Consider the following 144179-nt stretch of genomic DNA (forward strand, 5'->3'; position numbering starts at 1 on the left):
GACAAACTATTTCAGAAGAGCACTACCATGACTATGAGAAGACTCAAAACTATGCCAAGGAAGAACTGGTTAAATGAACTGGGGATATTTATTCCAAAGAATAGAAAACTGAGGGGTGTGAATTTCAAAACTACTCAACCCTGTTCAAACCATTCTTTAGAGGACGGGATTTGGCTATTTCCTGATCAATAACAATAGAGATACTTGGAATGACAGAATCAGGTCTTGGAAACTACAATCTCCACCCTACTCAAGGTAACAGGATTTAGAAAGGGCTGCAGCAAAGCTCAAGATTTAATTATTTGAGAATGTGGCCTTCAACAGATATGTGCAAAGGGGACAGACCTCTGGGCGGTCCTGGGTGAAGCTAGAGCCACCATTGGCACAAGTGAGACACAGGAAGTGAGGTAGAGGACAGCTGAGGAGTCTGGGGACTTCCTGTGTGATGGGAGAGTGTGGTGGTTGGAGCCTGGTGCTTGGAGTGGAGGCCCTCAGACTGTTTCTCCATTTTGGTCACGTGAGTGATAGGGACTGATCTCTTTTTCTTTGCCTCGGCTATCCAAGGCCTTGGGCCTTTGGCCCAGCCTAAGCAGAGGGTTATTTAAGCCCTATTCCCTTCTCTTCCCTTTCTCTCTCTCTCTCTCTCTCTCTCTAATACCTTTCTTCCTCCTGTTAGTAATTATAAAAGGTTGACTGCTGACTTGAGTTTTCATTTAGGAATTACATAGTTGAATTCCTTGGCAACCTTAAATTAATATATATCAGTCTTTTAATGTGATTTCCATATCACATTGTGGCGACCACGAAGGGACTAAGTGGTGAGAAGGTAGAGTAAAAAGGCAAGAAAATTCAGAAGTTTATTGAGAGAATTCTTTAGACTCCCGTGTGGTCAGCCACATGGCTGTGTGATTTCCATATCACAGGGGACATAATAATAGTATCCCGCAATCATTTAAAGGGCCAGCACAGGGAAAAAAGAATTAGATCTTTTCTGCTTGACTTCAAAGGGCAAAATAGGATCATTGGGTGGAAATTAATAAGAGACATTAAATTTACACATCAGGAAAACGTCCCCCTTTTCAAAGCTGTTCAAAAGTAGAATAGACTAACAATTTGATGAATTACCCATTTTTTAATGTCTTCAATTAGAGGCTAGATGGCCATTTGTCAAGATATCATAGAAGGAATTCATACATCAGATGTGAGTTGTACTAGAGGACCTTTGAGGTCTCTGAGATTCTACTGTTTCGTGTAGAATTTGGCAAAGAAAGATTCAAGTGTTTTGTTGGACCAGTAGAAGACTGAGAGTCATTTGGATCCCTGATCTTCACTGTCATGGAAGTACTGGTGTCAAGAAATGCCTTGACTTCTTTTGATTTTTGGTTCAATGAAATACATTATAGTGATGCACCTGTAGTTTAGTAGCATGTTGGCTAGCACTATAAAAACATGAGAGCCCATTTTGGAATCTATTTCTGGTGAACACTGGCAGCAAGACATGGTTTATTTGTAGTGCTCAATGTAGTGCTCAAAAAAAATTAGTTTTTTTTAAAACTAGAACATAAGAGTTTTGGGGAGTAGGCAGGAGGGAAAGTGTAGGGGAGGAGCCAACAAATAACAGATTTGAGAGCTGTTTGAGCAACTATTTTGGAAATGTGTGCTCTGTTGCCATAATGGCCAATTCTTTAAAAGAGGACTGAAACCACCAATACCATTGACAGTGTTTATTATAATGATTCAGGAAAACAAACCACATGGATTATAATTAGTGACGCTTCTTTTTAAAAATTCTATTGTTGATTTAAAAATCCCACCAAATACCTTTTGGAAGGGTAAGCTGGCATCATGTTTTGTCCCCTGAAGGAGATACTAGGCCATTAACTCTTGTAGCCTAGAAAAACTTCAAATGCATGATGGCATTAAACCACAGGTGTGTGGCATAAAAGTTTGAAGACTATTTAAGTTAATTATCTTTCACCTGACCCCCTCCTCTTATTTCTACCCTTTTATGCTTGTAAAGAAATCAACCAGTAGAAGTCAAAATGCAAACTTCACAGAGGTCAGCCAGAAAAGTAGCCCTTAGTCAATCTCTTCCACATTAGTGTCTGGCTTGGGCATCAGTGCCACACTGGAAACCTGTACTACACACTGCAAAGTTTGCATCTGACCTTCTGCTGCAGATGGTGGGGACTGGCTGTTGGGCTCATATTCATGGAGCACAAGTGGACATTGGTCACTTGCTGTAGGCTGTAAGGGCTGACCGTTAGCCTCTTGGGTTGGTTGTGGAGGGTGGCCATCAACATTTGCTGCAATTTGTGAGGGCTGACTTGGAGCCTTTCCAATTGGTGGGAGGGGTTGACTGTCTGCCTCTACTATTGTTTGGAAGGGGTGACTATCAGTCCTTGCCATGGGCTTTAAGGACTGACTTTGGGACTCTGCCTTTGGTAAGAGAGACTGGTGGTCAGTTTTCAGTGGAGGTGTGGCCTCCCCACATTCCTCAGATTTAGAAAGAGGATCTTGTTGAGCTAGGGAACTCTCTGGGCTGCAAGCTTGGGGACTACATAACTCTAGCTCAGTATTTTCACAGGATTGGTCCTGAGGAGCTTCCACGTGATGGGTTACCACAAAAGCTGTTGCCAGATTCCTCAGTGCATTGTCTTCAGGACTGGCTACTTGTGCGTCAGCTGTTCCATCCACAGGAGCATCTGTGTCAGGCTCTTCTTCTGAGTTGGGCTCATTTTCTTCCTTTTCGGGGATTTTGGCTTCTTTAATTTTTTTGTAAAGCTCATTCCTCTCCTCATGCAGAGCTCTACAGAGGTTCTCTAGCCTTCCAATTTTCATCACAAAGCATTCATATTCTTTAGTCCTCACTGCTTTCTATTATTTTAGAAAAAGAGAAAAAAATATGATAAAAAATGGAAAGGATTATCTCGTGAGGAAAACAAAATCTTTCTTTCCTAAAGAATATTTGTCAGCTAGTTTCTTGGGTGTAAAGAATGTAAGTGGAGGTAGCTGGACCAGAAATCTGGGCATGATCACTTTTCTTTCTGTAATATACACATAGCTCTTTTGGAACCCCAATCACATGACTGCTTTCTTTGAAAAGAAAGGGGCAAGGAAACTTCCTGGCTCATGTTTTAGACTTTTTGAAATCTTGAAGCAGTAAGGGGACACCTGTTTCTGAGAACTGGATTGGAAGGGGAAAGCAAGGACTCTGATCAAAACTATAGGAGGAGGAGTTTCCTTGCCCTCAACAACTCTTTGTTGTTTGGTAGCAAATAAATTAATATAAGACCTCCTAATTGGCGTAGCTTTTAATGTAATAATAGCAACCAGTAATTAGCTAATGATTGCTATTTTTATATAGCTCTTGAAAGCTTGCAAAGTTCTTTAAATTATAGTATCTTATTATCTCTCATAACAATTTCTATGATGTAACTTAATAATATCTTCATTTTTCAGTTGAGGAAACTGAGACTAAAAGAAGGTAAGTGATTTGCCACAGGTCACATGTGTACTAAATGTTTGAGGCAAGATCTGAAATCATATCTTCATGTCTTCGAGTGCAATGCTTTTTCCACTTGCCATCTACTAAATAATTTGGATAAATGCCGTTTTTTTCCTTAGAAAAAACTGTCCCACACCCATGCTGACTGATCATCTTTGCTTCTTCTTCTCAGTAACATATTATATACTTGGAAGATGAAAGGGAAGAAGTAGAAAAGGATGTAGAGAGGCACATGCAGTGCTTCCCTGGAAGGGCCAGTCATGCACATCTTGTATTCAGGCAGGTGCTTCCTATCAAGGACAGGGTAGTAACCTAAAATGATGGCATTCTCCAGGAATCAGATCAAGTTTTGAAGGAAGAAAAAGCATGTGAACTAGGGTCACAAACCTATTTAAAATGCCTGGTTTACAATTTGGAACTATGTCCAAAGGGCGATAAAAGACTGTCTGCCCTTTGATCCAGCCATAGCACTGCTGGGCTTGTACCCCAAAGAGATAATGGACAAAAAGACTTGTACAAGAATATTCATAGCTGCGCTCTTTGTGGTGGCCAAAAATTGGAAAATGAGGGGATGCCCATCAATTGGGGAATGGCTGAACAAATTGTGGTATATGTTGGTGATGGAATACTATTGTGCTAAAAGGAATAATAAAGTGGAGGAATTCCATGGAGACTGGAATGAGGTCCAGGAAGTGATGCAGAGTGAAAGGAGCAGAACCAGGAAAACATTATACACAGAGACTGATACATTGTGGTACAATCGAAGGTGATGGACTTCTCCATTAGTATCAATGCAATTTCCCTGAACAATCTGCAGGGATCTAAAAAAAAATACTACCCACAAGCAGAGGATAAAGTGTGGGAGTAAAAACACCCATGAAAAGCAACTGCTTGACTACAGGGTTGGAGGAGATAAGACTGAGGAGAGACTCTAAATGAACACTATAATGCAAATTCCAACAACAGGGAAATGGGTTCGAGTCAAGAACACATGTGATAACCAGTGGAATCATGCGTCGGCTATGGGAGAGGGAAAGGCGGGGGGAGGGGGGGGGAGGAAAAGAAAACTATCTTTGTTTCCAGTGAATAATGTATGAAAACGACCAAATAAAATAATGTTTAAATAAAAATAAAACAAAAAAAACAAAACAATAAAATGCCTGGTTTAATTCTAGATCATTTTTGTACTTATTATTGTTGGCTATATTTTAATATGGCAAGTTCCTGAAGAGCCTGGTTATTTTTCAAAGACAATACTTTTTGCCATCATGCTATAGGCATTGCCTTAGCATGACTATTTTGCCTGGAACTTAGAAAAGCTGTGACAGAATTTTCTCACCTCTTCAATCATGTCCAGAAGTGCTTTGTTACAGTTTTCAAATCTTGATTTCCAAGTGGCTGTATCCTTTTCCAGCTTTTTCATTTTCTTGGTTGTCTATAATAAAGATGATGATGATAGATAACATTTATATAGTGCCTTGCAATTTGCAAACAACTGTTCAAATATTATCTCACTTTATTCTTACAACCCTGGAAAGTAGGAGCAATTATCATCCACATTTTAGAGATGAGGAACCTGAGGCAGAGGTTAAGTAATTTGCCTAAGGTCACACAGCTAAAAACATTTGAGGTCAAATTTGAATCTAAATCTTTTCAACTTCACATCTCCCACTTTATTTACTGTGTCTCCAAGTTGCCTCTATTAAAATCATGGGAAGAGTATAAGAAATTGATGCATAGAAGACTAATAGCCATCTTTTCCTCCCCACCCTTACAGAAAAGAGACACTTTTGTTATAAGACAAATGAATTTTCTATGACAAAGAATAAAGATTTAGAAATGTCAAGATGCTAGAGTTGGAAGAGACCTTAGACATCAACAAATACTCACTTTATATATGGGGAAACAAGCTTATAAAGGTTAACTTAGTTTCCTATCCACAGAGATAGAAAATGGAAGAGTTGAATTCCAACTTGTTCAGTTGTTTCAGTCATGTCGGACTCTTTGTGACCTCACTGGTTGTCACTGGAATGGTTTGACATTTTCTTTTCCAGCTCATTTTATAGATGAAGAAACTGGGGTGAATGGGGTTAAGTGACTTGCCTAGAATCACATAGCTAGTAAGTGTCTGAGGCTAGATTTGAACTCAGGAAGATGAGTCTTCCTAACTTCAGGTCCAGCACTCTATTCACTGTGTCACTTAGTGGCTCTTTGGATTCCAACACAGGTCCTCAAATCTGGAACTCTTTTGCTTATACTCCTCTGCCTCCTTTATACTTTAGTTCCCAATATGTAACTCTAGGTCTACTTGTTCTTCATTTTATGTGGGATAGTGTAACCTAAACTTACATTTTTTTTTGGTTGCCATATCACATTGTTGACTTATTATGAACTTTCCATCCACTGAATCCTTTATATCTGTTCCCAGATTAACTGCTATCAGCTAGCAATGGATCCCTTTTCTTGTGAGAGAGAACCTCTGTGGGAGATTGACTTTTTGCATTCAAGTATAAATTCATCTCTGTTAAATTTCATCTTACTAGGTGTTATTCTCCTTCATAGGTTAAAGGATTCATACAGAGGCTTATACTACTCTTTACCAAAATTTCTACCACTGTATTGAGAGTCTTTTAGATACAGGCAAAGGATTCTGAGCTCTAAGGTCTTAGAACATCAAGTCCAACACCTTCATTTAAGAGTCAAGGAAACTGAAATCCAGCAAGGGGAAGTGAGTAAAAATTCATTTAAAAGTCAAATATAATTGAAACATACTTGACACATCAACATATTTTTTTCCTCTGGCTTCCATGGGTGAATTCTGACTGCTTTGTGCTTTGATTAAACTTTTGCTTTTGTTTCTAAAGCTTGCAACTAGAAAAAATAATTATTTCCAATAATCATAATGAAAATCCAACCTGAAAAAAGTGGTCCTCTCTATAGTTTGAGCTTATTTTTCCCAATTTGAGACCAGGACTTCTTGCTCAAACTTAAAGAAGAAAATCATTCCTGGAATCTAGCAATGAGGATGGATCAATTATAATCATGAGTGTTATTTTAATTTTAAATCACTTCCGCTACCTTCTCATGTGTGAGTTAAAGGTCTTTTGTTTGTATTTTTTTAAAATTAATTTGTTTGTAACATTAAAATTCCCAAGTAATTCCTTTACTTCCTCTCCTCTTTGTACTAGAGAAGGCACTGTGTGATAAAATATGTATATGTATATATAAAATAACTATTGCTTATTTGTATTAGTTCTTTCTCTGGAGTTGTACATACACAAGTCATTCTTTAAACAATATTTCTGCTGTATATCATGTTCTCTCAGTTCTGTTCTTTTCACTCTTCATAATTTCATATAGCCTTTCTATTAAAAAAATTAACTTGTTATTTTTCATAGTGCAATAGCATTCTATCAAAATCATATGCCACAACTTAGCCTTTTCCCAATTGATGGGCATCCCTGTGATTTCTAATTCTTTGCCACTACAAAGAAAATATTTTAGAACATATATGGATTCTTTTCCTTTTTCCCCTGATCACTTTAGTTTCTTATCAGTGAAAAATGAAGCCATCTGGTCTTTGCCTTTTTAAAATATAATTCTGGTTTTTACGTTTTTTGTTATTTTAGTTTTGAATAGATCAATCACTCTGGAAAGGGGGAGCAAATTCCTCATTGGAATTGGTTTTGGGTGAAACTTCTTAATATTTGCTGTCTAATATATATATACATACATATAGGCAGTTCTGCCACAAATATTTTGAAAATGCTCATTTGTTCCAACTTGATTGATATTTTAAAGAACATTCTAGTGATAATTTAAAATATGAGTTTGCTTTTGTGTGTTTTCTTTGGTGAAAAACAGGGAGAGAACTCTGGAAACTGCCCCACTTCACTATAATTCACAAGCTGCAGCCCTTACAATGCCCACTTCCAGAAGCAAACTTCGGGTCTTTGTCAAGGTAAGGTGGCATATTTATTGCATATATTTTAATGCAGGAGGATCTGTGAGCAGAGAAGGCCTGGTCTGAACCCCCTTACACTGCCCCCCCTCTTCCCTTCCACACGCCATAGCCTCAGGACTATAGATGGGACTTGGGAAGGTCTTCCTCTCGTTGTATAGCCCAGGGTGCAAGCCTAGACCAGGCCCTGTAGCCTGAGACTATGAATATGGCCACTAGTGTTTATATCTTTCTTTCTTAAAACAAAATAAAACAAAACAAACCCTTACTTTCTATCTTAGAATCAAAACTGTGTATTGGTTCCAAGGCAGAAGAATGGTAAGGACTAGGCAATGGGGGTCAAGTGACTTGCCCAGAGTCACACAGCTAGGAAGTGTCTGAGGCCACATTTGAACCCAGGACTTTCTATTTCCAGGCTTGATTTACTAAATTACACGTTAAAAAGAGTTGCCAATCTGTATCATCAGAGATAATTTTTATATCAAGAATTCCCTCCACTGATAAAATCATAGGTCTAGATTACCTACAAATTATATACATATCTGTTCATATTTATATATATATATATATATATACACACACACACACATTTCTCGTGCTGACTTAAGAAATCTATTTTAGATGATTCTTATAGTTATGAATTGCAAATGCCATTTTCCAAGCGTGATGGTGATATTGACTTTATTATAAAGGGAATGAATGGGAAGGGGATTTGATTTCCTGCAAAGGTAAAGCAATATAATTATTTTTCTTTATTACAAGAGAGGGTCCAGTGTCAGGGGTATATATCAGGAAATAGATATTTAAATTTTTTTTAAATTAATAAAGTTAATTTAAAAAAGAAAGATGTAACATATGCATAGGCATTTCTCAGAGATATGTACCTACAGTTGGGTCTTTATAGTTTCATATTGGGAAAGGAAGGGAAATGACATAATGATCCAGGGCAGAAGGATTCTAGACTAGATGGGGAGGTAGGAGATCTGAGTTATATAGTCTGAACTCTATGACAAATTCATTTGGGCATATCACTCCAACCATCTGGACCTTGGTTTCCCTGTCTGTGAAGTGGCAGAGTTGGGCTAAATAATTTCCAAGGTTTGTTCCCACTCTAAAATTCCATGGTCTGAAATGGAGAATTAAAGCAATAATTTAATTTTTTTTGAAAAAAATTAAATTGATAGTGAAATTCTAAGGGATAGTTTGCAATTTAGAAGAGCATCTCTTTTTAACTTCAGTGCTTATCAATCTATTGCAGATCATAGGGTTGTCCTTTCTTTAACTCTCAGCAAACAGTAAAGAGAAAGTTTATCTTTCCTCTCTAACTCCCTATCCCCACCCAATACCAAGAAACAACAAGTGAAAATGAATCATTTTCTTTTTTCTTTGGACAGTTGCTGAAACTATTTTACCACAAGCTTACCAATAAAAAATACAGCACAATCTCTTCCAAATCTATAAACATTTCATGATTCTATGAGAGGCACTGTAGTGTCATAGCCAGAGATGAATGAGCCCAAAGGAGAATTGGTTGTCAAAATGGAAAATATCAGTACAGTCTGGATGATAAGTGGTACTCACTTTATCCATTTCCTGCTTGAAAGTGGCAAATACCTCATTGCTTTTCGTCAGTGTATTCTGGAACTCTTCAAACCTCTCAGAGTAGAGAGTAAGCTGCAAGCATAGAAAAGAGAGGATCTATTATAGGAGTTGTATTCAGAGTGATTTAAGATCAAAACATTATGCTAGGGTTTATTATTTTGGAAGAAAAATGATTATGAGTACACACACAGTATGATTCTAGAAATATTTGTAGCCCAGATAACCCTTATTGGGCTCAGCTAGAGTCAGTGTTCAATGAAACCATTTATGGAGTGCTTACTGCATGCATGGCACCAGGCTGGGGCTGTGCAGGATTCTCAACAGATATCAATCAATCAACAAATATTTATTGAGTCCCTATTGTGTGATAGGCACAAATGATATAGATAAAAAAAAAAGCTATTGTCCCCACCCTCAGGTAGTTTATATTCTCTTGGAAGGAGGGGATAAACATGTTACTAGAGAAATAAATACCAGATTTATACATAATTTGAAATACAAACTCAAATCCTTTGTAACTATGTCAACTTAAACCACAGCAGTTCAGAGTTGGAAGGGACTCTAGAAAGCATCAGGTCCCACCTTTCCCTGAATAAGATTCCCCTTACAATATACCTGGTAGATTTTGCTCTGAGCCAGACTCTAAAATTAGCTTTGTTCCAAGGCATTATTTCTTTTAGAAATAACAATGACTGAATCTATTTAATTTAAAAAGAATTTTGTTGATGCTTATGTTCTTTTTTAACAAGTAAAAGTTTAAAAGCATTTAAGAATGTTAAAAACTATTCTGTATTTAGGAACCATGTCCAAAGATCTCTATGAGATTACCTCTAGAAACAAGTCCAATAACCCATAACAGAAGTAATCATTTGCTCTAAATCATTACTGATTAGATAAATTAAAATCAAGACAATTTGAGAGATATCATGCCCATTAGACTGGCTAAAATAATAAAAGGACAAAACAATAAATGTTGGAGGGGATGTAGAAAAATTTAGACACTAAACTAAACTACTGTTGGTGGAACAGTGAACTGATCCAACCATTTTGAAAGCAATTTGGAATTATGGCCAAAGACTTCTAAAACGATGTATACCCTTAGATCCAGTAATACCACTGCTGGGTTTGTTTCCCAAGGAAGTCAGGGGAAAAGGAAAAGAACCTATATGTTCCAAAATATTTATAGCAGCTCTCCTTGGGGTGGTAAAGACCTGAAAATTGAAGGGCTATTCCTCAACTGGGGAATAACTGAACAAGTTATGGCATAAAATTGTGATGGAATATTACCATAAGAAATGATGAGTAAGTTAATTTTTTAAAAAACTTAAAAGACCAACTATGTGACCCTGGGAAAGTCACTTAACCCCCATTGCCTAACCCTTACCACTCTTCTGCCTTGGAACCAATACAAAGTATTATTCCAAGACAGAAGGTAAGAGTTTTAAAAAACAAACAAACTTAAAAGACCTATATGAAATTATGAAGAGTTAAATGAATAGGACCAAGAGAACATTATATATAGAATTAATATTTGAAGAACAATGTGTGAAGGTTCACCTCCAGATAAAGAACTGATAAATAGAACCATGAAAGACAATCTATAATACGTATGTTTTTTGATGCCTTCTATGGTGCAGGGAGAGGGGAGGAGAAAAAAGTGTTAAAAAAAAGTAATTGTTATGTGATGTATAGTCTTTTCCTCCTTTGTAACTAACTCCATAGGTAAGTTCCTTTAATGTTGGTAGGAATCATAGTTGATAGGAGTCCTGTTTTTATAGGCTATGCAAGTTACACTGCTTCAATCATTGATTTTTCTGAATCTTCCTTTCCCTTTGAAAGTGTCAAGTAGGTATGTTATTTGGTTGGTAATGTTGCCATTCCAAATCTGTGAATGTTCATCCCTGTTGAATTGCTGATTGTGACCTTACAGAAATTGTATCTTTAAGTAGCAATTGTGTTCCAATGATCCTTTTTTAGACCATTGATTCTGTCCTTTCATTCTGAGTGATTGAAAAATGAAGGACTAGGAAAATAATACAGCCATGCTTTGGGGTCTCACTCAGACCTGAGAAATGAACACCAGCTCAGGAAATCTCTAAGCTCCATTCCAGTACTACAATTCTGTGATTCTGACAATACCTCAGTCTGTTGGAAGCCCTGAAAAAATCGATTTTAAATTGAATCAGGGATTTCCAGTGCTATACAAAAAAAAAGCTTTAAAAAACCACCTCTCCTATTTAACTTTTTGTTGTGTGAATTATTTAAAAAAAAATCCAAACATCCTGTTTGCATATTTGCCATTTAAAAATGGAATCTTTTCCAACTTCCTGTTGAATTTAGGAATTTGAGAAGTTCTCTTCTCTCTTTTTGGTGGACTAGATAATAGCTAATTTTTTGATATTCAGATTTGGGAATATGGAAAGCTAGCAGAGGAAAGCTAAGATTAAAAAGAAGTGGCTGCTTAAGAGATTTCCAGAAACACCCTTGCCTTATGGGAAGTGGATTATGGGGAACAATAAAGAAAGCATGGAGTGAAACAAGATAGGCCATGACAAGATTTTAGAACAAATATACTTGTGTATGTCTATTTAAATCCTTTCTTTCTGTCCTAGTTACTCTAGGACTAGGCAAATGGAGTTAAGTGACATTACAGCAAGGATGTGTCTGAGGCCAAATTTGAATCCAAGTCCTCCTGATTCTAAGCCTGACTCTCTATTCACTGAGTCACCTGGCTGTCCCCGGGGTTTTTTTTTTTTTTAATGAAGTATAGAATAAATAAAACTAGGAGAGAAAATTTATGATTGCTTCCCCCCATTATCCATTAAAAAATATATTTGGCTTCTCATAAATAGATCATTCTTGACTATATGTAAATCGATTTACCCACTTTTTGCATTTTCCCTACTAAATCTGGAAGCCTTCTAACTTTTTCACCTCCTGATGATTTATTCTCAAAGCATCCTATAATATTTTTGCATTTCTTCTTGAAAAACTAGAGAGACCACAGCCTCCCCCTTGAAGGAATCCAGGGGAATGTCTCTCCAATTTGAATGTCATTGCCTCTTCTCTTATGGAAGGGCTGCTAATACTTTGGTTTTATCATTCACTTTTTCTGCCTCTGTTCTTTCTGGGAAATATCTACCATTCTAGGAAATCGTTGGTGGCCAGCCTCTCCCTTTTGAAAACCCCTTTCTTCAAGGCCCAACAGAAGGAGTAAGTGGTCCTTTACTCATTAAACCTTTTCTGGTCCAGATAAAAGCAATCTTTGTTTCCTCAAATTTTTCTAAAATATTTTGCATTAATCTTTATTGTCTTAATTCATTCTACCATGCAAATAATTTTTCTATGGCATTGTATTCACAGGTATCAAAGTGGATGGAATCTCCTGGGCTTGGAATATGGAAGTTCTGAATTCAAATATGATCTCTAACACTCCTTCTGTAACCTGGACAAATCACTTAACTTCTGATTGCATCAATTTCCTCAGCTGTAAACTGAAGATAACAATAGCACCTACCTTACTGGGTTGTGAGGATCCAATGAGATAGTATTTGTGAAAAGCACTTAGCATAGTGCCTGGTACATAGTAGGTGTTATATAAATGCCTTTTCTTTCCCCCTCCCTCCTGTATTCTTTCACACCCCTACCCCATTCCATTCCAAACACCTCATGGGCAGGGAATTTGTTTTTGCCTTTCATCTTTTTATCTCAAATGCCAGTTTTGCACAAATTAAGATCACAGAATTATGAATTTAGAGCTGAAAGAGACTTTAGGAGCCATTGAGTAAAATTTCCCCTCCCCTCATTTTATAGATGAAATTAGGCCTAGATGTATTAAGATATTTATAGGAGTATAAGACCATAAATTTAGAGCTGGAAGGAACCTTAGAAGCCATTGAGCCCAATGCCCTTAGTTTTTCTCAAATGAGGCATAAAGTGGCTTGTCCAAGGACATAAGATCAGTGAGGGCAAAATTGAGGTACAAACTCTGGCAATATGTTTCCAAATCCAATGGACCCATTGCATTTTTTGTCTAATTGAACCAAAATGAAGATGCAAACCAGAGTGACAATGAGATGGGAGAAGCATCAGCTGGGAAGTCTACTATCATGTCTTATTGGTATGAAACTTCACATCTTCAGTAGGAACAAGGAACAAAACAGTTGAGCAAGGAGGGATATGAGGATGTTATCTAGCTTTTCTAGAGTTTAGTCATGTCTTTACATTGGGGAACACTGTTTGCTAGGCTTTTATGGTTATGAATTTATTCTTCTTTTCTCCTTATTCCTGTCCGGTATATTTAGCATTCTATACATCGAGTCTGAAGACCATGACTTGGAAACAAATAATGCACATCATGCATTTAATTCTTTCTACTTCACCTGGGCTTGCAGGACTGTCTCTTGCTCCTTCAGCATCTTAGTTTGAAGTTTCCACTCAGCTGCTTGGTTCAGTAACTGTGAAAAGATTATCCAAAAAAAGAGAATATATTACATTCAAAAGATCTTTATATTTCAGTTAATATATAAATCTTGGTACTTTTCCTGCTTCTTAGGTCTCCTTAAAAGGTTCTTTTAAAAAACAAAATATATGAAATAATTTATTAAAGCCAAAATGTATCTTGTGATTTTTGATGATGACTTGATTTCATGGGAGAAAAAATAGAAAAACAACTATTTTGCTTATGAAATATCAAATCTAGTAGAATGTAAGTTTCTGGAGGGTAGACTATTTAAAACTTTTCATCTTTGTATTCTATATGTCTGGCACAGTACCTGGCACATAGCAAGTGTTAAATAAATGCTTGAATTGAATTAAATTCCCATATAGTTCAGCCTCTCACACAATGAGTCTCCTTTCCAATATTACAGATTGTTGAGTCTCCATCCTCAGCCGAAGATTCCTAACATCCCTGAGGAGATTTAATACTTGCATCCCATTCTCTAACCAAATTTAGCAGACGATAGTGCTCTAATAGTGACAACATACATGGTGGCTTTGCTGTTATGATTTCTGGGTTTTATTTGAAAGCAAAACCCAAGGCAAGAAGTAGAAATGGTGTAGAGGCAAGGGGAAAGTGTGCTGTGTCTGATGTTTCCCTCCACCACCCTCAAATGAATATAGAAAGTATACCAGTTGGGTTAGTAGCTATCTTTGGAAAGGGCTGCAGAGAAAGAATGAGGTATTTTACTGTGATTGGCCAGCAGGAGAGAAGTAAATTATTACTTTCCTTCTGATGCTATTTTAATTTACCTAGATCTTCTCATTAGTACTCCTTAGTGTTGTTGAGATGGCTTACGACACTTGTTACTTTTGCTTCATGTAGTGGTTTTAGTTGTTAATAGAGAGGTAGTTATGCCAATGACAGTGGATCTATTTTCTTGATCCTTTGACAGTTATCAACATGAGAGATGTTGGCATCTATAAGAATGTCATCAGCAGGTGTGATTGTATTGCTTTATCGATTATGCAAACCGCAGGCAGGGGCTGAGACACCCTTGTGACTCAGAAAGAACTAGAGGGGAAGTTATTGCATATGTGTATCTGGCCCCCCTGGATTATTGGCTTATAGCCTGTGGGACTACCATTTCCTTCCTAATACACAGCACATCCAAATTCTCTCTTTTATTTCTAATGGCTTTCCCAAACATTGAGATAGCCCTTACCTTTTGTCTCTACCAATTCTAATTCTCAACATCTCCTTAGCCTCTTCTATCAATGTTCCTCTCTTAAAATCCCTACAACATTTTGGGGGGTATCCAACCATCTAGGATTTGAGGGTATAAATGTCTTACATTGCTCACAGGTTATTTCATATAGGTTTTTGGAATTAGATCATAAATTCCTAAAAGTCAGAGACTATGCCCCTTCTCTTTTTTGACTCCTCCATAGTAATCCACCTAATGATGGACATAGTAGGTTCTTAATAATTTAATTATAATTAATTAATTATAAAATAAATTAATAAATTGACTTCTTAATTTTACAGTTAGTTAATAGGGTCTGACTATGTGTAAGTAGCTGGGGATACAAACATTAGATACACCATAGTCCCTGCCCCTTGGGAGCCTATAATCTGGTATCATGAAATAATAATGAGATTATATATATATATATATAATACATATCTTTTCATACATACACACATACATATGTCCACATATACTATATATACTTTCCTTAGAACCCACAGAATAAATAAATTTGTTTCTAAAACTCAAATGAAAGCTAAAAAGATCACTATTGCTTCCAGAGGATAAATCATGAAAGGTGCTTCTTTCTCCTTTGTGGAAACTAGAGATACAGAATGTTGCCTATCAGACATGTACTAGCTAAAGGCTGTTACCATCCAAGCTAATTTTATTGAACTGTTTCTCTTTGTTAGAAGGGAGAGCTCTGTAGTATTTACCAGCTATTACCACTAGGATATGACTGGTATAAAAAACAAAGGGCATCAGTTAAAATCAAGAAGGGAAAAAAGCCATCCAGATGACAGATACTCCCTAGACACTTGATCATCGACCAAAGTGTCTCTAAGATAAAATTTGGACTTTCCTGCTCTTGGGGGCTGGGTGGGGTGAGGAAACCATTGTTCCATCCATTTGCATTAAATAATGGCACCCTATCCCTCTGTGATTCTTCATGAACATAAGGCGATTAGGAGTTTCTCAGGGACATGGGATAAAAATAGAGCAGGCAGATGTTTAAATTGATAAGTACATATTCCTTTTCTCGCTGGTGTCTCTCCTCTGCTTCCTTCATCATTTCTTGTGCTTGTTCAAGTTTTGCATCCACCAGTTTCTGTTGGAGTTCCCGGTGCTTAAATATTTTATCCAGATGCTGGAGAAGAACAAAGTACACAGATGAAAAAAAGAAGAAAAAAAAGGATTTATTGACGACTGCCTGAGAGTTGTCAGACAACATTCCTATCAACACAAAATCCATTTGCCTTCCCTTGGAGGTTCCATGCCCAAAATGGACCACATGTCAAAAGAACAGAACTTAAAAGAGATCAAGAAAAGTGTATATAGCTCCCTCTTCTGGAGAAGGAAAGGAAATGTCATTGATGGCAGCAAAAACTCTCCCATGAGGTGGTCATGTGAGGAGGATCATAAATCTAGAGCTGGAAGGAACCACAGAGGCTATCTAGTCCAACCTTCTCATTTTACAGATGAATAAACTGAGGCCCAATAAAGTGAACTGATTTGTTCTAGGTCAGACAAGTCCTGGAGGTAGGAATTGAATACAGGTCCCTAACTCCACAGTCAGTACTTTTTCTACTCTACTTAGCTGCCTCCCACTCTACCATGCTGGCCTGAAACGTTTAAGTTCCATTATAGGTAAAATTAGGGCAGGTATGGATTACCGTGAATAGAGTGCTGTGCTTGGAATCAGGAAGACTCATTTTCTTGAGTTCAAGTCCAACCTTAGATACTTATTAGCTATATGATCCTGGAAAAGCCACCTAACCCCTTTTGCCTCAGTTTCCTCATCTGTAAAATGAATTGGAGAAGGAAATTTCAAAGCACTCCAGTTGCCAAGAAAACCCCAAATAAGATAATGAAGGGTCAGGCTTGACTAAAACAACTGAACAAGAGGTAAAAGCTCTTTGGTTGCTTCCCAGGATTGCCCAACATTGTATGTACGGTGACCCCTTTATAATGTTCCCTGCACTTAAAATACTGCTTTTAAATGATCTCTGCATTTTAAAATAGCAGGTCTTTTAGGTAGAGGCGCTCAAAGCAAGAATCCATCTTTTCTTTTTCCATTAGCTTCCCTAATATTGTTGCCATTTACTTAAATACATTTACTGTGTTAAAGAGATTAGGTGTCAGAGAAGCAGAGAATTGTTACAACTGGAAAAAATCTTTGAGATCATTTATTGCAGTCCCCTCTTTTCATAGCTGAGAAAATTGAGACCTATTTAAGTGATTTCCCCCAGGTCATATAGGTATTTAGGGACAGACTTATACCTCTTGACTCTTAATCTGTCTGCCTCAGAAGAAGCCAGAATTCTACAAGGAGACTGAGGAAGATCCACAATGATGCTTTTTTCAAAATTGTAGTACTGAATTCATTTAGTGTTCTGACTATAACCAACACTATTTATTATGGAGGGGGTGGGTAGGTGGCTCAGGGGACTGAGAGCCAAGCCTAGAGTGCCACAGACAGAAGTGGTCCTAGGTCAGTGCTAGTTTGGAATATTTCTTGGTAACTGGCCCTGTATCCTACCTCTGTCACACAGTACTTGCTTGACCTTGAATAAGACATCTAACCTCTTGGACCTCACCTGTAAAATGAGGTTAAAGTTTCCTTTCAACTCTAACTTTTTGGTGCTAGATGATAGTCTTTCCTTTCACTCATCATTTCTCCATGTGTCACTCTATACAGGCATTACGTATTGAAATTTATGGACTGGAATGTGGCATGATAAAATTGTCACACTTATCTTACCACATGGCTGCTTTCTCTTAAAAGAATTATTACAAAACTCGGTTCTTCACACGTTTCTACTGAGATGACAATATTCTAATTACTATCCTTGTGTCTCAGAATGCTACAAAGCTCCTTGAGTGAAATCCACAACAATTTTGAAAAGAGTGGCTTAACCATTCATACTTAAAAAGCAAAATGGGGGTAGCTGGGTAGCTCAGTGGATTGAGAGCCAAGCCTAGAGATGGGAGATCCTGGGTTCAAATCTGGCCTCAGACACTTCCCAGCTGTGTGACCCTGGGCAAGTCACTTGACCCCTATTGCCTAGCCCTTACCGCTCCTCTGCCTTGGAGCCAATACACAGTATTGATTCCAAGACAGAAGGTAAGGGTTTAAAAATAAATAAATAAATAATAAAAAGCAAAGTGGATGAAAACTGTACAATGCTTAAATTATGATAGTTATATGCTGAATTTATTGATCATATATTTCTTGGATAGGTAGTGCAGATAGATATTCTGGGCTCAAAAGAAATCATAGGGCTAGATTCTATTTGGGAAAGTATCCACTGTTTTCAATGATTCCAAACTAGTTGCCATTGAATTTCTTAATACCGTTATTTTTCTGATAGAGAGGCAGAATGGTGTAGTGGACAGAGGTCTTTCCTTGGAGTAGGGAGGACCTGGGGTTAAGTCCTGTCTTGGGCAAACATTGACTGTGTGATCCATCAACATGTCACTTCAATTCTCAGTGCTCCAAGCAGCTCTCCAAGACAAGCTGCCTCTCTGCATTAGGAGAGGGAATTTCTGCTCCAAGCATTTCCCTCCGACGTAGACCAAAACACAAATCAACAAAGCCTCCCCTCTCCCCCAACCCCACTTATCTCCCGGGGATAGACTATCTTTCTGTAAGTCATAGAATATCATAATTTCCTAAGAATGAAAATTATAAAAAAGTAAAGGCAACGAAAAGATACATTCAGGGACAAGCTTGAGGTAATATGTCGCCATCAACAGTCTGCATTCAGAAAGTGATGCAAAAGACATTATTGAGGAACCATATGGCCAGAAAAGGAATTGGGACAACTAGGCAATGAGAATGAAACATTATGGAAGGATAGTCTGAGTGGTATGCGTTGGTACCTTGATGATACTAAAAAAAAATACCTCAGAAGGTGGATTTCATTCCATTAGGGAATCTTCTATGCAAGGACTGATGGGAAAACAGGGATATGAATTGCACAGGATGTATATCAGCAAAGGAATTACACTGATGGAGTTATGCATCTACTCAAGATGAAAAAGAAGGATGATAAAATTACCCTTTTGGGGGGCAGCCAGGTGATTTGGTGGCTTGAGAGCCAAGTTCAGATATGGGAGGTCCTGAGTTCAAATTTGACCTCAGATACTTCCTAGCTGGATAACCCTGGGCAAGTCACTTAATCCCCATTGCCTAGCTCTTACCACTCTTGTGCCTTGGAACCAATGCACAGTATTGATACTAAGATGGAAGGTAAGGGTTTTTATTTTAAAATAAATAAATAAATAAAATCACCCTTTTAGAGCTATATTGAGCTACATTTCAAAGGGATAGCTGTAACTTAGATCATATAACTTCACATAATTCACTTTTAATTTGTTTCTGACTATTGTAAGGATGTAAATTCAGATGAATTTCTTAGACCATTTCAGAGGAGTGATTTAGTAATGTCTGTGATCCTTTCGGCTTATAAAGAAAACTTTCTCATTATTAATCCATTAAAGAGTGGTCAAAACCTTATTTCTTCAGTTTCTTCAACTCTCAGATAATCATAGTAAATAATAGCTAGCATTCATAGAACACTTTAAAATTTGCAAAGACCTTTTACATATATCATCTCATTTGGTCATCACAACAACTTTGTGCAGGTGGGGGGAACTATTATTATTCCCAGTTTACAGATGGGGAAACGGAGGCCAAAGAGGTGAAGTGACTTGCCCAGGGTCACGTATCCAGTAAGTGTCTGAGGCAGGATTTGAACTCAAGTTTCTTGACTTGAGTTCAACATTATATTCATTCTGCCATCAATTTACCCAAATGCCTCAGTGCCCCTATTTCTGCATGATTTGATACAGTTCTCACCTCTTCTCTGAGTTCATACTGATCAATGATGCTTTTCAGTTTCTCTGCTAGCTCTGTGTTCTCTTGGCATAGCTTCATGTTCCTTTCACTCTGTTGTTCAATCTGAGCCTGGATATCACTCAGTGTACCCTGAAAATGACTTGTGATCTCTTTCCTTTTCTCGTCTTCCTCACGTGCCCTCTGAAGAGTTTCCTCCTGTTGAAAAAAAAAAAAAGAACAATATTTGAGTGTAAGAATTTTGTTAACTTTCTTGCCCTGAGATTTACAAAATCTTTTCAGACCAAAGATCAGTAGTAACAAGACGAAGAGAAAGAAAAATTAAATATCTCTACAAGAGGTTTTGAGTTCTTTTCTAAGTTATAATGCTTAATCTATGAAATAAATATATAAAAGTCTTATGTACAGATCAGTCGAGTACAGGTGAATAGTTCCTGGAAAGAGGTGCTGTGAATACCTTGTATATAATAGTTACTTATAAATAGACCTGCCTGAAAGATGACTAGGAGCCAGCTGAGTGTTTGAATGAGCTGCAGCAATTTCTACCAAGGCTGCATTAGCCAGTTCTGATCTTACTGTGTTTGGCTGAAAACAAAGGTGGCTTCCTTGCCAGGAGTTAAAAGAGATGGTTCAAATCCTCCACTCCTGTGGTTTGCTGTAACAAGGAGGCAAATCAACGTCATATCCCTTTACAGTCCTCAAGACTCATCGACTGAATGATAATATTGAAATGTCATAAATCTACCCAGGCAAACAATATGTTCTCCTGGATAAAAAAAAAAAAGTTCCCCAGAAGATTAGTAATAAGGTGAATTCAAATAGTTACTGAGCAGTAGCACTACTCTAAAAGTTATAAAAGAAGACCATGGCAAACCCGCAGGATAGCAAGCTTTTGTTGGAAAAGCAGTCATGTGTCATACACAGTAATTGATGTGTTCGCTGAAAAATTCTGATTCCGGGTGCAATGATAAGTTTCAAATCCTAAAACTCTAAAAGAAACATCTAATTATCCCTTATTTCACTTTGTTAGCATGGTAGAATTGGAAATTAACTTTCATAATGTCATTTCTTTTCCCTTTTTCCTTCTAAATCAAAACTCTCCATTCACTCAGACCCACTGACAATATACCAAGATTTCCCACACATCTATATTGAGTACTGTTTGCTTTGTGAGTCTTACTCTCATTCTTTTAGAGTAAAAGGGTTTAATATTTCCATGTAAAAATAAAGACAGAGGCACACAGCTGCCAAATCACATATAGACACTGGGGGGTTCCTTTATAGTCTGATTAATTTGTAATACACAAGGACGGTTTATGCATTCATCAGTGCAAAGTAAAAACTGTGTAGTACAGAACTTTCCAACAAACGTGCCTAACAAGTTTAAATTAGGTCCTGAAGAACTTTTTTTTGGGGGGGGAAGGGGAGGTGTTTGGAGATGGAGTTGGGGGGGGGGGCGACCAGGAGAATTCTGCAAGCAGCAGTAGTTATACCCTATCTTTACTATGGCTAAGAGTCATGTAGGATAGCAGGCATGGATAGGCTGCAATTAGCCCTGTTGGAGGGAACTCTCAAATTGATGAAGCCACAGTTTGAGGATTTAAGTATTTTATAGTTCAATTTTTTACAGTTTTAAAAGCACTTTCCTCACAACAACCCTATTATTATTCTGTAATTTCTCAGCTGAGCTCACCACTCACATCTTTAACTTCCCCCAGGGCACTGTGTTCCATTTCACAAGCATTGGCTAGGTTTTTACCATGTATAATCCACTGTGGAAGTGTTGGATAGGATAGAGAAAAAACTCTCAACCCATCCTTGCCCTCAAGGAACTTACATTCTACTGTTAGATGTAGCATGCACATAAGTAAGTATACTACAAAGAAAATCGAGGAGCAAGAGGGGATGTTTCATCCAGAAGGTTGGGGTGACTGAATTGAGCCTGGAAGTAGGAAAAGGATTCCAACAGCAGGAGATCTGGGGGGAGTAGATTCCAGACATGATGAATGGCTTGTGAGGAGGCAAGAGATAGAATGTCAAGTCCAGGAAATGACTAGGAGTCTCATTTGATTGGGAAGGGAAATCATATGCAATGAGTCTAGAATTATAAATGGAAGGCAGACTGTGAAGGGGTTTAAATGCCAGGCCAAGCATTTGCATGTTATCCTATAGGCAACAGGAAACCACTAGAAGCTTTTGAGCAAAGGAATGGCATAGTTAGTCCTGTGCTTTAGGAAATTATTTTGGCAGCTATATGGAGAGGGATTAGAGGAAGACACTGGCAGCAGGGAGACCAATGAATTGGCTTTTGTGCTCATTGTATGAGAGAAATGAAAACTTGAACTAATGTGGTAGCCATGTGAGTTGAGAAGGGAAGAGTAGATTAAGGAGATAGTGTGGGAATACAATTAATAAGTCTTGGCAATTGATTGGATAGGAATGAGGTGAAAGAAAGAAAAGTCAAGGATTACTTCAAGGCTTTGAACTTGGATCACTGGAAAGATTGCCTTTAATGGAAATGGAGGGGTTTCGTGAAGGCATATAGGTTGTTTTGTTTTGTTTTTGAAAAAAGATAATAAATTCCATTTTGGATATATTAAGTTTGAGGTGCCAGTGAGACATCAAGGTGGTAGGTATCCAGCAGACAGTTGGTAGTATTGGAGATTAGGGATGGATATATGAATTTTAAAATTATCTGAATAAAGATAGCACTTGGATCCTTGGAAGCTGATCGTGTGTGTGTGTGTGTGTGTGTGTGTGTGTGTGTGTGTGTGTGAGAGCTCTGGGGACTACACGGGCTAAGTAGAGGCAGAAGCCTGTTGTTGAATCAGTTAAAGGAATGATCAGACAAGTAGGAAGAGAACTAAGAGAGAGCAGTATCATTTAAAAATGGACTTCCAGTACCTAAAATCAAACCTGTCCAAAACCATACTTTTCCATCTTTCTTTCAAAACCTGCCCCTGTTTCTGACTTTATTATTTTTCTCAGGGGCACTACATTCTCCTAGTCTCCTGTACTCAAAGTTTTTATGTTGTCTTTTTGATATTTCATGTTCTTTTACCTCTCCTATCCAATTAATTATTAGATCCTATTGATTCTACCTCCATAACAACATGAAAGTTGCTAAGGCTATTCCAGGGAAGCTATGTCCAAAGATTGGAACAGCTGGTTTGCAAAGACTTTTCACCAATTTGGACACAGATTAATAATTTTCTAGTCACAGTAATTCTCTAAGCTGTCTGTCTGCTCAGGTGTAGAGGGGTTGCCCTCTTCACTGGTAGAAAGAGGGTGGGATTTGACCCTGAAAAAAATAAAGATTTTTAAAGGGAAAAGGACCTATTTGTATAAAAATATTTATATCAGCCCTTTTAGTGGTGGAAAAGAATTGGAAATTGAGGTGATATCCATTTAATGGGGAATGGCTGAGTAAACTGGTATATGATGGTGATGGAAGACTATTGTGCTGTAAGAAATGATGAAAAGGATGATTTCAGAAAGGGCTGGAAAGACCTACATGAACTGATGAATAGTGAAATAAGCAGAACCAGGAGAACATTGTATGTAGTAACAGCAATATTGTATGATGATTAATTGTAAAAGACTTAGCTACTCTTAACAATAATGATGCAGGACAATTCTGAAAGACTTATGATAAAGAATGCTATCCACCTCCAGAGAAAGAACTGTGGGAGCTGGAATGCAGATCAAAGTATATGATTTTTCACTTTAGTTTATTTGGGGGTTTTGGTTTTATATGAGTATTCTCTTCCAACAATGAAAAATATGGAAATATATTTTACATGATAATACATGTAAAACCCAGATCAAATTGTTTACCATCTCTGGGAAGAAGGAGAGAAGGAAAGGAGGGAGAAAATTTAGGGTTTTTTTTAACTTCAGAAAATCAGAAAACTTATCTGGAAAATTGTTTTTACATGTAATTGGTAAAATAAAATATCTTTAAAAATACTGTAGGTTTCTCAAGTGTACAAAAGGGATACAAATTATATTTTAAGAATTAAAATGTTTATTTACATAGGTATTTATGTCTATAAAAATAAAAATGACCAGAATGGGGTCACCTACATTTACTTTGGGGACTAGAGAGAGAGGTATGAAACAGTCAAAAAGATGGAGAGAGGGGAGAGAGGTCCTCCCCTCTTTTCCCCTACAGAAAGACAGCACAGGTTGTCTTTTAGAAGGACAGAATATGTTCCTTTAGAGCCTGGGTTGAATATAGAGGTTAAAGACTAGAGCTGGCTCTCCCCCCTTTGAGAAGAAGGTATAGTTCTCTCCCCAAGCTTCACTTCCCCTCCTTGATGTTATGAGGCAGTCAGACTTGATCTAAGAGGAATAACTCTTTTATTCTAAGAGGCACACAAGACAGGGAGAGTGGAGTTGTTGGCTAAGGAAAGTGGAAAATGGGAAATCCCTATGAGCTAACAACTGACTCCCTCCCCAAATCCTGAGGGTTCAGGCTATCTGCCTGACCCTCCTTGGTCAGTTGTGAGATCTGTCCTTACTTCTGTCTAACCTAATTGTGGCTTGAAGTTCAAAGGTCAAATTTTAGGGAATGGAGAGAATTCTTCTTTGGGTGATTGGCTTTCTAACGAAGTCCCATCCACTCCTTTATCTCCAGTTGGATCCAAGGGGGTTTGGGTTCACTGAGAGGTGGTCAATGCTTAGAAAGGTCTTCTGTCTCAGAGATTTCTCTAAGACCAACCACTTCAGGAGAACTTCCAAAGAGAAATGAGGTCATCTGGCAGTTTCTCCTCATCTCTTCTATGTTCCTTCCTGGAATCCTCCATCTTCCTTGCCCTTCCCCCAATTGGGTTACTCTTTTTCCATGCTGGATCTGACTTTCTCTCTTACAGTATATATGTATGTCTATGTATATATGTATGTATATATTTGTAGAGTGACATTTGTGTGCTGGTTCCCATTTTTGAGGTATTATGGAAGGGCAGAGCAGAATATACTGACTGTCCTTGAGGGTCTGGCTGTACAAAAGAAATAGGATTATACTAATCTTTGTGATATATATGTGATTTTTAAGAGTCCCATTATTTTAAAATGATTAATAATGTCAAATGTATAGATATTGATGGGAATGGGAATGGGGACAAGGGAAATTCTAATCAATTTAGAATCAGAACAATGTTGGCAAGTTACAATGGAAAGGGAACTAACGCGTGGGAATCAAAGGACCTGGGTTCAAATCTCCGAGTTCTGACACATTGCTTAACCTCCCTGGACCTCAGAATCCTCAAATATAGAATGAAGGGTTTGAAGTAGGTGGCCTTTGAGGTCCCTTCTAACTCTACCTCTATGATTCTATGATAATAAGATTGAATAATCATAGGATGGGGGCAGCTGGGTTGCTCAGTGGATTGAGAATCAGATCTAGAGATGGGAGGTCCTAAGTTCAAATCTGGCCTCTGACACTTCCCAGCTGTGTGGCCCTGGACAAGTCATGTAACCCCCATTGCTGACCCCTTACCACTCTTCTGCCTTGGAACCAATACACAGTATTGATTCCAAGATGGAAGGTAAGGGTTTAAAAAAAAATCATAGGATGTTACTTGGCCAACAAGCATTTGTGCTAAGCAGTAGGGATACAAGGAAAGGTGAAAGAACTTTAGAAATCATTTAGTCCAATATTATAGATGAAGAAATGGAGACAAAAGGGGGTTTAAGTGATTTCCTCATAGTTACACAACTACATACTATCCAAGCTGGGGATAAAACTCTTGTGTATCTCCTGACTTCTGATCCAATGTGGTTTTCATTACTCTATAATCCCACTCTGGGAGGGATGTAAAAGCCACAAATACGAGTCTTTTATTGCTTTGCTAGTCAACAGTAGGAGGGGAAAAGGGAAATTTTAACAGCATGAAGCAAACTTAGATTCACAGAATGTCAGAGATGGAAGAGAACTTAACTATTTAATTTGCAGACCAGAAAACAGAGACCCAGAAAGCTAATCTGACTGGCTCATGGACATACACAAACCATGAAGAAACCAGTACTAGAACCTATGGCTGTTGATTCCTGTTTTGTTCATCATAGGACACAATGTTTAGTCTTGAGCCACGATATGACTGTGCTATGACTTTGCCAATAGGCAAAGAGAGCAAGTAAAATGAATCTTGAACTCAACTCCACCAACTTAGAAATTATGATTATTTCCCTCTTAGTTGAGCTGAAGTATTTTGTTGTTATTAAGCAAAGACTGGCCTTTTCCTTAATAAATCAAAGTTTGTTTTATAATGTATATGTGTTTAAGGAAGGGCTCTTTGATTCATTGAAGAAAGAAGTCTATATTTTCATGAAGTGGTAGAAGTAACTTGGGATGATTATAGCAATACATGTTGGCATTCCCAATCTCTGTTCTCACCAGCCTCCTAGAATTATATAATTGGAACTAGAATGTGGTCATGGCAGATAGTGTTCCCTCCCTTTTTCAATCCATCTGGCTTATCTACCATGTTAGCCATATCTTCAAATCCCTTTATTCTTTTTTCCTGATTTAAATTAAAAAAATTTTTTTTAATCCTAGCTGCAGCTTTGTAGAAACAAATGAGAAAATCAGGAATTTTGAAAAGGTATGTAAGTATATCACTGCCTCAGGAAGTGCCAGGGGAGAGAGTAGGAAGGGAGAAAACCTGAATTCTAAAATATCAGAAAATAATTGTCAAAAAAATGTTTCTATATGTAAATGGAATTTTTTTTAAAATTGGGGAGGGAAAAAGAAAAAAAAAAGTCTAGTTTTAATGTCAGAAGACTTGGGTTGGCCTCTGCTACTAACTATTTTCAGAAACAGACAAAGCATTCTCTTCCCTGTGCCTCAGTTTCCTCATCTGTAAAAAGAGGTTGAAATAGATGATCTCTTAGGTCCCTCTTTGCTCTAAAAACGTAGGTCCTTAAATGTTCAATTAAAAATTAAGTAAGAGAATATAGATAAACACACCAGCCTACTGCTAGTGAATACATTTCTCAAGTTACAAAGACTTCCCGCACCGACTCCCTCCCTCCTAGCTTATGTTTATTCTTTTCCTCCCCAAAGCCTTTGCAGTGATGCCAGGTTTGAACGTTACTGAAACCATCACTCCTGGCAACGAGGTAACCTGAGAATTAGAGATGCTCATCACCCTGGATTCCCCATTTCCCAGAGAACAACTGTGATCTCTTGATTAAAGGAGAGGTCAGGCTATTTGGGTCCTCAGTTTACTTCTGGTTTTGTGTCTAAGATTCGCACATTTGGGAAAGTCTTTTAATCTCCCCCTGTCCCAGTTTATCCCCTTGTGAGCACGGGGAATAATGTGTACCTCGTAGGAACATTGGTGTTTAATTAATTAATGTTTGTCAAATGCTTCAGGATCCTTAGCTGAAAAGGAGTATTGTAGGAGCTGGAAGTATTATCTCATAGAGAGCAGTATCTTGCCAGCACTGAACAGAGCCAGTGTCTGTGTGTAATCAAATTAACCACACTGCTGAAGGCTTATGCCATAATTAGTGAAAACACATACAGACAAGTGGAGTGATCACTCCATTATTTTTAGTAGGAATTATTGTCTGAAGAGCTCCCATGTTTTCTCAAATTGTGTGTCTGTGTGCCTATTTACAGAATTATGATTCTTGTGCTTACTGTAATATTACCTTGTCTATAATTTTTCATGTAATTCAAACCATTTTGGGGTTCCCCACTGTAAATGCTGAAAGGTTTGGTTCTTTGAAAATTTGTGCATGGACAGTGTGAAAGTTGCCTTTTTAAAAAAACTGAAATAAAGTGGAGGAATTCCATGGAGACTGGAACAACCTCCAGGAAGTGATGCAGAGCAAGAGGAGCAGAACTAGGAAAACATTGTAAACAGAGACGGATACATTGTGGTACAATCAAAGGTGATGGACTTCTCCATTAGTGGCAATGCAATGTCCCTGAACAATCTGCAGGGATCTAAAAAATACTATCCACAAGCAGAAGATAAACTGTGGGAGTAAAAACACCGAGGAAAAGCAACTGCTTGACTACAGGAGTGGAGGGGATATGACTGAGGAGAGACTCTAAATGAACACTCTAATGCAAATACCAACAACACGGAAATGGGTTCGAAACAAGAACACGTGATAACCAGTGGAATCGTGCGTCGGCTATGGGAGAGGTGGTGGGAGGGGGGTGGGGGGAGGAAAAGAAAATGATCTTTGTTTCCAATGAATAATGTTTGGAAATGACCAAATAAAATAATGTTTAAAAAATCTTATTAATTAATAAAAACCAAACCAAAACAAACAAACAAACAAAAAAACTGAGAGGAGGCAGCTAGATGGTTCAGTGGATTGAGAGCCATGAAAGGTCCTGAGTTCAAATGTAATCTCAGACATTTCTGTGTGACCCTGGGCAAGTCACTTAATCCCCATTGCCTAGCCCTAACTGTTCTTCTGCCTTGGAACCAATACATAGTATTGATTCTAAGATGGAAGGTAAAGGTTTAAAAAAAATAAAGTAACTGAGAAGCAACAAGATGTATATATTAGTAATAGCAGTGGAGTTAGGGAATTTAGGTAATAGTGCAGTGAGATGTAGAAGTTGATAGAATGCTGAACTTGAAGATTCAAATCCTGATTCAGACCCAGTTGTAGGACCTTGGGCAAATTCCTTTACCTTCTGCCTCAGTTTCCTCATTTATAAAATAGGGATAATAATAATAATACCTACCTCATAGGTTTGTTGTGAGGAACAAATGAAATAATATATGTAAAGTGCCTTATAAACTTTAAAGCATCATATAATGTTCGTTATAATAGTAATATAATAAAATATAATAGTTATAATAGTTATAATAATTATAATATTATATTATAATATAACATATAATATAATATAATATAATAGTATAATAATTATTATTATTATTCATTTGTACAACCCAATGGAATCATTTGGTGACTCTGGGAGGGGAGAGGAAAGAGGGGACGGAAAGAAAATGAACATGTAAGCATGGAAAAATATTTTAAAAATAAAAAAAACTTAAGTGAAAAGACAAGAAAAGAAAAGAATAATAATTATTAGATTTGAGTCATAGTTTTCTATGTAACTGTGGGCCATTTCACTTTTCTAAGCTTTGTCATAAGGGTAAAAATACCTACTTCATTACCTCATAAGGTTGGTGTGGGGGTTCAGATAATGGGAAACAGTTCATAGGACCATAGATTTAGAGCTAGAAGGGTGAGAAGCCATAGAATTCACTCCCCCCATCGTCTAGAAGAGGAAACTGATGCCCAAATAAGTGCGACTAAAACTAGAAAATGCTTAATATGAAGGTTGCCAGTCTTGAAGACTCTCTGAAATGAAAAGGGACCCTGTCTGGGTCTGGATGGATTTTCTGCCCCCTATGCCTTCCCTGGATCTAGAATGTTATCTGTGGACTATGTGAAGGAATAAGGGCTCAGGAGAATAAGGGAGGACAAAGGTATATCCCTAGTGCCTGGCACATGACAGGCACTTAATAATACTTGTTGAATTAAATCACTCAATTAAAAAGCAAGCATTCATTAACCATGCCAGGCACTCTCTCAACTCCACGGATATTAAGGGAAAAAATGAAACATTTGCTACTCTCCAGGAGCTTACATTATAGACATATATATTGGGGGGGAGATGTTGAATTCTGCTTTTTATTTTTTAGAGAAGTAATAAATTCTAGGAGAGCAAAATTCAGAACAAAAGTTCTCATAAGTACTTAGTTTCTGAAACAGTCCTGTAGAACCAGGAAAGGACGTCTTTAACATTATAAAATCCCCTAAATTCTTTATTTTAACCCTCAGAGTGCTTCTTTTTGAGTTGTATATTAATACCTGAGTGCTAAATAATGAAGCCTTTTTTTTTTGAGCTTAGTTTTTAAGGAGCAGAGAAAATGAGAAAAGACTGCCTTTGCACCCCCCTCCTCCTCCCTCCCTCCCTCCTCCTCTCCTTTCTCTCCCTCTCCCTCCTTCTCCTTGTCTCCCTCCACCCCCTTTCCCTTTCTCCCCTCCTCCCTTTCCCTTTTTCTCCCTCCCCCTTCCTCTCACCCTTTCCCTCCCACACCCCTCTCCCCTCCTCTCTCTCTCCCTTCCTCTCTCTCTCTATCTCCTCTTTTCCCCCTGGAGGAAGGAACTCAGAAAGTCAGGTTCGAGGAGGAGAGCTGGTAGCAGCTAGATACCAGTAGGGGTCACCAGCACCCCAGTCCTGGGAGTGAGTTCCCAGAAAAAAAGTGGCCTCAAAGGAGTGGCAGAAAACCCAGGGAGTAGAGGATGTACCAGAGTGCCCTTGGTTGTCCCTCATCCAGGGAACTGAAAGAAGGGGTGACACGAGAGGTGAAGGAGTGAGTTTGTGGGGCTCAGACTCTGCCCCCAGAGGAGCCTGCCCAGGAGTGGCAGAGTGCTGCTGGGGGATTTGCTCACCTTGAGAGTTTTGTTGTGTCTCTGCAGTTCCCGGCACAGACTTTCCAGCTTGCTCCGGGCCAGAATGGCTTTACTGTGCTCACTCTGCAACTGGTCCTTCTCCTTGATGATCTGGGCCTGTCTCTTCTGCAGGTGCTTCAGCTGCTTCTGCTCAGCCCGGTGTTCTTCTAGCTGCATATGGGGAAGGGAGGGAGGAAAGAGCATGAATTCTCTTCTAGGGGAGATAAACAGTGCAGAAAATGAAAGATTTTTTTTAAATCCTGAGGAATCGGTCTCTTGGAAATGTTTATGGGCTCAATGCCACCTCTGCCTGTGTCCAATCTCCTCATCTTTTCAGTAGCCTCAGAAATAATTATGGCAACCTACAGGCTTATAAATCTTCTTAATTTCTCATCCCTTCCTGCTTTGAGGTTGCTACTCGATGGCTTTATCTTCACTGGTCTTTTGTGTCATGACCCCAGTCTTAATATCGGGGAATTTTCTTAGAATTTAAAAATGATGCCAGATCTCGGGGATTAGATGGTGACATAACTGTTAGGAGGTCACCTCCCAGGAGCAGACTATTTTTTTTGAAAGGCAGCATAATATAATGGCCAGTCAGGAATGTGTGGGTTCAAATACCATCTGAGAAATCTACTGACTATGTGACTTTGGACCAATTTAAGTCCTTGTGAGGCTTGGTTTTCTTAGTTTCATGTGTAAAATAAGCGGAGTAGTACTTTCCTCAATTTCCATCTGTAAAATGAGTATAATAGTAGGGAAAAGAATGAATTCTCTTGCAGGGGAGATAAGCAGTACAGAAAATGATAGATTTTATTAACCCTTACCAAGATAGAAGAGCAGTAATGACTAGATGATGAGGATTAAGTGACTTGCCCAGGGTCTAGGAAGTGGCTGAGGCCAGCTTTGAACCAATGACCTCCCATATCTAGGTCTAGCTCTCAATCCACTAAACTAATTAACTACTCCCAAGATGATAGATTAAAAAAAAATCTCTTTCAAGGTGGTTGATCCTTATTTGGCCAAATGAAATAATGTATATAAAGTGCTTGGTGGACCTTATAGTGATGCCTAAATATAAGCTATTACTTTCATTTTTTATTTTAAAAATTAATATTGAACTTTAGTACAGCCAATAAAAGTTGATGAATAACTCTTTAAACAACATAAAAGTAATTAATTTCAATGTATAACATCACAACAATTTTTCAGTGCCCCCCCCCCCCAGTCCTTATCAGGATTATGTCATTCATTTCAATTCACTTTGCTTCTCATTATGTTTGTGGTTTCTTCACTCCATTCTTCTGTTCTGGGGGTTTTCTTGGCTTTGTTTTTATTATTATTATTATTTTTTCTTTGTTCCTCAAAATGATGCTTGTGCAACTATGGGAAAAAAAGGAGGAAAGGGAAAAAACCCCAAACATATAGCAGCTGAAGCTTCTTTCTTGTGCTTTCTTTTTTTCTTGGAGGGAGGCTGAAGGAAGAGATGGTACAGCACACCTGTAATCAATGTATATTAAATCACCTGAACATTGTCAGGTTTTCTCCAGAGCTATAGAGATAGCCATTGGGTGGCAGTGTGGTTTTTATTTTGGTGTGCTTTGACTCAGATCTATCTCTCCAGAGGCAGGGAGAATGGGGACCAAATCTCTTCTAGAAATCAAAGAATCTAGCTGTGTTCAGCTGCCTGGATTAGCATAACTGCTAGAAGAGAACAGTCAAGCCAATGGTTTTAATTTGATTTGTTTTTGTGGGGCCATTTCTATCCCTCGACCTGAACTGAAGTCTCCTCACAATAAACTGTAGTACCCTGAAGGGGATCTTCCATCACTGGACACCATAGTGGAAAACTAGCTAATGGAAGCACAACTTATTTTTTCCACCTGGGGCAAAAAAATTAAGGAGGAACAAGTGTAACAGCATGATCAGGGAGCAACTCTTCCCATCACCTCTCCACTCTGGAGCTCAGGACCACACTTTCTCCTCATATCTTGGATTACCTTTTCCTCCAGGGGCCAGTACAATGTAGTAACTGGGAGAGAAGCATCTTTGCTGACTTCTGCTGGTCCCTCATTCTGGTCCCATCTTCCCTCACTTTCCCCCCCAACTCTGTGAGGGATGCAAGACAGTTTAGTCTTATCTAGGATGTTAACCAGTACTCTTAGCCTCCATCTCTATTCCCTCAGTCAATACCCTATGACCCTTATCCCTTAACCTCTTCTGGATACTGCCTCCTCTCAAGGGAAGAAGGCTGGGCAAAGGACTATGAGATGCACAGATGGTACTAATGAGGGAAAGAATGGTGCTTTCTTCACCTTTGTACCCAAGACAAAGGCCTGACTGGCCCACCTTAGTTTGACTCTGTTGGCTACCCCTCCACTCCATGAATGGCTTTTATGGACAGTCAAAGCCTGGACTGCTCCCTTTGGCTTATAGACACTTTGTGCTCTGGCAAATGGTATAGTGTTCATCCTATGAGAAACATTGGCTTTTGTTTTACCGAACTGAATATGTCACAATAATGCTTTTGAGGTTCCAACCATTAAAATAACAATACAAAAAAAAAAAACAGTCACTGTCATCCTTACAGAAAAAGCTAGGGAGACACATATTGTCATATTCAGCACTCATACTTTTGAACAATCTCTACTCTAGTTAAATCAGGGGGAGTTAGCCTAGGGAAAATTTGACATATATAGATGATGAATTGCTACTGAAATTGATATCTTAATAGAGGGACAATTAGAAAATGAGTGACATTTTGTTATATGGTTTCTTGTGCAGAATTTTTGCTCATGGGGGTAGATGAGGCCCTTTCATTTTATAATCCAGTTATTAGACAGATATAATTTGATTACACTTGAGCTAAAATTTCTTGTGCTTATTCTTAGTTTTCAGTGATTTTTTAAATCCCCAAAAGGTATTTTTTTAATCTTCATAGAAATTATTTGGATGGTGGCAGCTGGGCGGCTCAGTGGATTGAGATCTAGGTCTAGAGACCGTATAGGTTCAAATCTGGTCTCAGATACTTTTTAGCTGTGTGACCCTGGGCAAGTCACTTAACCCCCATTGCCTAGCCCTTAGCATTCTTCTTCCTTGGAACCAATATACCGTATTGATTCTAAGACAGAAGGTAAGGGTTTTTTTAAAAAAAGAAATTATTTGAATATTTTTTTAGAGGACTAAAAACTTAGGTACTCTGTGGATCACTTCAGTGACAATATGGAAGGTTTTTATGGTACATGAGTTGAAAGAGAGAGTCCCAAGCTTATTCTTTGGCCATATAAAATATTCTCATAGAGTTATAGTTCTATATTGAAATTCATTTTTAAGATTATGTTAATTGGCCTGAGAATAAAAGCTCTTTTCTCTGTTACTGTATACATTGCTCTTTCAGTTCAGAGGTACTTTTAAAAAAATAATTATCTTGTTTTTATTGTTATCTTTTGTTTTTACATCACCCTTATTTTCGAGTACACTCCTTTCCCCATATCTAGAAAATTGTCTCTTGCAATGAAGAATTTAAATGAAAGGGGGAATAAAGCAACTAACATGTCAACTGTGTCTGAGAGTACCATATATGAAGTATTCTATATCCATAGTTCCTCACTTCTGTAATAAAAGGAGGCAGGTAAAAACTACTTTGTTTTTAATATTCTAAACCTGGGCTTTGCGTCCTTAATGAGGACAAATACTTTTGATGAAATCAGTTATATATTTTAGGATATGTATGACCTTTTAGAAATGTTTTTAATGTCTCTGAATCTAGCACTATACAGTAGAGGGCATCCCAAAAGTCTTAGTTTGGTTTACTGCCTAAACTGTCAGAATCATTTTTTTTCCTCTTATGCTTTCAGTATATTTAATAGTCCTAAGAGAAAAAATCTATTTAAAAGAGGAGACAATCTTGTTAAAATGCAATAAACTGCACTGACTTTTGAGACAATCGGTGTCTACAGAATCAAGATAGATACATTCATTTTTCATCTGTAAAGCCTTTCCCTCTTTTTCCTTTAAAAGAGAAACTAAATGTTTTAAATTAGAATCATATAATGATAGAAGGTTAATACGGGAAAGTATATTGAGAACTCCCATATCTTATTATATTGGTGAGGATGCAATGGCTTTAGGGACTGAGCTAAAGAGATGTAATAAAACAGAGTAGGAGGGGAGCTGTCATTACCGGACAAGTGATTACAGATGCTCCAGTCCCAGCCCTAGTTCCACTCAGGTACTATGTTTGGAGTCCTGCTTGCCTTAGAATCAACTCTGAGATGTCATTTGCACCTATAAAATTGGATAAAATGATAGAAGGGCAAAATGACAAATGTTGGAGGGGACACTAATATGCTTTTGGTGGAACTGTGAACTGATCTATCCATTTTGGAGAACAATCTGGAATTAACCCCAAAGAATTATAATGCTGTGTATACTTTTTGACCCAGCATACCACTACTAGGTTTTTTCCTTCAGTTGACCACGGAAAAGAATCTATATGTTCTAAAATATTGATAGCAGTTTTCTTTGAGGTGGCAAAGAACTAGAAATTGAAGGGATACTCATTACTTAGGGAATAGTTAACTAAATTGTAGCATATGATTATGATGGAATACCATAAGAAATGATTAGCAGATTACTTTTTAAGAAAGATGGAAAGAGCAATATGATATTATAAAGAGTGAAATAAGTGAAACCAAGAGAATATTATATCTAGCAACAAAAATAATATTTGAGGAATGACTTGTATCTGTCCATTTCCAGAGAAAGAACTGATAAATAGAAATAAATAAGACATTGTTTTATATGTACACATATCTTTTTTGGTCAAATGATGTCTTCTCTGTGGCAGTTAGATGGCTTTGGATAGAAAGTCAGACCTGGAGATGGGAAATCCTGGGTTCAAGTATGACCTCAGATCCTTCTAGCTGTGTGCTCCTGGGCAAGTCACTTAACTCCCACTCCTTAGCCCCTACTGCTCTTCTGCCTTGGAACCAATACCCAGCATTGATGGAAGATAAGAGTTTTTAAAAATAAGAATCTATTTACCCTTATGGAAGCACAGTCTACTCTACCATTCTTCATAGAATCACATGAGAAAAACAACAGTGTCAGTCCTTTATAACCATCAAATGTGTGATCTCCCTGCTAACTTGGCCTCAGGCAACTGAACTGGAATCTTTTGATCTTTTAGTTCCATGAAACATGGTAGTTTTTTTTAAAGTTTTCTTTTTTTTAATGAACTTATCAAGCATCAATAAACATGAGCAATTTGTATCCAAAGAATAGAAAAAAGGGCAAAACCATGAACTTCCATCATATGTAATTTGTTTAATAAGCATATATTAAATTTACTGTGATAGTAATGAAACTACCTTGATTTTTTGAGTCTCCTTTCAAATTCTCCTGTTCTTTTCTGTGTATTTTAAAATATCTCTTTGATGTTCTTTTAGAAAATTGCATCATTATCTCTATTCATTAACTCTCTTACCTCACAATATCTTCTTCCCTGCATAGCAACTTTCCCTTGTAAGGATAAGCATAGTCAAGCAAAACACAAATGTACTCACTGACTTTATTTGATAATGTAAATTTCATTTTGCACTTCAAATCTATCACCTTTTTGACAAGAGGTAGGAAATATGCTTCATGAGTCTTTTGAATTCACATTGATTAATGTTCTTAGGTCTTTCAAAGATCTTTCTTTGTTTTACTACAATCACTGTAAAAATTGTTTCCTTGGTTCTGCCAGTCGTCTAAGGTTTCTCAGAATAATTTTTTACAGTATAACAATATTCCATTATATTCCTATAATGTAATTTATTCAACCACTCCCCTGTTGATGAACATTAACTTTGTTTCTTATTCTTTGCTATCATAGAGAGTGTTGCTCTAAATAGATATAGGTTCTTTCCTTCTGTCTTTGATCTCCTTTGGGCATATGCCTATTTAATGGTGGTATTGCTGAGATAAAGAATATACACATTTTAATTATTCTTTGAGCATAGTTACAAATTGCTTGGATTTGTTGGATCAATTCATTGTTCTCCCCAAACTGTATTAGTGTGCCTATCTTCCTACAGCCTCTCTGACAATTGTCTTTTTCTCTTTTTGTCATCTTTGCCCATCTGATGATTGTGAGGCAGAATCTCAGAATTACCAGATGGTATTTTAACCTCATTCAAATTCAAGAAATTTGAAATTGTCTCCTGAATAATTTCTTAATTCATCTGTGTACTGTATGTTATTTATCTCTAATTATGAATGAACAAAACCAGAAATGTGAGAGGATTCAAACTGTGCAAAGGGGAACATAGTCCTAGATTTTTTAATTCATAACTCCGAATTGGGGGATTTGTCTATGCTAGATTCTGATTTCATGGGAATGAATACTCTCTCGAACAAGGTAGATCACAATTTCTTTATAACCTCTCATTCTGGTTCTTTCTTGTCTATGATTTCCATCAAGCATCCATAGAAGTTCAAAACAACACATATGCTTCTTTAGAATCTCAAGAATACCAGTGTCCTATTTGTGCTGTCTCTCATTTGTGCTACATGACAAGCCCATTTCCTTTCCTGGCCATAAATTTCTTCAATAATGCCTTTTACTTGGCCTCCCTATTTTCCATTAATAGTAACATGTTACAACCTGTTTATATACCCTATACATCTTTTAATTACTCTTCAATTCATGTGTAATTTAAATTCTTCTTAGTGTATAGTGTTTTATGACTCACAGATATGTAGTATCATTGAGAAAATATTATCGTTAAAAGCATAAACCTTTGCTGCAACAGGCAATTTTGGACTGAAAGCATCATACGATTTATCAAATGCAGTCCATCTTCATTTTTTTCCTCCTATTTTCTAGCCAAGCTCATCATCCATCTACAGTATTTGTCTCAGATACACATATTAGCTGACTGATTCGCTTGAATGACTAGACAGCTGCTTGTCATAATGGAGGAAAAGTGTATTTTTTAAAACTACATTGTTTTTCCTGTGTGTCTGGTGAGATCAATCTCTTTGATAATGTAGCATATTTCTCTGATAAAGCTCTGTAGTGGTACAGAACTTGATTAAATTGGTATGACATCATCTAGGAATAGGAATAATCAGGGTACCTCATTATAAATAGGAAATCATTGGTTATTTGGCTTTTATACAAAGCATCTGCTCTGACACCGGTGGATACCTTTTAATACCCCATTTGCCAAAATTCAGCATATTGTTGAACTAAGTTATCTGTCTTATGTCTGTCATGAAATCATATATGATCCTGGTCAAACAACTTGTATGAGAGGGCTACATTTTGCTCTCTTGAGTCAAATGCTTTCCAGAAATCAATAAACACTAAACATGAGAAAATATTATATTCTTTACATCTCTCAGTTACGTGACTATAAATATGGAATCTGCTATAGAAAATTGCTTCTTCTTTTTTTTACATTTCCAAGAAGAATTTCTTCAATACATAGACCATTCTCATGAAGAATCTTATGGATATCTGAAAATAGGCATGTAAGTCAGTGGTTGTTGCTTTGCGCTCAGTTGATTTTTTGGGGGAAATACTATTTATGACCTTTTCATCATTTTGTCCTTTTGGAATTTTCTCCTCTTGAGAAATCTTGAAAATTTACCACCAGGGTCTTTAAAATTGTGTTACTTCCAGCATAGATTTCTTCAATAAGTTCACAGTGCAAGGTTAGATCCAACCACTCTTCTTGATTCTAGGTTCCTAAGTCCTAAATCTATGTCCTATTGTAAAATGGGAACAGATAGACTCCAACTATGGTGGTCCTGCTTTTGCTTCTGATGAAATATATCATTTTGTTGTGCTGGCAAATCTGTTCCATTTTATATCTCTGTTGTATTCCCGCTGATTTCATTTACAAATGCCCTTTGGGTAATTTGGCAGTATTGGAACAAATGACAATCTCTCTGCAGGCTCATTTTCTCTTTGGCCACTTTTTTTCCTGTCTTGTGAAATGGTTTTTGAAATGTTCATAATCTTCCATCTTTCTTGGGAGTTTTTTTGCATGCCAGTGTGTACTCTAAATTTGTATTTCTCTTGGCTGCCATGTTTCTTTGCTTGGTTAAAGACAAAAAGATTAAGTATTTGCTGGCTAACATGGCTTAAGGGATCTTTAGACTTCCTTATTGTGGTGTCTGTTTTACACTTGTTCAACTGCTCTTAGAAGCTACAAGAAAAGTGACCCTGAGCAAGTCATTTAACTCCTCAGTCATTGGGTCACTCTCTAAGACCATAATTTGCAGAGTAGATGCAAATCTGCATCTGTATAGGGAATTTCTTTACTAGAAGTTCCTTATTTTTCTCCCCAACTCCTCCCAATAATTTATTCATTCATCAAAAAGGCAGTTGGACTAGATCAAGAGTTTTTAACCTTTTTTTGAGTCATGGATGCCTTTGGCAGTCTGGTGAAGCCTCTGGACTCCTCAGAATAATTTCTTTTTAACCTTCACCTTCTGTCTAGAATCAATACTGTGTATTGGTTCTAAGGTAGAAGAGGAGTAAGGACTAAGTAATGGGGGTTAAGTGACTTACCCAGGGTCACACAGCTAGGAAGTGTCTGAGGCCAACAGAATAATGTTTTTAAATGCATAATTACATCGAGCAAAAAAGTCAAGGAGGCAGCCAGAGCCAGAAGCAATAGCTGCAGCCAGCTATTACCAGTGGCAGTGGCTGGTGGCTAAAGGCAGTTTCTGTATTGTGCACACATATAGACCTTGCTCTCATGTCTTTGCCTCTCCAACCTAAATGAGGTAGGAAGAGTTAAACAAACAAAAAAACCACAGGCAGAAATGAAACTGAAAATGATGTGTCTAACCACAATAGAACAAGAGCTGTTTGGGGATCAACACTGTGATCTGAGTCATAAACTTGAGAAAATAGATGCGCCCTTTGGCTCCGGGTGGCTGACTTCAGCTGACCAACTGAAGTGCTGGATGTTATATAAAATATATGAGAGTTGGAATGGACTTTAAAAATTGTGGAGGAAATAGACAAAGCCCGTGTGCTTTTGGTTTGGGGAAAACATCATTCCAGAAAAAAGTAATCTTGGTGTGTAAATAGTGTAAACCTTAAAATTTCTTAGACTTATGAATGTTGGAAATTTCTCCATTGGGAAATTTCATACTGGAAAAAATTTCCTACTGATAGTAAGAAACTCTATTGGAATGTGAAACTCTTTGGCATGGGAGGGTCCTTCTCCTCCCTACCTAAGACTACTTTAGGACAGAAACCTTTTGCTAAACAATGGAAAGGGCTTTGACCTATGCTTAAGCATAGAACAAGAAGTTCTTTGAGTCATGATTGATTTTAGAATTGATACAATAGAGATACTTGGAATGTCAGAACCAGGTCTTGGAAAATACAATCTCCACCCTACTCAGAGTAAAAGGATTTAGGAAGGGCTGCAGCAAAGGATCAAGATTTAATTATTTGAGAATATGACCTTCAACAGACATGTGCAAAGCCACAGACCTCTGGGCAGTCCTGGGTTAAGCTAGAGCCACCATTGGCACAGGGAAGACATGGACAGTGATTGGTAGATGTGAGAACTGAGGGGAGGGGACTTAGATGGTTTCCTTAAAGATAGCGAGGTCTGAGGACTGGGGGACTTGGAGAGGTTTTGCTCTGAGAGGTTGTGCTATGAGAAGTTTTGCTCTGAAGGAGGCTGGAGGTGGAGGCCCCTGAGACTGTTTCTCCATTTTGGTCATGTGAGTGATAGGGACTGATCTCTTTTCTTTGCCTCAGCTATCTAAGGGCTTGGGCCTTTGTCCCAGCCTAAACAGAGGGGGTATTTAAGCTATTTTGAAGAAGTCTTCTGCTAACTTGGAGACCTCTTACCCCACCTGGAGATGGTGATGAGGCTGACTATAGCTCCTGCCCCATCATGACATTCTGATAAAATTGGTTACGGGGAAACGTTCCCCCCGCAAATAGCCAGATCTTTTGCAAGACCAGAGACAACAAAGTTTAGAATCACTCAAATCAAAGTTAAGAATACAATCCCAAGATGAAGACATTCTTCACATTCCAAATCACCTGATATTCCTCTCCCTATTTTTAGCCCCCCAAATAAGGGAAGTGGTTGAGCTGTCTCACCTGCTGGGTTCATTTCGCCTCCTGAAAATTCTGTGTGTGTGTGTGGTGTGTGATGTCACGTCACATTGTGGCATATTCCATCACTACACGTAAACACGTTGTTTAACATAAATAGGTATATGTGGGTATACATGTTGGATGGATGGGTATATATACATTCATACATTCACACACGTACATCTTTTTGCCCATCAGCTGATGCTATTATGGCTTTTTATTGATTTATTTTCCTCTAGCCAAATGGACCACAGAGAGAGGAATTGCTCTCCAGGAGGATCTTAGCACCTCTGGGTTGAGGAGTTCTTCCAACAAGATTGTCCTGAGACCCAGAGAAGTGGCATGATTTGCCAGTGGTCACATAGATGGCAAGTGGAAGAGCTAAAACTTGAATCCAGGTCTTCTGACTCTAAACCAAGAGTGTTCTTTCTACCTGTGCATACAAGGTCTTTCTGTTGCCCTGGTTCTCCTTTTTCCAACAATGACAACTAAATAGAGAGGAAATGCAGAGTAATAGAAGACCCGCCTTAGAGTAGAGAAGACCTGGGTTCAAGTCTTGACTCCGACAATTAGGAGGTGTGGCCCTGGGGCCAGTCCCTGAATCCTTCAGTGTCCTAGGCCACCTTAAATTATAGATTAGTTGACAGTCCTCATGGAGAGAGTTTCCAGACCCAGAGACCCCCATTACAGATGAAATCACAGGTCCATGTAAAAACAAACAAAAGCAATAATAAGTTATTAAATGAAATAATTATTAAGCAAATCTGAAACCATTAAATTAATTATTATTACATCAAGTAATCTTTGTTCTACAAAGAGGTTAGCAAAGGACATACTGACCAATTCAGCATACTTCTTGAATAAAACTTCAAGTTTTTCCTCAGCTGTTGGCAATCTGTTCAGGTTTTGCATTAGCAGGGTAGCTTCTTTGCCTTAGAAAGGGCAGAAAGGTATGTCTTAGAAAGCAATCTGGAGCAAAATGACAGTGAGTATAAGGATCTACCTCCAGGGAGAGGTCTTAATGAATTTTTTACTCAATGAAAGAACATGGACTAGTGAACAAGAGGCTGTGGTAACTCTCAGGAAGGATGAACTTTTTATATAATTTTTTTAAAATTCAAAGCCTTAGAAGTAGTAGATGTTCATTAAATATTTAATTGACTTATTTAAAGAATGGAATGGAATCAGGCTCACTGTAACTTGTTCATTTCCAATTTAAAGTTTCATCCTAATCTCCAGTCACTTTTGGGATTATCATCCATCTAGAGCCAGAAGAGACTTGAAATGGCACCGAATCAAATCCCCTCGTTTTATATTTGAGGAAACTGAGGCCAATGGAGGTTAAGTGACTTGATCAAGATCACACAGTAAATCTAATAGGCAAAATTTAAACCCAGGTTCTTCAACTCCATAGTCAGTGCCTTTTGGATTGTCACATGTATTTTAGCAATCATCTTTTGTGTGATCTTCATAGTAACTGGGGAAAACTCTATGCTACCTACAATGAGATCATATTGGCCTTAATATAGGCTGCTTCTAAATATAAACTGAGCTTTTATATCCAAAATTAGGTATAGATCAATATCTCATACTATATACCAAGATAAAGTCAAAATGGGTATGTGATTTAGACAAAAAGGGTAATATTAGAAGCAAGTTAGTGAAACATATAGTAGTTTATATGTCAGATCTATGGAAAAGGGAAGAAATTATGACCAAAGAAGAGATAGAGAACATTGTAAGTTGCAAAATGAATAATGTTGATGATATTAAATTAAAAAGTTTCTGTACAAACAAAACCAATGCAACCAAAATTAGAAGGGAAACAACAAACTGGGGGAAATATTATAACAAATTTCTCTAATAAAGGTCTCATTTCTCAAATATATAAAGAACTAAATCAAATTTATAAGGATACAAGTCATTCCCTAGTTGACAAATGGTGAAAGGATAAATAAGCAGTTTTCAGATGAAGAAATCAAAGCCATCAATAATCATATGAAAAAAATGTTCTAAATCCAGCCTGATTAGAGAAATACATATTAAAACAACTCTGAGGTACTAGTTCACACCTAACTTATTGGCCAATATGACAGTAAAGTAAAATAATAAATATTGGAGGGGATGTAGCAAAATTGAGACATTCATACATTGCTGGTGGTACTGTGAACTGCTCCAACCATTATAGAGGGCAATTTGGAATTTTGCTCCAAAGGCTATAAAACAATTCCTACCTTTTGATCCAGTAATACCATTACTACTTCTGTATGACAGAGAGTTTAAAAAAGGGGGGGGGGGGACCTACTTATACAAAATATTTATAGCTGCACTTTTTTGTGGTAGAAAAGAATTGGAAATTAAACATATCCATTAATTGGAGAATGGTTGAACAAATTGTGGTATATGATAGTGATGGAATACTATTGTACTGTAAGGAATGATGAACATGATGATTTCAGAAAGAACTGGAAAGACTGGCATGAACTGATGCAGAGTGAAATAAGCAGAACCAGGAAAACATTATACACAATAACAGCAATACTGTAGAGTGATCAACTGTGATAGACTTAGCTATTATCATCAATACAATGATCCAGGACAATTCTGAGGGACTTCTTAACAAAGAATGCTTCTACCTCCAGAAAAAAAAAACATTGAAGTCAGAATGCAAATGAAAGCATAGGATTTTTCAATTGTTTATTTGGGTTTATGTTTTGGAGTTTTGGCTTTACTTATAAAAATGAATGATATAGAAATATGTTTTGCAAGATAATACTTGTATAACCCAGATTGAGTCACCTAACAGCATTGGGAGGGGGAAGGGAAGAGAGGGAAAGAGATAAGACACATAGCTTAGGAAAACTTCTGTGGAAATTTTTTATTATACATAATTGATAAAAATAAAATAAAATGAAAGATCAAAAACAAATAAATTGAGCCCCTAAAAAGGCAAAGAAATTATTAAAGTATTTTATTTTTTTTAAACTCATGCCTTCTGTCTTAGAATCAATACTATGTATTGGTTCCAAGGCAGAAGAGTGGTAAGGGCTAGGCAATGGGGGTAAGTGACTTGCCCAGGGTCACACAGCTAGGAAGTATCTGAATCCAGGTTTTAACTCATGACCTCCCATCTCTAGACCAATCCACTAGGCTACCTATCTGCCCCCTATTTCAATTTTTTAAAGGAAATGAAGCACAAATATATAATTATATTATTTCTAGATAACCTGTTTTCATGTTGCCTCTTCTATTAAACTGTGAGCCCCTGGAGAGCTTTGTTGTTTAGTTATTTTCAATCATGTCCAACTCTTTATGACTCCTTTTAGGGTTTTCTCTGCAAAGATACCGGAGTGGTTTGTCATTTCCTTCTCAGCTCAAGATGAGGAAACTGAGGTCAACAGGGTTAAGTGACTTCCCCAGGATCACACAGCTAGTAATGTCTGAGGCTGGATTTGAACTCCAGGCCCAATACTCTATCCACCATGGTCACCTAGTATACTAATTTGGGTTTAAAAAAATCAACTCACAAAAAAATGTTCAATGCTTTTTTGCAAGCCATAAACACAATAAAATAAAGAATCTAGGATAAAATATTGAGGGCAGAGTGATCTAGAACTTTTGTCTTTACTTCTACCCATTCCCATTTGTTTTCATGGGGGGACAAAAAGGGTCTCAAAGTTGAGAAAGGGAAAAGACTGTTGAAACCCAGGCAACCCTTGTATATTTGTTGAAAGGGCAGCTGGGTAGTTCAGTGGATTTAGAACCAGGCCTAGAGACAGGAGGTCCTAGGTTCAAATCTGACCTCAGATACTTCCTAGCTGTGTGACCCTGGGCAAGTCACTTGACCCCCATTGCCTAGCCCTTACCACTCTTCTGCCTTGGAGCCAATATTGGCTCCAGGACAGAAGGTCAGGGTTCAAAAAAAAAAGAAAGAAAAGAAAGAAGAAAGGACAAATCTCCAAAATGAGTCTGAATGGGTTTAGTTGGGCAATCAAAAATTAAATGACAAAGATTTTCTAATCCTAAATTGGACAGAGACTTGAAAGATAGACCTTAACCTTGTTAAGAAGAGAGTAGATTCCAACCCACTAATCACTCGCAGTCCTTTCCCTATCCTGGACTATGGTTCAGACAATGTCTAGTGATGTGAATGTAAACATGGTGGTTATGAGCTTTCTACCATGTTCTTAGTTCTGCCATCTTGAGCTCTGCATATCTAGTGATTTCTTAATTTTGGTTTTGCCTTTTAAATAGCCATATTTAATTAATTTATTTTAATTTTAGATTTTTTACCATTTTCCAATTACATGTAAAAATAATTTTTAAAGTTCATTTTAAAAAAATTTGAATTCTAAAATCTTTCCCCTTCTCTCTCCCCTTATTAAGAAGGCAAGCCATTTGATATAGCTATCTATGGGTGGTCATGCATAGCCAGCATGTAATCAGATTCAAAAAATATTTGTTGACTGGCTAATTTTGTTAAGAAGGTACTAATTTAACCAGGGAAAAGTTCTGGATCTATGAAAATAGGTTCCTAAAATTGAACTATTGGAAGTCTCCATCCTGTACCATGATGAGTGTGTCTTGGGCAAAGCAAAAGAAAAACTAGCTAATAACATAGTTGTCTTCCTTTGAGTCCCTTACCAGTCAAGTAAATTGGATTGTACAATCATTGCAGAAGGAAATCTGGGGTTCTCCTTTACCTCATTCCTTAGAGGCTAAGTACCTTGGAGCCAGCTACTAGATTTCTTTTTTTCTGAGTCCAGTTCTTCATATTATAAACCCAGGGATGTTCTAGAGTTACCTCTTAGCACTGGCAAGAGCTTGCTGTTAAATCAGGGCTTAATATGTTGTTTTGTTATCTTAAGAAAATGATGGATAGAATGTTAATAAAGCAAAACTAATTTTAACGTATTATATTATTATAATTATTATATAGTGTATAAAATTATTATATATGACAAATATTAAAGTATAAAGTATGGGGAGCTAGCCTGCTCAGTGGATAGAGCACCAGGCTTGGAGATAGGAGATTTGGGGTTCAAATCTTCCCTCAACATCCTTGCTGTGTAACCCTGGGCAAGTCACTTAACCCCCATTAGCTAGTCCTTGCTGATCTTCTGCCTTGGATGTGATACTTAATTATCTATTCTAAGACAGAAGGTAAGAGTTTAATAAAAAATAAAAGTGTGTCCTGTATTTTGGGGAGTCAGTTAAACCTTTACCAACATATCCTCATAGAAATTCATTAATGCCAGGGGTCTTTTGCCTCCCAGTATTTCTTCTGGGTTCAGTTTCTGCTTCTCTCTTGTTCTAGTTGACATTCCTTTCTCTGATCTTGTTAACAGGGCCATCTCTCTTCCATTCAGTGATGTCTGACCTATTTTTTGCTCCAGAGTGGTTTATCAGCCTCCTTTGTTGAGTCTCAGAGGACAAAACTAAGAACAATAAGTAGATGATACAGAGAAGCAGATTTTATTTGGCTTTCTGTGTGGAAAACAGTTCTAAGAATGAGAGTGGTACAAAAGTAAAATGGGTTCCCTGGAGAGATGGTGGGATTCTCCTGCTGGAAGTTTTCAGAGACAAGATGTCAACTTTCCAATAGATGAGTTTGCTATCAACCAGCATTTTAAAAATGCTTACTGAGTGTCAGAGATATTCTAATAGGGGAGACAACATGCGAAAAACAATGTATCCATATGATATATCCAATGTAAATGGAAAATAATCTTAGAGAGAATACTCTTGGTGTGGGATTGGGGGATGAGGCAGCCAGGAAAAGTCTCCTATAAAAGCACAAGATTTTAAATACAAATAAAAGAAAATCAGAGAAGCCAATCAATTGGGATGTTGTAGAGGGGATTCTTGGTCAGATAAGGATTGAAATACAAAGCTTTTGAGGTCTACCTCAACTTTCATTCTATAATTCTAATTTTTTATCATAAGGGATAAAAGAACATTCTTTCTTTCTCCCTTTTTATTCTTAAGATTTTATGCCTGATTGTCCTTCAGCATTCAGTTTTTGTTTTAGAAAGTCGACTCTAACACACATCTTTGCTTCTGACTCTCTATAGTCATTTTTACCTTAAATTTCAGGACATCTCTAGGGAAACCAAGGGAAACTATATTATTTACCTGATACATTTCTTTTTAAAAATTAGGTGGTAGTTGACAGTGACATTAAGAATTTCCCTTCCTGAAGGAACACTCATTTGCTGGATAGGGAAGTCAAGATAATAGCCAGCGGATGTTTAGATATAGTCTTTGCTAACCATAAAGCCTGAGCCAGAAGGGATCTTAGATGTAAATTAGTATAAACCTTTCATTTTTACAAATGAGGAGGCTAATGTTCAGAGAGGTGATATGTCCACGGTCACACAGCTACTAAGTGTTAAAGGTAGGACTTGAATTCCACGCCTCTGGCTCCAAATTCAGCATTTTTTCTGCTATATCTCTCTGTCTCCACCAGTACCACACTGCCACATGGGACATTCCTTCCTCCCTTAGGAAAATTTGCTTAAGAATATTAGTCTTTGTCATACCGGGTTTTTCCTTATCTATACCTAGCCTTTCCATTTTGCTTTGCTGCAAAAGCAGATAAGTCACAGAATTATAGAAAGTTACAGATGGCGGGACCTTAGAGATTATCTTCTTCAACCCTTTCCTTTTACAGATGAAGGAATTGAAAAATGTAGAAAACTGTTCATATCCTTTGACTCAGTGATAACCCTACTAGACTTACACCCCAAAGAGATAAGAGAAAGAGGAAAAGTACCCATATATACAAAAATACTTATAACTTTTTTTTAAATTTTTGAGATGGCACAAAGTTGGAAACTAAGGAAATTCCCATTATTTTAAGAATTAATTAACAAGCTATGATACATAAATTATGGAATAATATAGTGTTCCAAATCTGGCCTCAAATCCTTGCTAGCTGTGTGATCCTGGGTAAATCACTCAACCCTGTTTGCCTCAGTTTCCTCATCTGTAAAATGAGCTGGAGAAGAAAATGGCAAACCACTCCAGCATCTCTACCAAGAAAACCCCAAATGGGGTCCCAAAAAAGTCAGACATGACTGAAATGATTAAACAACAATAATAAACAAGTATATGGATAACAAAATTCCCAAAATTTCAGAGAAACTTGGGAAGAATCAAATGAATACTTCAGAGTGAAGTGACCAGAATGAAAAAATAATTTATACAATAACAAAAACATTGTAAAGACAAACAACTTTGGAAGTATTAAGTACTCTGATCAATTCAGTGACCAATCATGATGAAACATATTACCTATGACCTAAGGGATGTGAATGATTCAAGCTCCACAATGACACATGCATTTTTGGATGTGACTCATGAAAGAATTTGTTTTGCTTGCCCATGCATTTGTTACAAAGGTTTTGCTTTTTTTTTTTAAATGGGAGAAAAGGAGAGAAAATAAATGTTTACTAATTAAAAAATAAAATAAAATAAAAGATTAAAAAAAATAAAGTTGTAATGACCTCTCAAAGTGATTTAACTATTGGGTGGCAGAACCACTAAGTTTACCTGAATTTTCCTACACTGTTCTAGTCTCATATTATAGAAATATAACAAAAAAAAATCCACACTTTAATTCCTTTTAAAAAAGATTACTTTCATTTTTCTTTTTCTTTTTTTCCCCTGGGATCCTTCTCTCTTAGTGTCAATTCTAAGAGAAAATAGTGAAAAAGACACAAAAATAAAGATTAAATGACAGCTATCAAGTATCAGAACTCAGAATTGAACTCGGTTCCTCCTGACAGGAATCTAGCTGTCTCCCCCCCTTCCCCCCCATGCTTTTTAATTTGCATTTTCCTTCATGAGTCAATTCATAGAATTATAGAATGCAGAGATGGAAGGAGCATTAGAGATCATTTAGTACAATCTCTTCCTTTTCCAGACTCCCATTTTATAAATGAGATAGCTGAACTTCAAGGAAGGGAAGTTATTTGCCCAAAGTCACATAGGTTTAGAAAGCAGATCTTTTGATTTTTTTCTAATACACTATTGGCTCATCATTTGGCGACCCTGTATGTCAAGGGATATTTTTTTCTCTGAAAATGAAAATCAATTTATATTGAGCCACATACTTTGTCTTACACTGTTCCTATTTGTCAGCAAAACTCATATTTACAAGATATCTGAAGAGCTTCATAAACCATAAAGGTGTTATATAAATGCAAATTATTAGGATTTGCCAGTGACAGCTGTTGCTAACAGCAACAATGATAATTTCATGACCGTAAAAACAGAATTGTAGTAGAAAGATATCTATCCTTAGAGGCAGGAAGACCTGGGTTCAAGTTCTGTCTCGCTGTGTGATTTTTAGGCACTTCACTTAATCTTTTTGCCTCACTTTCTCAACTGCAAAATGGGAAGAATACAAACCCCTACCTCCCAGAGTTGTCATTAGAATGAAATGAGATATAATTTATAAAATGCTTAGCTCAGTGCCTGGCACACTTGTTTAACACAGACTTAATTCATGCTTATTCCTTCTTTCCTACTTGCCATGTGACCTAAGCTAAGTCACTTAATTTCTCAGTGTTCTAGGCAAATAAATGATATCAATGACTATAAATTATAGAAGGGCCGTCAAACTGCATTGGTAGTAATTCCTCAGAGGGAGTTCCCTCTACCATGATATCACTGGTCTGGAATGAAGAACAAATGAACAATAAAAAAATGTCCCTTGTGACTGTCTTATTGCTGATGTTGGGTCATCCAATTCTTTGTGAATTTCTTGGCAGAAATACCAGAGTAGTTTGCCATTTCCTTCTCCAGCCCATTTTACAGATGAGGAAACTGAGGCAAACAGGGTTAAGTGACCTGCCTGTGGTCACACAGCTAGTAAGTGTCTAAAACCAGATTAGGACTCAAGAAGAGGAATCTTCCACATGTAAAACCCAGTGGAATTACTTGTTGGCTATGGGAGGGGGATGGAAGGAGGGGAGTGAAAGAACATGACTCATGTAACTATGGAAAAATATTCTAAATCAATTAATTAAATAAATAAACTTAAAAAAAAAAAGAAGAGGAGCCTTCCTGATTTTTGATGCTGCAATCTATCCAACTTCCACCTGGTACTCTCCGAGAACTTGAATTCAAATTCTCCTTTGTCAACCCAAATTTGCTCAATTCCTTCATGGGTAAAACAAAGGAACTAACTGGTCCCTTGTGAGGTCCCTTCATCCTCAAACCTTCACTAATGCTGTGTAGTAACTCAATGCTGACCCAACAGCTCCAGGAAAAATATTTACTAAAGCTGAAAAATAGGTACCTTGCTGGTCAGTTCCAGGATGAGGTAGGGAAGAGGGAAGGGAAAGAACATGAATCTTGTAACTGAAAAATATTCTAAATAAATAAATGAAAATAGGTACTATATATTCTTCTTTCTTAAAACCTACAATCTGATCCCTTCTCTTACTATGCTCCCATATTTTACCATTGTAATAAAATAAGTGGTCATAGTAATAAACTGGTTCTTTCTTAGCCTACCAAATGGTGGCTAGGTTGTTCAGTGGATAGAACACTGCCCCTGAGTTCAAATATGGTCTCAAACACTTAATAGCTGTGTAACGTGAGTAAGCCACCTAATTTCTGTCTGCCTCAGTTTCCTCCACTGTAAAATGAGAATAATAACTGCATCTACAGGGATTTGTATTTCCAATTCATTGATCTCTGCCCTCCCTAATTTGTTAATATATGCACTCAAGGATATGAATTTTCTTCTAAGTACTGCTTTGGCTGCATCCCATAAGGTTTGAAAGGATGTCTCACCATTGTCATTTTCCTCAATGAAATTATTAATTGTTTCTATGATTTCTTCTTTAACTAACTGATTTTGGAGTATCATATTATTTAATTTCCAATTAATTTTTGATTTGGCTCTCCATGCACCCTTACTGATCAATATTTTTATTGCCTTATGATCTGAAAAGGTTGCATTTATTATTTCTGCTTTTCTGCATTTGAATGCCATGTTTCTGTGACCTAGTGTATGATCCTAGTGTATGATCTATTTTTGTGAATGTGCCATGTGGTGCTGAAAAGAAAGTGTATTCCTTTTTGTCCCTATTTATTTTTCTCCATGTGTCTATTAACTCTAATTTTTCTAAGATTTCATTCACCTCTTTTACCTCTTATTTATTTTTTGGTTTGATTTATGTAAATTTGATAGTGGTTGGTTCAAGTCTCCCACTAATATGGTTTTACTGTCTATTTCCTCCTTCAATTCTCCTAGTTTCTCCATTAGAAATTTGGATGCTATACCATTTGGTGCATACATGTTGATTAGTGATATTTCCTCATTGTCTATACTCCCTTTTAACAGAATATATTTACCTTCCCTATCCCTCTACAGGGAAATAAATGAGATAATACTTATAAAGTGCTTGGCACAGTGCTGGCAGGTAGTAGGTGCTTAATAAATGCTTGTTTTGCTACCCCCTGCCTTTCTAGGCTTATTACACATTGCTTTGCTCTCCTGCCAAATTGTCTTACTTATTGTTTCCCAAAATCAATGCTCCAATTCCATTCTCTCTGACTTTGCCTAGGCTGTCCCCTGTACCTGGAAAACATTCTTCCTGATCTCTTTCTCTTAGAATTTCTAGCTCCCTTCAAGGCTCAGCTTTTGTGTCTTCTCCTACAGGAAGCTTTCTCTGATTCCTTTAGTTGTGTTTTCTCCCTTTTCCCCCACAACTGATCATTTCTATAGTTATCTATTTACTTGCCATGTTCCCTTGGTAGAATGTCAGATCCTTGAAAACCAAGACTATGTTGTTTTCTTCCTTTTCTCTCCGGTGACTTGCCTGGCACTTAACAGATAAATTATTGCTTGTTGGAATGCGTTAGATTGGATTGAATTGGATGACAGTATTACCTCCCAGGAGGCAACAGTTATCAAAAATCAGTAATTTCCCTCTTGGCGCTTGGGAAAGGCTAAAGTACTTGCCGTATTTTTCCCCCTTCCTCTATATCAACTATAATCTTTCCTTGGTTTTGAAGCTTAGTATCTGGACACACCTTCTATCTTTTAAAAATAAAGTCTTCTTTGGTGATCCCTGAACAACAACCACCCAAACCCAGAGGATGTGACTTTGCTAAGGGAAAAGAGTCTGTGTTGTTTCTGCTGCTTCGGGTTTCCCTGGCACTGGGATGTTATGTGGGATTATTGTGGCCTAGGGTGATCAGACAAAGGGACTTGTCTGTCTTTCCAGAAAGGCTATAATTATGGCAAAGGGGAAGTGAGGGTAGTTTAGGAAACAGAGGGACAGACACAAAAGGGAAAAACCTACTTTTATGCAGGGAATTGCTTAAAAGGAGAAAACTAACTGAATTCTCCCCAAAGTGTCATTCAAAAGAAATCTGCGTCTCTTTTGTGTTCGGTCTTGGTAAGGCATGTGGTGGGCATATGGTCCCCATACTGTGAAATGTTCAGTTTATGTAGTGAGTATAAAAGAGAGCAAAGCCACCTGCGCGGCCAGAATAACGACGGCCCACATATGGCTGTGGGGACTGCGCAGATGTAGTCGGAGGGAGCTGTGGAATATTAAGAGATTATTTTTACATCAAAGAAAAAAAATCTTAAATTAAGATGAGCAAACCAGCTGTACACAAGTGGTCTGTATGCTGCTTAAACTTCTAGCCTGAGAATAATTATGCATAACCAGTTTGGGGACTCTTTATTTAGCTTTACCAAATCTTATAAATTGGCTTCTCTCTTCTTTCCTTCCAAATCTCTACCTCTTTGGGCATTAGTTTTCCCACCTGTAAAATGAAGGGGCTGGACTAGATGGGAATAGGATCCTCGTGACATTCTATGATGCTTAACTGTGAATATTTTTAACCCTTCTAAGACCAGTGGAGAAAAAAATGAACTAATGGTTTTAGAAGAATTTGTACATCTCTTTTAAACTTTTTGAGGTGTTGATCTTTACTTGATTTAAAAAGTTATTTATTGCCCTGAAGGTAGAAAACCCCAGTAAATCTGAATTGGAGGGCTCTGGTATTTCTGATGGACCCTGGTCACCAGTTCCACAAAGACTGGGAGCCAGGAGAAAGCAGTTTCTATCCTGAGGAGCCTTCCCTCCTGATCCCTGACCTAACCTCAGAGGCAGGGGCTGAGCCACGGAAGACTGGGGTGTCCTGGGTGCTGAGCCCCAGCTTCCACATCCCCCAACCCCCTTCCACATGCCTGCTATTCTTTTCAGAGAAGCAGAATAATAGAATGAGAAAGAAGAAATAAACACTAGATTTTAGGGAAAGCTTTTAATAAACAGACACTAACTTGCTGTGTGACTTTGAAAAAAAAGTTATTTATTTTATAGAATTTTATGATTAGAGTTAATTTGTCATTTTCCCATTAAACTTGAACTTTGATACTTATGCTTTTTGCCATTGGTAGTTAAGGTCTCTATTTGAATGAATTTGTGTCTCCTATAGTTTGATATTTTTAATTTTTTTAATAAGTTTTTGTTGAATTAATGATCTTTATATTGGATTTTGGACCATGCCTGTGATTTCCCTCTCAATGAGGAAACTATCCACATACCTGCTCTGCAACTGATAATCTTAGAGCTGTGTCATGGACTTTTTTGTGTCATGGTTCCTCTACCAGTATTGTGAAGTCTGTTGACTCTTCCTCAGATGTTTTTGAATGCATAAAATAAAATATATAGTATTACAAAGATAATAATTTATATTGAAATATATCATATAGTAAATATACTTTATATTATTTTAATTAATATTATATTTAAATCATATTATAATAATTATTATACCATATTGTGATTGTTTATCATAATAATTATTATACTATATAATAATTATGATGGTATATCATAATGTCATAAGAATTAAATATAATTTAATTAATATGTTAATTAATTTATTTAATATATTTAAATTTTTTCAAGAATCTGAGGTTAAGAAATAATAATGAAAATAGGGTATTAAAAAGTTAAATAGAGGGAAGCTAGGTGGCTCAGTGGATTGAGAGCCAGCCTAGCGATAGGAGGTCCTAGGTTCAAATCTGGCCTCATATACTTCCTAGCTGTGTGACCTTGGGCAAGTCACTTCACCCCCATTGCCTAGCCCTTACAGCTCTTCTGCCTTAGAACACAGTACTGTCTAAGACAGAAGGTAAGGGTTAAAAAAAAAAGTTAAATAAATTGTCCAGGATCACACAGGCAATAGATGTCAGAGGTAAACTCAGTTTTTCTAGAGTCTGAAACCAATTCTCTATTTACTATCTCACAATGCCTGTATAATGTTTTTTATTCTATGATCCAATTAATTTTTAAGAGTTAGAATTTTGGAGACAACCTTCTCTAACTGCCTAATTTTATGCCACGTATAAGGAAATTGAGTCTCAGAAAGAAGTGACAAAGGGGCAGCTAGGTAGCATAGTGGGTGGAGCACCAGCTCTGCAGTCTGGGGGATCTAGGTTCAAATTTGGCCTCAGACATTTCATAACTGTGTGACCTTGGACCAGTCACTTAATCCCAATTGCTTAGCCCTTGCCACTCCTCTGATACTAAGACAGAATTGATACTAGGAAGGAAGGAAGGAAGGAAGGAAGGAAGGAAGGAAGGAAGGAAGGAAGGAAGGAAGGAAGGAAGGAAGGAAGGAAGGAAGGAAGGAAGGAAGGAAGGGAGGGAGGGAGGGAGGGAGGGAGGAAGGAAGAAAGGAAGGAAGGAAGGGAGGGAGGAAGAAAGGAAGGAAGGGAGGGAGGAAGGAAGAAAGGAAGGAAGGGAGGGAGGAAGAAAGGAAGGAAGGAAGGGAGGAAGGAAGAAAGGAAGGAAGGAAGGGAGGAAGGAAGGAAGGAAGGAAGGAAGGAAGGAAGGAAGGAAGGAAGGAAGGAAGGAAGGAAGGAAGGAAGGAAGGAAGGAAGGAAGGAAAAAGAAAAGGGGAAGAAAGAAAGAAAAGAGAAGGAAGAAAGTGACAAAATCACACAACTAGTAGGTGACAGAATCTGAATTAAATCCTAGAACTTCTTTCCAGTTCAGGATTCTTCTCTTCTCACCATACCATATGTTTTGGCACTAAATTTAGCTGAAGATGCAACTTCAGGACTCATTACTAGGTTAGTGAAATAGGAAAAAGAGTGAGTGCTTACATGTTTGTTGTGCTTGTTGCTCTAGGTAATTAAGTGGTTGGAACTACAAAGAAAAAATATTAAAAATCTTGAAAAGTCTAGTTTTGAATAGAGTGGAGAGGAGAAGAAACAAACAAAAACATCTCCGCTATTTTTAAAAACTGGATATAAGGGGCATTATGACATTTGAGACTAAGACTATTTATTGTATTTTCCACTCTATAGACTACATAATAATGAATATGACTTGTTGAGGGAATGAGGGAAACAGTAAGATTGTTCCAGATGGTTCAAGTCCTTCCTCCCCCCATGAAACTTTTCCTGACTAGTCCAGATTAGGTTTCACTGATCTCTCTCTCCTCTGATCCCCTAGAGGGCTTAAAATTGGTATTGTACAATTTAGTAATTATGTACTATTTATAGTGTTTGCTATGGTTTGTTGTGTATTAATCTTGTTTTTCAAGCTAAACTGGAAGCTTCTTGAGGACAAGAACAAGAGAGATCCAGATTCCAATTCTGGCTTGGGCATTTGCTTGTGTGACCTCAGGCTAATCCCTTTATAAAAAGAGTCTCAGTTTCCTCGCCTTTTAAAAGTATATAAAACACTTGCCATGCCAACCTCCAAGGATTATGGGGAGGAAAGCGCTTAGAAAACCCTCTATGCAGATGTGAACTTTTATTTTTATTCTGATGCTTCTCAGTCTGTTTGGCAAAGCTAGAAATAAATAGTAGGTCCTGAGAGTAGTAGATAAATAAGTAAATATTGAACCTATTTGCAAGTCTGAAGAGGGTTTAGGAAGGGGTGGTGGAGGAAGGTGTCCTTATACTACCTGCTTTTAGAGGTTACAAAGTACACATTTATCGGTTTTGAATCACAACTATTATTGTTTTTAGTTTAGGGTTGGTTTTTTTCCAACCTTTACTGAGTCTTCTTGACCCCTTTTTGGTATTTTCTTGGCAAAGATGCTAGAGTGGATGGATGTTTCCTTCTCTACCTCATTTTACAGATGAGAAACTGAGTCAAAGAGAGTTAAATGACTTGCCCAGAGTCTCACAGCTAGTAAGTGTATGATGCCTGATTTGAACTCAGGTCTTCCTGATTACAGGTCCAGCAAGTACACTAACCACTGAGTCACCTAGCTGTCCACTGGTGCTCACATAATACTGGATACGTGTCAGGGACTGGACACCTATCCGGTATTATGTGAGCACCAGTTTTTCCCAGGTTTTCCTCATTCACAATACCTTTCCTTAGGGATGTGTCAAAATGGAGCTAGATGTACTTTCCCCTTATAAATCATTCTGACAGGGGGCAGCTGAGTAGCTCAGTGGATTGAGAGTCAGGCCTAGAGATGGGAGGTCCTGGGTTTGAATCTGGCCTCAGACACTTCCCAGCTGTGTGACCCTGGGCAAGTCACTTAACTCCCATTGCCTAGCCCTTACCACTCTTCTGCCTTGGAGCCAATACACAGTATTGACTCCAAGATGGAAGGTAAGGGTTTAAAAAAAAAATATCATTCTGACAAATTGGAAAGTGGAAGACTTTGGTAAAGATGAACAATAAAAATGAGCAGGAAGAAAGAATTATTGAACTGAGAACCAGTCATCGTTCTTTCCCTTTCTCTTCCTCCTCCTTTTTATCCACTCCCACCACACTTCTTTCTAACTTTCTTTGCAAAAGTCAATATAGTAAAATCTTGAGACCAGAATTTTGGAGATTTAATATCAAAGTTCCCATTTCCCAAGTTAGAGAAAACTGAAGTCATTCCTCTAGGCTGGAGTTTTGTTGATGGTCTATGGTTTTGCAATGTTCGTTTTTTCCCTTTATATCTGGTGCATCCTTTTAAAAATGGCAGGCATAGATAGCAAAGAACTTACTATTCTGGTTTGCTTAGAGAGTGGGGGAGAAAGGACAAAGCAGCTGTGAAGTCCTTCTTGGGGTGACAAACTGCTAAAGTGTTTTTTGAGTCTTTGTCAGTCTCACCAAAAGGATCTTGAATTTTACCCTCAACTTTTGAATCTGCTGAATTTTTTTAGGTCTTATCTCAGTTATTTTAATCCTAATCTCTTATATGGGATGGCTCAACTGTGCTGTGGCAGTGGGCACTGTTACTTCAATAAGTTATTTAGCCTTTTTTGAACTGTCAACTGGTAGTGATGTCAACCTCATGGTGATGTTCCATGACAGTGCAGAATTCCTTTTCAACTTATCTAACTTCTGCTTCTGGATCTCAATGGATCAGCAAACAAAGTGAAGCCATTAGATTTAAGTGGCTTGCTTGGAGTGCCACTATTATTGTTGGAAAGTTAATAGTTTCTGGGTATCCCAACCTTCTGTTTCTTTTTTATTCCATCCTTTCTGATCCTAAAGTTCTTCTGCTGGCACACACACAAACACACATTCACACTCACATTCACACACATCTTAATTGATAAAAACTAATATTTATTATAGTGTGCTTTGAGACTGTCATTGAATGACAGGATTAAACACCTCATAAAATGTAGAATTCTGTCACCCAATTGTGTTCTGCTATCTCTAGGTTCCATTTTTGAAAATGTCAAAATTAATTATAAGATGAATATATTTGAAATGTCCACTTTAAAATAATAATTGTATGATTAAGCTCCTTTTCTTTGTTGATATTAATGTAAATGAATGCATGAGAAAATAATTTTCCTACAAATGATCAGTTTTGCTCTTCTCCTATATTAATACATGTCCAGATTATTGTAATAGCCTACAAACTAATTTTGCAGAAGAAGGAACCCCAGAGTCAATTGAAGGCTTATTATATATTAGAGAGAACTGGGGACCTTTATAGGTGACATTTCCCCTTTAGCATCTCTATTATAATAATTCTGCCACGGAGTCATTCATTCAACAATTTTTGATTAGGCAAGACACTGCAATCAATCTCTGACCTTAAGGAGCTTATAGAATGCTTATTCAATTCTACATTACTGCCAAATTTATCTTCTTAAAACAGTATCATCATTAGCTCATTTCTCTGCCCAGAAATACCCAATGCAAACCATTGTCTATAAAATTCAAATTCATTTGCAAGGTCCTCTGGGTGGATAAAATGTTATCACCTACATTTTCATTATGAATCCTTTCATGTAGTCAGACCATCTCCTTCCAGTGTCCCAACATAGCATGTACATTCCTGCCTCTGGCCCTTTATGGATTCTTGCTTGGAATATCACCCCTTCCCTCCTAACCACCTCATCCAATCTTATTCTCTTTGACTCAGCTCAAGTCTTAATTCCTTCTCTAAATCTTCTCAAAATTGGATCATGGGACTTAGAGCAGAAAGAATCCTTTAGAGACCATACAATTCAATGCATTCATTTGACTGTTGGGAAAAATAAGAGTGTGAGAGGGCAAACAAATCATCTAAAGTTCCATAATTATAGTAGAATCAGGATTTGAACTCTGGTTTTGACTCCAAATGTAGTACTCTTTCCTCTAGAACATATTGATTCCTCTGAGTTCATAATGATCTCTGTCTGTTTTTATTTAGAGTATCACCATACTTCCAAATCACTCAGAGTCTGCCACCATAGGTTATGCTTGACTCTTCTCTTTCTTTTATTCCATTTATCTAAAACTGCCTCTACAGCATCTCTTATACTCATCCCCCGCTCTCTGTCCCCAGAGACTCCTCTGCTCTAGTCTAAACCTTCACCCCATCTCACCTGGACTATGGCAATTGCAATTACAAGTTAAAATTGTTCTTTTTAACTCCAGACTCTTCTTTGTCCAGTATATCCCCCAAGTATCTGTCACACTGAAATTCCTAAAACACAGGTCTGATCGTGCCACCTCTCCTCTATACTCAAAAAAACCCTCATAGCTCTTGATTGCTTCTGGAACAAAATATAAACTCCTTAGCCTGACATTCAAAATCCTTTATATTACGTAGTATGTCATGTTGACCTTTCCAGTCCCATTTCAAATTACTTCCCTTTCCTCAATCTCTGTTCTAGTCAGACTGGCTTTTTAGTTGCTCCCTGTATATACTGTTCTTGCCCTCTAATTCCTCATGTCCATGCTGGTATCTTGACTGTCTTGAAAGAAATCCCTTTGCTGTCTCACAGGATAATTATGTTCCTTCAAAGCCCACTCTCTCCTATGTGAAGTCTTTCCTGATCTCTACTCCTCAGCTCTCTCTAATGGCTAAAATTATTTTACACAATTAATTTTTCTAAAATTTGTACTTGCTTATTTCTGTTCGTATTGTATTCTCCCCCACCCATCGGTAATATATAAATTCCTTGAGAACAGAGACAGTCTTGCTTTTGCCTCTAAATACCCAGTCTAGCACAAGGTATTACCTATTCTTAGTAGATGTTAATGTTTCTCAAGGCAGCCAGATGGCACAGTGCTGACCCTAAAATCAGGAAGACTCATCTTCCCAAGTTCAAATCTGGCCTCAGATACTTACTGTGTGACCTTATATAAGTCACTTAACCCTGTTTGCCTCAGTTTCCTCATTTGTAAAATGAGCTGGAGAAGGAAATGGCAGACCTATCCAGTATCTTTGCCAAGAAAACCTTTAGTGGGGTCACGAAAAATAAGATGTCACTGAAGTAACTGAACAAAAAAGTTTAAATGAATTGGATTTTTGGTGTAGATACAAACTTTGACAAATGACTTTACCTAGATGAGTCTTGCCAAGACCTAAGGAAGAAGTGGTACGGTGGATAGAGTACTAGACTAGGTATCAATAAAAACTGAATTCGATTCTGGTCTTGCACACTTACTAACTATATGATCCTGGGCAAATCGCTTAACCTCTCTTCAACTCATGTCCATCTGAAAAATGGGGATTGGAATGGTAGCATCTACCTCTCAGGGTTGCTAGGTGGATTCAATGAGATTATCTATGTAAAGTGCTTTGCAAACCTTAAAGTGCTCTATAGAAGTTATTATGATTATTAGTACTCATGACGAGAACTTATTTCGAGAAAGGCTACTTGTTAGTTACATCATTACTTGCCTAGTCCTTTTAGGATTTTCTTTTCCAGTTTTTGTTCCTTGTTGTTGGGCTCCCTGATTGCAGACGTGGGGGCTTCTCCAGCAGCTCCTGGCTCTTTCTCGCTGTCATCATTTGCATCTTCATAGTCCCCTTCGTCATGGTTGAAGGATTCTGCCTTCTCAGACTTCTCTTTATCTCTCCCTCCACTCTCCTTCCCTACTAAGCTGGAGGCAGACCCATAGGTCTTTATGATGTCTTCCAGCTGCCGACTGAGCTCTTCGGAAATATCACTCCCAATGCTTTCGGGGGCAGCGCTTGCTTCTTTCTCAGGTACCTGAGAATTGGGCTCAGGATGTTGCTCTGGCTGTTTGTCCAGGCCATTCTGATGAGGTAGCAATGAAATGCTGCTCTCTGAAGAAGGGGGTGACTCCTGTTCAGCAGACAGATCCACGTGCTGGTTACTCTCCATGCTTGGTCTAGTGGCAAACAGAATGAGATTTAATGTAATTCTTCCAATTGTACATGAATGGGATAGAGAGAACAAGGCTGACTTTTAATGGGTTTATCACACATATCCAAAACAGATGGCTATTACAGGTCTATTGTCTCAATAGGACTCATATTCATAAACTTCTGTTATTAGAACTGGAATGAAAAGAATGTTTTTCATAGCCGTTTTCCTTGTAACGGCTCTCTATCAACACGGTTTTCCACCTTCCTTTCCTTTTCCCTCTATTCTCACTTGATTTATTTCTCCCCACACTTTGGGGGCAGGGAATAGAGAAGGGTAAGTACAATTCTCTATTATGGAGACCGAAAGCATAATTACAATCTATTTTTTTTCCCATGTTCACATCTGACATTTGACTCAGAGTTGATCAGTCAGAACAGTTTTACTTTCAGGTTCCCATTTTCTTATCTAGTACAGTATAGGGTCAGAACTTGGGAGAACAACTCTATAAGAATAGAAAATATGATATATGTTTTCATATTGTGTGAATTTTATTTAAATCACAATGAAAAACCAGTGGAATCATGCGTCGGCTATGGGAGAGGGAAAGGGGGGGGAGGAAAAGAAAATGATCTTTGTTTCCAGTGAATAATGTATGAAAACGACCAAATAAAATAATGTTTAAAAAAAATAAATAAATCACAATGAAAATTTTTCATTTGTAATATTAAACATCAAAAATTGAAACTAAAATTATAATTTTCTTGAGAGTTAACCTTCTCCTTGCCTATATTTTTAAATGATCACTATTGGAAAGTATAATATTTAGAAATAGAATAATAAATCTCAGAGTTTGGTCATAAATACCAATCAAAATAGTCCTCTATGATATTGTTAAAAGAGCTCTAGGCAGGTCAGGAAAAGCCTCAAAAAAAAAAAGCATAACTTCCAATGGTAGACTCATTGTACTCTGCCCTGTTCATCTGAGATATTGTATTCATTACTGGGCAACAGGACAGTGAAAGGATTCAAGTCTATTCCTTGAAAACATTGGATGTAGGAACTGAAGATATTTAGCCTAGAGAAGAGGAAAGTCCAGAAGGACATAATATCTGTCTTCAAATATTTGAAAGGCTGTCATGAGGAAGGAATTTACCTGTTCTGTGTGGACCCAGAAGGCAGAATCAAGAACAGTGGATAGAAGTTATAAAGATAAAAATATAGGCTTGATGTCAGAAAAAGGTTCCTAACAATTAAAGCTCTCCCAAAGTGAAATGGATTGCCTCAGGGAATGGTGGGTTCCCCTTTAAGAAAGGCTAGATAATGATTTTTCAGGTATGTTGGAATAGAGATTCTTTTTCAGATGTATTAGAAAGCTGAAGAAGCCCTTTTCAACTCTGAGATTTTTCTAAGGCTTTTGCTTTCTTTATTGAAAAGAAAACAGAGGAGAGGAGGCACTGTATGATTGAGGGTATTTAACTCCATGGCATAATTATGCACTCTTATGCCCTGGAACCAACACAGTATTTTGCACCTCAGTCTTTGGACTTCAAAGCCACATGAGGGTACACCATAGATGAAAACGCAATTGTCATTCTCAGACACCAAGAGACTACCACTAACTAACATTCAGTGTCTGAACATGTTACTTAAGTTTAAGTATGTTGAGGAGAGTTGGTTTGAGACAACAATCCATCTTGATTTTTAGAGGTATGACTGCTTAATAATCATAGAATTATAGATTTAAAGCTGGAAGGAGCTTTAAAATTTATCAATGGGGGAAGCTAGGTGGCTTAGTGGATTGAGATGAGAAGTCCTGGGTTCAAATTTGACTTCAGATATTTCCTATCTCTGTGACCCTGGACAGGTCACTTGACCCCCATTGCCTATCCCTATTGCTTTTCTGCCTTGGAACCAATACACAGTATTGATTCTAAGATGGAAGGCAAAGTTTAAAAAAAAAAAAAGGCTTATCAAGTCCATCATCTCATTTTACAATAAAGAAACCAAGGCTCAGAGAGAATAAGTTCATAAAATGTCTGAGGAAGGGTTGAAGCTCAAGGTTTGCTGACTCCACATCTATCTCCTTATCTTTAAAAGAAACTTTTCATTGGATTATGGAGCATTATTTTAAAGTGAAATCAGACTTGAGTTAGCTGCATCCCATATTAGAATCCCAAGGTTATGGAAATAAAAGGGATTTATTCTGGGCTCTGTATACCATTTCACTTAGGGGTTTCATCAGCTATCACGAAATTGATTTTCATTTTTATGCTGATGATTCAAAATCTATTTATCTAGCCCTAACCTCTTTCCTCATCTCCAGTCTTGAATTTCTCCAACTGCATATTGGACATGAATGTTGTTTTTACCTCAACATGTATAAAACCTGAAGACAAAGTCAAAATGGTTATTTGATCTAGAAATAAAGAGTGATTCCATGAACATATTAGGGGAATAGAAATGTTTACCTGTCAGACATAGGGATAATGCAAGAATTTATGACCAAAAAAAAATAGAGAACACAGCAAAAAAAAAAGATAATTTTTATTACATCAAATTTAAAAGGTTTTGCACAAACAAAATCAATGCAATCAAAATTAGAAAGGAAAAATACAAATTGGGAGAAAATTTTTATAGCAAGTATTTCTGACAAAGGCCTCATTTCTCAAATATATAATTGAGTCGAATTTATAAGAATATAAAGCATTCCACAAATGATAAATGGTCAAAGGATATAAACTGGCAATTCTCAGATGAAGAAGTTAAAACTATATATAGTCATGAAAAAATGCTCTAAATCACCTTTGATTAGAGAAATGCAAATTAAAACAACTCTGAGATTCTATCTGATTGGCTAATATGACCAAAAAGGAAAATGATAAATATTGTAGGGGATGTGAGAATAGTGGGTCATTAATACACAGTTATAAACGATGAACTAATATAACCATGCCCAAAGGGTACACCAGCAATATCACTCCTGGGCTTGTGTCCCAAAGAGATTAGAGATAAAGAAAAAGGGTCTACTTGCATAAAATTATTTATAGCAGCTCTCTTTGTAATGGTAAAGAACTGAAAAATGAGGGGGTGTCCATCAGCTGGGGAATGGATGAACAAATTCTGGCATATGGTTGTAATGGAATACTATTGTACCATAAGAAATGATGAACAGGATGAGTCCAGAAAAATCTGGAAAGACTTAATAGGAACTGATGCAAAGTCAAGTGAGCAGAATCAGGAGAACAGTATATGTAATAATAGAAATATTATATGATGATCAAATGTGGAGGACTAAACTATTATCAACAAAACAAAGTTTAAAAATAACATCAAGGACTCATTATAAAAAATGTTATTCAAAATCAAAGAAGGAATTGTTGGAATCTCAAAGTATGTCATCTCTCACTTTATTTCCTTCATGAGTTTTTTTATGGTATGTGTGATATTTATCTTCTGTCATGGCATGAGGAATATGTAAACATTCATTCTTTAAGTACTGATATAACCTATAACAGACCATTTACTGACTTAGGAAGGAGGGGAGGAAGAGACAGAATCTGAATCATAAAATGTCAGAAAGCAATTATAAAAAATTGTTTCTACATGTAATTAAAAAAAAGAAAGCAGAAAAATTAAAAATATTTAGACTAAAAAATAATGTTTAAAAGTAACTCATCTTTTTCCCACAATCATCCCTTCCTCCCCTAACTTTTCTTTCTTTTAAAAAAATTTTTTTTTAAACTCTTACCTTCTGTCTTAGAATCAATACTGTATATTGGTTCCGAGGCAGAAGTGGTAATCCCCTAATTTTTCTATTACTATGGAGGGCCCATGATCCTTCCATTGTCCCATGGTCATAACCAATGTGTTATCCTCAACTTTCATATCATTCTCCCCCTCTCTCTCTGGCCCTATTTTCAGTTTGTTTTGAAGTCAATTCTCCCTTGAATTTCAATTCTCCGTTTGTAACATCACTCATGTAAGCCCCCCTTTCTCCTCTGAAATTGTTATCACCCTAGTAAATAGATTTCTTCACCTCATACCTGAATTACTGCTTTTCCTCTATTCAATCCAGTCTTTTGTCCACTCAGCTACCAAAATGGTCATCTTGAAGTTTAGGAATGGCCGTGTCATCTACCTGTTCAATAAACTACAGTGGCTCTTTATCACCTTCAACTGGATCTTCTTCTGGGCATTCAAAGGTCTTCATAACTTGCTTCCTTACCTCTTTCCAATCTTCTTATACCTTATACCCCACCAGGTCCTCTGCTACCTGGTGACACTGTCTTCCTTATTGTTACTTGAATAAGATACTTTATTTCCTGACTGCATTTTTATCAGCAGAATTCTCCACTTCCTAATCTTTATTTCCTGGCTTCCTCTAAGTCTCAGCTAAAGTCTGACCTTCTGCAGGAGGTCTTTCCAGATCCTTCTTAATGCTAGTGCATTGTTTTTGTTGCTCTTCAATTTATCTGCAAATACTTTGTACAAAGCTGTTTGCATTGACTTCAAAGGTCAACTAAACCAACTCATACCTGAAAGGCCCACCTCTATAAAATACCCCATGATCATCAAGACTTCTCTTGAAGGTCTCAGCTGACAAGGCTTTCACTGCTTCCCAAGGGAGCTTAACAGATCCTGAATTCCTGTAACAGTTCATAGGTCAGTTTGTCTTGGAATCTAGAGTCAGAAATGACCGCAGAGATCATCTAGTCCAACTCCTTCATTTTAGAGATGAGAAAAATGATCTCCATAGGGATGAAGTAATCTTAATCTAGGATCTCACAGGTAATAGACAATAGTGCTAGGGTTTTAGCATAAGTGCTCTGGCTCCATATCTGGGTCTCTTTCAATTATACCATGATGAAGTTACCAGATATTCTTCTGATCTAACAGAGAAAACGTGGAATTTGGATTGATACAGGACTACTCATATATAAGAAAGATCCTTTGCCAACTTACAATGTGGATCATAGCTTCAGCATTGATCCTTAGATAATAAAAATGCATTCCTGCGCTGAGCAACCTTCACAAAGTCCTATTACAATGACTCATTGTGGTGTGGAAACAATCCTTGGTTTCTGAAGTCTATGCCAGCAGAACTCAAGCTCTGGCAAGTTCAACCAGGCTGGAAAGGCTTGAAGTACAATCCTGGCAATAAACAAAGCCTGCTTTCAGAGGACTAGCCTAGCCAGGTATGGAGAAGTGCAGGACCAGTAAGTAGACTGGCCCCTTCGTGATTCATTCTTTGACTGTGGCAACCCATGAAACAAAGATAAAGACAAATACAAAATGGCCTTGGCCTCACACAGCCCTCTTCTGCTTCTGCAGAGATGGTGGTAGAGTGGAGAAAGATGCTAAGAATCACATAGTTTTAGACTATATAAACTTTAACTTAGCTGTTGATATCCTAAATGTGATATCCTTTTCCAGTGACCAAGTGGACAAAAATTGATATCAATCTTGATGTTCTTGCTATAAATTAAGCCAAACTGAGAAGAAAATTTCAACCAACAGAAAGATGGCTCATAGATCCTCCTTGGAGAACCCAAACAGTTAGCAAAAAATTTTTTATTATGAACAAGAAACATAATTTCAGGAAATGTTTTGCCAGCTTATATTGGGGAAAATTTTAAGAAAAGATTATCAAGAAAATAATCATAATTTTTGTACTAACATCTGTTGCAGAAGATGGAGGTAGAGAAATTCTATAAAGAATAAAGATTAAATTCAGTTTAAATCTACAGATACCTTGCTGAGAAAGTATGGCATAATATATAAAGAGCTGGTCTCAGAGTCCAGATTGACCTTTGTTACGTACTAGTTCTGTGATCCTGGGGAAGTCATTTAAACTCTTCCTGAACCAGGCAACCCTCTAAGACTCTAAGTTGCAAAGGAGATGCCAAACTGCATTTATAGAAGGACTTTCCTCTTTGGGAGTTCCCTATGCCAGTATAATCACAGGTTTAGTTAGACAAACAAATAAATGAACAAACTTTAATACCTCAGTTCAAAGGTGAAATAGATGAGAACAAGAAACATAATAGAAGATATTGAGCAGGAAGTATAAGAGAAGCCAGAATTTTTTATGCTATACAGAAGTCTCCTGTCTATATATCATGAATAGTTTTCTTTTTTTAAACCGTTTTCTTCCATCTTAGAATTAAGAGCATGTATTGGGCAGAAGAGTGTTAAGGGTTAAGCCTTGAGGGGTAAGTGACTTGCCCAAAGTCACACAGCTAGGAAATGTCTGAACCCCAAATCTCCTATCTCCTGACCTGGCTCCCTTTTCATTGAACCACCTTGCTGTCTCAATGAATAGTTTCTTTAAGAAAATTATTAGAAGGGCCTAGTCATACTGAATACTGAATAACATCACAAAAAAATAAATTTATTATATTGTAATAGGGAGAAATGCATCATTTATTGGTGGAGGATACACATATATCTTTATATATGTGTATATATATATATATATATATATATATATATATATATATATATATATATATTTAAGACTGGATATTTCTCTCATTCAGGCTGAAAATGCAGCCGCTATTCACAAGGCTGTTTGGAACAAGGAGCTTTAATCTGTTCAGTTTTGTGATCTGGGCCCATTTGCTCTTCCTTAGGAAATCTAAGGGCTCTCTCTTCACTGAGGCTCACCATGTTGGTGTCAGATTTAGTGAGGACACTTGATTGGCTTTAGCCATAAAGCAGTTTAGAGCTTTTGAACTCAAGCAATTTGCCAACCTCTGCCTTCCAGGCAGCAGAAACCACAGCCATATGCATTGTGTTTGGTTATAGGATTCATTCTTTAAGGAATGGGTCAGAACTCCTATTTTTTAGAACAAAGGAGAACATTAATGCAAAGATAGAAGAAAGAATATAAATGAGAAAAAGATGTTATGAGCATTTAAAACCAAAATCTCACCTCAATCAGATATTAATAATGAAAATGGACTATGATTGAGAGAAATTAGAGTGTAAGTTCCTTGAGGGCAGGGACTATTTTTTGTCTCTTTTTTATATCTCCAGCCTTTAGCACAGTGTCTGACACATACTAGGCACTTAATAAATATTTATAGATTAATTGATTGAAAGACAGACAGGTCATAATGATTCTGTACAAAAGTTTAGTCAATATAAATCCATTGCTATAACAAGGGACTTAATTACTAAATATAGATCAATGGCAGACATAAGTAACACCTTTTTCGAAAACAATTTATTTGTAAAATCTTATATAAAAGGATAATGTAAGATGAATAATATCACATCATAACCCAGAAAGAAGCAGTAGAGGATAAAACTAGTTTAAAGAAACTTCATGAGAGAAACAATTAAACAAAATCCTCCCAAGAGAGGAGGACAGCAAATATTTTTAAAAATTTAAATCTTTATATATTTAAAAAGATCTGTAAGGATTTATACACTGTATATAGAACCTTTTTTTAACCACTAGGGATGGTAAAGCTACTATATCTTAATTCTTCTGTCAGCCCTAAGTATGCTTACAAAAGAGATAAAAGTAGCACTAAAAACAAAGACAAAAAAAAGCCACTAGGTTAGGCCAAACATACATGGAGAAGTTGTGTGGTGGAAGGGGCAAAATTGTGGAAATATGACTGAGTCACAAAGTATCTGAGAGAGGATGAAGTACCAAAGGTAAGGGGGAAAGATCTCAAAATTTATCAGTGCTCCACCTCTCACCAAAATGAATGAGAGAATAGCAACAACTGCTGCCCTATGTGGTTATTTCCCCATCAATATAAAAAATTTATGAGAATCATCTGCAAGGGCCTTCTAATGAGATAGAGAACAAGTAGGCTATTATAAGAAATACTCTACAGTAGAGCACAACGACAATAATAAGAAACATCAGTTGAGGCATCAAATAAGGAGTGTTGTATGCTCTCCAAGGATAGTCATCCCTGTGATAGCCGAGACTGAGCACAGAGCTCTGGGAAAAGAGATTCTCTGTGGATGATGTGGTTTTCCAGACACTCCTTTTTGCAAATGACATTGTGATGATTTCATTAAGCCCCATAACATTGCAGAAACTCCTGGAAGGAATCTGTAATCACTCAAAAGAGTTTAGCTTGTTCATTTAATGCAGGAAAGAACAAGTGGATAAAGAAAATTTATTGTGCAGATTTCAACATGCATTTGGATAGACAACTTATAAAACTTATCCAAGAGACAGACAGACAGATAGACAGAGAGAGAGGGGCAGAGAGAGAGAGAGAGAGAGAGAGAGAGAGAGAGAGAGAGAGAGAGAGAGAGAGAGAGAACAGAGAGAGAGAGAGAGAGAGAGAGAGAGAGAGAGAGAGAGAGAACAGAGAGAGAGAGAGTGGGAGAGAGAGAGAGAGAAAGAGAGAGAGAGAGAGAGAGAGAGAACAGAGAGAGAGAGAGAGAGAGAGAGAGAGAGAGAGAGAGAGAGAGAGAGAGAGAGAGACAGAACAGAGAGAGAGAGAGAGAGAACAGAGAGGGAGAGAGAGAGTATCTGGGATAGAGAGTATGAATGGACAAGCTGGGACTAGAGGTTCAAAGTTGAAGAGGAGAGAAAGCTGGATTGCTTTTGAGAAAATATAGAGCTCTTTTAATGACTTTAAGCCTCCCATGAAAATAAAGCCTCGGTTTTTTCAGTATTAACATTCTACTGGCTATAGCAGTAAGAATGGAATACCATTGCCTGCAAAGAGTTAAAAACATGACTTGCTTAAAGAACAATAGAGAAAAACACATGGTGACTATGAACAAGAACAGAAATGTAGGAAATCACAAAGGAATTGTATGATGGATTGGAAGAGAAGATGGGTTGGGCACTTAACGAGACTGAGATATGACAAACTGACATCCAAAGTGTTCCATGGGTACCTTATAATGTTGGGAGAAGGTGAGGTAGGCTTCCAGTTTCCAGTAAACCCTCTGTTCTAAGCTTTTGGGAAATATATTGTAAGAGTCTCACATGGGTTCGGAAAGCATGGATGGATTGAAATCTGTATCACTGGAGGGAAGTTTCAAATTGACAAGACCACCGATTCATTTGAATTTCTGAGCAAGACATAGTTAGATGGAGAAAGTATAGAGCTCACCCACCAGTATGTGGGTCTATCTCTGCCTCCCCACCCCCCCATACATACATAGGCAGTACAAAGGAATAAGAAGTCACAATTTGAATTAAATAGGAGAATTGGCTGTATCTTCATTGGGAAATTGTGATGCTCCCTTACGTACTCTAAAACTTTAGCTTTGATTTTGAGTTTTAGTTATTTTTATTTTTTCCATGGTTACATGATTCATGTTGTCTCCTTCCCCTTTTCCCTCTTCCCTTCCAGAGCTGACAAACAATTTGACTGGGTTATACATGTATTATATAACACAAAACCTATTTGTATGTTATTCATTTTTATAATTACTCTAAAACTTTCCCCAGAAATTTAGTACAATTTGTTCAATGCCAATATTCTACCCAGGTTACATGGTAGCAAACCATAGAACACTAGTCTCTGAAGAATTAAAAATAAATATCACTGAGGGGACAATGGAGAGGCACATGGGTATGTATGTATATATATATGTATATATGTACATCTGGGTGTGTACAGGTTGCAACACATAGGACATAAAGAAGTACAAAGAAAAACTGGAATAAAAGATGTCATAAAAATGTATGATAGAAAGAAAGCCATGTTCTGGTCATGTGGTGAGTCAAGGAATAGCTGGCACCTTGTGTGCTCCCCTGGGGTTCTTGTGATCTGAGGAGAAAGTGAAGAAGGTCTTAAGCACAAAGGCAAACTTGGGAGAACATAGCCAAGAATTTCAATGGACAAGCAGGCATAGATCATTTGTCTTTTGTATCATTGGAAGGACCATCTGCAATGATGTTTTTATTGATGCATTTGAGTGAATATTAAATAAGGCAATTGACTCTGATACAACAGGTGCATTAAACACAGTTGTTTTAAAGAACTTGCTTTTCTTACAAAGAACAAGAAGAACTACCCATCATGCTCTTTGGAAACACATTGGAATCCTCAATTTAAGTAGATTTTAGAAACAAAGAGAGTTATTGTTTTATATTCTATCCAACAACTAGAAACTTGAGAGGGCAGTGGTTTAAGGGAAAAAATGCCAAGTTTGTAGTCAGGAGTCACCCAAGTTCTATTCCTGACAGCAGATTCAAGTCCTGGCTTTCTGTCGCTGATTTTTACTAACTGTGTGAACAGAGGAAAGTCATTTAACCACTGAGTCTCAGTTTCTGGATCTTTAGAAAGGGATTAGTAATAAATGATAATAATATTTGTTATATTAACAATTATTCTAATAGTATTAAGTACCAACCTTATGTGGTTGCTATGGGATCAAATAATGTAAAAGAACTTTATAACTCATAAAATTTTACATGAACATTAGCTATTGTTATTATTATTTGAATCTTTGGGCAGAGATCAGCCCTGTTAAGCCTGGGAGTGCACAATTTTCTCAACCTGCTCTTGTCAAATACTGCAGATTAAATAAAACTGGCACCTTCTATATACACTTTATTAAATTATAGTAACTTTAACCTAATTCAGCATTTAGGCCCCTGTTGACATCAGCTCTGTCAACGCCAATTGATCCATTTTTAAGTTGAATAAACAATAAAGTCGGTTACTCTCTTACAAAAAAGACCCCCGTTTGGCTTCTTAGTGGTTGCTAATGACAATATGTCAAGTGGAATAATCTAAGTATAGTTGTTGTATGAGATAGTTAGATACAGGCTCTCTTACCCTTCCTCTCACCAGCGTATTCAATGCCAAGATCTTGACAAGAAACAGAAAATGTTCTTTACTGTAGAAAGGTCCCTTTCTCCTCCTTCCTCCAAGGCAAAGAATGTAATAATACAACCTGCCAGTATCAGGAAAATACTGACAAAAAGTATCTTTACACCATTTCTGTCTAGCCAACCTTCCCACAATCAATTTTATAAAGCGCTGGTGAAAGACATTTTTAATTTGACCCCCGGAGGGTACACACATTTGTCTATATTTAGCTTCTGCCTCTCCCCACCCCACCACCCAGCAGAAAGACACATGGCACCTGCTGTCCAGCCAGAAGTTATTTTAAGCTCTTCTAAAAAGAGGTCTGGTATTTAGTTAACACTTCATCCTTGAAAACTTTGGAAGGAGAACATTATTTTTTAAAATTAATTTTCAAATGGGAAGAATTAACCAGTTAAAATCTGTATATTAAAAATATGATTAGGTAACACTCATATACATATCCTTGTGCCTTAAAGAGGTCCTCTTTGGTTGAAACCAGACCCAAATTTACTCAGATTCTACAAACAATAAATATAAATGGTAGCTTGTGTACACAGAGTCGGTTGGAGTTTGGGCCGATGGAACTTGTACATGAATCCACCCTGTACTTTTCAGGTGTAAAGATTGCTCTAATTCCACATAGTTAATTTATTGTAAGCCTTTTGGATTTTCACATTATATTTGCTATTAAATAAGGATACTGAGTGACTTGATCAATGACAGATGTAAAACCTAGTGAAATTGCTCATTTGCTATGGAAGGGGGTGGGAGGAGGGAAGGGAAAGAACATGAATCATGTCACCAAGGAAAAATGTTCTAAATTCATTAATTAAATAAAAATTTTCTAAAAAATAAAAAAGAATACCACGTGAATGAACACTCAGAGATTCCCCAGTTCCTAAAAGTAACCCAACGATGGCAGGAAGAAACCTAATTGAGGGAAATTTAAAGGTTCATTTTTTATTGTTCCTTTCTTAACAGTTATTGATCTCATTAATCAAGAAGTAAGTAGTATTACAAAACTTTATCCTGTATAAATTCTATTATCTCCACTCTTTTTTTTTCTTTTTTCAGGGTAAAATTTTCTACTATTAATTTTGGCAGAAGGTCATTGGACTCCCCCTACCCCCACCCTGCACCTCACTGAGGAGCATATTATTAAATACAAATAAAACAAAGGAAAGGACTTTAGCAATTCACTGTCAATCTCCCCGTAGAGCTGTTTGGGCAGTGCACACATCCCGTTCACCCCCCTTCCGCCCCCAACCTCACAACTTCTCAGGTCGCCTTTGAAAAACTGTTTGTTGGACTTACCAGTGGGTGAGGAACCAAATCAAAGAGAGGAAGAGAGCAAGAGGAAGAGGGTGGTTGAAAAACAAAACAAAACAAAAAACCCCAAAGGAACCAACAACAGGTCAAGGCAGGAGCCAGAGCAGGACACTCACCCCTGTTACTGCTGGAGAGAGAGAGATGGAAAAAGAGAGAGACACATGGAAACACACACATACACATGCCATGAGAGATGAGGAGGGGGGCGGACCAAGGGACTGAAGCCTGGGATGACACTACGAGGGAGAGAGGTGCTACGCGAAATGGAAGTGTTAATATAATTTAACGTATTTTAAATTGACCTCCTGGGGGGTGGCTCAGAGATATTCAGCAGCTTCTGGGCTTAACAGTTTCTCTCGCTTTATAGTTTTCTAAGAAAACTGGAGAGAAGCCGAGAAACCGTACAAGACTAGAAATCCTGACATCTAGAGTGGCTTCACTACCCCCAAGCCCCAGCCCCAGAGTCAGTTCGCTTTTCACCCTGGAGGGCTTTTTCATTGGGGCTTTCCAGCTTTCTCAGTTCTTGATGATGTGTTTTATGATTCCTCTTCCTTTTCCTTCTTATGCTAGCTTAGTTAATTAAGTCTTATTTTGTTCCTGGGTATGTGGTATCCTGTTGCTTACGGAGTAAATTGGTGGGGAGAATATATCAGCTTGAAAAATGTAAGAATTGCAATACTTTCTTTAAAGCTTTGAAACAAGACAACAGATATGGAAGAGCCACGTTTCTGGTCTGGGTGGGTAATTTGATCTATTGTGTATTTCCTACGTGGTGGGTTAATTTCCTCTTTGCCTTATTATTAGCAATATGCCCTCAGAGAAAATACCTGCAGTCCTGGTGGGTGAAGATATTGCTGATGTTTGGTGTCACTGAGTTCCAGCTCCACAACTTCCCTTTATGATTCTGTAATAACATGGAAGGAAGATGCCAATTTCTAGGGGGGTCATTGATACCACGCAGGACTGACTGACCTAGAAATACTACAGTGTCTTAAGCACGGAAACATTTTTATTAGACTTGGAATAGACTTTCTATTGTGAGACTTTTAGGGATTGCTTACATAATTGATAATGAGTCATTGCAGCATGTAGAAGGGAGCATCATATGGAAAAATTGCTATTCTTTTGGAATTGAAATGGGATTTGAGCTCAAACCCATAATTAGTTCTGACTTTGGACAGCTTTTAGGAGTCTGTTTCAATGTAAGTTTGAAATGTAAAATGAGGTCAATAATACTTAACCTAACTGGGTTGTTAGAAGCAAGGGACTTTTGATATCTTAGAAGTGCTGTGCAAATCTGAATAATTGTTATTTTTCTAAATTATAGTGTCTACAAAAATGTACATGCATTTATTTAGATGACCTCTAGTGTTAAAATGTTTAATAATTGCTGATGTAGCTAGTCTTAGACTGCATACCTCTCCAATCCATTCTCCACACAGTCGCACAATTGATGTACCAAAAGTACAGGGACATATCAGTCCCTTGCTCAACAATTTTCAGGTGGGAGCAGCTGGGTAGCTCAGTGGATTGAGAGCCAGGCCTAACGATGGGAGGTCCTAGGTTTAAATCTGGCCTCAGACACTTTCCAGCTGTGTGACCCTGGGCAAGTCACTTAACCCCCATTGCCTAGCCCTTACCACTCTTCTGCCTCAAAACCAATACACAGTTCTGATTCTGGCAGAAAGTAAGGATTTAAATTTTTTTTCAGTTTCTGGGGTACAGCTGGGGGGTTCAGTGGATCAAGAGCCAGGCCCAGAAAGGGGAGGTCCTGGGTTCTAATTTGACCCCAGAAACTTCCTAGCTGTGTGACACTGGACAAATCACTTTGCTTATCCCTTACTTCTTTTCTGCCTTGGAACCAATGCACAGTATTGATTCTAAGATGGAAAGTAAGGATTAAAAAAAAAGAATTTTCCATAGCTCCCTATGTCTCCAGGATAAAACACAAACCCTTCTCTTCGGCATTGAAAGTCCTTCTCAGTCTGATTTCAACCTGTCTTTCATGACTAACTTCCTATCATTTCTCATGGACTCTATATCCAGTCAAACTGACACTATTTCTTTCTCTCTTTTTTGGTGATCTAATTCATTTCATTGTAAAGTTGTTTTTTATTTTAATTTGGAAAATTTTATTTGATTAATTAATTTAGAATATTTTTCCATGGTTACATGATTCATGTTCTTTCCCTCCCCTTTAGCCACCCCACTCCCATAGCCAATGAGCTATTCCACTGGGTTTTACATGTGACATTCTTTCTTGTATGAGGAAGTCTATCTTTCATTTCTCTGTCTTTGCCTGAAATGTGCTCCCTTCTCCCTTCCATCTCATACAATCCCTTTGTTGCTGTTCAGTTGTTTCTCTTTGTGGCCCTATTTGGGCTTGGTTAGTTTTTTGGAAGGGGGGAGTTGCTATTTCCTTCCCTAGCTCATTTTTCAGGTAAAGAACTAAGGCAGCAATGCAATATCTGGGACAATTTCAGAAGACTTATGACTGGGAATGCTATCCACCTCCAGAGAAAGAAACAGTGGAGTTGTCTTTCACATCAGTGTATTTATGGTTTTGTTTTGGGATTTTGCTTATGTATGAGGGTGCTCTTACAATGACCAATGAGGAAGTGTGCTTTGCATGAAAATAAAAATGAAAAAAAAAAAGATAATGTACTGAGGCAAACAAGGATAAGTGACTTGCTTAGGGTCTGTGATAAAGACATGAAGAGAGAGAGAGGTTTTGCAGGATTTGTGGACCAAGATGCAAGAACCAGAATTCTAACAGAAGGTTCCCAGGAGTGGCAGTTGGGGGTTTGCTGGCCACACACTGGAAAGAGAAACAGGGCTTTTGGACTTGGACTCTGATTAGAAGTCACACTCTCCCTGGAGGTTTGAACCTGGCTGAAAGACCTTTGTGAAGCTGATTTGTTTTTTGGGGTTTCTCTGGTTCTGAGCAGTTGAGGTTGACACTGAAGAAGAGATTTTCTTGGTGAAGAAGAAAGAAGATTCAAACAGTTGTCCTCCATCTCCCTGTCTCAGAGTAACAGTTTGTGATTGGAATACTTCCTCAAACCTTTCTAAAATTAATCCCTGTAGTCTAGGGAAATCCTCATCCCTCTTACCTCAGTTTCCCATCCTCTTATCCCAATAAACCCCTTGATTGAGAAAGCAACTAGAGTATCTTTATAGTTCACTCAGGAGGGAGGGAAGAAGCAAAGGCTTCAAGAAGATTTGGGAGGTGAGGGAGGCAAAAGGGAGAGATTGGTTAAGGGAGAGAGTGATGGAGGAAGGGGGTTAGGAAATAGATTGATCCATCAGCAATCAGTAGGGATCAATAGGAAAACCCCAGAGTAAACCCCAGGGCATTCCTTTATAAATAGTCCCCTGTGTACCAGCATTCCTGTGTGGTGGCATCCCTCAGCATTTGTCATTTCTACCATCCATTACAAATAAGCAGCATCAGGTTCCTGTAGCAGTCTCTCTAATCAAAAGCCAGAGAACAGTTTACCTCTCTATTTCAATCAGTAACAGTTTCAGTCAGTTTACTTATTTTATTACAGGTTACATTGCTAATAAGTGCCTGAGGCCAGATATGAACTCATAAACATAAATCTTCTTGATTCCTAGCCCAGTGTTCTATCTACTTTTGCACTACCTCATTACCCTGGGATTTGAGAGTTTGGGGGAGAAGACTACCACAGTATATTAGGGCTATATTTGGAGCCTTATCTGGGATAAATATTGGGTCTTTTCAATTTGTAGGAACCCACTGGAGGGATCCTTCATAAAAGACTTCAGTTATTGGATTCCCTAGTCTGGGATCTACTGGAGCAATATTGGCAATTTTTTTCCCTCTGCTGTTTTAGGCTATAATTATATGATCAGTTTTTCTGATTTAAAAATTAGGCCTGTTCCTTTCTGGGGATGACTTTTTTATAATTGGATATGTAGGTACTAATACCTACTATATCCCTGAATCTTTTGCAGATACTGATATTATGACCCTGAAATGGTGCCCAACTGATAAATGTTCATATTCTATAAATGCTTTTAAACCGCTATGGTTTACCTCAAAATAAAGTTTGCCTGCTGGCCTAGAAATTCTGAGTAACCAAACCTAAATGTTTAATCATTTTTGGGGAGCCCTTCATCTCTTAGAGAGCTTTTCTGAATTTGTTTTCTTTTGAAGTTAACTTGATTGGCTTCATGAGGAATGTACCCCAGAAGATCTAGGTGTGCCTTTTGGGGAAAGAGGCACATGGAGATTTTTTTTTTATGGACTTCCAGTCTGAATGGAATTCCACTTTGAATTTCAGGGATCCCTAGAGAAAAATCTTTGTGCTCTGTGTTGTTGCAGGATTCAGAAGAATTTGATGGCATTAAACCTATTCTGTGAGTGTAAATTCATAGGATAGGGAGTAGGGAAGCTTAGTAAGAAGGAAAAAACCAAATCTGGCTTCAGACACTTCTTAGCTGTGTGACCCTGGACAAGTCACTTAGCCCCTGTTGCCTAGACCTTACCATTCTTCTGCCTGGGGACCAATGTACAATACTGATTCTAAGATGGAAGGTAAGGGTTTTTTAAAAGGGGGTGGGGGAAGGCAAAGCATCACAATCCCTCTCCTAGATGGTTTGTAGCCAAGAAGCCAAATTACTTTGGTTTTTCAAATGAAGTTAAAGTGGTGGTTCTCAATTGACCTAAGGTTCTCAATCACTTTAGGATAATCTGAGACTCTCTGAAAGGACTATGTTGCCTTTTGAGAGAGGAAACTGATTTTCTGAGAGAAAAGGGTGTCTGGTGAGCAAGTAAAGTGTACTCATCTGATGTGTCTCTTGTCCAAAAAGCTGCAAGCCTATTTATGGAAAGGTATGATAATCTGTAATGGAAGGGCCTTGCTTTACCATTTAGAGACCACACAGACATTTTTAACCAGTTCTGATTTTCTTACCCCATGGGGAAGAAGAACCTTTTTGATTGGCTGTGAGTTGGAAATGGGGTGTACTCAAAAGGCACTAATAGATGACTACAGTGAGGTTTCATCCTCATTCCTCTGTGGTGTGAACCAGCAAAGAGTCAAGAACAGCTGAAAGTCATCAGTGGAGAGGTAGAGCTCATGGCCCAGCTGTTGCTTTTTTCTTCATGGTTAATCGCTTCTGGGGTGTATGGGGTGCTCAGGGAGGGTTGTATCTCTGGTATGGAGGGCTTGTCATGCCCTCCTAGGGCAGTTCTCCAGCCTCTGACCCCCACCTGACACCCAGCTCTCACTTGTGGCTCCCAGTAGCTGCTAGCATGCGGCAGCGGCCACACCCCGGGCAACGGCTTCAACAGGCCGGCCAAACCTTGTGAGGGTAGCCATCGGGTCGTAGACCCCTGGTGAACCAGGGCTTTGCTCACCCAGCATGTGAAGACTGCTTCGGCTGAACAGACGGAAGAAACCAATAAGAAGGTTCAACGGCTGAGAGGGCGACGCAGCAAAGCACTGTGGAGTGCTTAGGGCATGTTGGAGCACAAAGGACAACACGGCCATCCAATGCAGCTGAGGAAGTCTCCAGGTGTAACGACTTTTCGTGCCACTGGACCCAGGCTTCCAATGCCGAGAGAGTGGGACTGTCTCTGTGCATCGACTTTTCCACTTAAATCTCCTTCTCGCTCAAGTATCTTTGTGCACACTCATCTATCATAGATGAAAACGCACAAAGACAATCGTCATTCTCGGCTTCCGAGAGACTACTACCAATTGCTTCTACTTTAGGTGAAAGAGTCCTGGAAACAGCTCTGACACTGTAAGTTTGTAAAGGTCAGAATGATGAGTCCTCAGAGGTCTGGCAGCTAGAGTCCATGCCCGAGCAGCAGCAAGGTCCCCAAGGAACAACCTTTGGGTTGTATCACCCAATTTAGCAGTAGATGAGACAAGGATTCATTCAGTAGCTAGTCTACAATTAGAAGTGAACTTGAGGGTGGGAACAAATTTTTTATGGGAAACTTTAAGTCTGGGATCATTATCTCCTTGGACTGGGGTGGCATATGGGAGAGTGTATCCCTAGTTTGGAGGGAATGGTTTATATTTCTGATCTTATATATCTTCTCCTTAAACATCTCTTTGAAAAAACCAATTGGTATTAGTTGGCTAAATGAAAATGAGATGCTAATCACTGGTGACTGATACTGGGAGTATACCCTAGAATGGTGTCTCAAGATGAGAGCATTAGAGGCAGAATTTAGAACCCAGAGGGGGAGGTATAGTCATGAAGCTTGCTCTGGAAACCTGATTCATGAGTGAAGATGGACTCCTAGAGTTCATAATGCCACACAAGTTTTTGAGATAATATCTCAAAGGACTGTCTAACTATTGAAATACTCCAGTAATGGAATAAGATATCTTTCAATGGATAAATGAGAAGTGCTTACTCTGTGACTATCACTGTGCTAAGCTCTAAGGATACAAACACCAAAGATTGTGCCTGCCCTCAAGGAACTTTCATTCCAATAAGCGCAGTTACAAGACACATAGGGTAATGGATGACCAGGGAAAGGAACTTTGGTCAGAAATATTATGGCAATAGTCAGTGAGTCAGTCACAATAGTCAGATATCGGAAGGTAAACTGAGATATCCCTATCAGAAACAATAGCAGAGTTGAGTTAATCATGGCTCCAAAACTTGAAATAGTCACATCATATCTTCCTGATCTAGTGGATCAGATGAGATGATCGCAAATAAGGATAGCAATGTTCAGGGGCAAAAATTCCCTCTTTTTGATATTTGAAATTTTTTATTTAATTAATTATTTTAGAATATGTTTCCATAGTTACAGGAATCATGTTCTTTCCCTTCCCTCCTCCCACTCCCCTCTGATAGCCAATGAGCAATTCCACTGGGTTTTACATGTGTCATTGATCAAGACATATTTCCATATTATTAATATTTGCAGTAGAGTTATCATTTAGAATCTACATCCCCAATTATATCAGGGACATATATTCTACCAATGAAAGCATTTTGGTAACACTTGGCAAAGTACTAAGATCCCCATCACTGAAATTCTTTAAGTAATGGTTGGTTTTGGTTAGATATACCATAGAAAACATTTTTTGTTTACTTTGAAAGGAATATTGAACTTTACCTGTGAGGTCTCTTCCAACTTTAGGATTCTATGATTCTATTTCTTCTTTGGCCAAATCTACGTGAAGGATTTATAGCTCACCTTAATTAACACCAAGTAGTTAATAGTGTTAAAAGTATGAAAAGCTAGACAGAAAAGGAGAATGAATGGGATTTATAATAAACAGATTTTGAAACTATGCTGTCTTGGAATTTACTTTATAGAATCAAAGCCAAGTTTTTTGTGCTATTACAATTTTATTGGAATTCTCCACATTGGGGGGGGGAAGGAGGGGCATAATTAGAACAGGGTAAGCTTGAGCAAACACCTTCTTCATGTTCAGCAAAGATTGTAGCTTCATGTTATTTCTGTGGACAGAATAGGGTTGAAATCAAATTGGTTTTGTTTTTCGTTAGGCTAGGTCAGTGATGGTGAACCTATGGCACGGGTGCCAAAGATGGCACTCAGAGTACTCTCTGTGGGTGTATGGTTACCTTCCCCTCCCTTGCACAGAGTTTGTTACTAGAAAGGCAGAGGGACTTGATTGTAGCTGCTCCCCTCTCCCATTCCATCATGCCTGATGACACTTTTTTCACTTCCCCCCACCCTCTGCCCAGAACCCAATAGGAATACTTCCTCCCTCCACTGTGTGGGGTAAGGGAGCACCCAGCACTCAATGGGGAGCATGTTTTCCGGGGGGTGGGGGGGGGGATGGGGGCAGGGTCCAGCACTCTGTCTCTAAAATATTTGCCATCACTGGTCTAGGTATTTGGAAAATACAGCAAAACCTCACTAATTTGGGTTCTGGGGATAGTTAATCTGGGTTAGTGAAAGTTACTCAACATTTAACAAAATGAAAACCTATTGATTACCTACTGTGTATAAAACTGAGAGAGATATAAAGGCAAATGAAATGTTTTTCTTGAATCAAAATGTGAATCACTGAATATTATTCAAAAAGGATAAAAACTATAGAAACATAACCAGGATTAAGTTACTCAGTAAAAATTCATAGTAGATTTGCCTTGTCATTAAAAAGTAGTAAAAATATCTAATGTGTAATAATTATATGGTTCTTTGCAAGTCTTTGAAAGTGCTTTTTTTTCACAAAGGTAAACTTTAGATAGATCATCTTAGACAGATTACAAATTTCAAATTAGTGGAGTCTGAATTGATCTGGTTTTAGTATCATGAATTCCTGAAAGTTTATTTTAGCAATGAGAGAAACTTCAAGGATAAATCTGTTTTAATGAGAGTCTGATTGATTTTCCATTATTATGAAAGGTCTTCCCTGAATAACTGCTACAGTGTCTAGGAGAAATACAGGAAAACATTGTAATGTTTGTGGGTTTTTTAATTGAATTTGTCTAGAGATAGAAAATGGTTGTTTTCATCTACTACTGTCCCTGGTTTCTCCAGTACTGTGGCAGCTGACATCCCCTACTACGAAAATTAATTGTACAGTTTGGAAGCTAACAACTGTTTTTACATTTATTTGAATTCCCCATGGCTAATGTATGAAGACATTTCTATTCTCGAAGCATCAGTTGTTAGCCATTTGCTCAAAAGAATTTCAGGCTGACTGTGATTTTCTGATTACTGTGTAGACCAGCATCCTCTAACTTCTGCCTCCAAAACTGGATTCTTTAAGGCCATGCCAGTGGAGTACAAACTCTGCTGGATCCTAACAAACTCAAAAGGCTTTGAATGAATGTCCACAGATTTGTGTTTGTGGCTCAGTTTCCTTTCCAATGGAGACTCATCGTCACTATGCATTAGAAATTCCTCTAATTTATGATAAAGAATGCTATCTATCTACAGAAAAAGAACCACTGGAGTTGAACGCATATCAAAGCATATTATCTTTCACATTAGTTTACTTAGGATTTCATTTTGTGGTCTTGGTTTTATGAATATTCTCTTAAAAATGACCAATATGAAAGTATATTTTGCATGATAATACATGTAGAATCCAATAAAATTTCTTACCATCTCCAAGAGAGAGTACAGAAAAGAGAGAGGGAGACAATTTGGGTCTTATAATTTTGGAAAATGTATGTGGGAAATTGTTAGTACATGTAATTGGGAAAATAAAATATTTTGACTAAAAAAAATTCCCCTAGAATGATTCAACAATGCTAGATCTTCATGATACAGCTGGAATGAGGTATAGAATGATTACATGAAGACTTTTAGACACTATTGTACTTAGCCCAAGTACTTAGGCATTTAACTCAATTGGACAAAATGAAGGTAGCTGGGGTATTTTTAAGAGACTTCCCATGATGCCTGTGTATGCCAAATACTTTGAAGGTGAGGAAAGAGTGAAGAAAAATCAGCTCAAGTCAGAAACACTGGGTGTGTATCCTTTATTTCAACCTTTATATATGTGCTCTAGTTTGCCTTCCTTTGGAGGTAATGGTGCTCCACTAATGAGGAATTTGTAGAATATAAGCATCTTGAAAGTAGGAATTATTTCATGCTTATCTTTGTGTCTCTAGTGCTTGAGATTATGCCTTTGCCAGAGGAGACACTTTAATGCCTATTGATTTCAATTAAATTGTGTTGTTTATGCCCTTGAAGTGCTATTTGCTGTTCAGGAACTGGTATATTTATACCAGGAGAAAGATGGTGATGATTAGAAGTGTTGAAGCCAGAGTGTTGCCTTCCTGAAAATACTCCCTTTGAGGCATTCCCTTGCCCTACAGATCATTCAGCGTCAGTGGTCCCAGGATTCTGGCTGCCAGAAATTGAGCATGCTCTGATGACAGCTGGCATTATTACAATAGTGGGAACGTCCTTCCTGAATGCTTTGTTGAGAAATAAATACATTTTAGTTAGGAAAATTCCCTAAGTATGAAGTGTATTTGTCTCTCTAGAATCTACAAAGGAATTGTTAAAATTTCTCCCTTTGTTTTCAGTTTGAAGGTATCTTGATAATATTGGCAAGTCTATAATATAGCAAATATATTTAACCTTGTCTGATGTACTCTCTACTATTGGTGAAAAGCCATTCCTACATTTTAAACTGGGGTCCAGGACTTACAATTCCATGATTTCATTTCTAGGTCCTATTCATTTCCCAAATCTACTCTTTGATTCCAAATGATGACTCTTCATTTTTGTGTGTGTAAAATATATGTGTGTGTGTGTATCTGTATTTAATTCTGGACTTACCACAGGGTTGTTATAAAGCACAAATGAGATAATGGTAGTAAAGCACTTTGTAAAACTCAAGGCAGTATAAAAATGCTGGTTATTATTATTATGATGTCCAGTGATGACATCATTCTCTGAACATTCTGTGGCACTCCTGCTGAACTCAAGCAATGTTTATTGAGAAATAGAAGGGTGTGCCAGTAAATGTTTAACAGTTGGGGTGTGTATAAGGGAAGTATGAACACACACTTTTAAATTTAATCTGCATTATTAGCTCTTAAAGTTAGTTAATCAACACAATAATAAATCAAGCCCTGCTTTGTAATGATTGCTAATTTCTAAGAGATTAAGTGCTCGCACTGAAAATATAACAGACTCTAGAGCAGATTCTAGGTGGCTCCAACATACCCTTGACTGACTAGCTGTAATTTTTATGTATCATCCGAGTGATATTCTTCCTTCTCAGTTTCCCAAGTGTACGAGATCATTGTGCATATTAATTTATTCAGTGGGCTTAATTTTATTGCTGTCCCTGATGCAACATGCTCACTAAGTCACCACCTTAACCTCAGCTGCCCCCCCAAAAAGAGGGGCTAGTTAAGTTCTCAGCCAGTTCTGTGACCCATCCTTCCTGGCTGAAAACAGGGATCCAAGAGAAACTACTTAAGAAAAGTTCTAATTTGCATGCTGGAAATCTTTCCTTTTATACAGTTGGGGAACAGATCAATGAACTGTGGCGAAAATGGCAACCTGAAGAAAATCATTGTTGATTTGAACAAAGTGAAGAAACTAGTCATGCAGGTACCATAATGTTGAATGTTGCTCTGGATGCGATGCTGAAAATGCCACCTGGTACATTAGTGGAACTTGCCTGGATGCTTGAATCATCTACATAGACTGGGTTGCAAGTTAAAAGCAGGAAGAACATTGATAGGACTAGCATGTGGGCCAGGTATAAGATGAGATTTAATAAGATGATGAAGTTGTAAGAGGAAGTTATGGAAGATGAGAACAAAGACAATGAATGATAAAAGCTCACTTGTTTAAAAAATAGTTAACTCTGACATGTTAATCAATCTAGTCATTAAAAAAAAACAATAAAACAGATACTTGATTTGATTTTTAAAAAGAGACGAAAACCAAATTGTTTATATCAAATAATAAAATGGATAATTTTAACAATAATTGACAAGGAAATTTTATAAGTTATCAGACTCTTTTGTCTATATGCCAACAAAAATAAGGGAAATGGATGAATACTTACAAAAGTATGAAATAACTAGATTAACAAAAAAGAAAAATTAATATTTAAATCATTACCAGAAAAAGAGATTAAATAAGCAATAAATGAAATCCTAGAGAAAAAATTCTGGAGTCAGATGGATTTACAAGTAAATTCTATCAAATATTTGGGGGACAATTAAATCCAATATTTACTAGGACTTTTCCAACATCTATGACACAAACATTTTTGATAACTAAACTAGGGAGAGGCAAAGCAAAGAAAGAATACTATTAACCAATATCCCTAATGAACATTGATGCAAACTTTCAAAACATGAGCAAAATTGCTTTCATTAGTGCCCTATAGAATAAAAACTGGACATGGACTCTGAGAATGTAGGTCCAAATCTCAGATGTGCTGCTTACTTTTGCATGTTGAACAGGTCATTATATCCCTCCTGGCCTCCATTTGTTCCTTTGTAAAATGGGGATTTTATTGGAAGAGTTTTGTGAAGTCTTTTCAAACTCAAAGTTTTCGTTGTAAGAATTTATAGGCCCTTTCACGCCACCATGGAAGCATTGAGTGAAACTTTAAACAATAATAATGCTCATTTATTTAACTTCTCTTTCCCCAAAAGATTCCGTTTCTTTTATATATTTTCAGCTGTATAAAATTCCTAAGAGAAAACCTGACTGCCTTTCAGATTGAGAAGCTGAATTAAAAATGATTCAAATCACTTGTCTGACATCAAACCAGTTAATTACAGAGTGAAGGCAAGAATACAGATTTTTCTGACTACCAGAATAGCAAGCTTGTCACTCAACGGCTTCCTTGGTTTGGAATCAGTTCATAAGTTCTTTTCAGAAAATGAGATCCCAAATTGAAGGTTAACTCATACTTGGAATAACACATGGTTTTTCTTTTGGGGGATTGCAAATTTGTTATTCTGAAGAAAATGTTATTGTTCTTTATATCTGTGAATGCTAGAAGAGAGAGTAAATTACCTCATAAAATTCACTATCTTTGCATTCTCAGGATGAGGACTGCATTGTGTGTAATTATTTGTTATTCATATTTTTCCCACAGAGCAAGACTCAAATGAATGAAATAATAGAGAAGTGAATATTTGGATACAAAGCTCATACAAATAGAGTATTTGTCATATCCCCAGAGAAAAGTGAGAGCCTGAGATTCTGTTTAAATAGCAAGTGTTACTAAAAACGTGAAGGGCAAAAGATGGATATTCCAGACAAGGGAATTTGAGACTCTGCAAGAGAACAAAATAACTGAGAGAGGAAAAAGAATTTGTATTGAGATGAATAAAATTTATATGACTTTCTTTTCATTCCACATAACTCCTTGTAGCACTGGAGGCAAGCCACCTTATCAGGGGACTAGCAACAAGGAAAAAACTGTAGAAAGAGAAAATTTATTAAGCGAGTTCAGGCTATAAGAAACTAGTTTTAAGTAAATAAGAAATAGATCTTAGGAAGTGACAGGAAATAGTGAATGACACTTGCGTTATATTCATAGAAAAAATGCTAAAATTATATATTTAATAGAACAACAGCAGTAAAACTTTATCAAGCTGGCATTAAATTACTCTAAAGAATATATAATTTGAAGCTAATGATGTCTCAGGGCCAACTAGATATTCTATGGTAAGATAATCATATATTGTTACTTAATACATGCTAATTTAATACCTATCAAGAGTTCCTTTAGTTTCGAACAATGATACATGTAAAACCCAGTGGAATTGCTTGTTGGTTACGGAAGGGGAGAGAGAGGAGGGGAGGGAGAGAACATGAATCATGGAACCATGGAAGAATATTCTAAATTAATCAATTAAATTAATCTAATTAAAAATAAAGAGTTCCTTTAACAATGAGATCACTTATCTGCATACATATGTATATATGTATGTACAACTGTGGATATATATATACATATACACCTACAGACGGGTGTATTTTTGTATGTTGTATGTTTATATATACATACATATTGTGTGTATCTTTACTAAGGTATATCAGCAGAGAGGTTCCTCACTGAGAGTTCCTTGTATCAATGAAGTATATTACCAATACATATCTAAATACCTATCTATGTACCTACCTATCTACCTATATGTCTGGTTTTGGAGTACATGGTGTGTTCAGGAAGGACTAGCAGCTCTGGGTGAGGGCTTGCCGAGTCCTTTTCAGGGCTGCTCATCCCCCCTTGGTGTCTACTTTTCACCCAACTCTCATGTGTGGCTCCAAGAAGCAACTGTAGCACATGCGAAGGTCACACTTCATTCTTTAACTCCCATTTCTTCAAAGAATTCAAAGTATCTTTTGTGTTTTGTTGGGTTTTTTTTTTTTACCACTTTAAGATTCCTATGAGAATGTCTGACTGCCTTTCAGACTGCGGAGCTGAATTAAAAATGATTCAAATCATTTGTCTGACATTAAACCCAGTAAGACCATCTCACCAAGTGGGATAAACCAGGTTGAGGGTAACTGAGAGGCTTCTGCACTACATGGAAACTTTTCCTGATGGAATGGGAAGATGAGAATAACTTTTTTCCAGGAGCCACGAAGGTAACTGATGCAGGTGCTGTGGAGTCCTTCGAGCATGGTCAGCCATCAAAGACACCAACGTCAGGTCATACATTCTGGGCTCTGCCAGTCATCCTGACTTTTGTCTTGCTGCTAGACTTTAGTGAATCTGGGAGAGTGAAGCTGATGACTTGGTGCAACTCTCACTTAAGTCCAATTTATAAAAAAGTCAAGATATCATTGCATGATGTACTTGGTTCTCTGCAAAAGGAAAGATGTACAATAATATCTGTCTGTCTATCTACATATGTACATATATATGCATGTGTGTAGGCATATATAAATTGGTTGGTATATGGATACTAGTGCCTAGTAGCAGAGTGATTTCATTATTGAGAATTCCCTGTAGCCATGAAATCATAGCACCATATCCATATGCACACATAAATATACATGAATATATGTAAACATCATATATGTAATATGTATGTGAGTGTGGCTATAGGTCTAGATCTAGATTTAGAAGAGACCTAGAGTTCAAGCGTGGCATATTTTCCACATCGGTGAATAGAAAGCTTATTTGATATTCAGTGCCTATGTAAGGGGTGGAATTGGTGTCAGAGCTTGGAAGAGTAGAGTTTTTTTTCTTTTCTATCTGACTCTCTTCTAGAGAGGACACTAGTGATTCCAGGTTTTCTTCAGAGAGATGTGCTCTAGGGAGGGAAAGACTTTGGGAAGTAACAGAAATGTAGAGAAGCTGATGTTTTGAACATATCCTTTGTTTTCCAGATGACTCATTAGAGACTTCTGGGAATTTCCCATTGGGTGATTTCAGGGACTTTCCCTTGGTCAAGCTGAGCTATCTTGCCACCAGTTGTAGAACTCATCCACTCTGGATTGTCTAGTATATTCCAATCTCTATAACTTTTCTGATATCCGCTTGCTATCCACTAGTAATATTTAGGGAGCAGATATATATTTATTTTAGTCTTTTATACCTGTTCCAAAGAAAAGAGATGAGGCTGCTTCATGACCTTAATCTCTTGCTCTCTTCCAGGCAATAATCAAAGCCCCTCTTAGAAATAGGTGAGCAAGATGACAGAGATATCTAATCACACCTCCTTTTAGGTGCATTTAGACAAACCAATACGCATGTATACACATGACCCACACTGGCAACACACATACTCTACATACATACTCCCACACAAATATATTGCATTGGCAAAAGGAACTCTCAATGAATTGTAGGAATTATCTTTGCTGATATGCAATGTTAAAGTAAGTTTCTTCATTGGGATGTCCTGATGCCAAATTTTTTGGTTGTAAGACATATTTTTAAATTTAAAGGGATTTTAATTGATTTGTATTACCAATGGAGGAATCATTGCTAAAGATGTACTATCAGATCAAATCCTTATTAAAGCAAATATTAAAGTCAGCATCATATTAGAAGTTATAAAGATAAGACTTGGCAGGCAATTAGAACAGCTATTCAACAGGTTATTGATGCTGAAGGATATGGAATACATAAAAGATATCAAGATATCAAATATCAAGATTGCCTCTTCATAAAGAAGTTCAACTGACATAAGTCAATCAACACACACACACACACACACACACACACACACCCCCAAAGATCTTGAGAACTAACTCCTTCAGACATCAAACACCTTATCTCGAAAGCAGATAGACATGGTTGCCAAATGCATTAATAGACTAAATTATAAATTCATTTTTACACCTTTACAGATAAAGATGATGGAGATTACTATTTGACAAAAACTACAAAATAGTATGGCAGAAAGTCCTAGACCATTATCTTCCACCATACACCAGGATAAAGTCAAAATGGATACTTGATCTAAAAATAAAGGATGGCACCATAAATAAATTAGGGAAACATGAAAAAGTGTATCTGAAATATTTATGGATAAGGAAAGAATTTATAACCAACCAAGTCATAAAGAACATTATGAAAAATGAAGTGGATGATTTTGATTACATTAAATTTTAAAGTTTTTGTACAAATAAAACAAGTGCAACTAAGATTAGAAAGGAAACAAATTTGGGGGGAAAATTTGTAGGAAGTGTCTCAGAAGAAAAGGCCTCATTTCTCAAATATATCAAATAGATTCAAATGTTTAAGAATACAAAACATTCCCTAATTGAAAAATGGTCAAAGGATATGAACAACCAATTTTCAGATGGAGAAATTAAAATTAACTATAGTCATATGAAAAAATGTTTCAAATCAGTATTGAGTGGAGAAATGCAAATTAAAACAACTCTGAGATACCACTTCAGATTGAATATTATTAGATTGGATAACATGATCAGAAAGGAAAATGATAAATGCTGGAGGGGATGTGGGAAATTTGGGACACTAATGTCCTGTTGGTGGAACTATAACTGATATAAACCATTTTGGAGAACAATTGGGAACCATGCCCAAAGGACCATAAAGCTATGCTTAACTTTTGACCCAGCAATACCACTACTGAGTCTATATCCCAAAGAGATCAGAGATAATATTGGTAACAGCTCTTTTTGTAATGGCAAAGAATTGGAAAGTGAGGAGTTGTCTTATCATATGGAGAATGGATGAATAAGTTGTGATACATAGTTGTAATGGAATACACAAGATGCTATAAGAAACAATGAACAGGATGAATTCAGAAAAATCTGGAAAGACTTATGTAAACTGATGTAAAGTGAAGAGAGCAGAACCAGAAGAACAATGTATATAGTAACAGAAGTATTGTAAAATGGTCAACTGTGAAGGACTAAGACATTATCAACAAAACAAGTCTCCAAGATAACTACAAGTGAACTATAGTGAAAAATGCTATTTACAGCCAAAGAAGATTCCAGATCAAAACATGTCATCTTCCACTTTATTTCCTTCACAAATTTTTTATTGTATGTGTGATTTGTGTCTTTTGTCACAGCATGAAAAATATGGAAATATGCATTGCATGAAAGTACTGGTATAACCTACAGCAGATTACTTACTGCCTCAGGGAGGAAGAGAAGAAAGGAGAAAGTCTGAATTCTAAAGTGTCAGAAAACAATTATCAAAAATTGTTTCTACTTGTGTCCCAAATTTTTAATTAAATAATTAATTTTAAAAAGGATAATACTTCATTTAAAAAGTGAGAAGTAGAAGGGAGAAGATTGGCAGAAAGTAAGAAATGAAATCTAATTCAGACCATTCATTTGAAGATGAAGAATAAAACAGAAAATAGTATAACAAACAGGAAAAATGGAAAAGCTTTCCCCAAAATTTTATAATAAACTATTTTCTTTGTCTATGGCAGTGTAGCACCTGCATTTGGACTTTAACGTATCAGTTCCTAATATGTAGATGAAGAAGTGGAAATGGTACTAAAGAAAATGCAGTGGTGGAGAACAGCTGATATTCAGCTTTTTTTCCCCTTTTTGTAGTCAAAGAGACCCAGACAGCTTGCTTTACTATGAGAGCAATACACCCTGCAACTTCATGGAGTAAGTTTTGCTTACACAAATATTTGACAAATACCTAAGTATTCGACTTTGTTGTTTTTCTGTTTACTTGTCATTTCACGTGAGTGTGCAGTTCCACTTGGATTGCCCTTGCTGTGGCAGGAATCCATTAAGAGAATTTCAGATATCCTTTGGAATAAGAACCCAGAAGAAATTTGCCTGGACCGCTAAAGGAATTGACTATGATAAAAAGTTCCACTAGAGGAATTGTGGAGTGCCTGATGTAGAAAGAGACTCTTGGGAAAATTTGTTCAAATTTCCTTTGGATGGCCCTAGTTGCTGAGGGAATCATGAAGCGTTTTCGCCCAGGACATTTGGTTGCTCATCTGAGAGTAAGAGGCAGAGGTTCAGTTAAGCACAGGTCTCAAATCTTCATGGGGAATGCTCCATATAGTTTGGGATGCTCTGTATAGCTCAAGTTTCCAATTGAGACAAGGTAATCCATGTTTCTGCTTTTTTCATTATCTTTTCTTTTTTATTGTGAGTTGATGAAGAATATTCTAGCACCAAGTCAGGCACTTGTTGAGTACTAAGCAAGTGGTATTCTTTAGTAGGTTTTGTGAAATGTTTGTTGGATCTGAAAAAAAAAAAATTCATTTGGGGATAATTGTGATTTTCCCCTTAATGTAGAGGACTACATAAAATCATGCCACATTTTGACTACTTTGAGAAACATAAGAATGATCAACTTCATGTTTTTATATTATAATCATTTCTCTATATGTCTTCCCCCTTTACTATAACCTCCTTTCATAAAAAAGAAAGCTCAAACAACACTAAGTCCAGCAACTGGATTTATATCTGCCATCTTTAGTATCTATAATCATTGAAACTTAGCAATGAATATTATTCCTCTCTTGAGTTGATGCCTTTCTGTATTGTAATTTACATCACTGTAATCACCATTTATAATGTTTACTCTGCGTTATTTTTTTTAAAAACCTTTCCTCATTTCTCTGAACTCTTCATATTAATTGTTTCTGATGGTGCAGTACCACTGTATTACATTCGTCTTATGCCAGGTACTCATTGGCCCTTCATGTAAATTGATAATCTGGAGAGATTGAATCTGCGAAGCAGAAAATGAGGGGGAAAAACCTTTTCCTAAACACATATACTTAGCAAGAATAAATAGATGAAGCAATCAAAGTCAGCCCCTATGAATAACAACTATAGCTTATGTGGGAATAAACAGTTCATCAAACCTAAATAGGTATTCTTCTTCCTTTATACCAGTTTATACAAGGTTGTCCCAAAGCAGGCCTTAATGTGTTTATTGCATTTTCATTCCAGATCTCCTCATCACAGAGACTATTCAAAATGTGGATGAAATTCCACCCTTTGGCCTCATTCCTATTATGGCCACATCAGCACCAACACTATATTTTATGCCAAAGAGTTAAAAACACAGCACTTAATCCTAAGTAATAACAAACAAAATTTCTAAGGGGAATATTCCATGAGGCACAACTTTTTTTTTTTTTAATAAAACCTTTAATTTTCATCTTGGAGTCAATACTGTGTATTGGCTCCAAAGCAGAAGAGCAGTAAGGGCTAGGCAATGGGGGTCAAGTGACTTGCCCAGGGTCACACAGCTGGGAAGTGTCTGAGGCCAGATTTGAACCTAGGAGCTCCCTTCTCTAGGCCTGACTCTCAATCCACTGAGCTACCCAGCTGCCCCCCCCCCCAATAAGGCACAACTTTCAAGAAAGTTTTTTTAAAAACAACAAAAATAAAAATGTCAACTATATTCCAAGTTAGAACATTCATTTTGTTGCCTAGTCATGGCCAGAAGGTCTCATTTTAGTAGGAGGCCAATAAAATATAACACCAAGAGGATAGTGACTGGGAACAAAATTTAGCCACAAGAATAAGAAGCAATTCAAAAGACATTTTGTCACAGAATACCTGAGGAAAAAAATATCTCGACTGAGAAGCTGGGGGGGGGGGTTGCTTGTAATTTGTCTTTTGGCCTGAGATATCTCTGCACCTTCTGCTTGGGTGGCTCAATATCTCTTGGCACTTTGGCTATCACCTTTTCCTCACAGAGGAGCTGCCCATAGGTGAGTGGAACCATTTCTACTAATCCAGAGCATAATCCCCAAATTTTTCAAGAGTTCTATTATCTGAATTTTAAAACTATGGATTTGGCAAAAGGATCAATTGGATGATGTGCCTAACTCATGTGTTCTTACTACCTCTCATATTGCTTCTCTCTGGCTGGGTTCACTCTCTTTTCCTCCACGATCCAACTCCTCTTTAGTCTTCAGGGATTTTATTTGCCCAAATCATTCTGGGAAATAAATTAGCATGAGATTGAAGGTAACACCTTTCATTGTACTGGAGGCAAAGTGAGTCCCTTAATCAAAGAAAATGACAGATGGATGGTCATAAGAAAAAAGTCAGTCTATAGCATTATTCTATCTAGCTGTCTCTCTGCTGTACTGATTTGATCCATGCTGTAAGATTTAAATTAATATCCAATAACTCCAAGTATTATGTTTTATAAAGTTTATTAATAATCACTTGAAGTAGAAAGAAAATAAACTAAAAGAAATAGAAGTTATCTAACAAAAAGTAAACCCATGTGTAGATTCTCCTGGATGGCATAAATATGGCTTTCCCAGCCACAATCAGAAGAAAAGAGAGCGAGGGGCAGAGCTATGCAAAATTATATCCTCCCTATAGCTCGTAAGGTGAGAGGGAAAATGGGAAGCTGGGATTTAGAGTTCTGGGGAGCAAATCTTAATTACACAATCCATATGTGTATTGGAGCACAGATATGGTCCACTCTGATATGCATTGACACTATCACTGATCCTCTCCCTATAAGTGACCCCTCCTTATGATCCAAATGCTAAGCTTTGAGGCTGGTTACTAAGTGAAGCTCATAGCAACCACTTTCTAAGAGGACTGCCTAGTTTTCTTTTCTCTTGGGTTCTCATGGGAGGTAGAATTGAGCTCCATGGAGTAGCAGCAAGAGAAATTATACCCATAATGGGTAGAATTGTTGGCAAATCAAGTAGTATAGTGACATAGAAAGGGATTCTTTGAGGATATCACCTTTGAAGAGACCAGTAACATTTCTATGGTGGATACTGGCATCAGTGGGCACAGGCTTACCACATTCTTGACCCTTGTCCATTATATTAAAGTTTGTATTTGCTAATGGAAACAATATCCTAAACTGGAAGCAACCCCCCCCAAAAAAAAAAACAACAAATCTATCCCCACTATATGCCCAGGCTGATTTATAACTATAATAGAATATAAAAGGCTTACAAGATCATAAATCTAGAGCTAAAAGAAACAATAAAAGCCTTTTTTACCCTCCCATTTCTCTAATAATGGAGAAACTGAGGCACGAGTGATTTATCCACCATCCGATATCTAATAAGTCTTTCTGCTTCCAGTGACTATACTGCCTTTCATATACATATATATGTATATATAAATAAAAATCCCTAACAACTGGCGTCCTGTGCCCCATGTGTCACAAACTTTGTGCCTCAGTCTTTGGACTCCAAAGCCATATGAGGGTACACCGTAGGTAAAAACGCACAAAGACAATTGTCATTCTCGGACACCGAGAGACTACCACCACCACTACTACTAATATATATAAATACCATTATATTATCACACCTTTATTAAGTCAGTGGTTTTGTTCCCTATATAGTCCCACCTCCAGAGTTATTCTATGTATAACTCAAGTGGGAACCCTAGGGATTCTGGGATCTAGCAGATCCCTATAGATCTGAATCCCACCACCCATCTAATTAAATGTTACCCTGGCTTAGGGACTCCAAACCATTTTTCTTATAAAGTACTGAATAGCTTTGGAGAGCTTGACTCCACCCATGATAATCTTTAAATTACATAAGGTCATCATACAAGGGAATGGGTGAAAGCCATTGAAGACCCATTTGCCTATTCCTTCCTCTTCTATTGTTATAAACCCTAACCCTAACCCAATCAGGGTGCTAAAAGATACATAGCATCCTCCTGACAAAGCTAACTGTCTCTCCATCCTTTTAGAGAAGATCACCAGAGAAGGCAGCACTACTCATGTCTACTTAATGTCAAGGAGGTGCAGCCTTTGTTCAAATTTCAAAAGCAGAGCCTGAATTGTAACAGAGGAAGTTCCATGGTAAACAATTGTTTCCGGGCAGGAGAAGCACCTTTTAAAAGCTTTCAGCAATAATGGCTTTTGAAATAGGCTATTTATAAGGGGACTAGAGTTTGTTTAGTATCAACTATTCAGTATCATATGGCCAATCAAGAACTCCCAGTTAGCTAATGGGTATTTATTCTAGGCTGCTACACAGTCAGGAAGGGAATTCATCCTTAGGGAGCTAAAGTTGCCCAATTCCCACCTTGAAAGATATGGATCACTAACTCCAATTGTAGAGGGCATCAAAATAGCCTTGCAACAGGGTCTCAAATAATTCTCTAAAGTTATGACATTTAATATCAGAAAATCAATCAGTGCCAGCTTTTTCCTTTTTTCCTTTTTCCTTCTGGTAATATTTAGCTGAAATACCTTATTATCTACTCTGAATACTCCCTAATCTCTTCCAATCCACCATCCACTAAGAGAATATTGCCTTGTGATAGTGACTGAGTATACCTTCCAGTTCCCAATTTGTAGGAATGTCAAGACTGGGACTAAGATGAAAGGGAAATACTAACACAAGGGGAATCTTCCTCATTCTAACTTTCACCTTTCCCCAAAATTTAATCTCCAATAGCAGAAATTTCCTGGAACCAAAAGGTTTGGTTAGGATTATGATCATATTCCCCATGTAGTGTTACCTAGGGGATAATTGAAGCCTTCCCACTGTATTAGAGGGCTGGTTTGGGTATAATGGAGAAAGAGTAGATGGTCTCAGAAAGTAGAAGGAGGGTGAGATGGATTTCCCCCTTTGGTTTTCTTCAAATGTGTCTCTCTGCTAACCCTGCCTTTACTCCCCTCTAATAACTGATTAATGGGTGAACCTTTTCCCTTGGGGAAAGAGAGAGAAATTTACTCTCTCCCTTTTTATATGACAAGGAAGTCCATTGAAGATAACTGACACTTTATTCTAACAAATGGTGGTTGGGGTAAGATAAACAAGATGTCTGCAGGTTGGAGTTTATAGGAAAGAGGGTAAGAAAAGTTCCTATCTGTCTAAAAATATCCTTCTCCCTCCCCCCGAAGTTGAGAGACCCAGGCTTGTCAGCCTGGTCTCTAACAGGCTCAGGATTTGGTGACCCCTGGTCTTAGCACAGCAGAGCCAAGTCCAAACCCAGGGTATCACAGGAGCTGTGTGAGACCTTTTGTTGCTGTTCTTCTTCTCAGGTTTGCCACAACTCTTGGTGTGTTTGGGGGGAAATGGTGATTAGGATCAATGAGGGATTTGTATGGCTCAGGAGAGAAATCTCTGATCAGCCTGTCACCCTTGGCTGCTCAAGCAAGAAAGAGAGATCAAATGTCTCCCCCTGGAATCTCCTCTTCCCTCAAGATTCCAAACCTCCATCATCATCCCCCACTGTGGATGCAAACCTCTCCATGTTCTCCAGGCTCTCTCTGTCCCTCAAAGTCTCTGGATCATTCCTCTATCACACCACCTTCAACTGGGCTGTCACAAAGTCTATCAATTCTTTTGTGCATGCACAACTATCTTGGCCTCACTTATTTTCACTTTTGTTATTATAGAGGCTGACTTTATCAATAACAATTAGAAACAGCCAGGGAATAATAAAGTAAAAAAGTATTTTACCCTCCCGTTACCTTTTCTGCCAAATTTAGTCAATCTCTCTGTGTCTTCAGGGGTTCCAGACATCTGTTATTCTTTCTCTAAGCCAACTACTGACAATTTCACCAGATGCTCAGGATTTCACCATATATCCCATATACTGCACTCCAAATGTGTGAATTTTAGATTTTCTCCATTTTGCTTAGTCTTAGAATTCCAGCAACCATGAATGTATACACCCCTACTTAAGGATTAAGTGTTGAGGAGGATGGTCTATCACCAACATGTGCTAGCAAGTGACAAATAAGAAACAACTGACAGACTCCCTGGGCTGTCCTGAGTCAAGCTTAAGCTACCATTGGTACATGTGAGATGTAGGAAAGAAAGGTCTATATATTTTGCGTCACTTCCTCTCTCTCTCTCTCTCTCTCTCTCTCTCTCTTGCACATGTTCTCTCTCACTCAGAGATGTTGGGCTCACTTGCAACGTTGGGTTCTGTCAACAATGTGGGGAGCATCGGGCGGCCTTTTGTTGTGCTGGCCACTCTTGTCAGGTTTTAGCATTTGTGGCTTGCTGGTGAGGTGACTGGGAGAAGTTCTGTAGCATGGGTTAAGTGAGGCATCTTCCCTGAGTGACCTTAGTGAGATGACTGATTCCTCCCTTCCTCCTTTCCTTGACATCCAACTCCTATCTGGCTTGCCAAAGCAGTCCAATTCCCTTTCCTCTCTCTCTTCTTAATTTCTTCCTTCTATTGTAATTAAACCACCATAAAAATCCCAAACTGACTTGAGTATTTTATTGGGCTTGAATTTTAATCCCTGGCGACCACTAGTATAATATATTCAGTCAACAACCCTAATTTTACCCTTAACAAATGCAAGCTTATAATATGAAGACATTGACTCGATGAGTCAGATATTTAAAAAACAAAAACAAAATAAAACTAAAAAAGATAAATCTTTACACTAAATTTGAACATTCAGAATGGATATATGGGTGTAGTTCTCTGGTCTCTACCTTTGGAGACCCCACCACATCAAGAATAACCTGTGTAACAAAATCCATTTCATTAAATCCAAAGAGCTTTTTCTCTCTTCTTGATACCAGATTACATAGGATTCCTTTAGAGCAGGTCACAGTTTGTTTAGCTTGTACTCACTGTAGGTCTTGATTAAGGGTTATATCATTAACACCATGAAACCTAATCCATGCTTTAGGGTCCAAGGCCTGGGCAAAACAAAAATACTTAAGACAACTTTCATATTCTACAATTCATTCAACCATCCTTCTAATCAATGGGCACCCTTGAGATACACACTCAGTACAGGATTACTAGGTTAAAGAACATGAGCTATGTAGTATGCTTCATCATGAGTCCTCTAGAATTGTGGTTGGCCATTGTATCAAATATAGTTGGATTTTTAAAAAGCCCTTACCTTCTGTCTTAGTATCAGTTCTAAGACAAAAAAGCAGCAATGTGTAGGCAATCAGGGGTTAAGTGAGTTGCCCAGGATCACATAGCTAGGAAGTGTCTGAGGTCAGATTCTTCCTGACTCCAGACCTGACATAGCTTTTTGATGCTGTCATGTAAATTATTTTCAAGGTTGTGCTCATTTCACTAGGTATCAGTTGATATAACTCTTACCAGGTTTCTGTGAAACTATCCCTTTCATTTTAAAAAATGAATCAATAAAGCATTAATATAAGACTTGTCCGGACATTCTGCAATTAATGTTTTCAATTCTTGGCTACAAAAAAAGAACTATGAACATGTTAATAAAACATACAGATCCTTTTTTTTCTCTTTTGGATTTTTTGAAGCATTTGCTCAATATGTACTTATGGATGCACATGTTGTTTCTCCTGAGAGAATATAAACTCCTTGAGAGCAGAAATGCATTTTTTAAAATCTATATCCTTAGTGCCAAGTCTTTAATCTATATCCTTACAGTATGACTACTTGAAGACTATTTGCAGAAAAACCGATTTATTTATAATATATAACAACAAATAAAGTAAAGATTAGTAAATAAGATGCCATAGATCTAAGGGATTTAAATCTCTACCCACTCTTCTACATTTGCTTCACAGTAAAGTCTTCTGTTTCTTGAAGCTACTCTGAACTGCTTATCACTTACTAAAAAACCCCAACATTATCTGATTTAAACCTAATCTATAATACTTATTAAAATAACTTAATCTTGTTAACAGTGTGTCCAAGTAAATAAAATCAGTTAGCCTAATATGGCAGAGGCTAACTAACCAAAGTTTAACTCCGAGATGGCTCCCAGAGTTCAGATAAACAGGTCTTTGGTCTTTCTTCCCTCAAAAAGAGTTCTCCAACAGAGCAGATCTGATAGTTTTTTCTCCAAGATGAATTCTCACAGTCAGGAAAGTAGAAAACCCTCTTAAGATAGTTTAGAGTTCTCTCTTCCCTATCACCACCACAACACAAGGTCCAAGTTCAGTCTGTCTTCACCCAAAGCCAGAGAGTAACTCCCAGACCTTGACCAACTGTCAGAACTTTGCTTGCTTCCCTCCTTCCAAGTTCTCATCTCACACACAGAACTCTGTCTTGCCTGCAGTCCCAGAGACACCTTCTTAAAATTCATTATCTTAATCAATACTTATTCAATATATTTCTTATTTCATTCCTACAGTATAAAGTTATAAAAGGTCTTAGAGGATTAGAAGTCCTATCAGAGAGGTACCTATGTTTTGTACTGGTACCAAAGAAATGTTATGAAACATGGATGACTGCCAGCACAACATTGGATGAACCACAAAAGAAGGATTTATAGGAGGAATCGAAGTCACATAGGAAGAGAAGATGTGAATGGATTTTGCCTTGCAATAGTAGACTGTGTAATTGCATTATTGAATCACAGATCCATTGAAAGGTGGGAGGAGGTGGAGAAAAATGGGAAGGAGGAAGAAGGAAAAGATGATGATGATCATGCTAAAAGATGAGAACAAGATAATAATTATAATAATTCAAGACCGGCCTGTTGCCACTAGAAATTACAGAAAGATTATCTTTAAGTAGTCTTGACTTACTAATTTATGCAGATGTGCATTGAAGTGGTAGTAACGTGTTAAATCTTGTTACACAAATTTAGTCTCTACTGAATTCCTAGACAGACATAATCAAATGACCAGAATTATATACCAGAAGCTCCCTATCCTTTCTAAACTGACAACTGATGACAATTCTTCATCCTAAAAATATAAGCACTGAAATATCCTAGAAAAGTCCAGTATCTCGTTGAAGGATGTATTTGGAACAAAAGCATCATTTCAGAAAGAACAAGAGGTATGTAACACTGATCCATAAAAATTTCAGAATGTTTCTGTTAGATGTTGCCATACCAGATACTCATAAACTCCAAAGTTCATGGAACGAAAAGCTTTTCAAAACATAGAAGCCCAGAAGACATTAAAATAATGTGGGAACAAGATAAGATATATATCATCACTGCTGTTCTGTCTGCTATGCGAATTGTCCTGAAGACATTTTCAGTGAGTCCCCAGAAGATGTGTTTACATTCCAATATATTTCTTCAATGGAAAAAAAATTCAATTTGTTTCTCTTCACAATAGTCTGCAGAGCATTAAATGTAATAAAAAAAAAGAGTATAGTAATTTGTCTTTGGACTGCTTCTATCTAAATGCCATCAAAAAAAGATGAATATAAGAAAACAGCAAGAACAATAATAATAGTTATTATTGTTATTTATATTAATGGGGACAGAAGATCTTAAGCCTGATATTTGAATATAACATGATCTAAGAGTTAGAAGAGACTTTAGGCTTCATCTAGTCCAATCCATGCCTGACCAAAAATCCCTTCTACATTCTCATTAAGTGGAGCATCTGGTCCCTACTTGAAGACCTCCATATAGAGAGATTTGGCCAATTCTCAAAGCTAACTATGGCACTATTGAACAACTCTAATTGTTAGGAACTTTCCCTTTATATTTAGCCTAAATCTGCCTCCTCTACTATGCACCTTCTACTCTTTGACTCTAATTCTGCTGTATGGAGACAAAACAGAAAAAAATCTTACCCCTCTTTCACTATCCAGTCATTTTATTTCTTTTACTAGCATGCTATTTCACCAATATGGTTTCCCTAACCAGTGTAGTTTTAAGCTATTAAATATTTAAGTTAATGATCTAATTATTAAGCTTTAATAGCTTAAATTGCACTAAGACTTTGGGGATACCGTACATAAGTGTATATGTAAAATATATCCACAGACTGTTGCATAAGTTGTGGCTCTTTTCCTTGTTAAGGACAACCTCACTACGTTGTCATTGATCATACTCCTCCGTCTTCAAAAGATTTTCCACTAGACCATCCCTTCTTCCTCTAATTTTCAATTTCTCCTTGTCTGCTTTGTCCTTTGTTGCCTTCAAATGTGCCCCCATGGCCTTATCTTTTAAAAAACAAACAAAACACCTTCATTAAATCATACCATCTCCTTAAGCTGTCATCCTATATATTAAACTATTTCTATTCTTTTCCTCTACTTTCAAGTCTTTTGCATTTGGGCTTCTGACCCCACCACTCAAATGAAACTTCTCTCTCCAAAATTGCCCATTATTTCTCAGTTGCCAAATGGAATTATGTATTTTTGTTATTCTTTCCCTTTAAAACTATCTTTATTATTGTGAACTTAAGCAAAGTGAATGTCACACATTCACACACACACACACACACACACACACACACACACACACACACACACACATATATTGAGGTAGTACAATGGTTAGAATGATGGGCCTGGAGTCAGAAATACCTGATTTCAAATCTAGTCTCAAAATTTTATTGTGTGACCCCGGATAAGTCATCTAACTTTTGTTTGCCTCAGTTTCTTCCATTGTAAAATGGTGATTTCTAATAACTCCTGTCTCCAAGGATTGTTATGGAGACCAAATGAGATACTATTTGAAAAGTACATAGCACTATACCTGGCTCTTAAGAGATGCTATATGACTGCTAGATATTTTTATTTTTTTAATTTATTAATTTAATTAATTAATTTAGAATATTTTCCCATGGTTACATGATTTATATGCTTTCCCTCCCCTTTTCCGTCCCCTCTCCCATAGCCAATGAGCAATTCCACTCTGTTTTATATGTATCATTGGTCAAGAACTGTTTCCATATTATTGATATTTACACCAGGGTGATCATTTAGAGTCTACATCCCCGATCATATCCCCATCAACCCATGTGATCAAGCAGTTGTTTTTCTTCTGTGTTTCTATTCCCACAGTTCTTTCTCTGGATGTGGATAGTGTTCTTTATCCTAGGTCCCTCAGAATTGTTCTGGGTCATTGCATTGCTGCTAGTAGAGAAGTCCATCACATTTGATTGTACCACAATGTATCAGTCTCTGTGTACAATGTTCTCCGGGTTCTGCTCCTTTCACTCTGCATCAGTTCCTGGAGGTCATTCCAGTTCATATGGAATTCCTCCCCTTCATTATTCCTTTCAGCACAATAGTATTCCATCACCATAAGATACCACAATTTGTTCAGCCATTCCCCAATTGAAGGGCATCTCCTCATTTTCCACTTTTTGCCACCATAAAGAGTGAGGCTATAAATATGTTTGTGCATATATTTTTCCTTATTATCTCTTTGGGGTAATAATTTAAGCATAATTCCAAATTGCCTTCCAGAATGGTTGGATCAATTTACAACTCCACCAGCAATGCATTAGTGTCCCAATTTTGTTGGAATGCTGGATATTAATATTTTATACATGTTTACTTCCTTCTATAAAATATGTTTCTTGAGAATTAAGATTGTTTTTTTTTTTATTTTGTTGTTTCTTTTGCATACCTAGTGACTGCTGCTCATTGATTTTGGACATTATGCACCCTCCCCCTTTTTTTAAAGTGCAGCTTAACAGTACATTAACTCCTTTGACTGTTATTTAATTCTGTTCTCTAACATTGGACCTATAGTATATCTTTTCCCCATGAATTATTGTTTATTCATCCCTTCCTCACCTACTTCTGTACTTTTTAATTTTTTTTTAAATCCAAGGATAGGACTTCACATTTTTCCTTTCCTAGCTTTTCTCCCATTTCCTTTCTTCTCTAACCATGGCTACAATAATTATCTACTTTTTTTTGAGAGAAGTTTGGTTGTCCTCTCACCCCCCTGGTTCTCTTGAACCTTATTTCCAGATTCTCTAGACCTGGCCTTTATCTACCAGTTATATGACATTTTTATATTTCTTAAACCAAAATATGCCAGGTATCATGCAGAACAGAGGTGTCAAATTCATATCCAATATAGCCCAAGCTAGATTAAAATATAATTGGGAAATGTTTAAGAAAATAAGAAAATAAACAAATAATATTAATATGTGAGGCAGTTAAAAGGCACAGTGGATAGAATGCCAGGCCTAAATATCTGAGTTCAAATTCAGCCTTAGACACTATCTGTGTGACCCTGGACAAGTCACTTAACCTGGTTTGCGTCAGTGTCCTATCTTTAAAACGAGCTGAAGAAGGAAATGACAAATGGCTCTAAAAGAATTGGACATGACTGAAAAATGGCTGGGCAATATTATCAATATGCAAATTTCTAAGTTAATATGTAATCTACAAGGATCTGTTTCAATTTGAGTTTGATAGCACTAATTATGGAAAACAGAACTAGTTTTTTTCTCCTAAAATTTCATTAAGACTCCATTTGGATTTTTCATATTCTCAGAAATGTTAATTTGTCATCTTTTAAACTATGAACTCAAATATGACCTCTTTTTAAAAAATTCCTAACAGAGCTGAGGGAAAGATATTTAGCTTACCAACCATGCACTGCCATTTTATTGGTTCCATGGCTGTTAATACTGCTGCAATATACTAAGTGCTCTGGCTACTTTCTCATTTGTAATGGGGTGTTAACTTTAAGGTATCGTTGTGGCCATGTTTATACTCCATTGAAAGACCCACAGAGGAAAATAATGGGGCATTTAATTGCCAACTATTTTACATTGCAGGAATAAATGAGAAATTGGTTTGGGAAAAGCAACAATCCTAAACTCCAATTTACCTTTTCCCACCTAGATGGTAGTACTTCTACTTTACGAGATACTCTAAATCAACTGTCCTTAAGTACTCAACGACTCAGATCAAACCAAGCTCTGCATTGCCAGAGAGGCAGGGTTAACGACAAGTCAAAGTGATAGAGCCTTTGATGGTGTACAAAGCCCTTCATGTATATTTGCTTATTTGATCCTCATAATAATTTTGAGCTAGGTCGTGCAAAAAGCTTTATTCCCCTTTTGCAGCTAAGAAAACGGAAGCTCAGAGATGTTAGGTGAGAGGGCAGAATGTGAACTCAGAATTGGGTCTTCAACTAGAGATTGGCATTTTTTTCCCACAAAAAACAAACAAACAAATGACTTCACGTAGTAGAGTTATGAGAATGCCACTGCTTTGGATGATAATAATGTTAATATGTCCATAGTCTTCTCCATTGCACTTCCTAATTCTTCCTTTACATCCTTCCTACTGCTAAAATGTTTCTCCTCTATAAGGAACTGGATCACCAGTCACATCTCTCAGTGGTTTGAATTCTATAGCTCTGGTCTCGAAGTCTGATCTCTAATTTTTTTCCTCATCTACACTACTTACAACTTTCCTAATGTGAAAGGATTATGAATATGGCAAAAAAAAAAGTCAGTCCATTCCCAAGGAGAAGGAACTGACAAGAATCAACTACCTGGTGGAGGGAGGATCCCATTGCTATCAATGCCAAACCACATTTAGACCTGCTTTCCTTTTACTGTAGCCATCACTGAAATCAGCACTTCTACTTTCTGGGTGGCTGTAATAAATGACTTAGAGTGGCCCGAAATGCAGAAAGCTATCACCCATCCACGAGGCACTTGTATTATTTTCAAAGGCAATCTTGGAGCAGATTAACATAAAATAAAGCATTTTATCTGAATTTAAGAGTCAGGGAGAATGAATGATTTCTTCTAATAGAAAATACTTATTTGGCTGTTTCTGTTTTTTTCAGTCTGTCTCTAGGAACATCCCAAGGTAGGATAAAGACTATCACAAAGTGATTCAAGAAAACATGGGGGGGGGGGGCAGCTGGGTAGCTCAGTGGATGGAGAGCCAGGCCTAGAGATGGGAGGTCCTAGGTTCAAATCTGACCTCAGATACTCCCCAAAGCTGTGTGACCCTGGGCAGGTCACTTAACCCCCATTGCCTACCCCTTATCACTTGTCTAACTTGTAACCAATACACAGTACTGATTCCAAGACAGAAGGTAAGGGTTTAAAAGAAAAAAGAAATCATAGGAATGTAAAAAGTTGGGAGAAGGGAAGGAGAAATAATGGGATCATATTTCTCCATGAATAACATGGCCAAATTTGACTTTCTTTTTTTCAGCAAAAGTTGATGCCTACTGAAAATGTTTGATAGTAAGGACCACAGACTTATGATGGTGATTGACAAATGAGCCAATTTAACAGGATGCCTCTTTCAGTGGAAAAATCTTTTGTCAACCACCACTTTAGTTTGGACCCTTATTGTGACAGTTCACAGTTAGTATCATGTATTATGTAACATATGGGTTGTAGAAATAGATAGATGTAATCCTAAAAAAGCTTTGTGGACTGGAGTCGGGAGGACCTGGGTTCAAATTTTGCCTCAGACATCTCCAGGTATGTGACTCTGGACTAGTCAATTAACCCCAATTGCCTAGTCCTCGCCACTTTTCTGTCTTAGAGTTGAGTCTAAGACAGAAGGTGAGGATTTAAAAAAGAAAAGAATAATAATAAATATAAAAGTTAGTAGAGAGGTAAGTTTAGGAGCAGTAGCTAGGAGATGCAATTGATAGAGTTAAGCTAAGCCTGGATATAAGAAGACTCATTTTCACAAAGTTTTAATCTGGTCTTCAGGGCTTACTAGCCGAGTGATTCTGGGCAAGTAACTTAATCCTGTGTTCTTCAGTTTCCCCAGCTGTAAAAGGAGGTAGAGAAGGAAATGATTTGCCACTCCAGTATCGTTGCCAAGAAAACCCCAAATAGGGTCACAAAGAGTTGGATGTGACTAAAATGACTGAACAGGAAGTTTAGGTAGAAAGATGATTTCTGTTTTGAACAGGTTGAGTTTGAGGACTCCAAAAAATTTGTGGTCAATAGGAGGATAGTGGAAAGGGCAAATTAATTTTTAAAAAGAAAAAAGCAAAGGCTATTTCTGTTAAGTTTCATGATACTTATTTGCATATAGTTTCTTGCCATGAAGTGGTGCTGCTCAGGATTAGGCACTGAACCAAAGGGCCTGTGAAAATACTGTATTATCTTACTACTGAAAAAGAAAAAAAGTATTTCAATACATTGCTTTAATGGGGTAGGACTGCCATTGATGTTAATATTATTGAGAATGAATGGGGAGTAATTACTGAAAAAAATGTGTGAAGTGCACAAGATTTTAAGTGGACTTCATCTGTATTTTTAAATCATTGTAGTGCTAAGAAACATATTCTATATAATAAAAAAATTGAAAAGAGTATTCAAGGCACAGTTGAGGGAGCAGACACACTAAAGACAGACATTACAAAAGGCAGCCAGCCCGGGTGCAAACTTTGAGGACTGGGGCTTCTTGAAGCAAAAAAAGAGAGCCACCTATAGACTGGGTACAGAGCCATCTCTTGTAATTGAGACTCAAGGAGAGGAGACTCAAAAACCTGATGAACAACTTACTTAGAGGAGATGCTATACCCAGTTCAGTTCTTCTCCTCTACCTGTGGGGAAAATTGATGTTGGCGGAGGAACAACTGATGCATCAGAAACATGCCCATCAGCCAGAAGGTAAGAAGTGTGCAAAGCTGAAAGAAATAGATGACATTTTGGAGGACATCTCTGTCTAAATGTTGGCTCCCCTGCAGAACTGCCCCAAATGTGAAATCTCTGAGGCTATTTCATTCAACTTCATATCCACCTTGCATGTGTGCCTATGACCACTTTTTTCATTTAATTAATTTATTTATATTTCTTACAAGAAAATTCCCAGGTAACTGCCTCTCTCCTTCTCTTTCCTCCCTGTACTAGAGAAGGCATCATCTGACAAAAAGATATGTGTATATATTAATATGTCTTGCTTGTTTTAGTTCTTTCTCTGGAGGTAGACAGACATACGCAAAATGTTCTTCAAGTACTATTTCTGTTGTGGTATATATATAATGTTCTCTTGGTTCTGCTAGTTTCACTCTTGGTAACTTCATGTAGGTCTTCCCATCATTTTTAAAAATTAACCTGCTGGTTGTTTCTTATGGCACAGCAGTATTCCATCACAATCCTATGCCACAACTTTTTTAGTCAATCCCTAGTTGATGAGCATCCTCTCAGTTTCCAGTTCTTTGCCACTACAATCTGGCTCAAAAGGTGCACACAGTTTTATACTCTGGGCATAATTCCAGATTGTTCTCCAAAATGGTTGGATCAGTTCTCAGTTCCACCAAAAGTGTATTAGTGTCCTCATTTTTCCACATCCTTCCAATATTTGCTATGACCACTTTCTTCAAATGCTACAACCCACAGTGTGGATATTGAGGGAAGCACTAGTCACTGAGCTCGTTCCCATTGGCTGGATCAGTATGTGCGGAGTGTTCTCTGGTTGCTGCATAAAAGCTCTGTGAGAGCTCCCAATTGGGATCATATATTATATAACATATGGGGCATGGAAATAAATAGCTGTTAAAAAAAAAAAAAAGCTTTATGGAAACTCTTTTAGGAGAATGGATATCAGGGACCTACATTTCTAGAATTACAAATTGCCAAATGTTTTCACTTTATATATTCCTATCATTGCAACTATTTCCCCCACAGCTTGCGTATATTTGTGGGAGAATTCCCTTCAAGAGGTTTTGGGGTGCAGTATTTTGTAGTGAGACCAATTATTAAGTGCTTATATGATGAAAACATTGCAGGGGGTGGAGTGGAGACCTGAAAACCTGCAAGATAAGGAAGAAGCTCATCTTTTAAGAATTTGGGATTAAGGGCAGCTAGGTGGCACAGTAGATAGAGAGCTTTGGTTCTGGAGGGGCTTGGGTTCAAATCTGGCCTCATATATTTCCTAGCTCTTTGACCCTGGGCAAGTCACTTAACCCCATTGCCTAGCCCTTACCACTCTTCTGCCTTAGAACCAAATATACAGTATTTTTTTTTAAAACCCTTACCTTCCATCTTGGAATCAATATTGTGTATTGGTTCCACAGAAGAGTGGTAAGGGCTAGGCATTGGGGGTTAAGTGACTTGCCCAGGGTCACACAGCTGGGAAGTGTCTGAGGCCGGATTTGAACCTAGGACCTCCCATCTCTAGACCTGGCTCTCAATCCACTGAGCCACCCAGCTGCCCCCCAAATACACAGTATTGATTCTAAGACAGAGAGTTTGTTAAAAAAAATGTTAGATGGGGAGAGTCCAGAGTTGGAGGGAAGGAATGAGAAGAATGGCAGAAGAGCAGACACCATGGCAAAGAGAGGGAAGGGAGTTAATCATGCCTACTGGGTGATTGGTTGTAAAGGAGCCACTCACAGATTAAATTTAAAAATCTGAAAGTTGTTGCCCTCTAAAGACCCAACCTATGAATCTATAAGTACTGATTTGGGGAGTGCCAGGCAGTACTGGGGTCTCGTAGAAATATCAAGAAAAGCTTCTTAGTGAAGACAGGATTTAAGGTGAGACTTGAAGGCAGGGAAAGCAAGACAGAGAGAATAATGGGTAGCATTCCAGGACTGTGGAACAGCTACTTCTTAAGGAAATGAGTCCTAGAGATGGGAGGTCCTGGGTTCAAATGTGACCTCAGACCCTTCCTAGGGCAAGTCACTTAATTCTGATTGCCTAACCCTTGCTACTCTTCTGTCTTATATTTGATATTGACAGAAGGCAAAGTTTTAAAAAATAGATATCTTATAGATAGCCTTAAGAAAAAATAAGGGGAACAAAGCATTTGTAGTCAGATGATCTGAGTTTGAATCCTAGGTCTCCCATTTAGTAGCTATGTGACCTTAGGTAAGTTATTGAATCACTCTGGATCTACTTAAGTTTCCTCCCAAAATCTCAATTATATTTAAGATGTGATTTTAGGGGTGTTAATTTTCTTCAAAATGCCAAAATGCTTCAAAAAGCAACCTTAAGTTGTCACAAAAAAGGGTACTTTTTCATTTTATAGTTCCAGGCGCCATTTTGAGGTTACAACGGGCAACACAAATCATATTATTATATTGGGGGTTTGGACTGGATGACCTCTAGGGTCCTTATCAGTGCTCAGTTGTTCTCCCACATCAATTAGGGATCCATCTATTATCCTACAATCCATCTTGTGTTCATGTGTGCCATTTCAACATTATGGCCATTTGGCTATGTTTCCAGGTGTCAACTAGCTCCACATTTCAATGATGATATTAACAGACTTTCTGCTCAACACTTCTCCAAAGGGCTAAAAGAGATTTTGATTCATCTTCCAATAGTATCTCCTATCTTGAAACATTTTTCCACACTTCAGACTCCCCCGTTTTCCTTCTCTTTAATTCCTCAAATTCAGATACCAATGACAAAGTTAATAGCACAGCCAAATTAGCTGATTCTGCACAAGCCCAAGGGGAATAGAACTATCTATTTTAGGAAAATAATTTAATTTTCCATCTATTTCTGAAGGAGTGTCACACATAGGTTTTAGCTGGCAAACTGTTAGAAGAATTTAGAGAAATTCCCCATGGTTCTGGTAGCATTTGTCCCAAACTGTTTCAATTTAATCTAAGAAAGTCTCAGATCTTTTGAAAATTTTAACAGCAAGAAAATCAATTATCAGGGTTTCAATTTTCTTCAGGCAATTTTCACCATTTCATCTCACCCAAGAGAAAACCTGTCTATAATTTTGTTATACTGGAGAATTTGGCAAGCTGGTTAATGGGCTCACTAAAGGTAAAAAGGAATCCCTTAGGTGGGTCTTGCAGGAAGCAGTGGCTGAATCCTTCACAGCCCTTGTAGAGAAGGCTTTATTCTTGAAAGACCCACAGGCATTTGACTGGGAAGGAAAAGTGTTTGAATATTCTTGAACTGACTACAGATTTATCAAAACTTAGTATTTTATTTCAGCCTTTGCCAAAAAGTGACTTATCTTTCAGCAAATAGGCCTCTCCCTCTCCCTCTTTCCCTTAAAAAAAAAAGCAAACAAAAAAACAATCCACCTTGAAGGATGATCTTGTGCTTCTCACACTGTGGCTGGAATAAAGCCTGTCTGAAGAGAAAAAGAATTCTTATTGATTTAACAGTTGTAGAAGTTATAACACTCAGGTAAGGAAGGTTACTTTAGAAAGAGAGAATCTAGAAAATGAACCCAAAATGGAGATATTATGGGCTAAGAGGAGAATGAGACAGGGATGGTAGGGCCCAAAGGGATGAGTCAAAGTGTCTTAGAAGCCAAAGCAAATCATGAACTGCTCTGGGGAACAAAAGCAATTGGAGCAAACCACAAGGGAAAAGGAGTCCATAAGTGCCCAGAAATGCTTGAAATGGAGAGCTCTGCAGGGGTGGACTGGTAAATGTTTTAACCACTGACTCTTAGAAAAATCAAAGTCTAGCTGGTTAACATTTTCTCTATTACTTACTTGAATCTAAACAGAACAGTAAATTAAGTCTGGTGTGTTCGTCTGTTTCCAAAGTGTTAATGTTCGTTCTGAAAATATGTCCCTGCACACTCCCAGATCTGTGTATTAGTCTCTCCCTGCCCCCACCCCAGATGGACAAACTTTAATGGTTTTTAGAATAAGACCACCTCTGAAGGTTTTTAGAAATTATCTGAAGGAAACATACAGAAGTCTTATGTAGAAACAGGTTGAAGAGAGGAAACAGAGTCCATGTCATCCTTTGATACTGTTTTTCATGGGGGAAATAGGACTCAAATGAGCCTTCGATGCCACTTGGTCTTTTTCTGGAACCTTGCATCTCATTCTGTAACCCCTGTGGCCTGATCCATGCCAGTGGCATGCATACCTTTTGGTTCTCACTATCATTGCTTTGAACCACTACTCCTCCTTCAAAAATCTGGAGAAATCATGTACAGGTAGACAGACTACTCGGCTTGGAGTCAGGAAAACCTGAGTTCAAACTGGACCTCAGATGTGTGATTCTGGACAAGTCATTTAACCTCTCAGTTTCTCATTTGTAAAATGGGGAAAGTAGCACATCTAGGGTAGAGGGTTATTGGGAGGATAAAATGAGATTAAAATGTGTGTGTTTTACAAACCTTAAATCATTATATAAGAAGGCTAGTTGTTATCATTAAACAACGAAACATAAGATATATTGTAATGTAAGAGAGATCCAGGGGGTTGCAATGAGAAGCCAAGCTGAAGGAGAGATCAGCTGAAGAGCAGCGGAGAAGGGGCAGAGAGAGAAGTTCCAACTGTCCATGGTTTTCCAGTCTGGGAGGTGGGGGAGGAAAGGAGGTTTTCCTGGAAGCTGAGAAAGAGCCCATCAGTATGGAACCTGCTATTCCTTCTGGGACCCAAAAACACCTCCACTAGGACTCTTCAAGAATAGCTATCAGAATTCTCAAGGGTTTTTGGATTTGGACTTACACTGACCAGAGCCATCCAGATCTTTCCATGAGATTTCTCTTTCTCCCTGAGATTTCTCTCTAACCCCTGTTCCCAGACTCCTAAAAAAAAATGCTAGTTAGCTGAGGAATAGGGATCAACCAATAGCTGGCCAGAGGAGGGTTTAAGGTTCACTCAGCCTTGAACCCCAAGAACCTGGGGGGTCAGGCTGCCAGAGGGGACCAGTGTTAGAGTTTCCTACTCCCCACTTTCCTTGCCTGACTCCCCTACTTCTCCTTCCCTATGTGAACCCAAATAGATTGTTTACTACTTTAGTAAACAGGTCTGGTTGATTTCTGATGCTAGGGAAGGGGACAAAAGATTTGGGGAGAATCACATCTCTCTCCAAAAGGGGAAGGTTAGCTCAGGATCCCAGGGATCCAAACTGCCTAACCCAATGAACAATAGCTCTCCTAGATAGTGGGGTGACCCCAGGTTTCGGAAGGGATGTGACAGTGGATGTCCTCCATCTCCCAGAACTAATCTCTGAGGAGACATATTCCCTCTGTCAGGGAGGCAAGAGTTGGCTACTCTCTGCCAGGAAAAAAAGAGGGGAAGAAGAATCTTCTCTCTCCCTTTCTCCCCATTTCCCTCTCTCCTTCCATTCTGCCTGTTCCCCTCTCAGATCCTTCTATTACACTATCAAGATAAGGAATAGAAGAAACACAACTGATGCCCAAGTTGTAAGCCAAGTAAAAGAGACTGATTGTCATCAGGGAGCAGATACAGAGAGAATAGAGTGAAGACACTACTAGAAGACATCAAAAGTCCTCTTGTGCCAGAGGTGTGAAATTGGTGGGTCTTGGCCACATGAATTCCCTAGTACGTGCCCCCCATCTTTTGATGTCATATGCATTTGTATGAGAGTGTGCCCCAGTTTTTAGGGGGATTATGTTTTCTTTTCTCACTATGATATTTCATTAAATGGATTTACATTGTATTGTATCCTTTGGCTAACTAGTAAAAGTAAACCCACTGGTAAGAGTTTGTGAACTATAGTTTTAAGTGGATGTGGACTTACAGATAACTTGAGTCAAGAGGAACTTTTCTTTGGGCCTCAAATGCCAAAGCAACAGGTGCTACATGTAACTTTTGCAAGAAAATACAGTTGGTTTTCCCCCTCCTCTCTCAAGAGCTATTAACAACTTACCATTGGATACTCACTCAGAAATAGAGGGCCGTGGTCCCTCTCCTTTGGAATTTGACTTCAGCTCTTCCTGACAGTTTTGTGGCATAACTGATAGCATGTGGGGATCAGGAATACCTGAATTCAGATTCTGCCTAAGTTACTAGCTGTAACTAGTAAGCAAATCACTTAGCTTCTGTCTGCTTCAGTTTCCTCATCTGTGAAATGTGATGATAATAGCATTTATCTATGAGGGTTGTTGTAAGGATAAAATGAAACAATTTTATTTATTTAATTTATTATTATTATTAGCTATTATTATCGATAAAGAATACTACTGTGCCATAGGAAATGATGAATGAACAAAATGATTTAAAAAAAACTTGGAAAGAACTACAAAAGATAATGAATAATGAAATGAATAGAACTAGGAGAACATTACACACAGCCACAGAATTGATGCTGAAAGAATAAACTGAATGTTACTACCAAAAAGTGAACATAAAGGTGAAATATGCAAAACTTAATTTATATGTACATGTTGGCCCCTTGACAATATCTTTTGTGGTACAGGAAGGTTGGGAGGGACTGGAACACTTGTGGATGTGAATTTTTATGTAGATATGAAGAAATGTAAGCTAAACATATATGAGATTTGTCATTTCATTGGTGTGCTATCTTCTTTTCCTTTGTATATGGAAATGCTTATTTATTTGGTTTTATAAAATTCGGAACAAAAAAAGAAAAAATGATAATGCATTTAGCAACTCAATGAATAGCTTCAACTTGAGTGTTCTTCCACCCTCCCTACAATTGGGGTAGGTGTTGTTTCCTTGCCCCAAGGGTCTCAACTATAAGAGCATTCTTAGAAATTTCTGGTTCCTGGGGTAATTGGTTGGACACAGACATCAAGACTAGATCTCAACACAATCGAATGTGGCACAATCGAATGTAATGGACTTCTCTACTAGCAGCAATGCAATGATTCAGGACAATTCTGAGGGACTTATGAGAAAGAACACTAACCACATTCAGAGGAAGAACTGTGGGAGTAGAAACACAGAAGAAAAAACAACTTCTTGATCACATGGTTTGATGGGGATATGACTGGGGATGTGAACTCTAAATGATCACCCTAGTGCAATTATCAATACTATAGAAATAGGTCTTGATCAATGGCACATGTAAAACCTAGTGGAATTATGCATCAGCTTTGGGAGGGGGCAGGAGAGGAGGGAAAGAACATGAATCTTGTAACCATGGAAAACTATTATTAATTAATTAAATAAAAATTTAAAAATAGACTAGATCTCAAACTTCAAGTCACATCACATCCTAGGAGAGAGATGGAGATCCTAGAAGAGCATAGACTACATACTGAGGCTACCACCAGTGGAATAAACAAGACTAGATTGGAGAGTAGCTTACTGAGGTTGGACATGAACTTCATCTTAGATGGATTTCATTCATGTTTCTTTCTTTTTAAATTAGATTTTATTTTTTCAAATAAATATTTGCCTTCTTTCTCTTTTACCTCTCTATGCCTTACTGAGATTACAAGCAAAACAAAAGCCCCTATTAATTTACTCTCCATCTTATTCTTCCTTTTCTCTTATCCCCTTTATCTCCTATTTCCCTGTTGAGTACCCAATTGTATGTACTATTCTCTCTCTTCAGCAGTTCAGTTGAGAGTAAGTTTGAAGAGTCTCCTTTTCCTCCCACCCTTTCCTTCTTGTTTGTATAGAATTGTACTTGTGCAGCCCAATTATGTGAGATAATTTTATCCATATTACCTCTCCCTTCCATCCTACCCCCCCCCAGAGTATTATTCTACCTTTATCTTTCCATTCTTATTTTAAGTAATCAAAACATTAAAGAACTACTTTCTGGCCTTTGTCCAAATAGACACTCTCTCTGGTACCTGAGAAAGAGAAGAGTTCTGAGGTGAAACGTATCATCTCTCTATACTGGAATGGAAAAAGTTACTCCTATGATTGCTCATGTTTATCTTTTTATTTTTCCCTTGATTCCTTTGTACTTTAAAATTTCTACTCAGTTCTGACCTGTTCATCAAGAATATTTGGAAATCCTTTATTTCACTAAAATCCATTTTCTCTCCTCTAGGAAAGTAAGTTGGAAGCCTAGAGCTTTTGTCTTCTGGAATATGGTATTCCAAACTCTCTGCTCCTTTGTAGTGGGGGTTGCTAAATCTTGTGTGATCTTTACTATCACTCCTATATATGGTTCCTTTGCCCTCTGATTCTAAAACATCTGGGAAATTTTCTTTTATGATTAGTTGAAATATGATAGTTAGAGTTTTGGGGGGGTTTTTGGAGGCAGGATCCTGGTTTTTAGATAGATCAGTGATTCTTAATCTGTTTTCCAGGTCAGTTATTTTTGCTTTGTGATTCCTTACTTCTCCCCTCCCCCCCCCCAGGCTTTTGACTTTATCTTAATATTTCTTATTATTTTATAGTCAATTAACTTCTATTTGGTTGATTCTAATTTTCAGAGTATTTTTTTTTCTTAAGTAAGATTTTGTACTCTTGTTACAAGGTATTAATTTCTATTAAATTATTTCATTCCTTGGGGCAGCTGGGTGGCTCAGTGGATTGAGAGCCAGGCTTACAGATTGGAAGTCCTAGGTTCAAATCTGATCTCAGACACTTCCTAGTTATATGGCATTGGGCAAGTCACTTAACCCCCATTGCCTAGTCCTTACTGGTCTTCTACCTTAGGACCAGTATATAATATTGATTCTAAATTGGAAAATAAGGGTTTTATATAAATATATACATATGAATGTATATATTTCATCCTTATCTCTCATTTCTATTTTTTCTGACTTCATTTTAAAGATAATTTTTAACTTTTTAAACACCTTGCTTTGTCTTCTCCAGGAATTTTGGTTGAACTTGTGCCTGATCTACATTTTTCATTGAGACTTTGCTTATAGTTTTTTCAGAAATCATTCTCTTTTTCTTGATTTGTGTTTTATGTGTCCCTCTTCCTATAACAGTTCTCTGAGATCAGATTCCTTTTTATTTGGTCATTTTCTCAACCTAATTCCTGATTTTTAACTTTATGTTAAGTCTAAATACTATACACTTTGGGGGAGAATTTTTGAGCTGAATTTTTGTCCTACTACTTTGGGAGGCTTATTAAGGGTCATGTTATTCTAGGACCTCAGAGGCAGCTTAAGCCAGGGACCCACAAGCTTTTAGTGCTCCAAAAGTAATCTAATCCAGGGCAAAGTCTGATTATTGCCCCTTATTATCTGAGCTTAGAAAGTACCTTACTTGGGTTTGAGTATGGAAAACACTTCTGTTAGCTTGATACTTTTTTAGAAATTCTAGTAGACTACTGCTAGGCTCTGACACTATCAAGAATCTAGAAAGCTCTACAGATTCCTCTTTAGTCTAGAATTCCTCCCCTGGTTGTTGCCATGCAAGCTTCAAACTAGGTAAGAGGCTGCTCTTATCCTAGAGCCAGCACCACAGCTACTGTTTGCTTCTGAACATTTTTCTTGATCAGTACTCAAGCCTAGTAACCCTGACTGTTCTTTTATTCTGGAATACCATTTCTAGGCACCCTTCCCAATTGACCCTGGATCTGTGACCTAGAATCAGGTCATAACTTGGTTATTAGGTCATAACATAGTTTATAGCAGAACTTATAAGGTGACACCTGTTCTCATATCCTATACAAAGCCAGGGTTCCTCTGTATGAGTCTGGAACCTCTAGCACCGTCTCATGTTGAAATATTCTATGTGACTTGCCCCCAGAGAGGCCCCATCCTCACACCTCTTTCTTTTCTGACCTTGATTGAAAATATGATTAACTATTATTTTTTTTCCTGGCATTTCTAATATCAGACATGGTCTGATACATGTTTTATATCTTAATGTAGGGGCTGTGTTGGAGATTCTGGTCTGCATTACTTCGCACTCTTAGTTCAGCCACTCCAACCATGTTTCAAGATAGTTTCATGTATAGATGATGGTCCATCCCACTTGAATACAGTAGCATCAGAGTGGGGGTGGTATGTCCAAAGGTAGTAAGTACATGTTGGAGAGGGGAGGTTGAAGGGAGCAGCAAGCAAGGAAGGTAGAAGTGGGGGGAACATAGGTCTAAGAAAAAGAGTTTGATGGATATAAGGACCTTAGAGGTGGTTGCTCAGGACTGGCTAAGGGAACCAGGGTGGTTGGTCTGAGGATTCAGTGGACATTTTAAGAAGAGCAATGTGGAATATAAATGAAAGAGGAAGGGAGGAAAGGAGAAGAGGTTAGAAGGAAGTTGGTACATATATTATCATGAAGAGCAGTAGTGTAATCAGTTCTAGTGAATGAAAATGTGGCTTCATTTTGCCTGACTTAAATTTTTTTCAAACAGGGCATAGAACAGCGGTTCTCAACCTGTGGGTCACGACCCCGGCGGGGGTCGAACAACCAAAACACAGGAGTCACTTAAAGCCATCGGAAAATACATATTTCCGATGGCTTTAGTCGCTGAGAAATCACGCTGCTTTACAGCAAGATCTAGGAAAGAAAGGGGACCCTGCTGCCTGCACATTGTACTAATAGTAGTTACCTATCAGCAGCCCTCCCCCTATGAGGGGCGATGGATTTACCCTGTTGCCTGGAGACTGGACTCAAACAGAGACCCAGAGAGAGCACCCGGGCACTGGCTCCAGAGGGGTTAAGAATGAGTCCTGGAGCAGATAACTCCTGGAGCGGATAATGGAGCCGAGTAATCCCAGCAAAGTGAAGCCTCAGCTCGAGCTGGAGGGAGACAACAGGAAGAAGAAGGCAGCGTCTGCAGACCCCCTCCCCAGGCAGGACTTACCTCCCACCCCAGCGCTCAGGCTGCCTCCTGCTGGATTAATATTTCTCAACATATAATTAAATATTGTTTTTATGATTAATCACTATGTTTAAATTATGTTTGATTTGTAGCAATGAGAATACATAACGCATATCACGTATTTACATTCTGAATCATAACTATAGCAAAATTACAGTTTTGAAGTAGCCACCAAAATAATTTTTTGGTTTGGGGTCACTGCAACATGAAGAACTAGATTGCGGGTTCACAGCATTAGAAAGGTTGAGAACTACTGGGCTAGGCAATGGGGCTCAAGTGACTTGCCCAGAGTCACATAGCTAGGAAGTGCCTGGCCTGTCTCTAGGTATGGCTCTCAATCCACTGAGCTACCCAGAGCTCTCTCAATAACTTTTAAGGAAAACCTAGATACTTCATTTGAAACCTGAAACTTCCCACAGCTTTTAAAATTGTGACAAACGTCAACTCAACAACTCCCGTATGTAGGACCTTTCAGAAAGTCTCATGTATGTTCCATGCTAAACTTCATCCAACCCTCTAGGCTGTTATATTTACATGCATTTTGTACATGAAGTTCTGTCTCCTCAACATAATAGTAAGGCTGGCAAGGAGAGTGATCATGTTTTACCTGGCACTGAGAAAATGGGTATTTTTAGTGCTATTAGCCAGGCTAATGTGGGCTCTAGTGAAAGTCATTCAGTACTAATTGAGCAAAACTTGTTGGGCATTCCTCTCAGAGATGGTGGATTTAAAAATAATCTTTGGATTAGAAAGCAGGGAAATCCAGTTTGCATTAGTAATTATACTCCTATTTGCACAGATAAATGTGTTTTGCATTCAAAGCAATTTTCTTATAGTTTATATTCCAGGCATGCTTTTGAAATTGTGTCATTCTGAAGGAGATGAAGTCAAAACTTTAAAGGAAAATCCTCCTTTGGCCAGCCATTCTGAATAACCTTTAACTTAAAACTAAGATGCATTGATTTTGGATACTTGTATAGGTGAGAGACCCTGAAATTTCATGCCCCCAACTAGGCATTAAAGAAAATCAGCTGCATTATATCTTCTTCTAGCCTAAGTAAAAATACTAGTGCTTCTTCTATTCCAGTGGTTCTCAACCTTTTTAATGCCGTGACCCCGCAATACAGTTCCTCATGTTGTGGTGACCCCAAACCAAAAATTATTTTGATGGCTACTTCAAAACTGTAATTTTGCTACAGTCATGATTCGGAATGTAAATACCTGATATGCATTATGTATTCTCATTGCTACAAATTGAGAGGTTGAGAACCGCTGGCTAAGCAATTGGGTAACCGACATCTTTTCTGGGTAATGAGTAAAAAACAACTATGAGGGCTTCAGCCTGGCTCCAATATTTGGCTGACAGAAGATCATGGGCAACTCAGAGTTAGAGGAGCTTTTCTAAGATGGATCACCTTGTGGTGTCCTTGATGTTTATACTCAATGGCTATCCTTTTCCCTGCTTTGACTAAGTACATATCCCACTGTCAACTGCAGAATAGCCTATGAGTAGCTATTTTTCCCCCCAGTATTGAACCTAAACTATCAGAGGACTGGCTGGAGTCATGTCTAGCTCCGAACAGCTCCTCAGATATGTAGAATGGTACCAACTAGTCCTTTGGAGGCTCTTCATTGTCAGGGACAGAGTCCAAGGACTGGAACAAAAACTGTCAGGAGTTCATGTTCAATTTAGAGTTATAGGAAGGGGCAGCTGAGTGGCTCAGTGGATTGAGAGCCAGACCCAGAGATAGGAGGTTCTAGGTTCAAACCTGGCCTCAAACACTTCCTAGCTGTGTGATCCTAGGCAAGTCACTTAACTCCCATTGCCCAGCCCTTACCACTCTTCTGCCTTGGAACCAATACCTAGTATTGATTCTAAGATGGAAGGTAAGGGTTTTAAAAAAAAGAGTTATAGGAAAATACTCTGACATCACCGCTTTCACCTATGCCATTCACCTGTGCGCATATATATGTATATATATATATATATATATATATATATATATATATTAATTTCAGGGAGTCTGGACCAATAGGTCACTTGGAAAAGAATCACATGGGTCAGGAGTATAAATAGTTAGGTCTCATTATTAACAGTTAGTTTTCCTAGACTATTGCCACTAAAAACAAAAGCAAAAACAAAAAACTCAATTTCCACCAACTTTGCAAAAAGCATTAGGCTGAAAAAAAATCTATGTGTCACTCAATAGATTTTTATTGTGCCACTGTCATGTGCACCTATCAATGCGCTACGCAGAGTAGATTGGGTAGAGATTTTTTTCCTAAGACGTGCCCTCACAGAACTTATAATCTCACTGGGAAAACTGCTTCTAAGAAATAGTTATCAAACATTGTAAGACACTATATGAGTAAGTGCCAAATGAATGCTATAAGATGTCAGAATCGGGAAGATCAATGTTGCCTGGAGTAGCCCTGTGAGGAAACTTTCTTTGTCAGTGCAGCGATTACCGTGGATAGTGTTGCTGCTGCTTAAACAGCACCATTCTCTGAGACTCTCTAGTCCTGTAATGCTAATGACTCATAACTTGAAACTGTTATATGCATAGTGGGGAAATATCTGCTACTTCTTAGGTTAGGAATGGGGTTTCCTTATCTTGAAAAAAGCAGATAAGAAAGCACTAACTAGCTCACTGGGTTGTTGTGAGATTATCTACCTAAAGCACTTTTGCAAACTTCAAAGCATCTTATAAAAACCTAGTAATTATTGGTTTGGGCATTAAATACATGTATATCTATAAATATGTATGTAATGTATGCTATATACATATGAAATGCAATGTGCTATAGACATATATGTGTTATATTAGTGTAAATTATTTATTTATATGCACACACGTATGTATTTGTATATTTTATATGCTCAATAACCAAAATATACATATAATGTTATATATGTATGTGTGTAGAAACACATATATGTATACGTGTACTGGGTATCTCCAAAACCATAATGAAAAATATGGATATAGATTGGGACTACATCTACGATTTCATTAGTGTAAAGAAATTTCCTTAACCAATGCAATTTAATATCTTCTCTGCAATTTATAGTCTGCCGTTTCCACTATACTCTGCATCACTTTTGAGGCCTCAGGCAAAATTTCAGAAAGATTTTCTTTGCCTTTTGATTGTAAAGTTAACAGGCTTCTGCCAACCCCTCCTTCCTAGTACTTCAGCTCTCCCCTGGCCCTTCTCTTTGCATGCAAAATCTATTTAAGCAATATTGAGCCTCCTGTCAGAGGAAAAGGAAGTGGTTGATAAGACCTATTGGCCTTCTTCTGTCTGTAGTTTCCTTGCTCTCCATTTTCATTTGTACGTTTCTTATACAGACAAGAGCCCAAGAGAATAATTTACCCCTTACCAAGCCAAATAACTGAACTTTAGTTAATGAGCATAGTCTACAGTTTCAAGGGTTTGGCTGGCGGGGTCCCTACATGCAAATGTCTTTACATTTTATAAATGGAGTTTTAGAAGTCTTGATACTATTGTATAAGTATTCTTTGTCAAATTACTTCAACTAAAGAGGGAATAAAAAGATAGGGAAGGTGGGATTTAATTGAAGAAGAAAGAGAGAAGTTAGAACATGAATAAGGATAGAGGTTTTGAATATATTGCAGCTATTTAATAAGGACACCATCAGAAGCAACCTAGATGACCCATAATAGGTGACTTGTTATATAAATTGTGGTAACTTAATGTAATAGATTATTATAATGCAATTAAGACTCATAAGTGTGAATAATATAAAGTAGGAAAATCTTTATAAAATAATGCAAAGCATGTTAGTGTGTATACCAGAAAAGAATACCAATTTATTAGGACCATATAAGAAGAAAAGTAAATGAGAATGAAAGAATTTTTTAAAATCTTGATGGAGAATGAAAAGTTATGATATTATAAATGAATGAATGGAAAGTTGATATGCTTTGAAATAAATTATTTAAGATAGGTATAGCTAGGTTGAATGGACACTGGGAGAATTCCATGTGATACTTGAGGTGCTTCTGTAGTGATACCAGCCTACTTTGTGTGCTTTCTATAAGCCTGCAAAAGCGTAGAACTAGTCAACCAGAAAAGTAATGTATCAAGTGCTCTGTCTCTCCCTTTCAGTGTCAGACATGTTACATCTCTCTTTCAGGGTGTTGTGGTAACCTGAGGGGCATGTGGAGTCTCTCTCCTCTACTGCCTGAGCCCCCACTAATTGTGTTCCTCCAATTTGTTAGGTCAATGACTAGCTGTCTCATTCCATTTAACCACTTAACATCAACTGACCTTTAACAAGGGATATTGTAGGAACTTCACAGATATAGTAGGAACACATGTACAAAATCTTTCACCAACACCATGGGGACATAATCTCCCCAATGCCATCTTGATCACAGGGAGGAGATTAGGCTCATAATTTAGCTCTGATCCTAATATGTCCCAGCAAGTTCACATCCAGAAATAGCATCCCTGCCTGAGGAGTCTTTGGCTTACTGGGAAGGTATCCTAAAGGTCACTCTTTATTCCTTAGGGTATGAATGCTGTGCTGAGTGAAAAGCTGGACTATGGAATGACCAATATTGAAGAACCCTCTGCACCGTAAAAACTCACAAGATCATAGGCTTCACTCTCTTGAGTGGTTACCATGCTTTCCCAAGAGTACTAGGGCGCAGAGGAAGGGGCTAGAGCTGACCTATCTTTTTGAATGACTATGCAGTTGATCAAAATGCCTTGTCTTCATCATGTGGTTAGTTGACCAGAGCCAGTTATAGAGTATAGTTGGGAGATGTAATGTCTTGAATGTGGAACAAGAAGGAGGCCAGTGTTACTAAATTGTGGAGTATATAAAGGGTAAGAAATCTAGAAAGATAGGAAGGTGGTATATGAAGAAGTTTAAAAACCAAACAGAGGAATTTTAATTTGATTCTATAGGTAATAAAGAGCAAATATAATTTTTTAAATTGAATTGCAGGTAGTGAGAGAGTTAGTCAATTCTGCATTTTAGGAAGATAAATTTGAAAACTGACTGGAGGATGGACTGGAATTGAAAGAGATTTGTGTCAGGTTGACCAACCAGCAAGCTACTGCAATAGACCAGGTATGAGATCATGAGGGTCTTCTTTCCTAATTATCCTATATATTGCTCATTTTATATATGTTTGTTTGCAAGTTGTCTTCCCCCATTAGATTGTAAGATCCTCGAAAACAGGAGCTTTCTTTTGTCTCCTTTTTGTATCCCCAGTTCTTAGCACAGTGCCTGCAATGTAACAGGTGTTTAATAAATGTTTATTGATAGATTGATAGCAGCAGTATCAGAGGAAAATAGGGGTTGAATAAAATTGAAGTCATGAAGGTCAAATCAACAGAGTTTGACAAAAAATTGGACATGGGGGAGGAGAGAGATTAAGAAGCCCAGGATGACATCTAGGTTGTGGTTTTGGGTGACTGAGAGAATAGTATAATAATAGATACTATTAATAGAGTTAGGAAGCAGGGAGAGTTCAGAGGGAAAAGATAATGAGTTCAGTTTTGAGTATGTTGTTTGAGAAGCTCAATAAGTAACTACAAATTTGAGGTTTGAGGTCAGGAGAAAGACTAGGAATAGATAAACAAATTTGAGAATTGTCAGCATAGAGAATGATAATTAAATCCATGAAAGCTGATGAGGTTATCATATATACCAGTATAGAGGAAGAAGAGAAGAGAGCATTTAAAGGGACACCAATGGCGTGGATAAAAATAAAGCAAAAAAGATTGAGAAGCAGTGGTCAAATAAGAGATCTGAGAGGTTATGAAAACTTAGAGAAAAGGGTGATGAATAGTGTAAAAAACTGCAGAGAGGTCAAGAAGGGTGAGAATTGAGAAAATTTGATTTTGTAATTAAAAGTTTATTGGGGGGGGCATCTGGGTGGCATCTGGGTGGCTCAGTGGATTGATAGTCAGGCCTATAGACGGGAGGTCCTAGGTTCAAATCTGGTCTCAGACACTTCCCAGCTGTGTGACCCTGGGCAAGTCACTTAACTCCTATTGCCTAACCCTTACAACTCTTTTGCCTTGGAGTTAATACACAATATTGATTGCAAGATGGAAGGTAAGGGTTTCTAAAAAAAAAAAAGTTTATTGGCAAATGTAAGACAAAGCTTTTTTCAGTAAACAGGTAAAGTAGAAAGCCAGACTGAAAAGTTAAGGAGAGAGTGAGTGGAAGGAAAGGAGAAGCACCAATCACAGACAGCTTTCCCAAGGTGTTTATTCAGGTAAGGAAGGAGAGATATAGGATGATAGCTAGTGGAAATGGTCAGATCAAGTGAAGGTTTTTCAAGAATGGAGGAGACATAAAAATGTTTGTAGGCTGCAGCGAGGCAGTCCATAGGAAGGAGAGATTAAAAATTAATGAGACACATAAAACCCAGTGGAATTGCATGTCGGCTATGGGTGGGGGGGAGAGAAGGGAAAGAACATGAATCTTGTAACCATGGGAAAAAATTCTAAATTAATTAAATAAAAATTTTCAAGAAAAAAAGATTAGTGATAGAGGAGTGATGAATGAGGGGGCAACCTGCTGGAGAAGATGGGATAGAATACATTACTTTGTGCATGTATAAAGGGTAGCCTTATTAAAAAGAAATGTCACTTCTTCATGTGAAAAAGGATTAAAGAAAGACATAGTAGGGATAGGTTAAAAACCCAAACCCTCCAAAATTTCATTGACTCGGCTAGGCCCAGTCCCCAGTGCCAGGCTACTAATTTTCCCCTTAACCTCTAGGAATTACTCAGAGGATCTGGGAAGGTTGTTTCCCAGAGCTCATGAGCCCCTATCAGTATGTTTCCCTCAATGAGTATTACTTTATATCAATTAGCTAGCAAATTTAATTAGCTTTCCATAAGAGATATTAACTAAGATTGTATAGTAAAAACAGTTGACATAAAACATTCCTCCCAAAAGTCCATGACAACCTCTTCCACAAGTCCATAGAGTCTAGGAGAAACCGGGTTCAAGATTAGCACCTATGTGGCAAAAGGGGGTAGCTCACACCTCTTGGACAGTCTTTTACTGGAAGATACTTACCTTAGAAATCATATAACTTTGTTATACCTGGTAAGGTATAACAAGGGATATATACAAGGGGTAAAGTCCCTTGTAAGGCTTAAAACTGCTTTTCCTCTATGTATCTAGATTGTCTTTGATTCCTGAAGAGAACTCTACCACCAGTCATTACTATTTCAAAGAAACTGTTGGGACACCAAAAAGAAGTCCATTGTACCCTAAAGAGATAATAATGAAAAATGTTTGTACAAGAATATTCATAGCCATGCTCTTTGTGGTGACAAAAAATTAGAAAATGGGGGGCAGCTGGTGGCTTAGTAGATTGAGAGGTAGGTCCAGAGATGGAAAGTCCTGGGTTCAAATTTGACCTCAGATACTTCCTAGCTGTGGGACTATGGGCAAGTCACTTAACCCCCATTGCCTAGTCCTTACCACTCTTCTGCCTTAGAAACAATTCTCAGTATTGATTCTAAGATGGAAGGTAAGGGTTTAAAAAAAATTAGAAAATGAGGGGGTGCCCCTTGATTGGGGAATGGCTGAACAAATTGTGGTATATGATGGTGACAGGATACTACTGTGCTATAAGATATGGTGAACTGAAGGATTTCTATATGAACTGGAAGAACCTCTAGGAACTGATATAGAGTGAGATTAGCAGAACCAAGAAAACATGATACACAGAAAGTGAAACACTGTGGAACAATACAATGTAATGAACTTTCCTAATACAAAACAATCCCAAGAGATTATGAGAAACAATACTATCCGTATGGAGAGAAAGAACTATGGGAGTAGAAACACAGAAGAAAAACAAATGACTTGTCATTTGTTTATATGGCTATATGATTTGGGGTTTTGGTTTTAAAAGATTGCTTTATTGCAAAAATGAATAATATGGAAATAGGTATGTGATAACACTTGTATAAACCAGTGGAAGTGCTTATTGGATCTAGGAGAGGGGAGGGAAGGGAAAGAAAACAAAATATATAAACATGGAAAAATATTTTAAAAATAAAAAATATTTGAATTAAAAAAAAAAAAGTCCAAATACTTTAACCTTCTGAAATTCACAAGATAACTGTCTGGTCAAGGGTGGAAGAACGAGATGCGAGATAAACTCTACTCCTCCCTGACCCCCATCACTTCTCAGGGTCTTAGATGAATTGTCTTCTTCTAGAGGCTACCAAAAGCTTGAACCCTGGGTTCAGAACTAGTTTGTTATTTTATAAAAGACCTAGAAGGCATGACATGATATATGCTTGATTAATGCCTTTGATTGCCTGACTAATTAGTGATATGCTCATAAAATAAAGGTATCAAGGCTAGAGAACTTTGTCAGTTATTCTAAATGAGGGTAGATTGGTTGACTGGTCTCCAACAGTTCATTTATTTATTTGTTTAATTTTGGAAACAGAAGTAGGGGGGTGAAGCTTGAAAGCCATCTTTGCTTTTTCTGGTATTGTCCCTAAAAATGTGGTATCAAAATGGAGTTACTGTCATTCTTATTAGAGAATTTCCTCTTTACCTTAAGGACCTGATTATACAATTCATCCCTTCATTGATTTTTTTCTAATATTTATAGTGATTTGTCTGTTTTATTGCTTTTTACACCAGGATTCTGTATTTATCAATTATGACTTTTTTTCTGAAAGCAACATAGGTATATGAGGCAATCTTATCCATAGACAGAGAAGTTAATTGCTTGATTCTGAGATATTTGGGGCAGGGGTCAAAGGCTTCTCAGTCTCAAAATATCAACCCCTGACATAACTGAAATGAGTGTTTCTTGGGTTAAAAACGGATCTTTTTCTTCCTGAAGCCTTTTAACATATCAATGTTCCTTAGAAGGTTACCATATTACATTAAGGTACAAACACTAAAAGCAATACATTAAGATGTGAATAACTTTGTTAGATCTTTTTCTTCTGGGTACCCATTGAAGAAAGATAGAACATGGAAAAGGGGAGAAGGAAGATAAAAATAAAGAGGCAGGACAGTGGAGACGGCTCTGAAAGAACATAAATGTTCTCTTCTTCCTAATTGTGTCTAAATGAAGAAAGTATTTCTCTTCTGGCAGGGATGCTTTAGATCACCTCCAGGGTATCTCTTCCTACATTTTTTCCATCTCTAATTTTAAATATTCCAGTAAGTCATGAAAGATGTTTTTGTGCTACAATTACAAGGAAGAGAAAAAGATTTCCTTAAGCATATAACTGCTTGGCTGGGTTTTTTTTTTTTTTTGTTGTTGTTGTTGGTCATGTTCATGTAGATGGAAATAAGTCTCCTCAGATCACTCACAGATCTTCAGCTACACCTAGTGGCTCCAAACTGAATAGTGCAAATACTTTCTAGCTCCATTATAGTTCATCATTTCAATAGCTCCTTAAAACTTGGGAATCATTAAGTAAAGAATACACTCTAAATACAATTTTAGTTGCTTTGGTTTTTTCTGGCTAGAGTTTTCAATGAATATGTAGATTTGCAAAGTCTATGGTGACATCTGATTTCCTTAGGGGAAGGAAAAGGGGGTTAACATTTTATCATTAATCCATCATTTGCAAATTATTGCACAGTGGGTAGAGAGCCAGGCCTGGAGTTTGGAGGACCTGGGTTCAAATGTGGTCTCAAATACTTCTTAGCTGTGTGACCCTGGGCAAGTCACTTTATCCCAATTACTTTACCTTTGTCCCTCTTTGTCTTTAACTAAGAAGGTAAGAGTGTAAAAAAACAAAACAAAACAAAACAAAACAAAAACCCTACAATGTGCAGTATGAGTTAGTAGAGTACCTAGGGAACTGTCCCTGGAGTAAAAAAGACCTGTATTCAAGTCTTGCCTCTGGTTATAGACTGTGTGACCCTAGGCAAGGCTCTTAACCTCTTAGGCTCCTGGCAAGGCAATCTCTAGGACAACAAACATTAAAGCAGGTGCTAATTTGTATTAGTAGAGGAATTTTTCTTTCTGGGAGTTCACCATATTAATTAAATCACAGGTGTGTCCAGGAAAAAAAAAGGCAGAACACTGTGCTAGGCACTGAGGTTGGGACTTGTATATTTTAATGGGCTAAATGAGAAGATTTGAGGGAAGAAAAAATGGATACACATATGTCTAGTGCTCTTTACTACTGGGAGAAACTCTAGCACCAGCTTACAAAATGTTGCTTGTCTGCTTCTGAACCTATGAAATTGTGATTCAGCAATGTTTATCATGACGAAAGATATTAATGAGAAGGAAGATAGAAAAGAACCTCAAAATAAAAGGCAACAGAATGCTACAATTGATCCCAGGTACATAACTGCTCTTAAAGTACATGTCTTACAACCATTAAAACTTAGATATAATAAAGAGTGAGCACACTTTAGTGCAAAAAGCCTTGGGCTGCAACCTTGGATACTTGGATACTAGTTCCAGATGTGCTAGGTACCAGCTGTGTAGCCAGCCACTGCATCTTCTCTGAATGTCAGTTTCTTAATCTGAAAAAAAAAAGACAATATAAAACAAGAGAAAGAATGTTGGATCAGGAGGCAAGTCAACCTTTTAATTTCCCCTTTTATAAAATAAGAAGGTTGGAGGGGGCATCTAGGTGGTTCAGTGGATTGAGAGTCAGGGCTAGAGATAAGAGGTCTTGGGTTCAAATGTAGCCTTAGACACTTCTCAGCTGTGTGATCCTGGGCAAGTCATTCAACTCCCATGGCCTAGCCCTTATCACTCTTTGCCTTGGAACTATGTCGTTTTCATTCTAAGACTGAAGGTAAGGGTTTCAAAAAAAATAAAGAGGGTCTTACTACTAAAATCCCCTACAAATAAAAACAAATGATCCTACTTCTCTCTCACACAGAAATACTTTGAGAAAAATTTGGGTGGTGCTTTTTTTTTTCTTTTTCTAATAAGCTTTAAAGTCCCATTGTCCTTAGAGGCAGTGGAGTGGAATGGCATTGGAGCTAAGAAGGGTGGGAGGCCCTTCTCCAACATTTACTGGCTATGTGACTCAGGGTATATTACTTAAGCTTCTAGTACTTCCACGTCAAGGGCAGCTAGGTAGAACAGAGGGGTGGCACTGGGTCTGGAGTCAGGAAGACTCATCATGATTTCAAATCTGGACTAAGACACACTAGCTGTGTGATCCTGGGCAAGTCACTTCACCCTATTTGCCTCAGGTTTCTCATCTGTAAAATGAGCTGGAGAAGGAAATGGCAAACCACTCTAGTATCTTTGCCAAGAAAACCCCAAATAGGATCATGAAGAGTGGGACACAACTGAACAACAGGGATATCAAAGGGGTCAGACAGGTGGCCAACAGTCTTAAGTGTGGCCTGAACTAGATTAAAAAGGTATTGGGTAATATTTAACAAAATAAACAATGATGCAAAAAAGATAGATAGATAGATAGATAGATAGATAGATAGATAGATAGATAGATAGATAGATAATAGAGCAAGGGCTAGGAATGGGAAATCTTGGATTCAAATATAGCCTTAAGATACTTTCCAGCTGTGTGACCTTGGGCAAGTCACTTAATCCTGTTTGCCTAGACCTTGTCCCTGTTTTAGAATTGTTACTAAGATAGGACAGAAGGGTTTTAAAAAATAAAAAATGAAGTTGCCATTATGGATTACTGGCCTGATTGTTTCTACTGGAGTTTCATACCAGTACTCTAGTTAACTCTCTAAGACTCTCAAGTTGAAGAAAAGGCAGCAACCTGTGTTGGGGAAAATTGTTTCTTCATCCTAGAGTTCCTTATATCAAGGATATCACAGGTCCAGTTTTTATCCTATAATTTTCATATATGTAACTTTGTATCTCTGGGAACATTGTGTCAGAAACCTTTTGGGGGGGGATTCCAAGAAATTAAGGTATTTCTCTGGGCCAGATTTTATTGACCATTTTATTGAAGGGGCGAATTCATACATCTAATTGAAATTGCTGGCTAAGCTATGCACCTAGATGATAGGATCATAACTTCATAGAGAGCTGAAATGGGATCATGGCAAGGTGGGGAGATAGATAGATATAGATATGTCAGGATGGACATAAGTTTGAGTCCCACCTCTGACATATGTTGGTGGGGTGACTGATCAGATCACTTAATCCCTTGATATCTCATGCAGCTTGTGAAGGCACAGGCTCTAGAATGTTTTGTCTTGCTTTGTTTTTCTCTGTCAGGAGCAGCTGAAGCAGCTGGTGGTAGAATGGATGAAGTTCTGGGTCTAGAGTCTGAAAGACCCAAGTTCAAATCTGACTTCATATATGTAACAGCTATGTGACCATCGACAAGTCACTTAATCTCTGTTTGTCTTAGTTTCTCCAACTATAAAATGGGGATAATAATAGCACTATTTTGAAGGTTGCTTTGAGGATCAAATGAGATAATATTTCCAAAAAATACTTAGCACAGGGTTTGGCACATAGTAGATGCTATTAAAATACCTATCTCCTATAAGGAAAAATACATGTACAAGAATATTCATAGCTGCACTCTTTGTGGTGGCCAAAAATTGGAAAATGAGGGGATGCCCTTCAATTGGGGAATGGCTGAACAAATTGTGGTATATGTTGGTGATGGAATACTATTGCCCTAAAAGGGATAATAAATGGAGGAATTCCATGTGAACTGGAACAACCTCCAGGAAGTGATGCAGGGCGAGAGAAGCAGAACCAGGAGAACATTGTACACAGAGACTGATACACTGTGGTACAATCGAAGGTAATGGACTTCTCCATTAGTGGCAATGCAGTGTTCCTGAACAACCCAGAGGGATCCAAGAGAAAGAACACTATCCACATTCAGAGGAAGAACTGTGGGAGTAGAAACACTGAAGTATAACAACTGCTTGAATACATGGGTGGAAGGGGATGTGGTTGGGGATGTAGACTCTAAATGAACATCCTAGTGCAAACACCAACAACATGGAAATAGGTTCTGATCAAGGACACATGTAAAACCCAATGAAATTGCATGTCAGCTTCGGGAAGGGTGGGTGGAGGGGAGGGAGGAATAGAGTATGATTTTTGTAACCAAGGAATAATGTTTGAAATTGACCAAATAAAATTTAAAAAAAAATTAAAAAACAAAAAAAAAATTTTAATTGAAAAAAAAACCTATCTCCTTCCCTTCCTTCCTTCATGGCTCTCCTTTTCAGTCTAGTGAAGACTGTGGACTTTTTCTCAGAATGTTTTTAAATGCATAAAACAAAATACATAGGAGAAAAAAGGAAAACAATTATATTTTTAAATTATTTTCTAAATTTTTACCTTCTGTCTTATAATCAATACTATGTATTGGTTCCAAGGCAGAAGAATGGTAATGGCTAGGCAATGGGTGGTAAATGACTTGCATAGGGTCACACAGCCCAGAAGTGTCTGAGGCCAGATTTGAACCCAATCTCTAGGCCTGGCTCAATCCACTGAGTCACCCACTGCCCCTTAAATTTTTTTTTTTAAGTTCATAAATCCCAGGTTAAGTACCCCTAACCTAGGAGTCTAAGTGGCAGAGAAGGTGCTGATCTGTACTGTGAGAGGAAGTTCCTCACAGAAAGCTTCCTGTACTGATGACTTGGAAGCCTCAGAGAGGTTGGATATGCCCAGGTAACCCAAGTAGTTAGTGGCAGAGGTTTGATTTGATTCAGGGGAAGAAAGGACATGACCCTGGTCTTTAAATATATCAAGGATTGTCACGTTGGAGAGGGATTCCATTTTTTTTTTCTTCTACTTGGCCTCACAGGCTAGTCCTTGGATCAGTAGAAGCTACAGGGAGGCACATTTCATCTCGACTTCAGAAAAAAACTTGCTAACAATTAGAGCTATTCAAAATTGGAATGCACTGGTTCCCCAAGTAGGAGGTTTTTCCTCTCCTGATGCCATTATTTGGAACTTAGGGGACCATTTGAAAGGGATGCTGTTAAGGAGACTCTTGAAAGGGGTGTTCTGGAGCCAGCTTGCACTGGCGAGATTTTAACTTTTTAGGGTGAGTATTTCTACTTTGGAAATTGGCAATGCTTTAAATCAGGGCTTGATTTATTGTTTGTTTTTGATTGTCTAGACTTAAGGAAGTATTGGAGAAAATGTTAGTGCATATTCAATTTAAAAGTAGGTAATGGTGTGCATTGTGGGTTCTTCATTTTGTTTGTTTATGTTTGTTCTCATGAAGAATAAAGAGATGGTAGTTTTTACATAGGGAGAAAAAAAAACAACCCAAGCAGACAAAAGTGACAAAGAAGGAGTAACGACCCTTGTGGCAGACAACTTATTTACCAATACTGGAAAAACTAGAGTCATAAATCTTAGCCGTCTCCAGCTGCCTCGTTTTGCATTTGAGGAAACTGAAGCCAAAGAGGTTAAGTGACTTATCCAAGGTCCAGAAACTAAGTTTTTGCTTTCTACTGCATCAGAAAATGTTATATGGAGCTTTCATGCATTTGATGGTTCTTATTACATTTGTAAAAACTCAGGAGACCCAAGTTCTGTTCCCTACTCTCTAAGTATATGATTTTAGATAAGTCATTTGTCCTCTGGGTCTTAATTTCCTTCTCTGTAAAATGAGATGGTTGGACCAGATAGACTCTAAGATACCTTACATCTCTAATAGCCTATAGAACTCTTTGAGATCTAAGATACAGGTCATAACCAGCAAAGAGCATGGAGTTAAGCTGCTGCTCTGGCAGCTCTTTTAAAGTCTCAATTTAACTTTAGTAGCTCAAATACTCTCATTCAAAAGGCATCTTATTTTATCCTAGTCTAACTCCTTCTCCAGTATAAATTCCAAGTACTATAAAAGTTGCAAGAATTGCTTATAGCAACTTTTGCTCCGCTCTATGGATTGGGCAGAAGCCCCTCCACCCCACTATTTGCATATGTGCTATAAAGCTCACCTCACTAACCTGGCTTCACTACATGCACGCTTTGAGGCAGAGTCCTCAAAAGCTTCATTTTGCAGTCCAAAATACAATCACTTAACCACAATACTGTAGAGGAAATAAAGAACAGGTTTCTGATTGGCAATGGAGAATCATGGAATCATGGAAAAATTCCAAGAATTCAGTAAACCTCTGCACTCTTACCCCTCTCTGACTAAATCTTGCCCAACCTAGTTAGGGTCAGCAAATAGGAAGCAAGGTATGATTTCAGTGGTTCTCTCCTTCCACTTGCTTTAGTTCCCCAACACTTGGTCTCTCCATGTGGAAGGATGCCTGTTTTAAAATAATACAGGGCTTAGTTTAATAGCAAAAATGTGCTTGTAGCAAATCCCCATACCTATTTTTTGAGGACCAGGTCACTTTTCAGCCTTTGATAAATAATTGTTCTTATTAGTTATTCAACTATTGATGTGGGTCTTGAATCAGAAACTGCCAGAGCTCCAGCCACTATAAAGGAGCTCCTGAATAGATAATTCATGTTCTAGTCCACCCCCTTTCTTATGCAGAAGAAGACACTGGGGCTCCGAGATAAAATTCCATTACTAGTAAGTGACAGCCAGAATTAGAGATTTGGTCTCTAAGATACAATGGAAAGGGCTCAGAATTTAATGTCAGGAGATCTAGATTTGAACATTAACCCCTTTTCATTCTGTCTTCAGTTTCCTCATCTGTAAAATGGGGGTGGAGCAGTAGATGATTTACAAGGTCCATTCCAGCTCAAAATACATGATTCTATGAATTTTAGTTCATTGCTTTCCCACAACACCTTGTTTTACCTCCTCCTCCTCCTCCTCCCCCTTATCTTTTCACAATCAGTGTTGCCCAATAGCTTGCGATTATTTACTGGGACCACAAATTGAATTTCCCAAGATTAACAGGTTCCTATTTTTCTCAGGTTTTTAAAAAATTATATATATGTATATATATATATGTGTGTGTGTGATATATATGTGTCCATAGATGAATTCTACAATGACTGATAGCAATGGCCCTTAGAATGTTTTCTACAAATAATTTGACACTTAAGTGAGTGAGTGAATCTTTCCCCTTTTGTTCCATTCCTCTACCATCTGAAACAGGGAACTATATCAAATGGCTAAAAATGATAAGATATAGAATAGATGAAGCTTGATTACTTTTAAGCAAACTGCAAAGACTTAGAAAACAGAGTACATCCCTTGGCAGAAGCATTCCTCAATTTTCCCTTCCAAATCAAATATTAGGGGAAGGCTCCTGAAGACATCATTTCTTATTTTGTTGGGTAAAAAATAGGTCAAGTAATTTAAACCCGTCCGTTGCTATTATAATTCTGACATTGCCATTGTAGTTTCTCTTCTGGGAGGAAAAAAAGAAAAACAGAACAGAGGATAATGGTGGTTCACTAGTTCAGTCATTCGATGTGCTACCTATTGTTCCCTGGGCTGAGGCTTAGCTTTTACCCAGCATTGGAGCTCCGATTTTGATGATAGTGGTACAGTACTGCAATGAATAAATACCATCTCTGAAGCTATGTGTAACACCTCTTTTGTGTTAACAAAACAATACCCTGGGAGAGTATGCGAGAATCTGAAGCAAAAAGGGGAAAAGAAAAAGAAAAAGAAAAAGGGAAAAATTTTTTTGCCAATGGCCCTAGCCCTAAATTCCCTGAATTCTTAATTGTTTGGCTTTTTCTTTCTTTGGGGTGAGATTTTCATTCGTTCTTTTTTCTTCTTTTTATTTGTGTATGTGCAGACAATGTTATCTGCCAAGTTTATTTTAAAGTAAATTTTACTGAATCAATTAGACAGCTACACTCCTGCTCATTAAAGATCCCATGGCACTTTTCACAAGAGTAGAGCTAGTGGGCTTGGTCAAATTCCAATTTAGGTAATTGCATTCTGCATACCTAAATTCTCCCCCCAGTGTCCCATTGAAGACATTATTATTCAATCCTGCCCTGAAATGAAGACATTCGAATCCTATTGAGAGGATGCAGAGCAGTTGTCCCAACTCCACCAGGGTTGGCATTTCAGTTGTCCCTTATTACAAAGCTCCAGCATGGCAGAGTGATCATGGGAAACACCCTTTCTTGCAGTTGTTCAAAGCATGGCAGCCATGGTGTCTTTTTCAATAAGAGCAAGAGGCAAGTCAGAGCTTTTTCACCAAATTGTCTGAGGTGCCCTTTGATGAGGAAAAAGGCTCTTCCCTTTCCGGGAGGATTTCTGTTCTAGATCCTTCTCAGGCCCCAGCTGAAGGGAGGTTTTCCACTGAAATATCTGGCTTCTGCCTCACAATTGAAATCCGACAGTGTGAAGGAACAGCGAGGGTCCAATCTTTCTTTAAGAAAGCGGTTCTTGCTTTTCTCAGCATCTTCCACAAGGGGGCGAAAACACCCAATGGATTCAGCACTGGGAAGTTTACATTTCAAAGCCGGCCACCCATAATAGATTAGTGGATTAATATTTTGCTCTAAAGGATCTGGCCTTTAATGTTGACATCAATTTATATCTATCCCAGGCTTTTACAGTAGTAAAAGTCATGGAGACCATAAACTTCACAATAGATGTCAGCCTTTTTTTCTACTTCTGCTCTGCAGCGCACCCCATAAACAGCACTGATTAGGTAACTGTTCTTAAAAGACCCATCCATAGCTGTAACATCTTTATCAGCCTCAGCAAAGAGGCTGCCACTGGTGTTTTATCAGCCACCAGACAGTGATACCATTTTTATTAATGAGGCCCTATTTTTCTTACATGTGTTTATTATGCTGGGCTGTTGTTTATCATTGATCTCTCCTTGCAAATAAAGTGAAGACTGTCTATTTATGGACATGGTGGAAATGAACTAAAGCTCTTCTATAGCATATTAGAACTTTTTGACAAACAGCCAAAGTACGGAGGTCAAGTTTCCCCATATGCTATAAGCAACTTAGTAGGAAGCAAGACCACAAAAGATTTTGCAAATGTCTGCCAGTAGCCTGGTAAACTAGGTCACTGTACAGGTTTCATTAATCAGGTTGTTCAAACAAGGAGTTATTTTTCTCTGCTTAAGAGCACTACAGATATCAAATAGAATCCAGCCAATTGTTGACCAGAGGATAGTTTTAATGAAGAAAAAAAAAGATTCATTCAAGAGAGGAAAAATTAGCATTTTTACTAAAGAGAAATTTTTGCTTTTAACCTAGTTCTTGTGTTTGATTTGCCTGCTCTGGCAAGAACAGACTCAAGGATCTAATAATAGCCCTTTGCCATCTCTGCATCTATACATGCATGGTACCAGCATTCTCAGGAACAGGAGGAATTCAGTGATAGAGCAGGTGTTGTGACAATTCCCTGGCTTAGTAAATGGTGGGATGGGGGAGGGGGAAGAGGGAAGAGGGGGTGGGGAATAGAAAAGGAAATTGTTTTTCTACTTTTCCCCAAGTAAAAACAATGCTTCCAAAAGCTTTCTTTTCTTTTCTTTTTTTCTGGCACAAGTGAAAAAGAGCTAGACTACAGAAAAGGATTTGGATATTAATATGCATGCAAATATATTTTCCACTTGAGCCTCTGAAACAAACTTACTGTGAAAATGCTTAGCTTGGAAGATTTACTGCTGATTGCAGATGTAGTATTGACATGCTGGAGTGAAGGAAAACTTCAGTTTAACTAACTATTTATTAAAGTAGAAAAATGTGGATCAGCAGATACTGATGACTTTCAAGTGGGGGGGGAGCAAAATGGGACTTGCACATTGCAAAGTACTCAAAGAAGTGGGCAATGTATACCAAGTTTTAAATTTAGAAGCATCAACTACATATATAAAAAATTCAATGGGATATTTGACTTCATTTTATATGCTCAAGCTTTGAAACAGAGTTTTTTGGCTTTAGCACAGGATATCATCTAATGAATTAAGTCCATCCCTAAAACTGTAATTTGTTGGAATTGATACAAATTATAAGTTAAATGGGTTTTGATGCTAGATACATTGTAATATGACACTTCACCAACACTTCCCTACTTCCATTCCCACCTCCAAGCTGTCTTAAAAAGTTGATTTGGGGATTGAAGAGTCTACCTGTTAAAACAGACAAAATCCTACTTTTAAAATATTAATAGTACGCTTTCTCAAGCCTTTACCACTTTCCAAAAGGTTAAGTAAAAATAAAAGTCTACATCCTTTTGTGAATTTAGGTGTGTTGATTTTATAAATAGAAGGAAGTCATGGAAACATTAAAGGGAAAACAAAGCAAAATTCTTTTTTCCCACCAACTCAGATAATGAGATAGTAACAATATTACCTTTTCTCCAGTTTCTTTTTTTACAAGGTAAAATCTGCAGCCCCTGTAATATAGTTATATTCTTCTTTCATTACACACCCAAGTAAAATTTCAATTACTTTTTAACCTTTGGTGCTTGTCAGTCATCAAAAAAAAAAAAATCTTTGGACCTCAAAGGTACAGAACTGTAGAATACTGAATGGGGTTTGGGGGTTGGGTGGGAAGTGAAGGTAGAGAATGATAGAATTTAATTACTTTTGAATGGAACCTGGTTAAATGACAATTTAAGTCTCATTAATAGAATAAGAAGACTCCAATCAAAAAAGTGAGGGGTTTTTTTTGGCAATGGCCACAAGCCAGTCAGAAGCCTTTTCTGGAATGGAAATTACATGCCGCTCCATTTTTCTGTAGAAAACCCAGTCATGTCACTAAAGAGAAATTTTGTTTATATTTTTTACGCCGCACCCCAAAGCAGTGTTATTGATCAATCTATAAAAAGAGAAACCAAGTTTCAATGTAAATGAAACAGCATAAGATTAAAATTTAATAAAACTTGCAGGCTTAGTTCTTTGAATGTGTTGGCAAATGAAAAAAAGTTGCTCTGACAACTTTGCAGTTTGGAATTAACCCACACCAATGTTCCAATGATAACAATGTGGTGTGGTGCCAGTTGTGGTTAAATCCTACACCCTCCCTTCCCCCCTCCCTCCTCCTTAAGCTCACCATGACCTGCATTGGTGCCATGTAATTTCTCCTTTGGAATGTTTGTTCTCATCAACAGCTTATTGTTAAAGTGGTCCACTAGGGGGTGGGGGCTGGGGGGGGGGGTGAAGGGGTAGAGGAGGGAAGCAGGAGGGGGAAAGGGAGACTAAAAGGACCAACCAAAAAATCCAAATGACAAAAACACCCCCAACCCTTTATAAATGACTTCTAGAAAAACTGAAATATTTCTTAACTTTTTATTGACATTGGCAAATTAAAATAGAATAAATTAACAAGTATTTTTTCAAAAAAATGTTTTGTACAAAAATACTGTCAAAATTTCCTAAAAAGCTTTCAACACAGTAGTATCTTTTTCATGTACTGAATAAACTATTAGCACAGTGTCAAAAATGTTGAAGACAGAAACAAAATAAAAATCTGTGAAATGTTGCCACTGACTACATTCCACACCATATTATTGTCTGTACATATGGGGGAGGGGGATGGGTAGCAGACTTTAAAGTAACAGTATTACTTTTCCTGATCCAGAATGGTTTGGCCCACATCTGTTTAAACTTCCAGTTTAGCATATTTTTAAAATTAGTCTGTACTCCAATGCATAGTTAAAAATGAAGCGAGATGGCAGCGTTTGTGCAGTAATATCTGCCCTTCAAAGTTCATGCAACCAACTAATGCAATTTTTCCTTCCACTCATAATTTGAATGCAGTTCAGTCATTTGAAACCATCTACAAAATCCACAAGATTAAGCAGTTTGCCAAGATTAATATCTAACAGTTGAGCACTTTAGAAATTAAGTGAGGAAAAAAGGAGAAAAAAACAGAAAAGAGACCGAGTTAGCTAGATTTTACTACTACATAAGGGAGGTGAATGTCAAGGCTACAAAAAAAACAAAAAACCAGAAAGAAAAAAAAACAGAAAAGTGGCAGCAATTTTCTTTTAAACCAATTTGTACAAGTTTTATAGTTTACTCTGTTTTCCAAGTTCTCAAACCGTTCAAGATCTGAAAAGAGAGATACTGTGTCTAAGGGAATGTTTTTAATTCACACCGAAAAAGTCGGGATCTATTTTCTTTTGTTGTGGTTGTGGTTGTTGTTGCTTAAATTAAGTCAGCAGCTCACTCTGCTAGGCTGCTGTTTGCACACGAAGTCCGTCATAAAATCAAACTCGTTTTGTCCCAGCCAGAGTTCAGGCAGCTCCTTGATGCGGTCCAAACCCATTTCTATCACTAACGACATGAGCACTTCCTCGTCTATGAAGTCAGTGTCTATGACATTGGGAGGCAGCATCGCAGCGGGGACGTGGGGAACCGAGGAAGGCATGTTGCTGCTGCTGTTGCTGCTGCTACCGCCGCTGTTGCCGCTGCTACTGCTGTGCTTTGGGTTGCAATCTCTGAAATGCTGGTTCGTCCCGTTCATCTGGTGGCTTGCAGGATGCAAATCCGGCATATAGTGGTTGTGGGGATAAGGGTGATGGTTGAAATACTGGTTGTTTAGCTTCTGCAGCTGCATGCTGGCCGGTAAGGAGCCTCCCTGGCTGGCGACTGGGGGCCCCATGAACTGGGAGTTGTTAAATCTGGCCGTGGGGGGCATGGTGCTGGGGGGATGACCTCCATTCACAGTCCCTGGCCCCATCGCATGCCTGATCCCGCTAGTGGCATTCATATTCCCAGCGCCATAGTGTATATGCTCGCCCATTAAGGCATTGAAGGCGTGTTGTTGTTGTTGCTGGTGGTGGTGATGGGGGCTTGGAAACTGACCCATTCCCATCCGGTGAGCAGGGTGGTGATGCAGCCCGTTGGTGCCATCGGGGAAGCGCCCGTGGTTCATGGCCATCATGTGGTCAGCCATTTCCAACCCTGAAAGTTTAAAAAAAATGCAGAAAAGATGTATAAATCCCCACCACACGTGTCTCCAAGCTCGCACACCCTGCTCCCTAGCCTCCCAGCTTCTGCCCGCAAACAGAGCTCGCAGCCGCCCTCCGTACACTGAATCGAAGGGTCCAAGTCCGCAGAGCAAACGCCTGCCGCCGCCTCTCCTGCCCCACTTCCTAACTCCCGCAGACCTGCCACCCAGAAAAGTGCCCGACGCTGCAGAACCCGTCCCTTTCCCTGCAGGGAAGCACGCCCAGCGGTGCCCCCCAAACGTCTCCCCAATGTGTACCAAATGGGGGAGGGAGGCTAATTCACCACCAAAACAAAACAAAAAGCAAAACAGGGCAGTGGGGGGACGAGAGCCGACACCCCAGAGGAGGCTAATAAAGGAAGTCTTCTAGAGCCCCACCACGAGAACTTTTAGAATGAAATCCACCCTACCCATCCTGTTATTTCCCTTGCACAGGCTACCGCTCTTCCTGAAGGCAAACCCTCTTAAGTTGCAAGAGATTCGCCGGCAACACTTACCTTCTCCGGTCTTTGCTCTTTCTGCTCACAAGGTTGTTGGTAAAATCGCTCAGTTTAAAATCCGCCCAGCTGCATATAGAGTATTTTCCTGGTTTCCTCCGAGGTTGGTTACGTGATATTATTAGTGTCGTTTTGTGGCGGCTGCTGCTGCTGTTGCTGCTGCTGTAGCTGCGCCTGAAGACCCAAGCCCCTTTCTCTTTTATTTTCCCCCAAGCCTTCCCCTTACTCCTCAGTGAGGCTCATCGGCATTTGCCAACAATGAGCTATGTTTCTTACAGCTTTGGCCACAGTTAATATAGGATTTCAGGAAGGGAGGAGCAAAAGCCTCACAAGCAATCAAAACGAAAACCTGGAGTCCAGGCTGGCGCGGCTCAGACTCAACTGGAAGGGATCCAGGTAGTCCAGTCCCCCTCTGCAGGGCGGCACGTGTGGGGGATGTTGCTGGCTAGGGCTCCGCCTGCGGAGCGGTGCGCCCGGGTTGCAAAGGAAAGGGGGGCTGTCCTTTCTCACCCTCCATGCGCCCCTACCCCAAACCTCTTGTTCTAGTCCCTCCCGCCCCACGCAGAGAATAACGCACCCCAAGACTCCCAGCCTGGGAAGCGGAGAGCCTGCCCCGGAGAGATAGCAAAGGGAGGACGCACCCAACCCCCCCCCCCAGCACTAAGGGTGGGGGAGGTCTCCAGCTGTTATCTCCCCAGACCCCACAACCTAACCACCTTTCTAGCCCTCCCTAACCTAGTAGTTTGGGAATGCCACCTACAGAATAAGGAGAGCAGAGAGACAGAGTGTGTGTCTATTGCTGAGGGGAGGGGGGTCAGCTTAGTTTTCCTCCACCCCCACCCTGCCTCCCTCCGGGATGCAGTTCTGCAACCTTGCCCCCGCTCTCTCCTCTCTGCTTCTCTCGCCGTTTCGAAGAATGGCTGCGCTCCTTCGAGTGCCTTTGAAACCGCCTGGCAGAAGAATGCCCACACCCCCAAGGAGCCCTTCCCGGGGTTTGCTTTGTGTTACTGGGGAGCTGTGTACTGGCTAGACCTCTTTTTTTTCTCTTCCTTTCCCCCCTTTTTGCTTTCAAGGGCAAGGAGATAGTGGAGTGGGGGAAGGGAGAAAAGGGGGGAAAGCGGCAGCTGTTGCAGGTGGACCAACTGCGGCTAGGCAGGCATGTAAACGGGGCTCCGCCAGTCGGACTCCCCTCTCGCGCACAGCCCGGGAGATCCGATCCGCGCTTTCAGTGTCACTCTCAGTTCCTCCCGTGGTACGTGTGCTTTTGCTAAGTTTGCGTTTGCTGCTCCTGGTAGCTTTGGCATCCGAGCTGAGGCGTCTCTGCTCTGTAAACAAACTCAGCGATCCTAGTCCCCAGATCCACCTTTTTGCACATACACAGTTTCTTGCTTCTGCTGTTGCCCTTGATCCGGGAGTGGGGGTGTGTGCAAACTTGCACAGCCTCCCCCTAGGCTTTAGCCCGACGGTTTGGGGCTGATTTAGAAGCGAATGGGTTGGTAATTAAGAAATGCAAGGGCTGACTAACGCTGCAGTTGCTGGAAAAGGAAAACAAATAGATAACATGGTAATCGCTTTGTAAATAAAGTAGTTCTGGAGGTGGGCACGTAGCAGCACGTCCCATATAGCGCAGAGCTTACAGACACTGTGGTAGAACTCTTCCTTTTCAGTGAAATTGTTAAGTGAGGCAATATGATAATAATAACCTTGTTCCGCAGAACGCTGCACAACTGGCCTCTTTGCCCATTTGGCTCATTGACATGCAAATAAAACCCCTAATACCAGTAGTACTAGCTGGTCAGATCTTTCTCTCCCTTTTTCTCACACAAGGAAGCTGAGTTGTTCTCGAGCACAATAATTACCCGCCCCAATGCCTTGTATCTAGTAAAGATCTTAGTTAGCACGCTGAAGGAGGACTTATGTGCAGAGTTGTTCCTTTAGAGCTCAATAGCCATTGAAGACTTCCTGCTGTGAATGTGGGGGGGGGGGGGGTTAGGGTTTTTTTTTGTTGTTATTTTTTCTTTTTTTTGGTCTTTGCCCGCAAGACTTTTATAAAGCCCTTATTTCTCGAGAACTGGAGATAGTGATAAATTTCCCTTTTCAGGAATTTGCAAAAGATAGGTAATTGGAATGTACTTCCACCCATTACCACATGGTCTGCATCCAACAATGTTTTTGAACATTGTTATTGAATTTTTCCATAGCATCTCATCTCTGTGTAGGCAAGACTTGAAACACTCCGAAATATTCTTTTTGGAGCTTGACCTAGAGAACACACGGCATTACTATATGCAACAGTTTCTCCTCTTCTGTCCACCCTCCCCATTAACCTATGGTTAATGGATGTGCAATTATAGAATCAGAGGCCTGGAATAGATCTCCAGGGATTGTTTAGTCCATTTCACAGCTTCTAGGCAGTAGTGTATCTAAAATCAGCTCTCGAAAATATTGGTCCCTCCTATTATTAAACATATCCACAAAGATTCCACGTCTCTGAATATTTCAGTGACTCGCTGCCCCATGAAATGTTTCTGAATGTCTAATCCTATTTTTTTTTTCTGGCTGCTTTTAAGAAATAGAGATAGCTACCATTTAAGTGGAGTGCTCTAGTGGAAAAAGCCAAGGGGATTAGGAGGCAGAGAACCCGAGTTTGAATCCCCAGCTCCCTCCACCACTGGCTGCTATCTATATGACCTTGGGCAAGTTTCCTTGAGCCTCAGTTTCCTGATTTTTAAAATGAAGGGGGTGAATTTTCTCACTCTATATTTCTGATCTCAAGCAGCATCATATTGTTCCAAATCCATAAATAGGCCCACAGAATAACACCATCCCCACGAGTTTTTTTTTTGGGGGGGTGGTAAGGAAGAAGTTTAAATTCACAACCAAGTCCTATTTAAGATTTGGCACCAATACACTTTGTAACTGGATGAATTCCTTTACTTTTATGAACCTTTCATAGGATCATAGATTAAGAGCTGGAAGGGATTTTAGAGGTCATCAAATCCAAGGTCTTTATTTACAGATGAGGAAACTGAGGCAGGGAGAGGTCCAAAGTCCTGCTTGAGGTCATATGCCTAGGAAGGATTCCAATGCAGGCTCTCTGATTTTAAGTCCTGGATTCTTTATACTCTATCTTTCCTCACCTGCAATGCTCCATCTCAGGGGATTCTTGTCAAGAAAGTACTTTATAAATATGTTATGATTTTAGATATTCCCTTGTCCTGTACTTAGTGGAAATGGAGAACTGCTTGTACAAAACAGTATTGTACCAGTACCTATACAATATCCTATTATTCTCTTAGAAAAGGTAATTAGTAAAGGTGAAGATGGTTTATAACACTGTTCGTACACCTTTGGTGTGGAGGCAGGTCTCTTCTGTGCCCCTCAAGGGTTTGAGGTGCCTCATCTCTGAACTTATATTGGAATTGGTACTTAAAGGACAGAATGAGAAATGTGCCCCTCCTTTGGGGGACTGGTAGAAGGAAAAGAAGAGACTCCATCCCTCTCTTTTTCCTCTCTTGGAACCTTGACTCTGGGTCTGAGTTGGCAGGAGATGGAGAGTGAAAAATCTTCACTGGCTTATTGGGTTAATTGCCAAATCGACCAGGCAGGATCCCAACCTTGGGCCAACAGTTCCTGAATCTTTGCTTTAGACCAGAAGTTTTGCAGTAATGGTCCACATGATCAGAAATCCATATGTATTCAGGCCACATGGATTTAATTATAGAATTAATTACATTTGACTTCAATTACAATTACTAATTGATCCAACCCTGTTAGCATGACACCTGGTGGCAGTCACTTAAACAATAGTAGCAGTAGGCAGGTGGTTGAGACCCTACTGGCCTATTAGTTGGTGTGGGCTAGCTAATTAGGTAAAACATTTATTGCTAAAAATTTCATTTGTGGTCAGGTGGCCTATATTTGGTATAAAGTACCAAACACTGTAAGCTCAGAGGTTACCTTGTTAGGGGTTATTCACGAAGTTTAGTGATGCTTAGTACAGCATAAATATGGGAGAAATATAGCTCTCGTCTTTACATTTATTTCCTCCTCTAGAAATGACTTTTCCTCTTCTCAAACTATTCCCATGTTCACCTGTAGAAACCCTCACCAGTCTTCAAGATCTAGCTCAAGTGCCAGCTCCTCTGCAAAGCCTCGTTTGAAATACTAGAATAATGATCTAAAGCCCTGGGTTCAAATTCCTAGTCTGCTATTTTTACTTCCTATATGACTTTATCAAAGTCACTTAATTTCCCTTGGCCTCTTTCTTCAGCTTCAAAGTTAGCAATTTTCTTTACCATTCTACATCTTGTGATGCTTTAATTCCTCACTCCTTATTCAGAAATAATCTCTCTACTCTAAGCTTCCAATACTACTTTGTTTCTCTCACTTCTTATTCAGAAATAAACTCTCCCCACTCTAAGCTTCCAATACCACTTTGTTTCTATCTCTCCTCCAGCATTTTATTGCTGGCATTGAGGCATCATAGCACATTCGAAAAACAAAAAGGGCAGCGTTCAATTCCTCTCGAAATACTTGTTAGCTGTTTGATCATAATTCCTCATCTGTAAAAGAGATATCTACAGTACCCACCTCACTGGGCTGTGGAGAGACTTAAATACAGTCATGTAAATTAAATGCTTATTACACCCAATTAGCAGCCAGAAAAAAACCTTGGGGGTTTATTTAGTCTGACAACTTCCTCATTTTAAAGATAACTAAACTGGCCAAGGAAGGTTAAGGGACTTGTCCAGGGTCACATAGCAGTAAAAACAGATCTGAACCCATAGGCTCAGGCTCCAGATCCCTGCATTCTTCCCTGGAACTTCAGTGTTATGTAAATGTAAACAATTTCAGTTATTTGGGTTTGTCATTTCCCCCCAACTACACTGACAGTTTCTAGAAGCCCAGATTGTTGCTTCCTATCTTTCCAGTCCCTCTCCAGTTGAACATCTGCTACTAAGACCATCTCCTCCCTACTGGGGACTTGAACTTTGCCCAAAAGGTCCCTTTATTCTAATGACCAGTTTTTGTCTTATCTAGTAAGGAGCCCAGGCCTCCACACCACTTCCTGCAGCTTCTTGCCTAGCCATACTAGCTCCAATTTCCTCCTTCTCCCTTCCCCCTTCCAGCTGACCTTTCTGGATTTTTTTCTTCCCCAATTAAAATGTAAGCTTCTTGAGAGCAGGTATTATTTTGTCTGTCTTTTTATTCTCATTCCTTAGGCCATTTCCTGGTGCATAGTTAAAAGCTTAATAAATAATGTTGGTGGACTGATTTAACTTACTCCTACTTTATACAAAGCACTTTTCCACTTTGGGGAAATAAAACACTAATTAAATCATGGTTGCAGCTCTTCATAAAATTTACGATGTGAGGGGTGGGATAAGGGATGAATAGATGAATGAATGAACAATTCATCTCAATTATAGATACTTGTCGTTGTAGGCATGAGATACTTTTTTTCCCAATTAAATTATAAATCAAATTCGGTATTTGAGAACTATTTTACATTTTTATCAACAACTTTGATATGGAAATAGAAAATCTCATCAAATTTGTAATTGACTAGTGTTTGGGGGAGGGGACAAGAACTGTGACCTTAACTTACTAGAAAAACAGTCCATCAAAAATGGAATGAAATTAGGCACCCAAAACACACTAGAAAAAGTATTGGATGGGAAGATACTAGTTAGGTAATACAAATATATCCTTAAAAGTATTTGAGGGTCATAGTGGACTGCCCATTGACTAAGAGTCAGCAATGGAATGTTGTTATTTAAAAAAGGCAAACACTGTAGTTTATTAATAGGAGTACCACATGATAAAGCTGGAAGTAATCCTTTTGCTACACTTGGCACTTATTAGAAAACTGTCCACTCCTGGTCTTCACATTTTAATAAGTTTGAGAGAAACTGAAGAGATTACATTTAAGAAGACTAGAAAATACACTTTAAAAGGGAAAAATAATGCTTATGAGAATTGTTTTATCTAGAGAAGAAAAAAGCTGAGGGTTGACTTAATAAATGTGCTCAAAAATACAAATAAT

General features: G+C 38.0%; 2 protein-coding genes and 1 long non-coding RNA gene across 5 annotated transcripts; 1 reads left to right on the forward strand and 2 right to left on the reverse strand.

Annotated features, from left to right (window-relative positions):
• Positions 1–827: 827 nt before the first annotated feature.
• Positions 828–72109, reverse strand: TXLNB (taxilin beta). 3 transcript variants are annotated; one of them, XM_056818880.1, is made up of 10 exons: positions 72009–72109; positions 59323–59777; positions 41029–41120; positions 30063–30233; positions 19626–19820; positions 15792–15911; positions 13454–13528; positions 9051–9143; positions 4848–4943; positions 828–2877 (listed from the first exon to the last, which is right to left on the reverse strand). In XM_056818880.1, the coding sequence occupies exons 2-10, from the start codon at positions 59768–59770 to the stop codon at positions 2080–2082; spliced, it is 2088 nt and encodes a 695-aa protein (XP_056674858.1). In that variant the 5' UTR covers positions 59771–59777; positions 72009–72109; the 3' UTR covers positions 828–2079. The 3 variants fall into 3 exon arrangements, with proteins under 3 accessions (XP_056674858.1, XP_056674857.1, XP_056674859.1); XM_056818879.1 differs by having other exon boundaries at positions 71878–72078; XM_056818881.1 differs by lacking the exon at positions 72009–72109 and adding an exon at positions 70531–70747.
• Positions 7068–14769, forward strand: LOC130457464 (uncharacterized). The gene is made up of 3 exons (XR_008916690.1): positions 7068–7469; positions 12222–12284; positions 12435–14769. It is a non-coding gene; the product is annotated as an uncharacterized LOC130457464 (long non-coding RNA).
• Positions 72110–135953: 63844 nt separating the features above from the next.
• CITED2 (Cbp/p300 interacting transactivator with Glu/Asp rich carboxy-terminal domain 2) lies at positions 135954–139315 on the reverse strand. Its single transcript, XM_001370310.5, has 2 exons — positions 138131–139315; positions 135954–137587 (listed from the first exon to the last, which is right to left on the reverse strand). Exon 2 carries the CDS (start codon positions 137577–137579, stop codon positions 136839–136841), a length of 741 nt encoding a protein of 246 aa, XP_001370347.1. The 5' UTR covers positions 137580–137587; positions 138131–139315; the 3' UTR covers positions 135954–136838.
• Positions 139316–144179: the final 4864 nt, after the last annotated feature.

This window comes from Monodelphis domestica, chromosome 2 (assembly GCF_027887165.1).
Source record: "Monodelphis domestica isolate mMonDom1 chromosome 2, mMonDom1.pri, whole genome shotgun sequence".
Taxonomy (NCBI): domain Eukaryota; kingdom Metazoa; phylum Chordata; class Mammalia; order Didelphimorphia; family Didelphidae; genus Monodelphis; species Monodelphis domestica.

Bases quoted from the DNA above. Each gene is read 5' to 3' on its own strand.
- CITED2 (XM_001370310.5), bottom strand. From the start codon at position 137,579: ATGGCTGACCACATGATGGCCATGAACCACGGGCGCTTCCCCGATGGC.
- TXLNB (XM_056818880.1), bottom strand. From the start codon at position 59,770: ATGGAGAGTAACCAGCACGTGGATCTGTCTGCTGAACAGGAGTCACCC. The intron at 41,121-59,322 runs GCAAGTAATGAT...GCCCTTTCTAAG, and splicing joins GAAAATCCTAAAAGGACTAG to GCAAAGAAGCTACCCTGCTA. The intron at 19,821-30,062 runs GTGAGCAAATCC...TTTTTTCAACAG, and splicing joins GACACAACAAAACTCTCAAG to GAGGAAACTCTTCAGAGGGC.